The sequence below is a fragment of the Felis catus genome, chromosome E2, assembly GCF_018350175.1.
Source record: "Felis catus isolate Fca126 chromosome E2, F.catus_Fca126_mat1.0, whole genome shotgun sequence".
Lineage (NCBI taxonomy): Eukaryota > Metazoa > Chordata > Mammalia > Carnivora > Felidae > Felis > Felis catus.
In genome coordinates, this window is record NC_058382.1 from 32,515,340 (window position 1) to 32,658,312 (window position 142,973).

The 142,973-nt window shown below is 50.6% G+C and overlaps 5 long non-coding RNA genes across 6 annotated transcripts; 1 reads left to right on the top strand and 4 right to left on the bottom strand.

Annotated features, from left to right (window-relative positions):
* The first annotated feature begins 18,302 nt into the window (after window positions 1-18,302).
* LOC123382320 lies at window positions 18,303-33,478 on the top strand. The gene is made up of 4 exons (XR_006590534.1): window positions 18,303-18,819; window positions 32,041-32,172; window positions 32,368-32,428; window positions 32,653-33,478. It is a non-coding gene; the product is annotated as an uncharacterized LOC123382320 (long non-coding RNA).
* Window positions 33,479-37,496: 4,018 nt separating this feature from the next.
* LOC111558068 lies at window positions 37,497-48,246 on the bottom strand. Its single transcript, XR_002738613.2, has 2 exons — window positions 47,991-48,246; window positions 37,497-39,122 (listed from the first exon to the last, which is right to left on the bottom strand). It is a non-coding gene; the product is annotated as an uncharacterized LOC111558068 (long non-coding RNA).
* An 8,428-nt stretch (window positions 48,247-56,674) lies between these two features.
* Window positions 56,675-59,566, bottom strand: LOC109494874. Its single transcript, XR_002149991.3, has 3 exons — window positions 59,448-59,566; window positions 59,262-59,345; window positions 56,675-58,235 (listed from the first exon to the last, which is right to left on the bottom strand). It is a non-coding gene; the product is annotated as an uncharacterized LOC109494874 (long non-coding RNA).
* A 296-nt stretch (window positions 59,567-59,862) lies between these two features.
* LOC123382369 lies at window positions 59,863-63,802 on the bottom strand. 2 transcript variants are annotated; one of them, XR_006590641.1, is made up of 3 exons: window positions 63,068-63,802; window positions 62,309-62,594; window positions 59,863-59,998 (listed from the first exon to the last, which is right to left on the bottom strand). It is a non-coding gene; the product is annotated as an uncharacterized LOC123382369 (long non-coding RNA). The 2 variants fall into 2 exon arrangements; XR_006590642.1 differs by having other exon boundaries at window positions 62,108-62,594.
* A 64,600-nt stretch (window positions 63,803-128,402) lies between these two features.
* Window positions 128,403-131,025, bottom strand: LOC123382396. Its single transcript, XR_006590696.1, has 3 exons — window positions 130,970-131,025; window positions 129,821-129,947; window positions 128,403-128,866 (listed from the first exon to the last, which is right to left on the bottom strand). It is a non-coding gene; the product is annotated as an uncharacterized LOC123382396 (long non-coding RNA).
* Between the last annotated feature and the right edge of the window lie 11,948 nt (window positions 131,026-142,973).

Here is a 142,973-nt window from a genome sequence, read left to right on the forward strand (position 1 = left end):
CTGACTTATTTCACTTAGCGTCACACTCTCCAGTTCCATCCACGTTGCTACAAAACGCCATAGTTCATTCTTTGTCATTGCCACACAGTATTCCATTTATATATAAACCATATCGTCCTTATCCATTCGTCAGCTGATGGACATTTAGGCTCTTTCCATAATTTGGCTATTGTTGAAAGTGCTGCTATCAACATTGGGGTACAAGTGGCCCTATGCATCAGCACTCCTGTATCCCTTGGGTCAATTCCTAGCAGTGCTATTGCTGGGTCATAGGGTAGATCTCTTTTTAATTTTTTGAGGAACTTCCACCCTGTTTTCCAGAGCGGCTGCACCAGTTTGCATTCCCACTAACAGCGCAAGAAGGTTCCCGTTTCTCCACATCCTCTCCAGCATCTATAGTCTCCTGATTTGTTCATTTTAGCCACTCTGACTGGCGTGAGGTGGCATCTGAGTGTGGTTTTGATTTGTATTTCCCTGATGAGGAACGATGTTGAGCATCTTTTCACGTGCCTGTTGGCCACTTCTTTAGAGAAGTGTCTGTTCATGCCTTCTGCCCATTTCTTCACCGGATTATTTGTTTTTCGGGTGTGGAGTTTGGTGAGTTCTTTATGGATTTTGGATACTAGCCCTTTGTCCGATATGTCGTTTGCAAATATCTTTTCCCATTCTGTTGGTTGCCTTCTAGTTTTGTTGATTCAAAGCAAACCATTTAACAAGGCAAATATTAACTCTACTGATAACGGAAAGATACGAAAGAAAGAGCGTCAGTCCTGGTATACCACAGGACTCAGCTAGAGTACTATTTCCGAAGTCGTAAGAGTGCAAACATTTAATGCTAATTTCCATCGGATGTCTACTGGGACGATGCAGGAAAGGAAAATGTGTGGCGCTGGAAGGGTGGAGGATCTTCTGTGAGAAATCTAAGCCCTCAACTTTTGTAGTCATAGGTCAACACAGGTACCTCAAAATGAACAAGTTAAAAAAGAGATGATGACTTCGATTTCCAGCCAAAATGGAGCGAAAAGGACTAGATTTATGCTCCACCTGAAGGAGTGACAACATGTGAAACAATGTCTTGTAAAGCATCACGCGTGGGGCACCTGGGTGGCTCAGTCGATTGCGTGTCCGGCTTGAGCTCAGGTCACGATCCCACACTTTGTGGGTTCGAGCCCCGCGTCGGGCTCCGTGCTGACAGCTCGGAGCCTGGAGCCTGCTTCAGATTCTGTGTGTCCCTGGCTCTCTGCCTGCCCCTCCCCCGCTCATGCTCTGCCTCTTTCTCCTTCAAAAATAAATCAGCATTAAAAAAATTTAAAAAAAAATAAAGCATCACACATGACATAGTCAAGGACACGGATCCCTGAGAGATGGGGGAATGAGCGAGGTAAGCCCACAGTTACCCCAGCTTACCGCCTTGAGAGAGTTTCCTGGTCACCGCCCAGGGAGAAGGTGGGACACAGTGCCTTCCGTTGGAGAGAAGAATCCAGAAAGCCCAGGCAGCTAAAGTGCACAGAGAAGAGTATGGAAGAGGAGGGGGTTACACCTAGGTCTGCAGAAGGTCCCCTCAAGTTTTCATAGGGCGCCGTCAGCAGATGCACATGAAGAAGCTTCCCGAGGTGGGAAAAGCACCGCCTAGAAGGATTAAAGAGAAGAGTATTGGAAGCTCACCTAGGGCCTGCAATGATACCTTTTCCCACCAGGCAGAGTGGAAACTGCTCCCGGTTCTTACAGCATTGAGTAGAATACTCAGAAGGGTCTTGCATCAATGGCAAGGAGTAATCAACCCTAGACTAAACACTGCGTAGGTCCCGCCCGAGACAAAGAAGTTCATTTCATAATGATAATGGGCTCCATTTATCAAGAGGGTATAGCAATCCTAAACATCTATGCACTTAATAACAGAGCTTCAAAATATATGAAGCGAAATCTGATAGAACCGCAAAGAGAAATAGATAAATCCACGATCAGAGTTGGAAATTTCAATGCCCCTCTCTCAAGCATCGATAGAGGAAGTAGACAGAAAATCAGTAAGGCCCTATAAGATTTGTACAGCGGTATCCATCAACTTGACCTGAGTGGCATTTATAGAATGTTCCACCTGACAACATCAGGATACACATTCTTCACAAGTGCACACAGGACATTCACCAAGAGAGACCATAGTCTGGGCCATAAAGCAAGTCTCAATAAATTTAAAAAGATTCAGAGTATATTCTCTGGCCACATGGAATTATATTAGAACTCAATGGCAGAAAAATAGCTGGAAAACCTCCAGATATTTGGAAACTAAATGACACACTTCGAAGTAAACCACGGGTCCAAGAAGAAATCAAAGGAAAATTCGATTGTTTGAAATGACTGTGGAGGAAACGACAAAATATAAAAATGTATGAGTCAGTATAGAGGGAAATTTATAGCCCTACAACAGAAAACAGAAAAACAATTAACAATACAACAGAAAGCAGAAAACCATGAACATCAAAAAGCTGATCTTTTGAGATCCGTACAATTCCTAAAACTTTAGCCAGACTGATCAGGAAAAAAAAAAAAAAAAAAAAAAAAAAAAAGAAAAGAAAGGAAAAAGATACAAATGGTCTTTACCGATATTGAGAGAGGTAAATCACTATAGATTCTACAGATTTTTGAATGATACTAAGAGAATATGATTATGAAGAACTTTACGCCAATAAATTCAGTAATTTTCATAAAATAGGCAAACTTGAAAAACACACAGGACCAAAGCTCACTCACAAACAAATGGATATTCCGATAATCGTATTTATTAAATGAATTGAATTTTATTAAAAAATATCCTTATTATAATGAAAACTTCAGATAAGAATTCATTCACGGATGAATTCCACTAAATATTTAATAAGGAAATAATGCCAATTCTACAAAAACTCTTCCAAAAACTTAAGAGGAGGGACTATCTCCCAACTCTCACAGTCCAGCATTACCCTGATACCAAAACCAGAGAGAATATTATTTGAAGGGAAAACTACAGACCAGTGTCCCTCATGAACATAAAGGCAAAAATTCATAACAAAGTTTTAGCAATGTATAAAAAGAATACGACCTCTTGATCCAAGTGGGATTTATCCCAGAAATGAGGGGTTGGTTTAACATTTGAGGATAAATCAATGCAATTCACTATGTTAACAGATTTTTAAAAATATGAGTAGCTCAATAGATGCATGCAAAACATTCAGCAAAATCCAACATTGATTCCTGATTTTTAAAATTTGCAGAAAACTATGACGAGAAGTAAAGTTCCTCAACTTGGTAAGGGTATGTATGAAAACCCACAGCTGACATCATACTTACTGGTGAAATACTGATTGCTTTCCCCCTACGATCAAGAACAAGGCGGGTATGTCCACTCTTCCTATTGTGTTTACTATTGTTCTAGAGGGTCTAGCCAGTGTGATAAGGCAAGAAAACAATTAAAAGTCATTCATATTGAAAAGGAAGAAATAAAACTGTCGTTATTCACTGATACGTATCTATGCAGAAAATCCAAAGACGTCTACCAAAGAAGCTACCAGAATTAATATGGGAATGTAACAAGCTTCCAGCATTCAAGATCAATACACCAAAATCCATTGTGCCTCTACATACTTTCACAGAATAATTGAAAATTGGAACAAAATATACCACGTGCTACAAAATATGAAATACTTGAGGATAAGTCTGACAAGAAATGTACAAGATCTGTGCACGGAAAAACTACCAAATATTGATAAAAGTTATCAAATAAAAATTAAATAAGTGGAGACGTGTATCGTGTGAGTGGGTCAGAAGGTTCATTCTTGTGAAGATATCAATTCTGTCCAAATTGATCCGTCAATTCAATGCAATCCCAATAAGACAGAAAGTTTGTTTGTTTTTTTTGGGGGGGGAACTGACAAGCTGATTCTAAAATTCATACAGAAACGCAAAGGGCCGGAAATCGCCAAAACACTTTTGAACATGAAGATCAAAGTTGGAGGACTAACGTTACCTGACATCTAGTAATCAATACAGTAGGCAACACAGGACGGTATTGGTGTTAAGATAGACAAATAAATCAATGCAACAGATCAAAGAGTGTATAAACAGACCCGCTCATATATGGGCAACCGACTTTCAACAAAAGTGCAAAGAGAATTCAATGAAGACAGAACAGTCTATTCAATAAATGATGGAGAATAATTGTAGTATCTATGTACAAACAAAGAAACCTTGATCCATACTTCTCGCCGTGTGTGACTATTAATCATAGACCTTCAAATAGATCAAAGACCTGAAATGTAAAACCAAAAACTATAGAATTCTAGAGGAAAAAAAAAAAAAAACAAAGGAGAAAAATCTTTTGCGACCTTGGATTAGGTCATAGATTTCTTAGAAAAGGCATCAAAAACATGCTTCATCACAGATAAAAATTGATTAGTTGAACATCATCAAAATGAAGGACTTCTGCTCTTTGAAAAGCACTGTTTAAAGAGTGAAAACACAAAGCACGGACTGCGAGAAAATATTTACAAGTCCCCTATCTGATAAAGGATTTGTATCCAAAATACATAAAGAGCTCTCAAAACTTAACAGGAAGGCGAACAACCCGGTCTAAAGAACAGCCAAAGATTTGAACAGACACTTCGTCACGGAAGATATACAGATGGCAAGCAAGCACATGGAAACGTGCTAAGCATCATTGGTCATTAGGTAAGTGCCAATTAAAGCCACAACGAGGTACCCCTACAGGCCTATTAGAACGTCTAGAAATAAGGAGACAGAGCGTACCAGTATTGGCAAGAGCGTGAGATACTCTGGAGTCTCATACCCCGCTGGGGAGTGGAGGGGAAGTAAAAGAGTACTGGCGGGACCGCTTGGAGAGCAGTTTGCGAGTTTCTTTAAAAAGGTATACGTACACCTATCCTACGACGGAATTCCTCAACTTCGAGTCCTCATCCAAGAGGACTGTGAAAGCCCACATCCCCACGAAGACTCGTACGTGAATGTTCAGAGCAGCTCCGCCTGAAAGAGCTGAAAACTGGGAACAGGGTAAATGTCCTTTGAGTTGAACGGATGAACCAACGGACGTGTCTCCCTGTGATAATACACCGCTCGGCAGTAAAACTTGCTAGTTGGTTGTTAACGCAACAGCGTGCGCAACAGCGTGCACAACGCCTCGATATCGTGACGCCAGAGAGAAAAGAGCCCGTATGGTGTGACCGTCTTGGCATAAGAGTTTCGAGAGTGGAAGCAGTTTGGCAGTGACTGGAAGCTCATGGGCTGCCTGGGGATGGCGGGGAGCGGGGGGCAGACAAGAGGGAGGGATTGCAAAGGAGTAGGAGGAAATTTGGGGAGTTGATGGCTATGTTCATTATCTTTTTTTTTTAATGTTTATTTATTTTTGAGAGAGAGCAAGTGAGCAGGGGAGGGGGAGAGAGAGAGAGAGAGAGAGAGAGAGAGAGAGAGAGAGAATCCAAGCAGGCTCCATGTTGTCCGCGTGGAGCCCGACGGGGGGCTCCATCCCGTGACCGTGAGATCATGATCTGAGCCCAAATCAAGAATCAGATGCTTAACCCACTGAGCCCCCCAGGCGCCCCCGCTGTGCTCATCATCTTGACTGTGGTGATGGTTTTGCGAGTGCAAGCACAGCTCAGAATGTATCCAATCACGTAGTTTGAAAATGTACAATGGACGGTATGTCGATTACACCCCGACGAAGCTGTTAAATTAAACCATAGCAGAATATTGCACAGGGGCGTGGTAAGCCCTAGAAGCAGGAGTTTTACGGGGTGAAGTCGGATGCTACCAGGGAGCAGAAGCCGCAGGTGAGGAGGGCTGAGGAGAAAGCAGACGATCCATGTTCCTGCCTAAACCTTGCAGAGTCGTCTGGCTTTAGAGACCATAGACGTTTATTACTTTGCGACGTTTGAGACTTTTTCGTGATTAAAACAAACTAAGTCCACACACGCCTACACACACACACACACACACACACACACACCCCTTCCCTTCCGAAGCAGGCTGGTCCCCGAAAGATGTTAAGCTTCTGTTATTTCGCCTCTGGGCCGTCGGTAGTGGTGCTGTGTTTGTTCGCTTTCTGCAGCCAGATTGGTGTCCGTCGGGCTCTGATCAGGGAACTGCACTCAGGGATCAAAAAATCGTCCTGGATGGGGAGCCAGGGCCGGGAAGGATCTTTCCGGGGCCCTGGAGAGTCCTGTGTTAGAGGCTTACCAAGGAAGGCCGAGAACAACCCAGAAATGATGGGATCGCAGACGGCAGGCGGGACAAGCATGGCAGGGTCCTGGGAAGCCAGTGGATGCCGGGTAGAGGGATCCTAGGGAGCGTGTGTGGCTGGGCCTGTGCACCTGGCCCTGGCTTATGGGAAAGCCCCTCCCCCCTTCCGGGGAGTCCCCCGGCCCCCTCAGTTTATAGGCTGATGCCAGGCCCCCGGTGCCAAGGCATTTTACCAGAGGGACAGCCAGTCACAAGAATTACACAAATTGGCTCTGGGCCCCAACCTGCCTGGTTGTAAATCCCAGCTACGACCCACCCTGGCTATGTGATGGACGGGACCCCTCTGTGGTTTGTTTCCGCCACCGGGAAACGGGCCCAGTGACAGTGCACAACTCACAGGGGTGTTTGCTCAGCGACTTTGTACTTGGCAAGCCTGGGCAAGTCGCTTCCCTCCTTTGAGACCCCCTTTTCTCGCCCATAAGATGAAGATTAAAACCGCTACCCTCGGGGCGCCTGGGTGGCGCAGTCGGTTAAGCGTCCGACTTCAGCCAGGTCACGATCTCGCGGTCCGTGAGTTTGAGCCCCGCGTCAGGCTCTGGGCTGATGGCTCAGAGCCTGGAGCCTGTTTCCGATTCTGTGTCTCCCTCTCTCTCTGCCCCTCCCCCGTTCATGCTCTGTCTCTCTCTGTCCCCAAAATAAATAAACGTTGAAAAAAAAAATTTTTTTTAAAAAAACCGCTACCCTCGAAGGCTGCTGGGAGGGGGGAAGGAGCTACACTGCTCTGAGCAGGGGCTGGCACAGAGTGACGCCCCGACAGATGAGGGTCGTAGTGGTTTTCCCATCATTAGCCTCTAGGCTGGGGTCAGACCCCCCACGGCTTCCCCGCCCTCCACCCCGGGTCTGCGGCCTCATCTTTCTACTCCCGGCCTTCCCTCAGTTGCTGAAACGAATGGCGATCTCTGAATTCAGGTCTCAGGAAGCCAGGCATGGTGGAAAGACCTTGGACTTCAGATTTTAAAAGACTGGAGGACCTTTGGCGAGTTACTTCACCTGTCTGGGCCTCACTTTGTTCATCTCCACAGGAGACGCGATTATGCCGTCGTGGGGCTGTTGAGAGAATAAAGTGAGAGAGTCTGCTTCAAATGCCTCACACACAGTGGACACTCGATGAACACCGGCGTCTCCCCAGCCCCTCTTCGTCTTCCTCTCCTCCCGGAGGGCAGTGCCCAAATTCTGATCCCATAGCCCAGTGCCTTGTCTGCAGTAGGTCCTCAGGAAATGTGAGTTATTCCAGGTGAGTTATTCACTGAGTGAATACGGCGATGCCTAAGAGGCCACCCAGATTCCTCCCCCGGCAGGCCTGCCCGAGCGGCTGACATATCTATTATGGATGCCTCACATCCCGATAAATATTTCAATGCAAATAAATAAAGGATGCTATGGGCCTCTCAGCGAGTGACTCTTTATGGCTCACTGCACACAGTGTCTATCCCTGATTCCTGCCCAAAGTCAGGGTGTCTCCTGGGATTCCCCACTGGCTCCGGCTGGACACAACGTGTGCCAACGTGGGGCCATGAAGAAACAATTAGGCTGGCTCCTTGCAAAGGGGAGGTGGCTTCTTACTTTGAGGTGGCCTGGGGGACACCGGGGAATCCAAGCTTCTGTTCCACGGGGGCTGACGCTCAAGTGCCAGCCGTCAGCTCATCACATCAAATGACCCCAGAGGAGTGAACGGGACCGTACTTCACATGTCCAGCCTCCGAAAGGAAAAGTAGCCACCGAAGGTACATGGATCAGCTCCAAGGAGCTGATTCGATGGTGAATGAGGGGTCACCTTCCAGGCTGATGTGTAACTCGATCCCACCGTTCCCTCCCAAGGAGGAAGCTGTGAGCCGCACGGCCATATTATTCATTCATTCATTCATTCATTCACGTATTCAATAATAGGTTATGAGTACCTGCTGTGGGCAAGAGGCTTGAAACACGGTGTTGGTAAAAGCAGACGAGTCCACCCGCACCCCCTCTGTTGTGGGAGGCAGAGTTCTAAGATGGCCCGCAAGATTCCTGCCCCCCTGTGTGCATGTCCCGTGAGCGCGGCAGGCCTCAGGAATACGAAGGGGTTTGACTCTGTGAGTAGGTCATATTATCTAGCAAAGGCGAAGAGATTTTTTTTTTCAGATGTAATTCAGGTCTCAAGTCAGTGGGTTTGGGGTTCATTTTGAGCGAATCACAAAGAGAGATTGTCCCGGGTGGGCCTGACCAAATCAGGTGAAGGTCTTTAAACCCGCGTGGGCCCCTCTGGAAGACAGAAGAGATTCTCCTCCGGCTGTGAGCAGGTAAGCTGCCACATGTGAGAGAGTCTATACCAAGGCCACATGGCCAGGAACTGTGGGTGACCTCCTGAAGCTAAGGGCATCCCCTGCTCTCTCCCCCCACCACCCCGCAGACAGCCAGCGGGAGAGCAAAGGCCTCAGGCCTACAGCTTCAAGACGCTGACTCCTACCAACAACCACAGCATCTCGGAGCCCTGCCTCGAATGTAGTCTCGTCACACCCTGGGCAGAGAATCCAGCCAGGCTGTGCCCAGTCCCCCGATGGGGAAAGTGTGAGACAGTAAGTGTGCATTGTTTGAAGCTGCTAAGTTTGTGCAAATGTTTAGAGCGGCAAGAGAACATTAATACATCGTGTTTGTGGTTCTCAGAGTCGGCTGGGGGAGACGGACAACCCCAGCCTGGTCGGACTGGGGCGGCACGGGGGTGAGCCGGGAGGCTGTGGACATACAGACACTTGGCCAAGGGGCAGGAGTCAGGGAGGAGTCGGGAGAGTCCAGAGCAGGGAAGGGGGGAGGGGGGGGAGGAGAAGGAGGCAGTGCATTTCGGGTGGATGGAACCGTATGCCCAAAAGCTTGGCGCTAAGCAGTTGGGCCATAGGAGGAGGGGAGGGGGGACTTTGAAGGTCACACGCGGGCGCTTGGACCTGATCCTGAGGCTCAATGCCGAGAGCAACCGTCAGAAGACCACTCTGGCCTGTGGGTGGAGAGAAGATTGAGGCAGGCGTTGCTGGAAGCCGCGAGACTAGTTAGGGGGCGGCTGCAAGCCCCTCAGGGAGAGGAGAAGGAGAGGGCCAGGAACGTGGCAGTGAACGTGTTCTTCAGGTGATAACATGGGGGGCTGTAAGGAGGGGGCAGGATACAGGAGCAGGTTTGATTTCCGGGGTGGATGGTGGCGTCATTTGCCGAGATGGGGGGGGGGGCTGAAGAAGGGGCAAGTGTAGGGAAGAAGGGGAAATATTAACGACAATAGAAAAAGCCACGTAACAACTACCGCGAGCCAGGACTGTTCTCGGGGGCTTTGCCTACGTGAACTCGACGGCCCAGTGAGATAAGTACTGTCTTTGCTCCCATTTACAGATGGAGACACTGAGGCACAGAGTGGTTCAGAATCCCCCCCCCCGCCCCCCCGCAAGGCTGCCCAGCCACCGGGTGCCAGGGACCGGATTTGAACACAGCCAGTCCGGCCCTAGAGTGTGTGTGCTCTCGACCGCTTTGCACGGTGTGGCTTGTGACGTGTCGAGTTGACGAGGGGCTGGGTCAGACTCCTGGGTGGAACCAGGAGGTAAGCGGCGGGTGGCCCCGGTGAGCAGTCTCGGCCTGTATGTATATATATATATATATATATATATATATATATATGTATATATATATATATATATGCCTGTCAATGCCCAGTGGGCCCATGGAGGCCCATGAGGGTGCCCGGGAGGGAGGGCCGGCTGGGAAGGGGAGAGGGAAGGGGGAAGAGGAGGGGAGAAGAGAGAGGAGGGGCGGGCCGAGGGAAGGATCAAGCCCCGAGGAAGTTTGACCGCTAAGGCCCAGGCTGAGGAAGAGGTTCCGGGGAGGAGGCTGAGCCGGATCAGGCGGAGAAATGGGGAGCACCGAGCGAGGGGTCAGGGAACAGCAGGCTGGAGGGAGGACGGAGAGATTAGTGTTGTGGCTGCTGTCGAGGAACTGAAGCCACCAAGGGCCGGATGTACTCATCAGGTATAGGAACCACGAGGCCTCTTCTGAGGACCCTTGGGGAGAACCGCAGCCACGAAGGGGGGAAGTCAGCATCCCCCCCCCCGACTCCTGCAGCTGCCAGGTGGAGAGTGGGAGGCTCGCCCTGGGGGTCAGGAGTCCTGTGTTCAAGCCCCTGCAGATGTGGGTCCACAGTCCCCAGCGGCTCTGCCCCTGGGCAAGAAGGATCCACTGGTCTCTGTGGTCCCGTCTGGCTCAGTCTTTCTGGTACCGTCGCGGGCAGGCGCCTGGCCTGGGCCTCGGTGTGGCTTTTGCACAAGGAGCACAGGGGACGTGGTACTTGCCAGCTTGTGAGCCCAAGAGAAGCAGATCGGCTAATAGAGCCGGTGGTCAGAAGCTGAGGACCCCCCAGGCCCGTTCCAGTAAGGGGAGGAGCACACTTCACCCACGCCACGAACGCAATGAGGCTCCAAGGAGGCTGGGGTTGCCCCGCGGGTTCGAGGGCAGAACCGTTAGGGACCCCCGCTGCTGGGTTTCTGGGCCCGCGGGGACGGGGTTTCTAGTCAGATCATCCCTGGAGCCTTCCTGGACTCCACGGCCTGTGGCGACCCTTTCAGCTTCACAGCTGCCTCAAAGTCAGGTCTGATGGGAAGTTCTAGAACAATGTGCAGAAATGGGAGACTGGCCCCACCTGATGTGTCCCCAGAGGCTGGGGCGACCAAAACAAGACAAGGGAGATGACTCCCCAAACTGAGGAAGGGGAGTCTCATAGACTGGGGGATAATGGTGGGGCATGAGGAGACCCCCCCCCCGCCAAGTAGCAAGGAAAGTCCTTCCCTTCCCCAAACTCCCAGATAGACAAACATGGACAGACAACTCCAAGATGGCAGCCAAGTGGCTCAGGAAAGGGACAGACCAGCAGAGAGAAACTCCCCGAGGGGATACCGGAGAAGGGCCTAGAGGAAGCAGCATCTCGGCTGGGCTTGAGCCAGCGGGAGGGTCGCATTAGGCAGAGGAGAGCTGACATTCCCAGCTTGGGGTTCAACATGGGCAAAGGGCCTGAGGTAGGAGGCTCCCCTGAGAGTCTAGAACCCAGTGGATGTAGACAGCATTTTCCCCCTGGTTCCCATTTGGGGTTGTGTGACCTGGCTCGAGACCTGTGTCGGTCCAGACAAGAACCGCAAGGCGATGGGATAAGGGAGGGTTTTTCTTCAAAAGGAAATGACAGTGGAACTGGCCATGGAAGGATGGGCGGGTATGGAGCCCCACAAAGATTGGCCGTCCACACAGTGGGCCATCGCTAAACCCTCCCCGCAGCCCAAGGAGATTTGTTAAATATGTCCTTAGTACAGTGACGAGCAGCCTTGGCCCCCCTCTACTCACCAGAACCCTCCGCATTGACTCTCTTTGCCTCTATGTATTGGAGTCCCTGGAAGCCCCCGCCCACCCCCCCCATCCATGGTCTCTCCCCTGCCGCCTCCCCTACCCTCTTTGCTGCACTGCCTGAAATTCAAACCTTTGTAACAAGCATGATTGTGGCTGATACCCGATGTCAACATGTCTGATACTTATAACAACCTAATACTCCCAAAAGCCCTAGGAGGTAGGTACAGTTGTTTTACAGATGAGGAAACTGAGGCACAGAGAGGCCAAGTAACTTGTCTAAGGTTACACAGCCTGTAAGCGGCAGAGCTGGGATTCAAACCTTGATAGCCTGGCCAGAGTTCATGGCCAGGTTCTTGGCCACCACACCACGGCTCCTCTCGCTGCTTATAGAACTAGGTCGTAAGGCGCTATCTGCATGTAAGGACCTATGGGGAGACTATCTACCGTATTTTTATTTTCCCATCCAGGAGGAGATAAACCACCATGGGCCCTCAGGACAAACTCATCCATCCATCCATCCATCCATCCATCCATCCATCCATCCACCTACCCACCCAAACAGCCAGCTACCCTTCCAGCCACCCACCCAACCATCCACTGACCCAACTGTCCATCCATCCATCCACCCACCCACCTACCTACCCCACCCACCCAGTCAGCCACCTATCCCTCCAGTCAGCCACCTATCCATCCATCCACTCACCCACTCCCCATCCTTCCATCCATCCATCCATCCATCCATCCATGCATCCATCCACCCAACCCATCTACCCATCCTTCCTCCCTCCTTCCTTCCATTTTTCCCTTTCATTGTCTCTCTCTCCATTCCTCCTTCTCTCTTTTCTACCCTCCCTTCCTCCCTTCATTCCACGCAAAGACCATTAGCTCTGCCTTTCCTGAAGGTCAGGCATCCACAGATTGTTTCCCAGAATGGGGTCAGAGTCTTGGGGGTGGCCCGGCCCCTCACCCAGGGCAGGAAAAAGTACAGAACTCACTTCCTCAGAGTAGGCCTTAACCGAATACATCTTACCAGACTCCAGCCTGCTACTCAGAGTAAAAAAAACAAAACAAAACGAAAAAAAAAAAAACCCACCTAAAACCTCAGGACGGAAGCAATTTCTGGGAAACTGGGGCTGGTCTTCCCTTAAGCCCATACCTGCCAAACAGTACAGACAGACAGACAGAGGCTGTGACCGTGAATAGACGCATATGCTGAGCCAACACCCCACCCTGCACACTTCCGGAAACACGGCGAGATCTGGGGCGTCAATTATTTAAACCCTAATTAACATAGCTCTGCATGTCTTTTTGGGGGGCGCACTCAGAACGCACAGCATTGTTATCGTGGAGGAAAAGGAGAATGAAATATTGATGGGGGCCGGCTTTGTTCTCGGCTCAGCAAGAGGAGGCTGGTTGTAGGAAGCAGATCCCCGCCGTTGCTGCAGCTTTAATTAGGAAGGTCGGTGGCTTCTCCGGCGTCTTGGATCCCTTTAATTTCCACAGAGGGAAGCGGCTTCTGAATTTTATTGAACACAGTTGAATTTTTATTTTCAAAAATCAAAACAGAAACAGTTCTTGGCATCTGTTATGAGCGCTGGGTGTTATTTGCTCTTTAGAGATAAAGTTGTTTTTATACGGGGAGAGAGAGCCAGGGAAAACGGGGCCGGAGATTTGTCCTGGGAAAGATACTCAGCTGGGAGAGGGTAGTCAGCAGAAAAATAAACCTCCGCTCGACCCAGCTCGGCCCGGGCTCCTGGCACTCTGGCTGGCCCGAGAAATCCATTTGACGGTGAACAGTTGGAGCTGAGGTTGAGGTGGTTAACTCTTGGGGCCCTGGAGTCTGACCTGGCTCCAGAAGTTTCTGGGGCAGGAAGCCAAGGCCCTAGGTTCTGGGGGAGGCCAGGGCCGGCCCCTGGGAGGAAGGGGAACCGGGGGTAAGGGGGGGGAGACGCAAGGAGGAAACCTGGGGGGTGGGAAGGGGGAAGGCAGAGAAGAATGTGGGTGCCAGAAACGGGGGTGGCAACCTCAAAGGCCGGAGAGGTTTCTGGATGCTCAGTCCCGGGTCCACCTGGGCCGGGAGAAGATGCCACGGAGAAGGGCTCGGGTTTAGCAGTGTCTCTCCCTCCTCTCGCCTTTTGGGGGCGTTGGTTGGTGGGGTCGTTTACGAAGCACGTGCCACCCATGTTCCAGAAGCCAGACGCCTTGGCAGGCCCTGGGGGACCAGAGGGACAGAACCACAGTTCAGAGATAGATCCCGCTCTGCTCATTTTAACGTGAGTTATGAGTCGCAGGTGACGGCGGTGCGCTAATATGGGATGAGGTCACTTGTGTGGCTACAGGCTGGAGCGTTTACCCCACCAACACGGGGGACAGGGAGCATGTGCCTCACAGGCACAGACACGGTCCGTCCCATCTGCAGGCCCCGGGGATCCCTTTCCCTTTCTGCACGCCGCATTCTAAATCTGGATGTGCTTCCTCTCCCATTAGCCAGCCCCCGAGTCTTTTTGCAGACAACTGCCCTCAAGTTTCTGGAACATTCTCGGCCTGCGCGTACAGACCGCCAGAAGTGCCTCGGCATGGGCGTCCATCTAGACAGCATGATGGGCGTGGGATATAAAAGCTTCCCCTCTCCTACCCCTGGGCAGGACAACTCAGATATGTGACCCCGAGTCCCCTCTGCAGAATTTTGCTTGGCTATGCGCCCTCTCTTGGCCTCCTTCCCTTCCCTGTCCCACTTGCTCACTCCCTATGGATTGTTCCCCCCAAACGCTTCCTAAATATCACTTTCACTCGACTCTGCCTCAGGGTCTGCCTTGGGGAACCCACCTAAACACCCACGGCGTACCAGCCATTGTCCCCCGTCCCCCCTGCCCCCCACCCCGCCCCCGGCCTTGCGGTTGAAATAAATCACATACATGCATCCACGCACACCCGCACGTGACCAGGAACGTGCCAAGCGAGAATCTAGGTGCAGCAGAAAACAAAGCCGGTAGGGGCCCCTACCCTCGAGGAGCCGATACTCCCAGGGGGGGAGACAGACAACACAAACGTTAAGGAAATGAGGCAGTCAGGAACATCTCCCTGAAGAGGTGACTGCTGCATAGACACGCAGAGGAGTGGGAAAACTTGCAAGCCACGAAAACAACCTCTGTAAGAGGTTCAGGGTGTTCCGGGGAGCGGCGACAGCACGTGCAAAGGCCCTGAGGCAGGATATACTTGGAGGGTTCGAGGGCTCTCCAGGAAGCTGGTTTGGCAGGGGCTGAGTTTATATGGGGGAGAATAAAGGATGAGGGTCAGCGAGGCACGGAGCGTAGGTGACGTCGGGTGTTGCACACACATTAGCTTTTATCCTGAACGTGGTGGGAGCCAGCAGGGGGTTCTGTGTTGTTGGCCTCCTGCAGCGCAATTTCAAGCCCATTCCGCAGCCCGAGGGGGAGGTGGCCTCCTCAAAGTGCACTTGTGCTATTCAGGTGCAGGCTCCCGTTTCCCTTAAAAGCTTTTTTGTACCAGCCGCCGCAGGAATGAATCTCTGCATCTGGTCACACACGCGTGCACACAGACGTTCAAGGGATCGTGCCCCACACACAGGCGCGTGAAGCCGCTGCTTTGTTCCTCACTCCCGTATTTATTCCACAGGCATTCGGTGGGCTCCTTGACCTGTCCGGTTTCTGCTCTCGGGCACCCTGGGGAACGAGGGAAAACAGGGGCCCTGCCCAAGCAGGCCTCGCGTTCCAGTGGGGGCCACGGATGAGACACGGCTGATCAGAAATACATGCAAAGTACACTTCAGGCGGTGTCAGAAATTTTTATTTACAGAAAAATAAAACAAGTCGGACAGCTGGTGCTCAACTGGGAAGGCTTTGCCCCCGGGGCACGTTTGAGAATGTGTGGAGACACTGTTTGATCATCATAGCCTTTGGAGGGTGGGTGCTCCTGGCATCTCGGGGAGTAGAGGTCAAGGATGCTGCTAAGCACCCCACGCGGCACAGGGAAGCCCCCACAGCGAAGCATTATCCAGGGCGAGGTAGAATAGTGCCGGGGTTGAGAAACCGTAGATCGGAGGGAAGAGAGTGGCAGGCAAGAGTCACTGAAGTCCGAATGGCTCAGGGAAGACCGTTGGAGGCGGTAACGGTTCAGCGGAGACACGAACGGAACTGGGAGGTGAGGGCGGTGGGCTTGAAGTGTTCGAGGAATACGCGCAGACGTAGCTCATCCTTCGTAAAGACTTCGGGGGACACCGCTCTGACGATTAGCTGGCTCGAGGGACACAGAATTCGCCTTGCGATCGTCTCCAAACATCGTCTTCCGAAGATAGCAAGGCGTCCCTGTTCACCAGAAGGGCTGTGGGCTGTTCCCCACCCTACCCCAGCCTCCAAGCTGGGCATCTTGGTGGAAGAGAACTTCCTTCTAGGATAAAACCCTCAGCCCCTTGAACTCGGACCGGGCCCCGGGGGTCAGGGAGGGGCGTCCCTGCTGCTTCCAACCCTGTCCGGGAGATCATTCCTTCTATCTGCATCATGAGGGCCCGAAATGGCTGCAAAGCACTTTGTGTCCAGGATAATTTTGCTTTTCATCGTAGAATAACCTGGAAAAGGTAGCGGGTCCAGTGGCGTCACCCCAACCCTCCGTTTTATAGGGGCAGCTCGGGTTCAGGGAGAAGCCAGGACTTGTCCAAGGTTTGTAGGCCGCCAGTGCAGGGGCCGGGGCCCTCCTCCTCACTTCCAGGTCGACCAGCATCTTTCGCCTCGTTTGCCAGCCACAGGGCCCCCCAACGATCCGATTTTATAAACAAGCCTCAGCTCTGAGAGCCTCTGTCTCCCAGGCCCACACCCTCTTTGCTGTGACATTTCCTCTTCTCCCCTCGAGGGCCCAGCCTCGCTGGAGGCTTTGATTAAAAATGCACCTCCTAATCTCATCAGAGGCCAGAAACATGCATATATGCAAATCAACATCTGCTCCTTTACTCGGGGAAGGATCTTCCCAGAGTGCTCTGGGAAAAAGGGCCCAGCCCAGTGAACTCTGAAGGGAAGGCTCCAGAACATTCGAAAGTCGCTTCGAAATCCCTGGGTCCCTGATGAAAGTTCACTCTTAATGCAATCGGAGGTTATACTTGAAGGAGCAAGAAAGTGAAGCTCTCGGTCTTTCCTAATCAAGCCCTTTCTACGTTATGGGACACACGGCCTGGCCCCCGGTCGGGGGAGCCCGCCCCTCTGGTTGACAAGGGAGCAGCAGCCGTGGTCACTTCCTGGCTTTGATGAGCGTCTTCTTTGCCAGCTCCAAGGCATGGGACCCTCTCCCAAGAGACCTACTGTGCGCGCACCGAGGGCCCACAACATCAGCTCCGTAACGAGTACCCGTTGAAGGGTCTGTGGCTTGAAACGGTGAGACTCCATTTCTCACCCGTGTGGCGTCTTCCGTCCAGGGCACTGCCCGCCTCTAGGACCCCAGAGGCCCCGTGGACGATTGCGCCGAGGGCCTGCAGGCCGGGTCTGGAAGGGGCACCTCACGCCCACGTTCCCCTGGCCGCCGCTTAGTCACATGGTCTTGCCTCCCTGCAAGGGAGGCTGGGAAATGCCATCGAGCGGTGCGGCCAGGAGGAAAGGAACATACAAAGGAGTACTCACCAGGGGTCTCGATCACCGCCCTTCTCTCTGCCAACTTTGGCATCGAAGGGCCCTCGGGGTGCTGGTGGGTTCAGGTGTCTTGGCCGTAAGCAGCAGAAAAGGCATGATGACGTTCATCGGCAAAATGTCAAGGAGTCACCAGACCGGGATATGGCAGGGCTGCTCTGGAAGCCTGGGGAGCAGCCACCACAGCCATGGGGTCGCAGGAGGAATGACGCGGTCACGAGCAGGCCACAGCTGGGGCGAGGGAGTCCACCCGTACCTTCTTCGCCTTTGCATCACAGATTCCACGAGCAAAGGCCCGATGAGAGCACCTGCTTGGCCACACGCAGACCCCACACCCGACCCCACACTTGACCTCGCACCTGACCCCAGCTGTAGGGTGAAGAGAGGGCTGAGCTTATCCAGGTGGCTTCCACACAGCGTGGGACGCACCCGCATTTGTCATTCTACCTGAACTGCCCCTCTGAGGAGAAGGGCGATTTCCAAGAGGAAATCAGATGCTGAATTTAGGGGGTTGGGCGCGGGGACCCAATGGGGTCTGGTACTGAGATGAAAGCTCTTCCTTTTTTCGGTGGGCCCACTGCAGATCAGAGAGCAGAGGTCAGAAAAGAGGCAGGGGCGTCTGGGTGGCTCGGTCGGTGAAGCGTCCGACGTCGGCTCAGGTCACGATCTCACGGTCCGTGAGTTCAAGCCCCGCGTCGGGCTCTCTGCTGACCGCTCAGAGCCCGGAGCCCGCTTCGGATTCTGCGTCTCCCTCTCTCTCTGCCCCTCCCCTGCTTGCACTCTATCTCTTTCTCAAAAAAATAAATAAAAACATTAAAAAAAATGTTTTTTAAAGAAAAGAGGCCGAACTGGATCTCTGGTGTTCCCATGGTTGCAGAGGTCAACTTCCATTAGATGGCAGACGGAATTTGATGGCGCTTTCCATTTGCAAAGGCTGTGAGGCCTCCTGTCTCTTTTCTGAGACTTCTGCCTTGCCAGGGTCTGAAGGCACCTTGATTCTTCTAGAGGAAACATACCCGGCGAGAGATTTGACTTTCGGGGGCGGCCCGTGTGGTGGGGCTGGAGGGGGTTGTCTAAGAAGGGCATAAAGGCAACACTGCTTGAGGGAGGAATTGCAGGGTGTAGCCTCAGGTAGGGCCACAGAACTGTCATTCAGAGAGGTGGTTAGCAATCTATGCCTCTCCAAGCTCCCCGACACTCTTGACTGTATTTTTGCCGGGATGGCAGGAGCATGTACTCGTGCGTGATTATATTCCAAGAACGTGATAGGCACGAGCTGTTTGGCCTACCCGGCATCCGTGCAGCCTGCTGCTGGGAAGAAAACCCCAACGTCCTTTGGGAACTGCCCCCCACTCCAGGCCGTGTGCTCTCATGGGGCCGATTTGATCCCCAACAGCCAGTATGAACACGGGTCATGGGCCTGATCAATCAGGACCCAGTGATTGGCTCAGGAGGGGGCACATGACCCAGGGTGGGCCAATCAAACGGAATCCTGGGGCTTCTGCGGGAGCAACGGAAACAGAGACACTCTGAAACAGAGACACCGTCTCTTGTAAATAAAAAGGTAGGAGGTCAGCCTGGGGCTGCTGGGGGCCACTGGTCCTGACGAAGGATGAGGCGGGCAAAGGAAATCAGGTTTAAGGACGCAGAGCCGTGGATCCCTGGTGTTATAGGCCGAATTGGGTCCCCTGCAAAAATTCGAACGTTGAAGCCCCAACCCCCAATGGGAGTGTATCTGGAGATAGAGCCTTTAGAGAGGGAATCAGAGTTAAACAAGGTCGCGCCGGTAGGGATGTCACTCAGGAGGGCTGACTGGTGTCTGGTGTCCCTACAATAAGAGTAGAGATCCCGGGAGGGTATGAGCACAGAGGAAGGGCCGTGTGAGGACCCAGGAAGATGGCGGCCATCTGCAAGTCAAGAAGAGAGGCCTCGGGAGAAACCAACCCTGCCAGCACCTTGGCCCTGGACTTCCAGCCTCCAGAGCTGTGAGGAAATACATTTCTGCTGTTTGAGCCACGCCGTCTGTGGTATGGGTTGTGGTACCCCAAGCTGACCGCTCTGCCTGGTGACATCATTCAACCCCTGGGCCATCTGACAAGCTTCCTCTGAACATTTCAGGCATGTGGGCTCATCAACTCCCTTTCGTCTGAAGCTAATTTGACTCAGATTTTCCCTACCTGCAAATTATACATCCGGAACCCCCCATCATGATAAACTGTTCACGTTGGTAGTCTCAGGGCCCGGGATTGGGGGGCGGGCGGTGGGGGGGGGGCGTCTTATCTTCTTCTTTCAGTTCACTGCTCAGAATTTTATAAAACGGATTACTTTTGGAACCGAGACAAATTTTACATAAGATGAATGTTTGTGCTTCTCCGCCACGCGTAGGGCCGAAGGGCATTTTTGCTTCCTGACAGGCCAGAGAGGCCCAATAAGAAAGGGCAAGGTCACCTTTTGTTAAGGTCATTCTGCACCCCAGGGGTCAGGTCCCTATCAGTTATCCCGGTTCAGGCCAAGCTGGTCCTATCTATATCCCCTGCCCCCTTCTTCCCATTCACAGATGAGGAAACAGAAGTTCCAGGAGATAGTATCTTTTTTTTTTTTAATGTTTTTTATTTATTTTTGAGACAGAGAGAGACAGAGCATGAACGGGGGAGGGGCAGAGAGAGAGGGAGACACAGAATCGGAAGCAGGCTCCAGGCTCTGAGCCATCAGCCCAGAGCCCGACGCGGGGCTCGAACTCACGGACCGCGAGATCGTGACCTGAGCCGAAGTCGGACGCTTAACCGACTGAGCCACCCAGGCGCCCCCCAGGAGATAGTATCTTAACTAAGATCGCGGCAGCAGTAAGTGGCAGGGTGGGGGTCCGGTTCCGGATGTCCCTGATGCCAAAGCTCAGTAAAACTGATACATTCGATGACTAGTATACTATGTTAAAATATGTGTGCCTGTCTATGAGTCTGTATATCTCTGTGTGAATGTAGATTGAGATCTAAGTCAATGCCGCATCTGTATCTTTATAATGGTTGGATTGAATCACATGAATTTGCTAGTCTTAGATCAGTTGTACTCTATAAAACTGGCTCTTTTAAACGCTTTAGCTCTACACCTATACCTAATCTATATAATCTATATCTCCTTTTGCCACAAAAACGAAACACCCAAAGGCTCTTCTAATTCTGAATCTGGGGGTACCGTCCCCCCCAGCCCCCACCAGGAGCCCGACTGCTCTGGGATGGAAAGGAAGCGAGGCCTGGGGGACCAGAGGGTCAAAGAGGCCCCCGGATGGCTGCCAGCTGTCCTGGCCTCTGAGGAAGCTGGTCCCCTCCACTCCCTCTGCTGACCAGGGAGGCCCTCATTAACTGGCCGCTGTGCCCCCCATAGCAGAAGGGAGAGATCAATAACCCATTTGACACTGACTCGTGTTGATGGGCAAGGCGGAGGCAGCTCGCAGGGGTCGGGCCCCAGGCCCGCCTCCCCGGGGATGAGGTCAGAGATTGCAGGGCACAGCCAGGGCAGAGGGAAGAGGCCTACCCGAGGCTGTGCTCTGGGCCAGGCCGGCCTCTCCCTTCCAGACTTCTCGCTTGGGCAAGCTCCCCTCAGTCCTGCCCGGCCGCCCGCCCGTGCCAATCCCCTCACAGGCTCGGTTAGCCTGGCCTCCGGGCGCCCCCTCCTCAGTCCCGCAGGCCCCCGGCTGCCCAGCTGAGCCCCCGGCCGCCTACTCTGGCCGCGGGGCTGTTTGTGGAGCCATCCCAGGCAGTTCCGAGCCTCTGTCTTCCTATTTAGACAAACAAACAAAAGCTGATTTGGTTACCACGGGCGGGCTGTGAGGCATCCAACACAAACCGAGGCCGCCCGCCTGGCGTCTCCAAATGCCCCGGGTTCGGTTCAGGCGGTCCCAGGACATTTGCCTCATTCCCGCTCTGGCCTTGTTACCCGACTCTCCTTGCATCAGTGACACACGCCCCCCCTCCCCCCCCTCCCCCCGTCCCCAGCCCCTTTACAGAAGCTGTGTGCAATGGGGCCTGGCGACTCCTGGGCTGTAGAAGATGACCCGGATCCTGACGTCCCAGGGTCACGGCCAAGGCTGGAGTCTCCGGGTATCCTTGAAGCCCTAGAATGACCTGCGTCAGAAGGGCTTAGAGATCGCCTTGTCCAACGCCCATTTAACAGATGGGAAAACTGAGGCCAGAGAGGAGGGACTTGCCGAGGTCACAGAGTGAATTGGGGACAAAACTTAAAATCCACAAGCAGGATCAGGAATTATCTCCAGGTGGAATTTGAGGAAGGCCTAAAGGATTTTTTCTTCCATTGAATCTCTTCCCTGAGGGCCTGAATATCTAATATCTTCAACTCTACCATTAGAGCTCAATTCCTTGAGTCCAGATGTGCTCATAAAAAACTCCTTGAAAATAAGTTACAGAAAGAAAGCAAGGTACAGATAAATATCTATAAAAGTATTCAGTATTCTACAACGTGTGTGTGTGTGTGTGTGTGTGTGTGTGTGTGTGTATGATTTTTAAAAAGCACACACACACACGGGGCGCCGGGGTGGCTCAGTGGGTTAAGCGTCCGACTTCGGCTCAGGTCATGATCCCACGGTTGATAGATTCGAGCCCCACATCGGGCTGCGTGCTGACAGCTCAGAGCCCGGAGCCCGCTTCGGATTCTGTGTCTCCCTCTCTCTCTGCCCCTGCCCCGCTCACACTCTGTCTCTGTGTCTGTCTGTCTCTCTCTCTCTCTCTCAAAAATAAATAAACATTAAAAAAAATTTTCCAAATAAAAAAGTAAAAAATAATAAAAATCACACCCACACACACACACAGGCTTGGATGAATATTTCTGGCAGTGTATCCAAGAAACTACCAGCAGAGATCACCTCTGGGGAGGAAGGCAGGAGATACAACTGTAGGACGACTGGCTTTCCACTGTGCCTTCTTCTGCATTCTTCCTCCTAGGTGTACTTTCATTCTGCAATCCTAAAAATAAGGGCAGACATTCGCCGAATCCTTACTTACTATGAGAAGGAACCGTTCTTGCTGCTTTATATTAACTGACTTCATCCTCCTAGTAGCCCCCCTTAGGGGTGTCTATTATTATCCCCATCGGACAGACAAGGAGACTGAGACATTAAAGAAGTCGCCCAGCACCTGGCATATAGTGAGTAGACGGCAGAATTGAAATTGCAACCCGGATAACCCAGCTGCAAAGCCGTGCCACGTCTGTATTCACCTGCCACTCCCTAAAAAGCCACTTGACAGATAAGAAACGCTACTGTACGTGTCTTGGGGTGGGAATGGGGCACAGGCGTGTCACCGAATCACACAGAGCCTCTTATTGGCTGCTAAGCCTTCAGCAGACTCGCTCGCCATCTGACTCGCTGGCCGTCGCCCTGGGTGGAGGGGGTGGGGGGGGGCAAGAACCCCGCACATATGGGGCGGTGGAAGGCAGTGCTCCTGGAGCTAGAGAACTGAGGGGGGAAAGGGTACGCCCTGGGGGACAGAAGTCGGCCAAAAACTTGCTCTTCGCCTTTCATCGGACCGAGCACCGAGGACCGCCACCCCAGAGGAAGGAAGAAGCTGATTTTCAGGGCTTTGCCCTTTCAGCCAAAGCAACAGGAGGGTCTTAGTGGCAAGGCTGTGTCCTCAAATTTCTAACCCTGGAAGCCTCATAATAAATACTGGTCGATTCTTTTCAGTGATAGCATTTTGGCAGGTTAAAGATGGCCACAGATTCTTTGACATCCTCCCATGGAGAGGTGGGGTACGTGTTTTTTCTGGAGCCTGGGTGTTCTGCGACTGCTCTGATGAGTGGAATACAGTGGGCGGTCAGTGTGCTCATTTCCGGGCCCGGGTCTTTAGACCCAGCAACTTCTACTTCTTGTCTCTGGGAACACTGACTCTCAGAACCCTGAGCCTCGTAGAAGAAGCCACCCGCTCTGCCCGAGACACCACACGGAGGGGGTTCAGGAGCCCAGATGAGCCCAGCCTTCCCACGGATGTGATGTAAGGCATCTTGGAACCTCCCAACTAGCCAGTCACCCACCAGGTGACCCCAGGCAATACCACTTAGAACATAAGAATCGTTCAGCTGAGCCCCACTCCAGTTCCCAACTCAGACAACCATCTCCCAGGTCAAGAAAGTTGGCAACTTTCTGTGACAGCAACACAGGGCCCCTGGCATGCCCACAGCCAGTCGCCACCTTTTCTCTGCCCTCACAGAGAGCCACCACCTTGGCTTTCTCAAACTGCTTTCATCTCTTTTAAAAATTGCTTATCATGTATGCACATGAACGTTGGCATATAGTTTAATTTTACTCCCTCTTGAACTTTCTATAAAGAGAATCATGCAGTATGCATTCTTTTGAGTCTTGCTTCTTTGCTCCGAATCACGTCCGTGAGACTCACTTATGTGGCACCCGTTCACCGACGTATCAGTATTTTGGTCACGTTCATTGCTGCATAGAACTCCCTCGGAGTGGTCCACAACAACACGTGTAGCAGTTCTATTGCTGAGGGGCATTTGGGTTGTTTCCCACATTGGGCTTTTGGGTACAAAGCCACCATGCTCACCCTCGACCGTGTGGCCTGGTGAATACGGCACCTGTTTCTTAGTACATGCTGTGGAGTGGCATTTCTGCATATGGTCCATACATACCTCCGACTCCTCTAGATAATTTCCTGCCCCAGCTTTCACTCCCATCAGCAGGGTCTGAGACTGTGGTGTGAACGTACCTCATCCTGGGATTAATTTGTATGTCTCTGATGACTAAAGAGGTCCAGCACCACTTCACGTCTGTATTGGCCATTTGGATTTCCTTTTGGGTGAAGTGCCTGTTCAAACTTGTCTCCCATTTCCCTGCTGGCTGTACGGGAGTTTAAACATTTATTTTGTGTCCAACCTTTAAAAATTGAGAGACACCGTACTAAAACGCAGACATCTGCTGACAACAGAGAAAATATACTTTCCAGCCACCCTTGGCTGGTGTTCCTGCATGGTAATGACTGGCTGGGGCTGAGCTGTAAAGAGACTCTTTAGTCATGGTGCGGGTCACCGGTATCCCTCAGTGCCTGCTGCCAGGCCTGCTTCATTCATTTTTGTGTCATGCATTTCAGGCACTGGTATTTGGGACCTCTGATTTCATGAAGCAGACTTTCCCTGCTTTTCACCTGACCTGTCATGGGGGGTTAATTGTAGGAATGCCCTAAATTTGCTCCTGCCTCTTATGCCTTCATCCTCTGACAGAGCCCTCCATGTGACTTGCTTTGGCAAACAGTACAGTGGCAGAAGTCTCTGATGCAAGAAGACACTTGAAAAGCATTTCAGCATGGGGGCTTACCTTCTAGCAACTCTTAAAACCCTGTAGCCTAGGCTAGGCTGCTGGAAAATGGCTGACGACATAGAGAGAAGGTCCATTTATCCCAGCTGTCCCAGATGAGACCCTCATCAGCCAGCCTGCCCCAGCTGGTCCACTGGTTGACCACACATGCATGGACAAGCCTAGGCAAGATGAGCTAAATCTGGTGCAGACTAGAAGGGATTCCCAGCTAAGCTCAGCCCAAATTGCTGTCATGCAGGATTGTGAAATAATAGAAAGTTGTTTTTAAAGCCACTAAATTTGGGGGATATTTTGTTACACAGCAAAAGCAAATCAATATACTTGTTAAGCGGGTATTCCACAAACCTCGGAAAGTCCAAGAGAAATGCAGATAAGTATTTGGAAGCAGCTTCCAGATCCACATCTTCACATAGAAAAATAGACTAGTATAGGATCCCCTTCAAGTGACTACGTCCTGACTTGCCTGTCCCCACCATCCCAACCGCGACTCCCAGCCTTCCCTTTCCCCTCTAGGCCCTTGTGTGCCTGGTGTATTATGACTTCACCATCCTGCAAAAAACCCAAGCAATAATCCCATGTGATTGGTTCATATTTTCTCACCTTAATTAAAAGTCCAAATGGGAATATTGGCAGCTTGGTCCCTCATTTGAAAATTGAGCCATATTCCCATTACTAGGGACATCTAATTAAAACATCCGTTAAAAGTCCATAACATTAAGTTAACGGGGAAAGCCAGGAGGCATCCAATTTGATTTCATTTCTGTAAAATTAATATTAGTAACTTTTCAAAAAATGTCCCCGGTGCTGATTATCACTCATAAGAGGCTCTCTGAGCCTCAGGATGGGAGTCTTGGAGATCAGGTTGAACTCAAGTGGGATTCTAGAAGAAGGTAGAAGATAGAGAGTTGATGTGCCAAGTCCTGGACCAAGAAGGTGGAGTTCTTGGCTTTGCACCCAAAGCTTCCCATAGTCCTAGCCCAGGAGGCTCCAGGCTGGGAATATGGAGACCTGGGTTCTGGCCAGGGGACTTTGGCCAAGCCACTTAGCCTCTTTGGATTCAGCTTACCCTTCTGTCCAACAGGGCGAGCAATCACAGTCCAAACTTGCCACTTGACAGGTGGAACTTGAGACCATTGGGCAATGTCTATGAAAGACCTTTGAAGATATAAACTTGGCTGAAAGGGAGGGAGGAGGAAGAGGAAAGAGGCTAGAGCCACACAAACTGTAGTCTGCTTTGGGAGACACTCATCCAGAATGTAGCGGGCACTCAATTAATGGCAACCATCATCTTTATTTTATCAGCAAGTTGGGTTTTACAAAGAAAAGTGGTAATAAATTTTATTTTTTGGTAAAATAAAAAGGTGCCTGCTCATTCAAAAATATAAGAATTTAAAATGGAAAAAACTGGAAGAGAAAGGAAAATCATTCTACGTTCTCCTGCTAGGAAATAGCCATTGTTCCCACGACTGCCTATTACTCCCGCCGTTCCATTCACATATACGCTGAGGGAACATTACATAGATCGACCGACAGAAAGATGGACAGGCAAATGGATCAAAACAGAATGAGTGATCGAAATGGGTTCCTACTCGACATTCGATAAATTGTAGACATTAAAGAAAAGCCACGGAATATGTTTAACTTGAATTCGGCGGAAGAGAAAGAAACTTACTCAACTAAAAATGTTGCTGAATATTTTATTTCAAGAGATACCCTGTCCTAAACGAATCAGTGTTTCAGAAAACAGATAGTGAAAGCATTAAGAGGCTAGGCCACTGCTATGGGCTGAATTGTGCCCCCGCAAATTCACATGGTGAACTGGTAACCTTTCACCTTCGGTAACTCCCAAGGTGATGGTGTTAGACACTGGGGCTTTAGGGAGGTGATGAAGTCAAAAAAGATGCTGGACAGCCTCTCTCTGCCCTCAGAGGACACGTAAGAAGTCAACATCTGTAACCCAAGTAATAAAAAAAGTAGCCCACTCTTGCCCAAACAGGAAGGGAATTTATGGCTTACACAGATCTAGTATTCGAGAGCTTCTGGTCACTCCATCAGGCAGTTCAGAGACTTCAAGGATTAGATTCCTTTCCTTTTCCCCTCTGCTACCTCAGAGCTGGCCCTTGCCCCAAAGATGGTTTCCTCACGGCTACAGGACTTCGTGGTGCTAAGATAACAAACCGTATAGAACAATTCCTTACCTATCTCTCCCACTTGAATCAGATCCTTACGACCACCCAAAAGGAAGTTACCATTAGTATTTCTCTCTTAAAAAGGAGAAAACTGAGACTCAGAGAGGTTAAATGACTTACTCAAAGGCACACAGCTAGCGAGCAGCAGAGCCAGAAGTCCAGAGAAGGAGTCCAGGACAGATGATGTTATTGGCCCTGATAGTTCACCCTGGGCCATGTGACTTTACGGTACCTCTCCGTAAAAAGGTGTAGTATATTTCCCTAGCCTTGCCTTTGGGTGCTCTCACGTGACTTCCTTTGGCCAAGACCATGAGACCAAAGTCGACAGTGTTCCAGTTTCGAGTCTAGCCCTTGAGAGGTTTTATGTTTCCATTTTCTGTACTTGTGAGAACATTCTCCGGCTATCTCACTGGAACAAGGAGGATAACAGACTGCACACGGATCTTCAGGGAAAGCAAAACTATCCGAGCTCCACAGCTGAGATCGGTGAATTTGTAGATGAACCACAAACACATCAGCAAGCCCAGCTGAAGGTCAGAGAAGCTGTTTCAGCACCACCCCCCAACAGGGGCGTTAGCTAAATTCTTACTGTTGTCAGCCACCGAGAGTTTGTCCTTTCTTTTGTTACACGGCATTACTGTGGCAATAGCTAACTGATACAGTCTGACTCCAGAGCCTGCCCTCTGAACTGCCACTCCCCATTGCCCATGTCCGATGTGTCCTTCCCTCCACTAGATAGAGGCTGTTGTCGCTGAGTGAGGAGACGGCTGGGGGCTGAGAGAGATGCCTCAGAGCTGGGCAGCAAGCCTCAGAAGGACTCCGGGGCTGGCAAGGGGCTGCGTCTCTCGGGCTCACGGATGAGTAACCAGACAATGCTGAGCCTCTCAATTATGCATCGCTATCGATCCACAGGGCCTGCAAAACACACAGCGCGTTACTATCAGCAAGGCATACCTCCGGCTTCCCCTGGATGCCTTTTTCTTGATCTCCCTCTCTCACGGCTGGGCTGACGTTACCTCTGGAAACCAAGATAGGGCAGAGGGAGCCAGCAGGCTCTCACTGATACTTCGCCAAGCCTGCGTCAGGACAACAGCTGGTGCAGAATCTCCGGGTTTTGCAGGGAGAGTCGGCAGCCTCGGGGCTCACCATGCTGCCCCCAGATTCCACGGCCCGGCCACCCTGAATCGTGGTTTACAAATTTCCCCTATTTTTCCTTGTCTCCAACGGGGCTTTTATATGAGCTATCCTTTCTGCTGGAGTAGCGGGTCATCGGGTGTCTTAGGGTAACTTCCCCAGAAACGGATCAGCATGGGGATTCTTCTACGAGCAGCTCTTTGAGGAACTGTTCCGGAAGAAACCTGTAAGCGAGCACGGGAAGGAGGAGAGGACAGGCGAGGGAGCTGAGCAAAGCCATGGGTTCCACAGCAGTCCATCCTTAGCCTAGCCCTGGGGGGAGCTCTGGGGAGTGATGGAGCCAGAATTGTCCCACCTTAAGTCAAGGGGACCGGGTTTGTGGCCCTACGTCAGTTGTTGACTGAAGTCTACTCCCTCAGGGCGGTGATGAGGGGAACAGGGAATCTCTTAGGCATTTCCGGGTGAAGCGTTCACCCAGTGGAAGATTCTCTGGAGAGCGGGCAGAAGTGAGCCACTTGACCCCCACTCACAGTGGCCGCAGTGGATGCCCCTGTGTGGACCACCTGGTTAACCCCTCCCTATCCTTCAGGTTGCCACGTGAATGCCACCTCCTCCAGGAAGCTGTCCCTGTCCCCTTTCTCTTTGGCTCTGTGGGTTGGTTCTTATCTGTGCTCTCACAGCTTTGACCCTCAACATACAGACGGTAAATACTTATTCAGTGCCTGTGTCCCCACCTCCCCGGAGCTGAGGCAGGGACCGGGTCTGTCTCGTTCACTGTTAGGTCACTAGCACAGTAGTTGCTCAGTAAATGCTTCTGGAAGGAAGGAAAGGAGGAAGAAGGGATAGGAGGAATATAGAGAGGTGGGTCATTGCCACGTACTCTTAGAACGGATCCTTAAACCCTAAGTTGGGGAGGGCAGAGTCATCTCCAGGCGGGGCTTTGAGACGTCTATGGAACAGAAACAAGAGCCCAAGGGCCCGCCCCCTGCCTGAGGCTCTGAGAATCGTCAATGTCAAGTTCCTTGGCTGGAACTGTGACACCAGCCCAGAGAAAGCACTGACTCTCTCGTTCAGGAGGGCCTCTGTTTCTCTACGGCAGTCCTGGCTCGCCACGTCCGGGGCTTCCTGTGGAATGCGGACTTGGGCTTTCTCTCCCATTTTCCTCTTCGACCCCACAGACGTAGTTTAAAGCTCTGCAGCCCAACACAGACCATCTTGTCCAGCTCCCTCCCCGAACGCGGGGGACACTGAGGCACAGCCAGCATCTGGTTGCAGGTCACGTGGCAAATCAGAAGCATCCCTGGGACCAGCAGCCAGCCAGCCCTCCGGGGGCTCAAGCCTGTGCTGCCCGCTCTGTTCCCTCTGTCCCAGGCAGGCCCCTGCACACTCTCAGGCTTGACTCTGAGATCAGCGCAGATTCATCCGACCCTGGAGGCAGAATCCTGGGGCAGAGGAACTGGCCACTGCAGCGTCAGAGGAGGCGGGACACAAGCAGACGGGTGGGCCTGGCCTTCCCCAGGGAGTCACGAGGGGCCTCCTCTGCTGAAGGCGCCACACAGAATGGTCACCAGCTCCAGGTTACAGCCTCAGAGCCACAGACAGAGGAAGTGTCCCTGAGGGCCCAGAGTTCAACTGTCTCCTGGGACAGAAGGTCAGCTGAGGCACGGAGAAGTCAGGGACAGAACCCACAGACGCACTGGGCAATTTCAGGGCAGAACCAGGGTTGGAACCCAGTTCATTGCCCCTCTTAGTCTGTGGTTCTGTGGCAGGTGCTACCCATCGTCTCCTCCACCCCATCACTCGTGCCCCTGCTCTTTGTGCTCATCCCTGGGGCCAGTGAGAGGTGACGGGACAACCTTCAGGATGTGGCTTACCCTATCAAACGCAAAGGCGAAGCCTCGTCAGAAGAAAACCTCTGCCTTGACCCCTTTCCCTCTGCCTCTGATGCAGACGTGAGGTCTAGAGAGCCCCTGGCCATTGTGGGATCAGGAAGCAAATGCGTGAGGTCCAAAGTCAACATCCCAGGGATGGGGGAACTGAAAGATGAAACAGACCTCAGGCCTTGTTGGCATCATTGAGCCACTGAACCGTTGCCCCACACTGCCGTGCTCCAGTCTCCCCATGGCTCGTTATGGGGAGAAAAAGAAACCCCTATTAATTGGGATCACGGTCGTAAGACTCCCCTGTTCCTCGAAGCTGGCACTCGCCACTGACGAAGGCATTTTCCGCGCTGTTTCGTAACTTCCCTGTGAGGCGGCCGGGCCGCGGAGCCGCGCCCCCGTATCATGGATAGAGAAACCGTAGTGCGTCTGCGTGGTCTCGAGCCGCCTTCCCTTCCAGCCCTTGCAAACTCCAGATTTGCAGAAAATGTATGCACGTTCTTCGGTCCTGGGCTTGCAGTACAAAGGGGGTGGAACTGTGTTCTCCAAACAAACACGGTCCCAGCACATCGTGCGGGTCCTGGGTTTGCAGGAGTATCAAATAGCATTGAATTAGGCCATGGTTTGGGAAGGCCCTGGCTGTCGCCCCACGGGTTCTTCTGGGGCTTCGTCCTGGGAGAGCAGTGGTGGGGCCGGCAACGGGCGGGGGTGGAGGGGGGGTGCGGGGAGGCCCGGCGGGTCTCAATTATGCAACGAAAAATGGCTCCATCTGGGGGGAGAAAATGAAAAACCAGGAGAACCCAAAACGAAACAAGACAAACAAACAAACAAACAAACAAAAACCCCCAGCCATTGGAGACTTGAAGCCGAGGAAGAGCTGCTTGGATCAATATGCAAGAAGACAGCGTGGGGGTCGGATGGAGGCGTCCTGCCGGCTGAGTTCTCCAGGCTGTTGCCACACCCGGAAGCCCGTTGTTGGAACTGGAGCAGTTATGCGTGGAGTTCCAGTTGCTTCTGGGTCCCTGGAGAGCGGGGGACCCAACTGCCCAGGTCCCCTCCGATCCCCGGCCCGGGTGCGCCTCACCCTGCCGAAAGCCAGAAATTTCTTAGGGGAAGATGTACCTCTGTCTTGCCTAGTGGAGCTCTTCTTAGAAGCCAGGGACCCCTCTGGAGGCAGTCCGAGCTCCCCATCCTGCAGAACCTTCCATATACAAGATGGGACCCACGCAAAAGCTCCAAGTTCTGGCGAGTTAACTCTGTCTCGTAACCAACAAACCCTAACATGTCAGTGGCTGGACACAAAAGAGCTTTATCTTTCATTCACATGATTCGTCTAAGGCAGGGGTGCAAAGGTGATTTACACATGGTGATTATGGACTTGAGCTCTTCTTATATTTACCCTTCACTCTCCCTGGGACCCCGCTGTCCTCCGTATTAATCCATAGATGACCGAGAAAAGAAGTGTGGGGAGGGGAGGCAGCCCTGTTTCTTCGGTTCCTGGAACACAGAAGTCAGAGAACTTGCTCAAAGCCTACAGAGCCCAACGGCCAGCTGGGTACGTCCAATTGCGTGTTCTACGGGGACCTCAGAAAGAACGGCTCACCCGCGCCCTCACTCCCTCCGCTTCTGTCAGCACAGGGTTCCAGGCCCCGGGGAAGCCCCAGGGTCACCTGGAGCTGGCTGTCTCCTCTGTCCGCAGACCCTCCTTGTCGCTGAGCGTTACGTTCTGTTTCGTCTGCTTTGCTCACGCCATCCACCCCGGCGTGCCTGTATCCAGGGCTGTGCTCCCTGCCTTCACAGGGCTCATGGTTACACGATGAGTCCCTGAGGCCAGCCCAGCAAATCTCCATGGTGCCCAGCACAGGGCCCGACACTCGCATATGGAACAACGCAGAAGGCATTCATATGACGCTGGGATCCAGAATAGTGAGGCAGGAACAGCCCTCTCTCTCCACCTGAGAGCCCGTCACAGCCACGTGCCCGAGGAATCTGAGATCCTAGGTTCAACTCCTGCCTCTACCAGCGAGTGGCCGGGGGATCCTGGGCCTGTCAATCGGTCTGCTTAAGTCTCAGTTTGCTCATCTGTAAACTGGGGATAATAGAGTCCCCACCTCCTAGGGCTGGCGAGGCAAGCAAGGAAGACAGCGATACGAAGCCTTGCCAGAGGGCCCGACGCACTTTACAAACACAGTGACTGGTACCTGTGTGCTCCAGGTGGCTCCAGATGTCTTCTGTTTCCCCTCCAGACCCGGTGACCATCTTCCACACCCTGTTCTGTGGCTTGAGAGACTGATTACCCGCACAGCTATGAGAACTTCCTTGCTCTCTGGCTTCCAGTTGGGTGTGGCCAATGGAAGACCCCAGCAAGACTGAGGAGGGTAAGAGGAGAACATATTGGGCCATTTATTCCTCCAGCTTCTCCCCTGCCTCACCAGGTCACCAGGGGCTGGCTGTATGCCCTACTGAAGGCGGCCCTCTCTCTCTCTCTTTTTTTTTTTTTTTGGTTAGCTTTAATTTTCATTTTTCTCTATTTTTTTTTATTGAAGTATACTTAGCACACAACGTTACGTTAGTTTCAGGTGCCCAACACAGTGATTCGGCAAGTTGAGACGTTATGTTATCCTCACCACAAATGTAGGTACCATCCGTCACCATACAACCCGATTATAATGTCACTGGCTCTATTCCCAAGGCTGTGCCTTTCAACCCCATGACTCGTTTATCCCATAACTGGACGCCTGTACCCCCCCATCCCCCTTCACCCCTTTTACCCATGCCCCCACCCCCAGCCTTCTGGCAACCGCCAGTTCGTTCTGTGTATTTATGGGTCTGTTTCTGCTTTTCGTTTCTTTGTGCAGGTAACCCTGTTTGTACAGCCATGCTTCTGGGTTCTCTGCCAGTTACTCCTTTTCTTAGACCTCCACAGATACAACCTAGGGTGCTGCCCGATCCCTTGTCAGTGTCCTCAAACCCGCCTACTCCTTTGTCAATAGTCCTCTATTTCCCCTCACCATCTGTTACCTTGTTTGGGTGGCCTTGTTTGTTTCCTTTGGAAGCCCTCACCGATTCCTTGTTGTTCACTGAGTTTTAGGTATCGTTTATGTCTCTCGAAGACTTTTCCTCAGCCGCTATCACGATACATTTTCTCTGGGGCGTGGCAAACCCCCTCTTGGCAGAGGAACAGTCAGAAGCCCAGAGAGGTAAAGCGCTTTGCCCAAGGTCACACGGCTAAGGAGCAGAGAGCCGCGTGGGTGGACCCAGAAACCATTACCATTGCCTCTGCTGGTTTCCCCCCCAGCCCCACCTCCCCTGGCCCGAGCAGCACCGTGGGGTAACAGGCCGGCTTCCTCCTGGGCCAACGGGGAAACTTTCCGACACAAATGATCAGAGGAGCTGGGCTGTGGGAGAGGCTTCAGGAAAGAGCCAAAAAACAGCAAAGGATTCAGAGCTAGAGACTGAGTTTTTAATAATAAATAAACGCCGAGATCGGGCCCTTCACATGGAAACCTCGGGGTGCCTGCAGCCAGCATGGGGTGCCCAGGAAGCCACCCGCCCTCGGCCTACAGGATTCTCTGGTCATCCTCCAAATGGTCGGTGGGACGGGGTCTTGGGGGATGATCTTCAAACCCCAGAGGGGAGGAACAGTGAATATTCTGGGATGATATTTTTTTCGTACAAATAAAAAGGCCCTTAGAAGTCGTATCGAGTGTCTGAATTTCCTGACTGTATATTAATCCGCTTTCCTGTGAATTATGCAATACTGTCATGGGGGGAAGCGGGCGGCCGCACGTTGGATGGGCACTCCAGAATCAAAGAGGGCCCACGCTGTGCTGTTGTCTCTGCAAAGCAGCTCACGGAGGCTGGGCCTGCTCAGCGGCGCCCTGTCTTCCTCAGGCCCACGGGGCGCAGGTGTGCCCGGAGGGAGCCCGGGAGGTCACGGCCAGGGGCAGGAACCGGGGTGAGCTAGGGAGTAAGTCAGACGCCCCATCGGAACAGGCTACTCCCACACTGATTGCTAGGCTGATGTGCTGCCCCAGGGAGACGAGGGACCTTCTGATTTTCCAAGAGATGCCAGAAACCCGGGTTGTCACGGGAAGTCTTCCAATCTTTAGAAATTGGCGACAAATTCAGATTTCTGAAAGGCGCGACGCGGGCCAAGAATAAGCATCGCAGATTCAGTATGTCAACGGGGTGTCTGCCTCGAGGCTCGGAGAGGAGCGTCTTTTGGACTTGGGCTGCAACTAGGCCCAGACCTTCGTCCCTGTTCGTTTTCTTCTCTTCTCACCCTCCCCGGATGCCTCTCCCTACCGCGATCGGTTTCCAGGTGCCATAGGAGGAGCACCAGGCTGGGGGTCGGGCATGGACTGAATGTTCGAGTCCCTCCCCCACCCCACCCCCGCCCCGCCCACCCACTGGTTGAGGCCTTCGCCTCCAGGTGTGGTTGTATTTGGAGATGGAACCTCTAAGGTGATGAAGGTTACACGAAGTCCTAGGGGTGGGGCCCCGACCTACAGGATTAGCGTCGCTCGCTCTCGCTGTGCACACACAGGGGCAGGGCGGTGAGGGGACTCAGAGAGCAGACACCTTCTGTAAGCCAGGAAGAGAGCTCTCGCCGGGAACAACCATCCCGGACCCTGATCTTGGACTTCCAGTCTGAAGCCACCAAGCCTGTTGTATTTGGTTGTGGCGGCCCGAGCTGACCAATGCAGGGCTCACACGCTTGATTTCAGTGGCTCGTGTCCTGGGGACCAATGTTTCCAATCCACTGAATGGGGATCATCCCGACCTCTCCGGCTTTCTGATGGGATCTGCTTCCTCAAACGTAGGTAGCAGGTCTGACTATCAGTCTATATACTCAGGTGTCCAAAGAAGGCAACCTTAGCTTTCCAAAACAATTATGCCTCCATTCTTTTGGGTGGCAGAAATACTCTCTGGGGGTTGGCTTCACCCCCCATCCCGCGGTCACACTCAGGGTTCAGCCGGGCAGCCAGGAGCTGCTCGGGGTGTTTCTAGTAGGGAGGGTTTGTTTGTTTGTTTGTTTGTTTGTTCGTTTTTCAGGAAATTGTGCAATTCTTGAAAGGTGGTCGGGAGGAGGGTGGAAGCAGGGGTTGGGAAGGCTGCTGGGGACTTTCCGGAAATCTGGGAAGCTCACGGGTGGCCGGGGAAGCCGTTGCCGGCGACCTCAGCCGCAGATGGCCCCAGTGCGTGCGCTTTTCTGGAGGAAACCTGGACAGCGTGGGAAGCCAGTCCCCGCTGGCTCCCGACTGGGAAATTCTCTCCTCCCCTCGCTCCTCTTACTCAGTGGCTCGTAATGCCTCTCAAAGTTTTTCTCTATACCTGAGTCCTGAAGCTTTAAGGCAACTCTTTGAGCAGCGGGCACAGGTTCGGCACCAGGCCCCGATTTGCGCTCCAGGCTCCTGGTCAGGCCAGAAAGCCCGAACCAGGAGCACAGCTACTTCTGGGTCCAGTCTTGGCTGGGAGGAAGCCAGCGCCGCCCCCCTCCTTCTCTCCCTCCTTCCTTTACCTTCTCTGTCCTCTCTGTCTGTACGTCAACATTTGTAGCAGAAGCCGTCCCAGACTCTGGGATCAGCCAGACCTGGATTTGAATCCTGGCTCTGCCTTTGGACCTCCCTAGTCTGAACTTGCCTCTTCGCCTACGTTGGGTCACAGACCGCGGTTAAAGGGAGATGCCAGGATGGATGGAATGGTGCCACTTTTCACCGGCACCTTTCAGGGTCGGGTCCCCTCGTGTGTTCAGATTGTGAAGGGACGCTGTAGAAATGCAGAAACATGGCGAAGACAGAGGAGGCAACCGCTGTCCCTTTAAGGAATAGCTTCACCCATGGTGGCCTCTTGGCTTGAGTGAGGCCAGAAGGCTGATGGGCAGGAACCTGGGACAATCCGCTGGCCCGGTTGGATCTCAAGCGCTTCCCGGGGGCAAGAAGTACTCTTATGTAATAAGCCACACAAATCCCGCAGCCTGAGAATGGGCTCTACCTCGTCCGGTATGGGTCCCCGGCTCCTGGGGTGAGATGCCTTCTCTGGCGCTGAGCTTAAGCTCATTGTTATTGGAGGCTCAGGCTGGTGTCTGCACGATAACCCCAGAGCTCGAACACTCGGGCGAGAGGCCGATGGGAAAATCCCCAACACGTGCCTGTTGTCAGATGATGGCTAAACCGCCCCCGTCGCCACCGGGCCTTGTCACAGAGAAATGGTGTTTGTCAGACAGGAATTGTAACCCTAAGGTTATCACCCAGGGCCAGGGGATGGATGGGGAGCGTTTGCACTATCACCTAGGATCGCTTCTCCTGGAGGCATGGAGATCCGCAGGGGCAGGACTCAGAGACAGAGCTCGCCAGCTCCAGCAGAGGCAAGACGTCAGTCCTGGGGAAACCAAAGCTCTGCCACAATTCCTTCGCAGAGAGGGTGATGGATTGAGACATATAATTAATATACGTCTATATATTTATATATAAAAAACCCTTACAAATCACATCCCTTGAGCCAGGTCTTTAAATAATGGAAGGTGGTAGATTATTGCTTTATTAGGCCCTTCCAAAAGCTTATAAAAATTATCTTTTGCCGCTGGGAAGACATTTTATCAGAATTTATGGCAACTCAGAGCGTCTTCAGATATCAGATTCAGAAACGAAGAAGCTTTCTACGGCTCTTTCTGCTGCAGACAGACCCTGGTCTCTGCTCTCCTTGTAAATTAAAATCTCGAACATTATCTACTTTATGAAATAAGACAGTTGGCTCTCCTATCTTGGGTCTGCTCTTTAATTAATATAGACTTGAGTAGGCAAAGCCATAAATGCATATGAGTGGCTCTGGAGTACGGGTGTGGGGTGGCGCCGGGAGGCACACGGAGTCCGGAGAGAAGAAAACTCCAAACACACCCCTCCCGGGGGCAAGGCTCTGACGGGGGCGGGGGGCACGCATCCCACTTCTGGCTTGGAGAGATTTTCTTCGGCACGTTCCCTGGCCAAGGCTGGGGGTCCCCATTATTCACCAGCCAGGCTTCTCTGGGGGGGGGTGGTCTGTATCTCCCACATATTTCTTGTTTTAAGTTTATTTATTTATTTTGAAGGGGGGAGGGGAAGGACAGAGAATCCCAAGCGGGCTCCGTGCTGTCAGTTTTTGAGCCCAGTGCGGGGCTCGAACCCATGAACCACGAGATCGTGACCTGAGCCCAAGTCAGATGCTTAACCAACTGCGCCACCTGGGCACCCCTCCCACGTATTTCTTTGTAGGGCAATTCAGGCTCTGCCTACCGGGAGTCTGCAGCTTGGCAGGCCAGTGTATTCAGAGCCCAGTGCTGAGCCACAGACCTTTGAAACTGGTCCACCATGAGGTGAGTGTAGAAATCCAGGGGCGCCTGGGTGGCTCAGCGGGTTAAGCGTCCGACTTCGGCTCAGGTCATGATCTCACAGTTCGTGGGTTCAAGCCCCGTGCCGGGCTCCGCGGTCATGATGCGGAGCCTGCTTGGGGTTCTCTTTCTCTCCCTCTCTCTGCCCGCCCCCCACTTTGTCTCTCTCTCAAAATAAATAAACTTAAAAAAAAAAAAAGAAAAGAAATCCCGAGGAGCACTTAACTTCCAGAGCAATGTGACACTGCCACAGTATCCTGGTGACTCAGTCAGTGGAATTGTCTCCTCCAGCAGGATTCGGACAAGTTGTCACGTTCTTTTATTTTCTTAGCAGTCTTTTTTTTTTTTTTTTAATCTGAGTTTGCCAACGTGCGTCGCAAATTCATTTCTTTAGCCTCTGGATTCTTTTCTGTATCGTCTTATTTAGATTTTTTTGTTGTTGTTGTTCCCAGAGTATCTTCCAAGTGATGGTCTGTTTACTGGGTTCTTTTCTAGAGTATTCCAGCGGGCCTACTTTCTGGGTTGGGCAACTTCTCTAGTCGTGCCTTTCGGAAGTCCACCAGAGGTCGGAGAAACAAAGCCGGTCTCTAGCCACAGATAATTGGAGAATTAAGGGGTCCTGGCTGGCCTGGGCGGGGACCCAGGGAGTGTCAGTGAGACCCCGGCAGGGGCCAGCAGACTGTGGTGACTGGTGCTGGGCAGGAGGCCTTTATTCTCCAGGGTCCAGGACCAACTTAAATCTAGCAGAGAATGCATCCAGTGGGGCTGCCGTCCCTCGCCCCATATCTGCACCCCCTTTCTCTGGGCCCTTCCCTCTTGCCCTGAGCATACAGACACTCCATCCTGTCCCAGATGCAACTTCACGGCTCGACCGTCTCTGCTCCGGCTCCCCGTAAAAATGAGCGAGAGACAGAGAAAAACTGCTCTGGCGAATAATAATCACAGTCTCTCCTAATCGTAGCTTGCTGTCGTGGCCGAGACACCGACAGCTCGCCAAGTATTCCCGCGTTCCCCCACATTCCCCAGCCTCTTTGCCGGCGGTCCTCGCCATGTCCTAATTCTGACCAACGGGCTAGGTGCGGAGGTGACGAGTGTCATTTCAGGTTCGAAGCATTTAAAGGCTGGTGTGGGCTCTCCAGACCTTAAACCCCTGTCGCGGTGACTTGGGAAGCCAGGAGTTGAGAGAGTGAAGCCAAAAGGTGGAACCAGAGAACTCGGTATGAGAGAGAAATAATTATGTGTTAAGCCACTGAAAGTTCTGGGTTTGTTACTACAACACGGCTTAACCTCATCTGACTGATACAGCTTCACAGCTTCTAAAGCAGTTTTTCAAACCACTGATGAACCTGATCTTTCTAAGAGCCGCAGGAGAGAGGTCCTATAAAGACAATTGATCCCAGTGGGTATCTGAGACTCAGAGAGAGGAAACGGTTTGCCTGATTACCCAGTTTCTAAGTGGCAGATATGGGAATCCACACTCTGTCCCAACCCAAGAGCTCTGACTTTGGAACTTCTTTCCAGGGGTGTTTCTATTTTCAAGCAAGGGGCCTGCAGAAAAGACAACCCCCAAGAATGAATGTGGACGTGTGGAATTAACCCTGGGCTCAGCCAACGAGAGAAAATGCCCAGGGGTAGACTTTCCAGCCAGGCTACAGGAAGGTGGAGGTGATTTAGGAGGTCTGTATGACCTGGAGATAATGCTCCCTCCTGAGTCCCATCGGGAAGATCATCCATCTGGTCCCCATTTGTCGAACAATCCCTGGTACTCGGGTCACGGCAGCAGGAACTCAGACATCGCTGGAGAGCTGAGGTGGGGGTCGCTGCGCCGTCAGGCAAGCCTCTTGGAGGATTCACAGGCAAACTCCATCTGACCTTGGCCAGCACTGCCTGCCTGGCGTCCGGTCCCACCTCCTTCCCCAAAAAGGGTGTCGGGCAGCCTTCCAGGATGGGTTTTTATTCCTTTTAATAGAGAAATAGGAAATGAGCCTTAAGAGAAGGTGAGGAGTTATTGCTACATTTAATGGCTCTAAAAATATCTCACCCGGGTTGGCTGTGAGTTCACTCCTAGGGGCTGCTCCGATGTTCCAGGGAGAAGTAGCCAGAGCCCAGGCGGAGCTCCGGAAACCAAAACGGCCAACCCAGCTGAGATCTCCGAAAAGGGAGGGCTTGTCCCGGGCCAGCTCAGTAAGAGCAGGGTCCAGTCGCAGGTGCTGGTCCCGGGACAGGACGTGTGTAACCTGTTCCGGAAGAGTCTACCTAGGTCCCAGTCTCCTGTCGCGGCCCGAGTTCACCGTGAGACCCTGGGCGCGTCTCTCCCACCTCCGCTCTAGACCCCAGTATCCCTGTCTGTAAGCAGGGGTTGTGTCCTTTGTAAGGTCCCCTCCGTAGCAGACGCCGCTGGTGGCCTTCCCAACGCTGCGGCAGCACAGATATGGTTCAGGATCCCTCCCTCCCGTGCCCAGGTCCGGGACAAAACTTTGGCCTCAGGGGTGGCTCACAAAAAGGCCTTTATCACCTGCCCTGGAAAGGCAGACACAGCCAAGCGAGAGGCAGAGAGCTCCGTGGTGACAACACCGGAGAAGTCTGTATGCAAACACCAGGGCAGTTCTGTCATGCAAAGGCCAAGGCCCTGCTTGGGGAGACCTGGGGGGTTCTGAAATGTGCAATGGGGACATCTAGATGGATGTCCTCGGGCACATGGATGCCTGGGGCCTTTGGAGCTTGCAGGGGCAGCGTGCCCTGCCCGTAAGAGCAGGTGCTTCCTCCGCCCTGGCTGCGGGGGGGGGGGGGGGGGGGGGACAGGGGGCTGGAGCAGCCTCCCCTTCACTAGGCAACAAAGGCTTCTACTGGGAGCCCGGCTGCCAGGCTGAGACGTAGGGCAAAGGCCCACATTGCCGCGGAGGCTGAGGTGGAAGGCGGTGGGACCGGGGGTGGCTCTGCAGCCGAAGAAAAGTAATAATGAGTGGCGCGGTCCCCGGCTCAGTGTGGGCGGAGCTCCGGGGGAGGGGGTGGGGCTCAGGGGTTCTTGTTCAAGGGGGCTGGCGTGTAGGACCAGAGACACAAGAATCTCTTGACGGAGGGCACTTCCTTGGGGCCTGGGAATTCCACACCCCAGCAAGGACCCCGGGGAACGGGCCAAAGTGGCTACTCAGATGGTTATTAGAGAAAACCAGGCAGGACTCCGAGCAACGTGCAAGCACCCGAGGTGCCCTGGCAGGTGGCAGAAGGAAGCATGAAGGCCGAGGGAAGGAGGCGATGATGACACGGGCCCATGGAGGCCGAAGACCCACCTGGGGATTCCGCTCCAGGAGGGCGTCCGACGGGCACCCCCCCACCCCCCGCCCCCCAAGGCCATCAGGAACGCACTGCGGAGCGTGAAGCAGCCTGCTTAAAACCTCGGCGACCCCTCTCCCCTGCAGACCTGTCAGCACAGGGATCGTAAATGTCCAAGGACTGCGCTGCATGCTGAAATCCTTCTCCACCTTGGCCCTGAGGCCACGCCTCCCTCGGGCGGCTCCCGGCCAATGAATGAGCGTGGCAGGGACACCAAGGCGGGCTGCGTCCAGGGGATCTGCGGGGACCTTGGCCCTAGGACTCCCCTACAGCCTTGTTGATCCTTCCTTAGCCCCTGCAGGCACTCCAGAGCGTTTCCACCCAACCTTGATCCCGGTCTTTATTGCCAGACTCGCCCGGCTGTCTCTCCACCTTCTCTCCAAGGCAGTTCCCTGATAACACCCTTGTACATTTGCTTCTGGGAATAACACACAGAGGGAGGAAGCCACCCCAAGGAAGACGGAGCCGATGGGGGTTCTCAGAAATGACACTGAGCTGTTGAAGCCACCGGCCCTGCTGTCCCTCCTGTGAGATTCCCACTGCAACGTGATGCCAAGTCCTTTGTGAGCCAATGACGTCACTGCCCTGTTCATAAGCCCGCCTGTTATGGACGCAGCGGCCCGCTGTGATTTCCTGAGACTCTGAGGCTCAGGCTGTGTATCGCTAGGTCTCGAACCCAGGTCTTTTGGCTTCTACATCGTGGCTATTTTCCCTGAAACACAAGATTCTAGACACAGTGATTTTTTTTTTTTCCAAGCCAACAATCTTTCTTCAGCAAACGATGCACGATTCTATAAACAAATAGCCACTCACTAATAGGTCCAGTGAGTCACTGAGGGCTGCTAAAATTTGGTATTTATAAACGAAAATTAGCACGTTAGAAGGCTCTTGAAGACTTGATTCAGCATTTGGCAAAGACGTCGGGCGGCCATGCAGCACTTGGCCGCATCGCAAAACGCTACCACATGTTCCCACAGGCCGAGATGTCCTACGCGAGAGGTCCGGGCATCATCGGGGCTGCCTCGGGCTGGTCCTGGTTTGCAGTTGTCGCTATTCTTATGTTTTAATTACGAATCGCTGTTGGTTTAGTTCCCTCGTCATCAGGGCAGCTTGTGGCGGGTTGTCGGTTAACCCCACAGCATGTAGGGATGCGTATTTGCACCAGCGGAGTGTGGGGCCTATCATTTTCCAATAACTACTAGACTCTGAAACATGTAGGTGTTGCAGTTTGGTTATGAATCACCCCCATGCCCTTATTTCTGTACAGAGGCTCTCTCGAGGGCTCCCACGGGGCTCTTCCGTGCTCTCACCGCCTTCTCTTTCCTTCCTGCCCTGGGATAGGATGAGATTCGTGGTCTGGGGGCTTTGGTGTGGCCTAAGGGGGCTGCGGATGAAACTGTTGGGGAGCCACTGTTCTGGAAGATTCTAGAACTGAGGCACGGGGGTGCGGAGGAAGGGGAAAGGGAGGAGGGGACAGAGGCAGGAGCAAGGCTCTTGACTTCCACTCCCACGTCAGTTAGAGACGCTGCATGGTGGCTTGCCATCTGTGTTCTAGTCCCGCGGGGGGCTGGGTAGGGCAGGATGGGGTGAGGGGCTGACAGTGAGTGGTGAGCAGAGACCATTTACCAGTAGTGTCTGCTGGGAGGTGACCCTGACCTGATCCTATATCACTGCTGTGGTTCCATGGAGCCAGGGCTTTCTGGTGGCCATAGTTCACAGAACAGACAGGACAGTGGAGGGCCAGGTTTGGAGTTAGGACGGGCACTGGGGCAGCTTAGAACTCCAAGGTAGAAAGAACGAGTCCAGGTACTATTACCAAAAGGATGAGGACCATAATAGGCAGGCTTTACTGAGATGTTCTAGACACTCGATGTATTCACTTATGTAAGCCTGGCAACAATCCTATGAGGTAGGAACCATCATCACGTCCGTTTTGCAGATGAGTAAACTGAGGCATGGGTAAACTAAATAACTTGCCCCAAATCATATAGTTAATAGGTGCCGGAGCCAATAGCCTGTCTTGGGATGGCCGTGCGCCCCACAAGAGAAGGTCACTGCCAGCAAGGGTCCTCGGTACCAAAATGTCTCCCGAAGGTTCCGGTAACCCCTTGCCCCCCACCTCCTTCTTGAGGTCTGGAGTCATGAAAATGCTTCTCTCACTAGTCCCAGTATCTCACTACCGCCCGTGGTTTCCCCACATCCTGCTCACGGCTTTGCGTTTCTTTATTTAAAACCTCCTCTGGGGGCGCCTGGGTGGCTTGGTTGGGCTTCCGACTTCGGCTCAGGTCATGATCTCACGGTCTGTGAGTTCGAGCCCCGCGTCGGGCTCTGTGCTGACAGCTCAGAGCCTGGAGCCTGCTTCGGATTCTGTGTCTCCTTATCTCTCTGACCCTCCCCCATTCATGCTCTGTCTCTCTCTGTCTCAAAAATAAATAAAAACATAAAAAAAAAATCTTCAAATTAGCTTAATTCAAATGTGCCATCCGTTACAGGGCTATGAGCCTGTTTCATAGAATTCTACACGCCATCGATGATGAACCACACCCTCAGTTCCTGTTTCATTAAGACAGAGAAAAACTGGAGCCATGCTATGGACCGTAAGGCCAATGTGAGAGTGTGAAAATGCGTGTCTTAGAACCATCCTACATCTTATTCCCACTTCGTGGATGGAGGGGTAGCAAAACAGAGGAGAGAAATAACTCGCTTGAGTAACCCAGCCAGTTGATGGCTGAACCAAGGGTCAGACCGGACAGTTCTGTTCTAGATCCTGCGCCCTAACTGACCCCATGCTGCTCTGGATGTGTGGAGCAGGGTTCCAGAAAACTCTACGGGGGGCTTGCAGCTGAGGCCGAAGGCCTGTGGGAGCCAGGCCCAGGGGTGCTGGGCAGTGCAGGTGGGGAGCAGAATGGGCAGCTCCCCGCCCTGAGCGGAGAAGTCAAACGCCGTCCTGGACGGTGGGGAGGCCTGAGATGATGCCCCAGCCTCCCCCAAAGAGGCCTTGGTCCCCCCAACCCGTGCCTTCCAAGTTCAACATGGCATCCGTCGACAAATATAGCCTAGGAGAAACCTAAGTAAATGAGTGGCTGCTCGAAGCCGCAGGACAGCTAACCATAATGGGGGTTTTTGGTTTTTCTCCTTGAGACACAAACAGCACATTCCTTAGCTGAAATAGCCGGGTGGAGAAACAGGGCATCATTGGACGGGAACACCCGGCCAGGACGAGCCAAACAAGACAGAAATAGGTCCAAGCTACCACATGAAGGGAGCTCATCAGCGCTTGGCCGACGGTGCCCGGCCCGGCCCTGCCCTGCCCGGGGCGGCTGTGTCACCTGGGGAGGCTCCGGCTTCGTCCCCCGGGAGAAGGCAACCGTGTGCGTGCCCGGGGTCTCGGCTGGGGACAGCTGGGGCAGCAGCCCCCCCCCCCCCCCCGCACACGGGCGCACCGGACCCGGTGGCTCCGCCCCCGCCGTGCCCACGCAAACACGCGCTCACAGCCCACCAACACACGCGGCGTCCCCTCACCCATACACCCGGACGCGTGGCATCGACCTTCACGTCCAGAAGTACAGACGCGCGCTCGCGCGGCGAGGCACGCACGTTTGGGCTGTGCGCGCACCCAACGCCGAGGCCCACGCGGGCCGCGATGTCACGCACACGCCTACGTGAGCACCCAAGGATAGGTTCAGGGGGCTCTGGGGCGAAGTCCAGAATCTGTCTTGTTCCACACCCCGCAACCCCAGCTCCCAGCCAGCCTAACCCCACCCTTCGTTCTCCCGGAGTGAGTAAATAGACTGGTTCCAAGCTGTCCTTGTAGACTGGGCCTCATCGTGTCCACCGCCCGTCGCTACCGTGTTTGCTGTGAACCTCCGGGTCCCTTGGAGTCTCTGAGCTCTGTGGGGCCGGGGACCCCGGCAGCCCCGTGCGTCTCTTCACACCCCCTAGGGTGCCTGTGCTCGGTGTGCAAATAAAGGAGAGAAGCGAAGAACAGGGACTGGCATTCCCATTTAACAGCCAGGAAGACTGAGGTCCAGAGAAGGGCAGCACTTAGCTGGCTACCCTCAGCAGAGCCGGGCCGACTCGGCCTGTGGCCTCTGTGGCTCTGTACCCCAGTCCTGCCCCCATCTGCGGGACCCCTTGATGCCCTCCTCCCCCTCCTCCTCCCCCTCAGGCCTGGGCAGTGCGCCCGGGGCAAAGGCAGGTAGGCAGCAGGGTGTCCTGGGAGCCCCTGGGCTTCCCATCCGGGCTCTGCCCTGTCCCAGCCCCCGGAGAGGGCTGGCGGCTCCAGGACAAAAGCCTAGTTCCAGCGGGACCCCCACCCACCGAAGGGCGGGCGGCCAGCTCTTGCTTGTGTCTGTTCCCCTGCTCCTCTCCAGAAGCTCCCCCGACCTAGGCACGGACCACAGTTTCCTGGCCCCGAGATGCAGGCTAGAGGGGAAGAGAAACAGAAGGAGACAGCAGGGGTCAGTGTTTGTTCAGTGGAGGCCGCGCAGGGGGAGCGGGGGAGGACCAGTGTCTCCCAGGCGGGGCACCCAGCAGACAAGCCGACACAGGGTGTCAGATCCGCACGCCAAGCCCCTGGGCGCGGCTCGGAGCGGGGAAGCCCAGCTCTGCGTCCCTCTGGGATCCCACACTGGCGTGGCGGGAAGGACCTTTAGACTGTCCCGGCTTGGGGACGTTCCGGCTTCTGTTTTGGAAGAGCAGAACCCTTTCTTCAGATGATGATGATTTTTTTTGTTTTGTTTTCAGTTCTCAGTGAAGGTGTAACTTACATGCAGTAATTTCACCCCCAGAGCACGCAAGTCTGCTAGTTTAAAAAGCACGGTGGCCTCACGGCTACCACGATCAATCGGGGTTAGGAGGGGTCCACCGGCCCCGCTTAGGTCCCCCGCGGCCCTCTGTGGTCGACAGCTGCCCTCCCCCCTCGCCACCACTGGTTCAACCGTCTTCCAGAATGACGTATAGAGGGGATCCTGCCTCGTAACAGCCGTTGCATTTAACGACGTATGTAACCATGCGCTAGGATTATGCCCACGGTGCTGTGCGTGTCCGTCGTTCATTCCTTTTTATTGCTGAGTAGTATTCCACTGTATGGAGGAACCGCGGTTTATTTACCTATTCTCCACCTAGCGGCAGCTAGGCTGTGTCTGCTTTCTGGCTATTACACACCAGGCTTCAGTGAACAATTGTGTCCGGATTTTATGTGAACGTAGTTTTTTTCCCCCTCGTTGGTAAATACCTATGGTGGGGATTGCTGGGTCACATGGTAAATCTATATTTAACTTTCTGAGAAACTGCCAAGGTTTCCCAAAGTGTCTGTAGCATTTCGGCCTTCCTGCCAGCAAGGAGGGAGAATTCCAGGTGCCCTGAATCTTCACCAGCAATCGGTGTTGTAACTTCTCGCCGTGATTCTAGCAGGTGTCTATCAGGTGATGTCTTGCTTAGAAACCCCAATCTACAGACCAGGAAAGTAGAGTTGCCCTGGGTGTGGGCAGGAACCGAGTGGGGGCCCGGGGCTCTGTGCGCTGACCCCGCCTCATGCACAGAGGGGGCTCCTGAGTATCTCTTTGGAGCCAAGGCCACAGCCAGAGAGAGAAGACGGGTTGCCCGAGGTGACACAGGGCAACAAGAGGGAACGGGGCTAGGGCCAGACCTTTGAGCCAGTGACTTGTCCTTGGGAGCATTGTGTCACTCCTGGAGGGGAGGGACACTCAAGCCAGCTCCGGGGGCGTCCTGGCTGGCCGGACCAGAGACTGAGTTGGGCACTGAGATGCTGGCCGTTCCAGGGCTGATACCACTTGGGGGTATCTGATAAGTCCACACGGTGTGGGAGACGCAGCCGTGGACAGGAGGCCTTGCTTCCTCCCGCGTGGACCTCTCTACAGGGCTGCTTGAGTGGCCTTACAACGTGGTGGCTGTCTTCGCCAGAGTAGCAGGGTAATGTCCTCTGCCCTAGCCTTAGATGTCACAGACCCTCACGTCCACTGGATTGATTCTATTGGTCACACCTGACCACACTGTCACAGTGCAGGGGAGGCCGGCTACATACGAGTGGGCATCGAAAGATGTGAAGCACACTGGGGGCCATCTACCTATCGAGACCAACAAGCTACGTGATTAGAGATAACGGCAAGTGATTTGAGTAACCCAGAAAATAATAGGAGCAGGAAAGGTACATGTCTTAGTTCCAGCGTCCCCCAAAGCAGAGCCTGAGACAAGGATTTGGTGCAGGTGGGTTATCCAGGAGCTGACTGCAGGAAGCAGTGAGGGAGCAAGACAAAAGAGACAGGGAAATGAGAAAAGCAAATACAGGTGTTTTAGGGAATCGGTTACCTCTGTGGACCCCTGGGCCCAGCACCCCTCGAGACCCTCTGAGGTGCTGAGCAAGACACATCTCAGAACTGTCCCGCTGAAGGCCACGAGTTTGTGGCATCTATCTACCAGTTTCCATCCGTCCCTCATTGAACGGGCCATCAACTCCCCTGCATTGCAACCTCCAGCCCACACCCCCCTCCCCCACCATAATATACAGAGGTTAGACACGCTGCCGAGGCTTTTTGGAAAACGCCAGGAACAGAGAAGCCGGGTGGCGAGTCAGCTCCAGAGCCGTTCATCGCCCACAGTGCTGGTCAAACTCCACTCAGGCAGCCTGAATGCATGTGGCTCAGACCACTTCCCGAGGCGGTGCCATCCAAGCTGGAGCGCTTGAATCCGAATTACCCAGCAGAGGATGTGGGAACAGCAAGGGAAGGGTGAACTGGCTGCAGAGGCCCTCGGGGCCGTGTGGCGGGAAGAGAGGAGATGGAACGTGGTCAGAGACCTAGGTTAGGGCCAGATCACATAGGGCCCAGCAGGCCGCAGCGAGGAGAGGGGTTCTGCCAGGGAAATAACTTACTGTGTGACCTCAGGCAAATCGCTGCACCCCTCTGAGCCTGGTTTCCTTACACCGGACAACACAGATACAATTCTAAGCATGGTCCACTATGAAACTCATGTTAGGCACGTTGTGTATTTCATCTCTGATGGTTTAGGACTCTGCCTCTCTCCTGACACCCCCGCCCCCCGCCATCTCTCTGTCCCCAGGTCCTTAAAACTCCAGCTGCAAACAGAGTGCAAAAGTCCTTGAGTCCTCCTGGTCAGGCCACAGTGACCGAGCCCCCTGCTGGGTGGTGGGACCAGAGCCTTCACGGGTCAGTCCCCAGTGCCCTTGGCAGTGTGGCCAGCCCACGCCCCTCAGCTGCCCGCACCCCAGCTGGATCAGGCCGCTTCATGCCTCGGCCCCGAGCATCGCCCCTCCTGTGCCAGCACACTTCTCTCCTGCTGTTCCACCTGCCGGAATGCCCTTCCCCGCTTTGCTCTGCTTGCTTCCCTCCCCTTCCTCACACTTCAAGAGGCACCTCCCTTCCACCTGAAAGTTTCCCAATTCCCCTGTCGTCCCCGCTCTCCTTCCCCGTGTGTCAAACCTAAAACGGTAGGCTGGGTTCTCAGTTTACCTACCTGTCTCCCCACGGGGTCCATCCTTTACCAGGACACGTGTGATTTGGGGTTATGCCTGATGTTGTTATTCGTCCTTCCTTTCTCCCTGTCCCTGGCTGACACAATGTTACATACTTACTTGTGTCTTTGTCTGTTTCCCCAACTACAGCTTTCTGGGAGGAAAGGGGGCTCTTCTACCCCCTTTCTTATCCCCATTGCCTAACAAGCACCTGGCACAAAACAGATGCCTAATAAATACCTGTGGAATAGTTGAAGGACTGACCTTCCCATCCCTGAGCCTGTACGATGTCATAATACCAAAAGCCAGCATCTACCAAATAGTTACTATGCCCTGACCACAGTGACAGCGTCCTCTCTAATCCTTGCAATAGCTTGATTTACTCCAGAATGTGTACCATTATTTTCTCTGCATATATACATGTAGATTTATTATATGCATTAATACACACATAGGAATATATGAAGTCGAATATATTAATTAAACTAAATTAAATATAATTAAAGTCTAATATTAAACTAATAATGAATATATTAATGTCTAATATTATCTATATTAAAATATAAATAAATATATGTATATTTATTTATTATCTATATTATATCTATATCTATATTTATAATATATATATTTATAATATATTTATAATATCTATATTTATAATATTATCTATATTAAAATATAAATAAATATCTGTATACATTTCATACATTACAGAACCTAGAATACATATATAATAATCATATAATATGTAGGTACCCACACATTCACGTAGCAGATACTTGTATAGCGCTTAAGATGTGCCAGCCCCTTGCCTCAGAACTTTACAAGTATTAATTCATTAATTCTCAAAACAGCCCTTGGAGTAGGTTGAAGGGTAGCCCCAGAAAGTTACGTCCAGGTCCCAACTTCCGGAATCTGTGAATGTGACCCTATTTGGTAAAAGAGTCTCCGCAAAGGTAATGAAGCCAAAAAAAACTTAAGGTGAGACCGTCCTGGATTATCCGGGTGGGCCCTAAGTCCAATGACAAGTGTCCTTACAGGGGGCAGAGAGGAGGGGGGGGGCATAAGAAGACCAACGCGGAGGCTGGTGTGGCCCAGCCACAAGCCAATGAACTCTGGGGCCACCCGGAGGTGAACAGGCAAGGAAGGGTCCTCCCCGCAATGCCTTCAGGGGCAGCGTCACCCTGCCAGCACTTTGATTTCAAACTTCTGGCCTCCAGAACTGTGGGAGCATAAATTTCTGTTGTTTTAAACCCCCCAGATCGTGATAATTTGCCACAACAGCCCTAGAAAGCTAATACAGCTCTGTTGAGTGTTATTATTGTCCCCATTGTACAGATAAGGAAAATGAGGCACAGAAAGATCGAGTAACTTGTCCAAGGCCACACAGCTAGTGAAAGGTGGAGGCCAGATTCAAATCCAGGGTCTGTGCCCTTAACCATGATGCTCAGCAGGGAGAGGTTACGTGACTTTGGCCACCGGCCCTCAGCCGGTAAATGACAGATTCAGGATTCGAACCCAGGACGCTCGGCAGAGGGCATCACCTTCCCCTGAGGCTGTAGCACCATTAGCTTCCCAGTCCCTCCCTACAGGGCCCTCTTTCACGGGGGGGGGGGGGGGGGAGTGTCAGAGGAGCAGGTCCGTGTCTGGGACTTTCCCAGTCGGACCACCCGCCTGGCCAGCTGGGCCCCAGGTTGTTCCACGAAAGACCACGATTACACGTTGCCACCCGGCACCTTCCCGCTTTATCTTCCCACAATTAGGCAAAGGCTGGTGGTGACAAATGGCCCCCACGCCCATGGCATCACGGTTCCCAGGGACTCTGCTCTCGTCCACAGGCCGCTGAAGCTCATTCATCCTTTTCGGGCTGCCCGGGTTGGAGTGGATAAATCAAGCTAGCTTGTGAGCCAATTACAAGGTCATCACTCAGCGGAGAGAGAGGATTGCCTGGGGTTTCTGAACTTCATATTTTATTAGAGCGGCTGGCCGGGCAGGGAGGGCCACTGACCTCAGGAGAAGCATGGCTTCCAATCCATCAACACAGCACACATGCCCGGACAAGGGGTCGCCTCTCCTCGTTCTCTATAGGGCTTGGCGTTCAGCCCTCAGTGCGAGTCCATGGACGCAGGGGCAGGAGGGTCCAGACTCCCTCCACCCTCTCCCAAAGCTGCCCCGTGGCCCCCTTGCTTTCTTATCTCTGAGAATACAGCTGAGCATCGCCCCATGCCAGGGCGGGGGTGGCTCCCGCCTCTCCTAGCTGTTGGGAGGGTGGCATTTACAGTTCAAACCCCGACTCCGTCGCTCACGAGGGTGTTGTGACTGTGCGCAGGTGACTTACCCGTTGTTCGCTTGAGTTTCCTCATCTGTGACATGGGTCACGAGGATTCAATGAGATAATACTTGCAGAGCGCTCGACTTCACACGTGGTTCCTGTTTTCAGAAAATTTCTGGGCAACTCAGAGAAACGGGAGGTGCCAAACAATGGATCTGGGCAAAGTGGGGCCTCAACCGCTCCCCGAAGAAAGGCACTGGGGCCACCCAGTCTCCTTTGGGGAGGTCAAGGCTGCCTTCAGCTGGGGTGGGCACGCTGGCCGTCGCGGCTTTGCCCTCCCTTCCAGCCCTTTGATCTCCTGGGTGCCAGGAGGGGAATGGGTAGCCCCCTGGCTATCATTCCACCCCTGTACAAAAATAATAATCACATTTCTCGAGTGTGAAGCACTTACCTTGCTAGGTAAGTCAGGATTGGGTCCTGCTTCGGAAGATGAAGAACTTCACTGATGATGGCTTGAACCGGTGGTTCTCAAGGTGCACCTTGTACCCAGGCCAGCACCATAGCATCACCTGGGAACACGTTAGAAACAAAACTGTGAGGCCCCATCCCAGACCCATCAAATCAGAACCTCCAGGCACTGCAGCCTAGCTATCTATGTGTGTAACCAGCCTTCTAGGCAATTCTAGAGGAAGCTAGACTTTGAGAACCACTGACTTAAACCAACATAGAGGTTAAGTGTCTATCCCTTAGAATAAATCCAGAAATAGATGGTCCAGAGCCAGCGTGACATCTCCATCCTTTCGTTCCACCATCTTCAATACGTGGACCCGTTCCCGAGATCACTTCATACGCCAAGGTGGTTGCTAGAGCTCCAGCCATCATGTTTGCATCCCAGGCAAGAAGGAGAATGAAGCAAGGAGGAAAGAGCGGCAGGTTTGTCTTTATGGAAGCAGATGAACTCCACCGCCACGGCCAACAACTTCCACTTATATCTCCTGGGTCAGCCCTCGCTGCAAGAGAGGTCAGGAAACATGATCTTTTATCTGGGCATTTTGCTGGCCAACTAAAGAATTCTGGGCCTGTAGGTAACCAGGAAGGGAAAGACGGACATTGAGTGGGTATCTAGCCAACTCTCCCACACGAACCTCCTCTAATCCTCCCATCGATCCTCAGAGGGAAATGTGATTATTTCCCCCACCTTACAAGTGAGGGGAATGACCTTCAAAGAGATCAAGGTCAAGTAGCTAGAAGGAGCTAATTAGCCTTGGCTGAATGACTTCATTCTCTTGCCCCATATCCCTAGGCTTGCTCTCCACCTACAGGGGCACTTGGGGGGGGGGGAGGTGGGGTGTGCACAGGGGCTTAGGTGACTTTTTCCCCTTCTCTAGACCCCAACAACGATGTACCCCCCTCTCAGAGCTAGACGTTTCCAGGCCTGAGTGGGGTGGAGGATGGAAAGACGAGAGGGGAGGGGTCAGGCCCTCTCCAGAGCCCAGGAAGCCACGTCGCTTTCCAGAGGTAAATAGTAAAACTTAATTAGCAGGTCACACATGCCAGGCAAATAATCCTCAGGCTTTCAGCGGCATCTGTCTCCGTGTGCTCAGAGGGACTATCGCGAGCTCCCTTCCGCCTGGATACTGATGCTCACGCCTGCCTGCACGGTGGGGCTCGCTCAGCTGGTGAGGGCCAGGCTGGGTCCATGGGGTGCTTTCTAGTGAATCCCTCTGACCCCGGGCCCTTTGAGGAGCCCAAAGTGTGGCCTCAAACAACATCGCAGTCAGAGCGCTAACGGCCAGAGACTCGTCCCTCAACTCATACGGAGTCACTGAAGTACTTCCAGAAAATGGAACTGACGGGGAGGGGGGGCAAGAAAGCAGGTTCAGAAACAAAAGGAACAAGTCAGAGCCTCAGTTTAGGTGGTGGTGGGGGGCCCTCAGTTTTGGGGGGGAGCCCAAAAGAGGCGAGTTGTGGGTTTGGGCACAGGCACGGCCCCCTACTCTCCTCTGAAAGTTCCCTCCTTCCCTCTTGGCCTCTCGCCAGTTGCGGGCTTTGCTGTTGGCTCCCTGGAGTTAAGCACCACCCTGTCTTTTGGGTTGAGAATCACCCCCTTGCCACCTTGTCGGGGGAGTACGTCCAGTGAGTGCCCGGGCATGCACTGTGGAGGGAGTTCGGGGTCCTTTCTTCTGGGTAAGAAGGCTTGAGTCTCTTTTCTGGAAGGAGGCAAAGGAAGAGACACAGATACCCGAGATGGGAGAGGTATAGGAACCTGGTGACACAAATACACGACCACAGGTCAAATTTCCCTCTGTCCCTTACCAACCGTGAGCCTACACAAAACTTGGTGTATCTGGGCCTCAGTTTCCACCTCTGTAAAAAACGGGGATGCCCCAGTTATGTGTCTTACCTGTCCTCAGCTTTGAGTCCCCACTTTTTTTATGTTTACTTATTTATATTTTGCGAGAAAGAGAGAGAGAGAGAGAGAGAGAGAGAGAGAGAGAGAATCCCAAGCAGGCTCCGTGCCATCAGCGTAGAGCCCGATGCAAAGCTCGATCCCACAAAATCAAGGGTCAGACGCTTAATCGACGGAGCCACTCAGGCACCCCCGATTACCCACTTTTAAGCAGAGCCTGTGTATTGCATTTTTTTTTTTAATTTTCTGTATATTACGATGTTTTGACATCTTAACAAACTCTTTCTGGCTGGGAGAGTCTGCCTCTCCCTGGGCCAGCCAGTTCTTAGAGGTAGCAAAGGGCCCAGATGGAGCGTGCCTTTGATATGCAAACTACCAATCGGAGCCTTTCCTCCTCTTTCTGCCTGGGCACCCAGGAGGCAATGTTTCTCTGCCTTCATCATCCCAGGGCCAGGTGCCCGGCAGCTAGAGACCGCCCCTACAGCCCAAAGCCGGAAATTATTCAAACTAGCCCTTCTAGGCTGTTCTCCCCGCCCTGCTTTGCCTCTGCCTCTGGGAACCCCGCGCAGCCCCCTAAGGTCTCCTGCCTCCTGTCCACCCCGGGGGTCTTTCCCTTGTGGTCCTGCACGGTGTTCCGTGCCTCCCCTCTCTAGGACCTGTGGGTCTCATAACCGTTGTTATTATTACTTATTACTGAGCCTCTCCTGCCCCTCCTCTTGTGGCTACATCCAACTGGGCGGCTCACAAAGGGTACACAAGAGCCTGCCCAGAAAGTGGGGGTGGGGGGGGTCTCCCAGCTGCACCCTCCCTGGCCCTGAGGCCAAAGCAGCGGGGACGTGAGGGCTCAGAGGGGACGTGACCGGGACAGCAGAACCCGGGATGGGGGCTTCCTGCTTCTCCGGTCAACTGTGGTCCTAGAAGGCCATCATCAGGGACTGAAGGCGGGTGGGGCTGGGGTACGTCGTGGGGCCCAGAGTCGCTTCCCTGCAGGTGGCATCCCCCCTCCTTCCTACCCATGCTGGACAAAGAAACCTGGGGTGGGGGGCGGGCCCAATCTCAAGCGCAGCCAATCAGCTCAGCAGCCCCCACTGGTCAGAAGACGCTTCTCTGCGGTCCACCCTAAGCCAGGCTCCGGTCGCCAGTCCTGTGCGGCCAGCCCGCCCAGCCTCCAGTGAGGCCACCGTCCAGCTGCACCCAAGGGATTCTCTTACTCCAGCTCGCCTTTCCTGGGGCCCCACTCACTTCGGGCGACAGCCAAGCTTCTAAAACGGGCCCCAAGATTCCTGACACCCCCCCCCAACCTTTATTCGATCGAACGCTACTCTGGGGGTTGTCATGTCAGGATTTGGCAGGTGGGATTAAAGTCCCAAAGCAGCTGCACTTAAAATACAGAGCTTGTCTAAGTGAGGCCGACCTGACCACCGGAGCCCTTTACAAAGCAGAGTTTTGTCCCACCGGTGGCCAAAGGGGAAGTCAGAGAGACACGGGGGCCTTGGAGAAAGCGAGCATCCTTGCTGTGAACTGCCCACGGAGAGGAGCACGTCTCGAAGCTCCAAGCGGCAACCATCCCACCCCCCCCAGGCTCTGCCTTCCTTCACAGACGCAGATTAAGCCTTCATTTCCAAACCCGACATCTCTTCAACCTTCAGGAGGGCCCGAGTAAAAGGCCCCTTGGGCCGTGAATTTTCCCCGGGGTCCACCTCAGGGCAGAAGTATCCCTCCGGGGCCACATCTGACCTTGCCGGCCCCCTCCCATGCCCTGTACCCAATGTTATAGCCACCTTCGGCAAATGCACATTCTCAGGACACAGTGCACGCATTCCGGAACTCCCGGGCCTTTGCACATGCTGTTCTTTCTGCCTGGAACGTCCTCTTCTTACCGTGCCCCCTGAGTCCAAACGCGTCAGCATCCTTACCCCCTCTTCACGGCAGCCTTCCCGAAGGACCGGAAGTCACCCCCCCCCCCGGGGCTCCGTCAAATTTTGCACCTGTTTCGACTCTAGGACGACCTGTCTGTCTACCGCCTGCAGGAAGTTCCTCAAGTGCAAGCGGCCTTGTTTCGTCCCTCTTTCTGGGCTGGACCTGATGTTTGGCACCATCAGTAGCTGCGTGAGTGAAGGACCCTTGCCCCACGTGACCAGCTCCCCCCGCCCCCAAGATGCATACTCGGTTCCGGGGCCTGGGTCAGGATTGGACAATGGAGCATCCCACACCCCTCGTGTTTTGGCTGTGGATCGGATTCTAATAGGCCTCCCCTTGTCTGGCCTAATGGGGAAGAAAAACAGCTTCCATCGATCTGCAGGGAAGGATGTGGCAGGGGAGAGCCCACGTGGGTTGGAGAACCCACGGTCCACTGTTGGGAGACGGGCCTTGTGGTTGGCCCACTGCTCCTCCCACGCCGCCAGGCCTGAGGTCCACGGGCCCCGGTGACGTCCTCGGCCAAATCCTCTGGGCATCGGGACCAGACAGGAACAGCCAGTCAATAAGCATCTAACTCGGGGGAAGCTGGGCCCGCAGGGGGGGCCTGGCCGGTGAGGCCCCGGCTGTGCTGAGGAGGAAGGCCTCAAAGTGAGAAGCGGTCTGGGGGTTGCTGAAGCTGGCCACCGTCTGCTTTGGCAAGAGAAGCTGCCGTGGATCCCCCCTGACGGCACCACGACCCCTTGGAGTTGACTCCTGCACGGCCCGGGGTCTCGGGGACCGGTCCCCGGCCTGTAGACGTAGCATGGAAAACTCGAGGGTCTGACCGCCCGAGCTTTGCCAACTATTGATGGACAGACTAGGGCAAATCATTTACTCTCTCTGGGCCTCAGCTGACGCGGCAGTAAATGAGGAGTTCGTGGTGATAACGCGCGCGGAGGATGAAACGAAACAACGCACGAGGAGGTCCGGCGCCCGCCGGGCGTATGGAAAATTGCCGAATAAGTATCGGCGATGGTGGTGGTTGGTGGTGACCGTGAGGGTAGGGATGATTCTTCTGTCCGCTGCCTCTACATTCAGGCCCATCCCAGCCCGGCCCTAGCGATACGTTCAGAAGGGAGTTCCCTAACACCCGAGAAGAGGGACTTACGAGGGTTCCGAGAGGCAGAAGGTGGGGTGAGGGGTGGCAGAGGGAACTTCCCGCTCCCCTAATGTGTTGCCTGTATTTCCCAGACGTCTCGCACTGAGGAGGGCCCTGTGACTGGGGCCGGTCAACAAGCAGAAGCCATGCATGCGACTTCTGGGCTAGAGCGTTCGAAAGCCATTCTCAACCTTCTACGTGTCCCTTCTGTGGTCACGGAGCCACGTGGTGAGACCGTGGAGGCTGTCGGCCTCACCGAGTCGGTGCAAGGGGCCCCCCGAGGGCCCCTTCATCTGCACGGGACTCTTCGTGGGTGACGAATGGGCTTCTGTGGGGTTCGGGCAAGGTTACTTTGCGGCATAACCTAGGCCGTCCTGGTCAGCACGGGATGGCTGAGCTATTGGATGGTGTGTTATTCAACCTCGAGGCTTTGGTTAGCCCTGGCTTGGAGTTTAAAACAGCATTTCAATAACCTCGGCCTCCTCCCGCTCCCCCATCAGCCAGGGGAGGAGGGAGACAGGGGCCCATGGCTTTCGAACCCAGGAGATGAGGAGGCTATTTCTTTTCTTTTCTTTTCTTTTTTTTAACGTTTATTTATTTTTGAGACAGAGAGAGACAGAGCATGAACGGGGGAGGGGCAGAGAGAGAGGGAGACACAGAATCGGAAGCAGGTTCCAGGCTCCGAGCCATCAGCCCAGAGCCCGACGCGGGGCTCGAACTCATGGACGGTGAGATCGTGACCTGAGCCGAAGTCGGACGCTTAACTGACTGAGCCACCCAGGCGCCCCGAGGAGGCTATTTCTTTAAAGAAATTTGTTGTCAATGTTTCTCTGTTTTTGAGAGAGACAGAGTGTGAGCAGGGGAGGGGCAGAGAGAGACACACACACACAAAATCCAAAGCAGGCTCCAGGCTCGGAACTGTCAGGACAGAGCCCGACGCGGGGCTCGAACTCACAGACTGTGAGATCGTGACCTGAGCCGACATCAGACGCTTAACCAACTGAGCCACCCGGGCGCCCCGGGAGGCTATTTCTAAGTATAGTGACGCATTGAAAGAACGCTTTCATAGGCAGGCTCTGTTAAAGAGGAGGCAAAGCCATCTGTCTTAGATGGGAGCTTGTCTACCGCCAGGTTCCCAGGGCAGATGCCAGCATGGCAGGACCAGGATGCCACAGAAGGAAGGGGTAGAGGGGAAAAGGGACGAAAAGCAGAGGGAGCAAAAGCAGCCTGACCCCCATCCCAGGAGGCTTGTGGATTTCCCTTCCCAGGGCAGGGAGAGCAGCGAGGGCTTTATGCCATCTCCGGCGTTGGGTGAGTTTCATAAGCAGCTTGTGGGGAAGGCTGTGATGCCTCTACTCTCCCCCTTCACCCAGTTTTGAGGGCGTAATTGAGAACTTACACCGGGGGGGGGGGGCATGCTGTCTTCTAAAGAGCATGACCTACCTTTAGAGTCCAAGCAGAAGAGAAGAAGGAAATGCAAACCCCAGCCAGCACTCTGCTACAGCAAGTCCCCTTACTGGGGAGCACTCAGGACCTGGTCCTGGCCAGGGCCCTGCCCGAGGTGGCCCAGGAGGGCAGCTCTCCATCACGGCCACCAGCCAAGCGCGGCTCGTTCGCTTCAGAACCTTAACAACAAACACACAAACCCTTCGAAAGCCATGGGCCCCTGTCTCCCTCCTCCCCTGGCTGATGGGGGAGCGGGAGGAGGCCGAGGTTATTGAAATGCTATTTTAAACTCCAAGTCAGTGTTAACCAAAACCTTGAGGCTGATTAAACACGACCTTTGGGCTACGGGGCTCCAGCTCAAAAGGCAAACAGCTTCCGCCCTCTCAACAGCTCCAGGCTTGTTTACTGGTTTGAAAGCCCTTAAGGGGCCCGCCAACCAGAGGGGTGAGCAGGGGAAACTTTAATATCTAAAGGGAGAGATCAAAAGCAGTTGACATTTCTGGCAGAGAGCAAGCACGTATGTATCTTTATATGTATAATGTTATAGCTGAGCAGAAGGAAAAAGGCATTTCTTCTCTGGGTTAAATCAAATCAGGCCACATGTTCTTGATCTTGACTGTGTTGTCTTGTAATCTAACCAAATTTAACTGACACTGAGCATTTCTGTTCTGAACAGTTAACATGGAAATTTGGCCCAAATAACTTTATATACATTCTGAACATGAACTTGGTTCAATCAGCAGAGATGAGGGGAAGGGGCCCTCCCCACTCCCCTCCAGGGAGCCAAGCAGAGGGGTGGCTGGCGGTAAGCCCCTCCACGTCTCCACGTCTGATCCTGGGGCCCTGGGGTTCTTTCCAGCCATCCCAAAGAAGGGAGATGATCTTGACTTGGCAAAGGCATCTAACGGGCCGTGAGGTCTAGGAAGGTGTCTCTGGGGCTGATCCACATTGAGGTTCCTGGTAACTCTGGTGAGGGCAGCTTTAGCGGGGTGTTGGGTGGGAAGCAGGGTGGTCTCGAACAACGGAAATGACGTCCCTCCTCAAAGCTAGCGCAGCACCTGGCACAGAGCAGGTGCTCAGTCAGCGTGTGTGGAATAGATTCTGAATAAGCGAGTACGTGATTGACTCAAGCGGCCGGTTACTCAACAGCCATTTCCTCTCCCTCTTCCTTGCTAACCGGTGAGAGGAGACGGATGAAATTGCGCTGCCTTCTGCCCCCTCCCCTCCCCCCATTTACCATGACAGGTGGCTAGTTGTCACCCGAAGTCCTCCCTTTCATCCCACACTGCGGAAGTGTCCCCGAGAAGGGCCTGCCTTTGCTTTCCATCTGGATGTGGCTACATCCCTACTTCTCACCAGTGGGATATTGTTCCCTGTGGGCCAAGATTCCAAAGAAGTGAGTTCTCTGTGCTCTCCCTCCGGATGGCTATGGTGGACAGAGAGGGGGCCCTCGGGGATAACAGAGCTCCAAGACGGAAGGAGCCTGGGTCCTATCACCATGTAGATAGAGGACACCACCCTGTGACCAGAAACACCAGCATTGGAGTGTGGAGGGGTCTGCAGGTAAATTTCTACTGTGTTAAGCACTAATATTTGGGGGATTATTTGTTATAGACCTGATGCTACCCTGACAAGTACACTTACTTTTTTTCAAATTTTATTTATTAATTTTTTGAATGTTTATTTTTGAGAGAGAGAGAGAGAGAGAGAGAGAGAGGGAGAGCGAGCATGAGCGGGGGAGGGGCCGAGAGAGAGGGAGACACAGAATCTGAAGCAGTCTCGAGGCTCCAAGCCGTCAGCACAGAGCTCAATGCGGGGCTCGAACCCACGAATTGCAAAGAAAAAATTTTTTATTAGTTTTCTTTATTTTCGAGAGGCAGAGAGAGACAGAGCGTGTGGGGGGGAGGGGCAGAGAGCGAGGGAGACAGGGAATCGGAAGCAGGCTCCAGGTTCTGAGCCGTCAGCACAGAGCCCGACGCGGGGCTCGAACTCACGAACTGTGAGATCATGACCTGGCTGAAGTCGGACGCTCAACCGACTGAGCCACCCAGGCGCCCCTCCATTCACTTTTCTAAGTTACTCACCTAAATGACTTGTGAGCACGTTGCTTAAACTCTCTGTACCTCAGTTTCTCTTCTGAAGTTGGAGACATCTGCCGTACCAAACTCCTAAAACGGTTGAGAGAAAGAAGTATGTTACGTGATCAGCAGGGTTGCCCGTTACATAGGAAGTGTTTATTGTCGGTCAACTAATCTCACTACTGTTATTACCACTTTCCAGTTGGCAGCGGGTCAGATGACCCCCGTAAAGTCTCTTGTAGCCTCGAGATGCCATGATTCTCTAGGTGAGTCAGAATGTGCTGTGTCTCCAGCGGAGGAAACCCTACCTGTGGAAGAGGGATAGATAAAGAATGAGGCTTGAACTTCCTTCCTGCTGTATTCTCTGCCTCACGTGGACGAGGGCTCCTGGAGTGCCTTCATTTCTTAAGCTGACGGACTATCGATTGGAGCGGAGATCCGACATGTTATAATCAATCTTTCCTCCCCATTTTGCACGATTCGTGCTCTGAGACTAGGATGTTTTGTTTTGTTGTGGTTTGTTTTGGTCAAGCGTTACTAGTAACTTCTTACACCCCGAGGGCGAGAGGAGAAACACTGGGAACCCTAGAACAGATTCTCCCCTGATCTTGTCGTGGGGCGATGCCTCCTCTCTGAGCCGAAGGACAGAGAGAGCCCCGATGAGGAGTCGGGAGCACAGCATTCCAGTGGTCCAGTCCTGATTTTTCCCCTTCACAGTTCTTCTAGGGCCTCCGTTTCCTCATCTGCAAAATGGGAACGATAATGTTTCCTACTTAAGAGGATTGTAGCAAGGGGTAAATGAATTAATGTATGTAAGCTCACTCAAACTGTGGCTGGCAGTCAGGGATGTGTTCAGCTACAATTAGCAAAAAATCCTTCTACCGTGGCTTAAACAGGTAAGAATTTATTTTTATCACACACCAAAATGCCCATGAATAGACAGCCTGAAATGGTAAGTGTCTCAACAGCAACACTGGGGACTCTAACCCTATCCCTCTTTTTGCTCCAACCATCCATATCGCCATGACCTTCATCCTCAAGCTCGTAACCTCATAGCCACAATATGGCTGCTGTACCTCCAGACTCACAGCCACATTCCAGGCGAGAGGAAAATGGACGGAAGAAAGGGAAAGAGGTGGTGCATGTATCGGATCAGCAAAATTTTTTTCCCAGAAACCCTCAGCGGTGTCTCATTGCCCAGAACTGTGTGGCCAACCCTGGTTTCAAAGAAGTATGGAAAAGCCATTTTTTTTTTCTTCGAGCAAAGCACACTGCTACCCTGAAAACAAATTGGCGTTCAGGCGGTCGGCACGAAAGGAAGAAAGGAGAGGGAGCGGGGAACTGGAAATTTCGCTTCCGAGGTGGAGGGTCAGAAAGTATTAGCCACCTCCTGACAATACCCCTTTATTCCCGATGCCCCACATATCAGCTAGAGCAAACCAAGAGCCAAGTATTAAATAGTGAGCATTTCACAATGACACATTTGAGAAGCGGCTCACTGTTTTCTGTGCCACAAGCTATTTATAGAGCAGGTTTCTAATAAACACGGATTGGCAGCTGGGGGGTGGGGGGAGGTCAGCAGTGCACGGGCACGGCTTTATTGATGCCTTGTCAATCAACGGCTCTTATTTTGCTGTTTAATTTTTTTTAAGTGCATGTAAGCACTTTCCCTGCTAATAGCAGATTTATTGAACAGCTCCACAATGGGGTTCGTCTCTCCCGTAGACCGTGGCAGCTGATTATCAACTTTGCGGCTTCGGGTCGGAGGGTAAATTAACCCCGTGCCCGTGGCCCCTTCCTGGGGAATTGCAGGGGTCTGGACAAATTCAATAGCGTCCAATAAAACGTCCTACCTCTCCCGCGCCGGGCACCTCGCACCGGGCCTCGGCGTGGCTGTGGAAGCCAAGGGTGTAATTTGACAAATGGAACATCCAGGCACGTGGTCATGTTGGCCATTTTGTTAAGACCCGAGGAGAATTCCGTGATCCGAGAAGGCTGGCCTCTCCCAGAACGCCGGCTTGCCCCTTCCTGAGCGCTCACGTTCCTTGCTCTGATCAAAGAGGTCCCCTGGCTTCAAACCGCACGTGGCGCCCCTACCCTTGAGCCTGTCATTCCGGCCAGGCCCAGCCCACCTCTTCTCTCTCTTCTCACCTCTTCTGTCTCCCATCTCTGCGTCTCTCATGCCCAGTGCTGCCAAGTCGTGACTTGGTAACCCTAAACACGTGTGCGATCTTTCCTTCCACACCTCACTTGGCCCCCTCCACCCACTCTCTCCCCTGACCTGCCATCGGCCCCCACGACGTTGCCACTCGTCCAGCTTCTGCCCATTCTTCAAGGCCCATCTCCAAATCTTCAGTATTATGATTATCATATTATTTATTTAATTTTAGAGAGAGTGTGTGTGAAGAGGGGGGATGAGCAGAAGGAGAGAGAGAGAGAGAGAGAGAGAGGGAGAATCTTAAGCAGGATCCACACTCAGCACGGAGCCCGATGCTGGGTTCGATCCCATGATCCTGGGATCATCATGACTGGAGCCAAAGTCAGGAGTCAGAGGCTCGAATGACTGGGTCACCCAGGCGCCCCTCCAAAACTTCATTATTTAAAAAAAATTTTTTTTAATTTTTTTTAACGTTTATTTATTTTTGAGACAGAGACAGAGCATGAACGGGGGAGGGGCAGAGAGAGAGGGAGACACAGAATCTGAAGCAGGCTCCAGGCTCCGAGCTGTCAGCACAGAACCTAACGTGGGGCTTGAACTCACAGACTGTGAGATCATGACCTGAGCTGAAGTCGGATGCTTAACCGACTGAGCCACCCAGGCGCCCCCAAAACTTCATTATTTAAGAAGCTACCTTTGCTCCTTCTCGATGCACGGGCCCCCGTCCTTATGAAAGCCCGCTGCTCAGTGTTGGTATTTCCGGAAGCCCAGACAACAATGACCGTAACGGTGATGATGGTGGTGATGCCGGTGATGGTGACAAGAGGTAGAAACAGCTCTCGTTTGCCAAACTCTTACTGTGTGCCAGGCAAGGGAATTTTCCCGCGTGTCTTACCGTTGCAAGAGCTCCACGAAGCGGGCACTATCGTTGTTTCCATTTTATAGACCAGGAAACAGGGACAGAGAGAAGTGAAACGACTTGCCCGACGACACCCCGCTGGCAAACAGCGGAGACTTGTGCCCTGAGCCGTAAGTCTCGAGGCCCGCAAGCTTGGCTTCGGGTCTTTGTGTACTTCCCTGTCCCCGGTGCCCGTCACAGCTCAGTGTAGCTACACTCCAGAAGGCAGGAACCCTTGGCTACATCCAGTGGGCTAGCCTCACCCACTCTCAGTTTACAGCATCTGACAAAGGGGAACAAGACGAGAAAGGGTCAGAAAAAGTTCCCAGTTCTGACCCCAGGTCCTGATGAGCAAAGACTTGGCTGGGGGGGGGGGGGGGGGGGGCGGTGTGGAATAAAAGCCCTTGGCTGGCACTTTCTGGCAAAATGAATCCCTGGGGGACTGGGGGCATGGTTCTCAAAGCTTAAAAGCCCCAGACCAGAGATCTTTTGGAAGAGAGATGGTCAACGGGTTCTTTTAAACAATAGCTGTGGGTGCGGGGTTTACAAGACAGATTCTCAGAATAAAAGGCCTGGCAGAGAACCCGCGCCTCTCATTCGTACACATCACCAGCCCCTTCCGCTCCAGGAAGTGTTGTAGCCGTGAGCACAGATCGGGGTCCATCGGGGTCCATTGGTCCCTGCTGTTCTCCCTCTGGTCAGCGAGGGGATGCCAGCCAAGGTGGAAATACTTAACGAGGCATCATTTTTAATTACCCAGATCTGGAGATTGGACCTAGAAAAGGATCGTTCATCTCTTCCCTCCAGTTAATCCCCCCGCACCTCACCACGGAAACCGGGTAGCTGGTTAATGTTACATCGAACAAAGGAGCGGAGAACTTGAAGGATCGAAATGTTCTGGGAGGAAGGAGCCAGACCGGCCGGATAGCAAGGAGGAAAGAGAGGACCCGGGGCTCGGGCCCTGTCGTCAGCCCCCTGGAGAAGGTCGGCCACAAGCGGGATTTGGGAGAGAGAACAAGGCGATACAAGGCAGGCGCTGTTCCTTCCGTGGGACAGTGGGCACCTTGCCTCAGTCCACGGCCCCTCAAACCCACACATATGCTGTCATGCTAACACAGCACAGAAAAGCCATCGAGTCGGACAAGGACTAGGATGACAGGCGATCTCCTCTTGGGTCAGGGCTGGACCAAAAGGGCTACAACAGAGGTGGCGAAGCCGGACATGTCACAAAGGCATAGCGGAAGTCCCTCGCGCCCCGCTCCTGGGGCAGGCCTCACCCTGTTGGTGCACCCCCACCCTTCCTGCTGCTACGATCAGCCTCTCTTTGCCTCAGGGCTTTCTCTGGCCCCTGGATCTCTCCACGCTCCAGCAGCCTGCACCCGAGACTGTACCTTCCTCTCCTTGCAGGAGGGAAACTGAGGCATGCCCTGCAGTGACTCTCACAGGGACCGCGGCAGGCTTAAACTCTAGCTGCGCACAGTAGTAACTCGGTCGGCTTTCTTCCCCCCCTGCCCCCAGCCCCCCGCATCCCACATCCCCACCCACACGCGTCCCAGGCTCACTTCCCCAGTAAACTACTGGCTCTCCCATCCTGGTGTCAGGACCTGCTTTGGGGGGAAGCCGAACTAAGACAAAGGGAGAGCTGGTGACAAAGGGAGGTGGACGGGGCCCCGGCGGGAGGCAAGCTCAGCCTCCCAGACCGGAGTTTGACAGAGACCCTGGAGATCTGCATTTCTTACGTGAAATCTCCCGCATTGTTTGGTAGGGGAAGGATCACAAGATAAAAATAGCAATAGCCTCCTGGTCAACCCAAATGCGTTGAGATTAGCCTGTGGGCCACCTCAGGCCTAGAGCAGGAGAGTGAGGCTGGACGGGTGAACCAGCACTTTTCAGGATGTATAAGGTGGGGATGACAGCCGGCTAGTCTCTCATTTCCCGCCAGGGCACTCAGACCTCCGGGCGTGTAACGAATGGCCTAGAAAGGCCAGAGTGACAAAGAGAACTCCCTGTGGCCTTTTCACATGTCACCCGGGTAGAGCGCTGTCACCTTCTCCACCTGCACCTTTGGCGACCCCACACCCCTTTGTCTCTGCCCCAGAGGCTCTCCATTGCTCAGGCAAAATTGGGTTCAATTCCCCAAATCGGGTGGGGGAAAGAATTAGCGATGTCAAGAAATTGGAGGTGAGTGGGTCCTCTTTTAAAGTATGAAAAACGTCTTTAAAACACTGCAATGTTGGGCGCCTGGGTGGCTCGGTCGGTTAAGCATCCGACTTCAGCTCAGGTCGTGATCTCACGGCTTGTGAGTTCGAGCCCGACGTCAGGCTCTGTACTGATAGCTCAGAGCCTGGAGTCTGTTTCGGATTCTGTGTCTCCAGCTCTCTCTGCCCCTCCCCTGCTTGGTCTCCCTTTCTCTCTCTCTCTCTCACTCTCATAAAATAAAATAAAATAAAATAAAATAAAATAAAATAATAAAATAAAATAAATAAAATAATAAAATAAAATAAAATAAATAAAATAAAATAATAAAATAAATAAAATAAAATAATAAAATAAATAAAATAAAATAATAAAATAAAATAAATAAGATAAAATAAAATAATAAAATAAAATAAAATAATAAAATAAAATAAATAAAATAATAAAATAAATAAAATAAAATAAAATAATAAAATAAAATAAAATAAAATAATAAAATAAATAAAATAAAATAATAAAATAAATAAAATAAAATAAAATAATAAAATAAAATAAAATAATAAAATAAATAAAATAAAATAATAAAATAAATAAAATAAAATAATAAAATAAAATAAATAAGATAAAATAAAATAAAATAATAAAATAAAATAAAATAATAAAATAAAATAAATAAAATAATAAAATAAATAAAATAAAATAAAATAAAAAAATAAAATAAAATAAAATAATAAAATAAATAAAATAAAATAATAAAATAAATAAAATAAAATAATAAAATAAATAAAATAAAATAAAATAATAAAATAAAATAAAATAATAAAATAAATAAAATAAAATAATAAAATAAATAAAATAAAATAATAAAATAAAATAAATAAGTTAAAATAAATAAAATAAAATAAATAAAATAAAATAAAATAAAATACTGAAATGTCTCATCTACCAGGCATGGCTGTTCCACCAGAGACCTGGGGTTTCTGTGCCATATGTCTCTGTTCTTGAAGCTCCAAATCAAAATTGGAAATCAGAGCATTCAAATGTCACTCTGGTCACAAGTAGTTATTCGGCCTCTCCTTACACACCCCCAGCCACAGAGGGCTCACTATCTTCCACATCAATTCATTCCATGGCTGGGTGGCTCATTTATTATTTTTTTCAACTGTTCTTTTTTAAAAGCTTATTTATTTTGAGAGAGAGAGAGAGAGAGAGCACACGTGTGAGCAGGGGAGGGGCAGGGAGAGGAGACAAGCAGAATCCCAAGCAGGCTCCGCCTTGACACGAACCGTGAGGTTATGACCTGAGCCGACATCACGAGTTGGACGCTTAACCGACCGAGCCAGCCAGGCGCCCCAAGGATGGCTCTAACTTTTAGGATGCCGTCTCTTCTATGCTGAAACCCACCCCATTGGCTGAATTCTGCTTTGTGGAGCTGCATCCTTACAACAATAAAACTCAGTGAGGAGGTCAAGAAGCAGGCTGGGTGAGGCTATCAGAACCTCCAAAGTAGAGAGGGTGCCAGGGGCGTAAATGGTTTGAAAACACCCAATTGAAGTTATAATAGTTAAAAAGGAAAGCCGAAAAATAAATACTATTTTCCCAGAAGACGAATAAGAGTATGACGAAGCCTTGGCTGATAGGATACCCAGAGGACAGACTCACACGTGTGCCGGCTCAAGGGAGAGGCACCAGAACCCCCAGGACAGTCGAGGTTTTTATATTTATTGAAAGGAGACCCGGTGTTTCTCAAGATGGAAGGTCTTGGTTTGATTCATGTCTCCATTTCCTCTTCCGGCAGCTGAAGGCGGCTGTCATGCCTGTCCACTTGCCCCGTCCTCTTGGGGGCAATCACCCCCAGTTCAGGCAAACACTTCTCCCAGCCTGGGGCACGGCACCCTCCCTGTTCTGGCCTCAGCCCCGCTCAGCGCGCGTGGTCTACTTTGCAGAGTGGGCACGCGCACCTGCAAAGATAACGGCAGATGAGATGGGGCGAAACTTCGGGAAAAATGTTGTTTTAAATTACAACTGTTTTAAATGTCAGGACAAAGACTTTATCGTCAAGTGAATTACACCAGAATCAATTTTGTAAAACTAGTTCAAGAAACTTCGGGGCACCCGGGTGGCTCCGTTGGTTGAGGGTCCAACCTTTTTCTCAGGTCTTGATCTCGGGGTCGTGAGTTCAAGCCCTGTGTTGGGCGTGAAGCCTGCTTTTAAAAAGGAGTAGTTCGGGGCGCCTGGGTGGCGCAGTCGGTTAAGCGTCCGACTTCAGCCAGGTCACGATCTCGCAGTCTGTGAGTTCGAGCCCCGCATCGGGCTCTGGGCTGATGGCTCAGAGCCTGGAGCCTGTTTCCGATTCTGTGTCTCCCTCTCTCCCTGCCCCTCCCCCGTTCATGCTCTGTCTCTCTGTCCCAAAAATAAATAAACGTTGAAAAAAAAAATTAAAAAAAAATAAATAAAAAGGAGTAGTTCAAGAGAGGGGCCTGGGTGGCTCAGTCAGTTGAGTGCCTGACTCTTGGTTTTGGCTCAAGTCATGATCTCCCAGTTGGTGCGTTCAAGCCCCACGTCAGGCTCCACATTTCCCTCTCTCTCTGCCCCTCCCCTGCTCGCTCTCTCTCTCTCTCTCTCAAAATAAATCAGTTAATTAAAAAACAAGTTTAAGAAACTTTAGAGACGGCCTGGTACCCCCTTCTAGCTTTGTCCTTACACAGCCTTTCCTCTGAGTGTGAGACAACTCTCTGTGCCTCTTTTTCCGAGGACGCGAATCCTAAAAGATCAGGGCACCGTCCTACGACCTCAGTTAACTTTACATCCTTAGAGGCCCTGAACACAGTCACATCGGAGGTTCGGGCTTCCACAGAGGAATGTGGGGGAGACACAATCTAGTTGAGGCCCCAGCAGCCCTGCTGCCATTGTTTGCTTTGGGGAGTGCCCCTAAATCACGGAGAGAGTGAGGTCATGCTTCTCTGCCTTTGCCGGTGTTTTGGGTGGCAAGTCTGAGATGCCCCGCGCTCCCGAAGCGTCTCCTCACGCGGGGTGACGCCCAGAGGCGGAGTCGGTGAGGGACACACGCCTCACCAGGCTCCCCTCGATTATTGGTCAAGGTTGAGCCAGGCTGGAGCCAGCCTTGGAGTATGCAGAGGGAACAGTGTGGAGCTTGGGAACCTTGAAAGCCAAACCATCGGAAATCACCCGGCCCCAAATCTGGAATTTCTGGCCTAGGATTCCCCCCTCCCCAGGTTCCAGATGGAGGCAGGTCAACTCAGTTTTGTTTGGACTTCAAAATATTACATTTCTTTCCAAACCTTCTATAATCCCAAGAGCATGTGGTGACTTCTACAGTGACAATATGTTCATTGATTCATCCATTCAACAAATATTTATTGAGTCTCTACCATATGCCGGGAATAGTGTTTGGCAACTAGTGGTCCCCAAGGACCTACTTTAATGACTAACTAAAACCCGATGTATGATTAGCAAAGCCGTCGCTGTGTGTGCGTGTCTATAGGGCCGGTTCCTTCAGCAGGCCGAAGGGCCGCTGTCTTACTTCCATCTTTCCTCCATTGAACAAAGTCATCTCCTCCCGGCTTGAGAACATTTGGAAATTCTCACCTCGCATCCAAATTAATGACGTATCATGACCGGCGAACTTCAGGCAGTCCAAGCTGGTTTGACCTCAGTGGGGGGGCACAAAGCAGCCTCTGAACTCCATTCTGTCCCAGTCAACCCCTTTCCTCCCTCTCTCTCCCCCACCCATGCTAGGTAAGGCACTTGGGGGCTTCAACAAATGAAGATCCAGCTTTGTAGTTCAATTAATCTGTCCTTTTTTCCAAAAAGTAACTGGCCCGGCTCAGTAGCTCTGCAACCCTGAGTGAATCTTAGAATCTTGGGAACTTCTGAAAAATAATGATGCCCAAGTCCCAAACCCAGAGCCTATGTTTCAGTTGGTCTGGAATGTGGCCCAAGCATCCAAGTAATTCTACGTTGCAGCCAATATTGTGAATCACTGAGAGTCATTTCCCCAAGACAGCTTCAGGATTCCTCGGAGGACACGGCTGGGTCACAGGCATAAGTTGGTCTTACACACCTGGTGCCCAGAACTTTGCCAGAGGCTGTAAAGGAGGAGTCATTTAAGTTCTGAGTCTTGGCCATGTCACCTGTACAATGGGCTTTATACCCTTCACCGTGTAGCATCCTGGGTTGATCCGCACGGAGAGTAAGGATTCTCATGGCGGGACATGAGGCAGGCGGGCAGGGGCTGTTTGGGGTCAGGGAAGCTTTAAGGGAGTCACCAGATCACACAGCGTCTTCACCCACTGAATACTAAGAAGGTATTATTGCCTAGCTTTGCCTGCAGGCACTGAGGCCATTTTAGGCCATGACACTTTCTCACACGGCTGGTGTCTCGGGGGCAAAGAGCAGACACCCAAAGTTGCACGAAAAATAAAATGTTGCGATAAAAAGGTCGACTGTTTGGGGACGCGGCTCTCAACACCCGAAGAGAGGCCGTGGAACGGTGGCTCACGGAGGACAGGAGCCAGGGCCCCATGACCAAGCTCTCTCTCCAGCTCCATGGCCTTGAATCATTTCTTTCCTCTGCATCTTCCTCCTTTTCTTTGTCTGCAAACTGGCTTCTCTGCGCAAGGCGGCCGACCGGCACACGCCGAGCTCACGCTTCCGCAGTCTAAGTAACACACAGAAACTCACCAGCAGCGGCAAACGCCCGGTCCAAATGCTGGGCGGAAACAATCTGATTGGCTCAGCGTTGGTCAGGTGACCACCCCTGGCCCAATCAGCTGCACCCAGGGCTGGGCTCTTGGGATTCAAATATGGCTGAAGGGGAGCGAGAAGAGAGAGGCAGGTCTCAGAGAAAGGAGCCCGGAAGAGACGCCCCAGTTGGTGTCTACTGTAGTCACACCCAGGGTGATTTCGGTGACAGTCTTACAGATGACCTGAGCCAGTCTGGGGGTTTACTGGTCTCATCAACCATCCAGCTCACCGCAGGGCAGGAAGGCAGGAGGTGAGGGCTCTCTCCCCGGGTGCCCTGACTTCCCTCCTCGCCCTTCATGCAGCTCTTGGGAGCTCTTGGCACAAAACAGTCTCCAGCCTAATTACCAGCCGGAATTAATCAAAGGTATTCCCAACTGCACGAGCGATGCTAGCCAGGAATGTCTCCGAGTTGAAATTCTTAAAATACTTTTGTTTATGAGGAAGTTTTACATGTTAACTTCTGCCAAAAGCCAGTGAGAGGAGCAGTCCCCACAGACATCTGAGATCACTTTGGCTGTCTTAATTCGCTCATGATGTTTCATTAATATCAATTTTCTCCCCGCATCCCAGCCTGGCAGGTTCTTTTTACAAGTGTTCTGCTCTCCCAACCCCTTGCTTTTTGCTTTGTTTTAACTTTTTCTTAGAATTCTTTCTCCGTCTTCTAAGAGGTTCTCCTAAATCTCCACAATGCGCACATCATTGGGCTCTAACAGCTCCATTTAAAAAAGTGGAAGACATCACAGCCTTCATGGGTTCTCCCCCCGCCCCCCACTAGGAAGTTACAAGAGGGAGGTTGGAGGGGAAATAATCTAGAGAAACGGACTTTCATCGTGCTTCTTAATCCTGCCCTTGGGGCTGGTGGTACGGAAATTCCATCCTCCCCGCCCCACCCCTCCAAACTCCAGGAGTCCCGAGTGAGCATCATCTTACTTGATCTTCTCAATGCCCAGGGACAGAGGGCTGGTGAGGAGTCCTAATCCACAACCACCACCAGCATGGTCAGAAGGAATCAACTGGACGTCATGTCTGTCTGGCCAGTTTCTTACTCCATAACAGTCATTGGCTTATTTGCCCTCAGATCTATTCACTTCTCTGTGTTGCCAAGCTCCCTCGCAAAATGGTTTCTGGGTTCAACCAATGGAAGGCTCTGGCAGAATTAAGGGGGATGGAAGGAGGAAGAAAGCCAGGGTATATCTCTTTCTCTCTCCAGTTTCTCCTGTGGTATCTATGGCAGTGTCTAGGTGTCTTCCACGGCTTTGATTCCTGGTGAGAAACCCAGCCATGGGTCTTGTGCTCCTTCTGGACAACCTGAATCTTGTTTTTGGTTGCAACACACGACCCCGTTTTCTCTTTAGCTCCAGGAGTGGTAGCAGCTTCCTGATGTAGCCAAGGTCTGGGTTGTATCATCATCCCTTGTTTGGCTTCTCAGATCTTCCATTTTCTGTGTGATCAATCCCTTCTATTAAATTATCCATGTTTGGGGCGCCTGGGTGGCTCAGTCGGTTGAGCGTCCAACTTCGGCTTAGGTCATATCTCACAGTTTGTGAGTTTGAGCCCCGCCTTGGGCTCTCTGCTGTCAGCACGGAACCCACTTTGGATCTTCTGTCTCCCTCTCTCTCTGCCCCTCCCTGCTCTCTCAAAAATAAATAAACCTTAAAAAATTTTAAATTCTCTATATTTGAACTATGTAGGGCATTTTTAGTCTTTCTGGTGGACCCTGCCTGATACATTTGCCCACTCAAAATTAAAGTTCTCTTCCTGCCTATAAAACAGTGTTTTGCAAACTCTCTGTTGCAAAGGACCATTTTTAAATAATTTCAATCCATCATGGATTGACACATAACTGGTATGCTGCTGGAACCACATGCAATTTATCATGCAAATTCAACAGTAATGGAACTGATCTACGCCCTGATCAATGAGACAAGTCTATCAAGCATGCATTTGGATGTCAGAGCAAAGTAAAATTGCTATGAGAACTTCAAAACTTTTGCTCTCAACCTGTATAGCTGTCTCATCACAGATCTCTTACAAAGAGTTTATCAGCTGGTGTGGGAGCATGGACCGCACTTTGAGCAGCACTGTTCTGGGATCCATTTGGTTCACGTGTAGGGCCATCCCACAGCTTGGGAAATCTGGATGAAGCATAGATCACTTTCCTTTGGCTTATGCACAATTCCCAGGCAGAAGCTGTATTTCTCGCACAGACCACGTTACCCACAACTTGCCAGCACTAAAGATATATATACTGGGGCGCCTGGGTGGCTCAGTCGGTTGAGCGTCCAACTTCGGCTCAGGTCAGGATCTCGCGGTCCGTGAGTTCGAGCCCCGCGTCGGGCTCTGGGCTGACAGCTCGGAGCCCGGAGCCTGCTTCGGATTCTGTGTCTCCCTCTGTCTCTGCCACTCCCCCGCTTGTGCTCTCTCTCTCTCTCTCTCTCTCTCTCTCTCTGTCAAAAATAAACATTAAAAAAAAAGATATATATACTAAGGATGGCACTTAGCAGGGACCAACTTCTTTTCGAGACAGTTCATTTAATCCTCACAATGGCCCCATCACGAAATGCCGTGATTATCCCCATCTTACAGAATGGAAAAGTGAATCTCGGAGAGATTACATAGCTTCACCAAGATCACACAGCTTGCCAGTGACAGCACTGGGACTCTTAGCCAAGTATGTCTGATTTCGCCGCCCACGGTCTAAGCTATGATGCTGAACTGCCTTATTCATCTTGAACATCTCAACCTGAGATGTTCGTCCTGAACAGTCGTCCTGAACAGAGTGTAACACATCGAAGGAAAAATTATGAAAGATCTGAATGACCCAGAGAAGCTATGCCTGGTCTGCGCCCTCTCTCACCCGAAACAGGGCTCTCCCCAACACCCTGTCATTGGAACCCACTCTTTCCCAACAAATCTGCCCCATCGACGTCCTCCTTAAAGAAGCCTCTCCAACCCTTCTAGGGCACTTCTCGGCTTCCTATAGCTGGCAGCCTGCACTACACTCTCGAATTCAGGTTGAATACCATACAATCTTATTGTCCCCGGACTGTACTTCTTGTCTCCCCACGAGTCTGGAAATCCTTCAAGAACAGAGGCTTTTATAATAACAGTGGCTCCTGGCACAGAGCTAATATTTATTAAGCACTTCTTGGTGCCAGACGTTGTAATTAATAATTGTTTAATATACACAACAGAACGAGTGAGGTGCTTTTACTATACCCTTTTGACATACGAGGAAACTAGGATGAAGAAAGCTTAAGAAAGTTTCCCCAAGTCCACCAAGTAGGGGCTGGGATTTCAACCCTTGAATCGTTGGCCTCCAAAGCCAATCCTCTTAGCCACGGTGTGATTCTTGAATTTTCGAGATGCTCCCACCTCTGTGAACGAAGTAGGCCCTTTCAGCGCCTCAGGGAAGGAAGGAAGTACTATCACTGAGAGGGCTTTAGAGCCAAGAGAACCCTTGGAGGATTTGTCACTTCCCATTGTGTGCATGAGGACTTCGAGGGTCGAGGGTCAGGGTGAAGTGGCTCGCTCATGGTCACGGTCATACAGCAAGCCCATGTCAGAAACACCAACAGGTCCTGAGTCCCAGCATGGAGATCCCCTGTCTACACCAGCTGGATGGCAGGCGTGCAGACATTCACCTGACTATCGTGCTCCCAAGAGAGGCACGCAGTGTTTTCTGGAACGCGTGCCAGGCAAGCGCTGATGCCAGAGAGGAAGGCATAGAAGCCCCGGATGTTGGGAATGGTCCACGGAGGTGAACGTTTTCAAGGAAGGAGAGGCAGCTAAGTTGCCGAGATGTGAGCCCTTGCCTGGGAGTCAGAAGACCTGGGCTCGAAACCCTGTTCTGCTGCGTGAACTTTAGCAAGTTACTTACTTTCTCTGAAGTTGTACACTCCCTTGAGGATCCTAGAGACGGATCTGTCCCGCCGACCCCTCAGCCGACACGGAACTCCTCGGCAAGACAGGACAAACCCCTGTGGTGTGGGTTTGCAGGGAGGACGGAGGTGAGTATGGCCTGGGAATGGCCAAGAACCGGTTCCCGTAGAATGCCCTAGGAAGGTGGGTACAATGTTTTCCCGTAATCATTGACTTTTTCCAACTGTAAGAATGATGCTGACTTACGCTGGAGAGTCTAAAAGTTCAGCAAAGAACACATACATCCAGGAACCAAATACCTGGAATCTTACCTTCTGAGCACCCTTTCAGTCTTGTTCCTGGTCATGGTATAGGCTCCTACGGGGGCAGTACAGGTCGGTAGCTAAGAGTGTGGTTTCTGGGGTTTAGCTACCTGTAGTGAAATCCCAGCCCTTGCTTATACCAGCATGTGACTTTGGCCGGATCATTTTTCCTCTCGTTCGCTGCCTCAGTTTCCTCCCATTTAAAAAGGGACATTGGTACCTGCCTCGTGGGGTAGGTGGGGGGAAAACACCTAAAGGGACTTAGGATAGCACCTGGCACACAGTCAGCACTCTTCAGTGTTTCGTCTTAACACGATACTTCACGTCTCTCCGGACACGATTAGAAATTCTTCACAAATATGTTTTTCTGAGCTTAGCCACTGTTGCATGAAGGGGTGTATCAGCAGTCTCTTGAGAAGGGTTCCGAAAACCGAGGGAGACAGGGGAGGGGCCTCTTGGTGGGCACAGGCCGTATTCCCAGAACCTTTCTTTCAGGGTCCGTTTCCCTCAGCGGGTGTCACCTTCTCCTGAAACATCTCTCCTTCCCTCTGTCTCAGACGCCACAGAAGCTCCGCCCACACCCCTGGGTCCTTCTCCCGGGTTCCGAGAGCTCATCCTCCTCCCTCCGCCTGCTTGGCTGCTGACAGCTAGAAGATTCCAGGCCAGTCGTTTCGTAGAAGGGCCCTCCTTCAGACTTGTTTGATGTTTCCCTTTGATTAAATTCAGGTTATGCATTTTTTTTTTTTTTTGAGAGGACATCAGTTTCATTTGGAAATATTGAATCCGCTAGGAATTAATTTGGGTAGAAGTGATATATCTTTCTTCACGTACATGAAACACCTGCTTTATTAGGTAGCAAATGTTTAATTGTAGAGATCGTGCCTTTCTGTTATTCAAAAGCCAGTGTCCTGTCACGCTGTTTTGTGGCTTTACCGTGGCTTTGTTACGTGTCCCCAAACTTGGTAATGAGCAAATTCCCACTTAGTGATGCTCCTTTTCTCAGAAACTTCCTGGTTCCCCTCGCCCAGTAAGTTTTGCAGGTGCATCTTAGGATCGTATTATCAGGGTCCTCAAAAAATACCCTCGTGATTGAAGTTGTTTTAAATTTTTTTTTAAGATTTATTTATTTTTTTTCTTTCTTTTTTTTTTTTAATTTTTTTTAACGTTTATTTATTTTTGAGACAGAGAGAGACAGAGCATGAACAGGGGGGGGGGGCAGAGAGAGAGGGAGACACAGAATCTGAAACGGGCTCCAGGCTCCGAGCTGTCAGCACAGAGCCCGATGCGGGGCTCGAACTCACAGACCGTGAGATCATGACCTGAGCCGAAGTTGGACGCTTAACCGACCGAGCCACCCAGGCGCCCCTAAGATTTATTTATTTTTGAGAGAGAGAGAGACAGAGACAGAGCGCAAGTGAGGGAGGGGCAGAGCGAGAGGGAGACACAGCATCCGAAGCAGGCTCCAGGCTCCGAGCTGTCGGCACAGAGCCCGACGCGGGGCTCGAACCCAGGGACCGCGAGATCATGACCTGAGCCGAAGTGAGACGCTTAATGCACTGAGCCACCCAGGCGCCCCACGATTTAAGTTGTTTCAAATTTCTAAACCACGACAGACAAGATCGACAACTTTATAGCACTAAATCTTTCCATATGGGAACATTATGTACGTATCAATCAAACCTTTCGTGTCCTGGAACAATTTTGTATTCTTCTTCATGAGGCTCCTGCCCGTTTCTTGTCAGGCTGTTGACTATTTTTGAGCCCCTCGCGAACGAACCGCCCTCTCTATCTCTTTTTCGTTGCTTTCTCTGGCTGATTACAGTTGGCTGATAGGTTAACATAGGGGTTAAGTTCAGCCTCCCTGGAGACAACTCCGGTCTGAATCCTGAGTCAGCACTCTTTTGGCTTTTGCCGTATGAGGCAAGCCACGTGGCACTCTGTGCCTCAGTTTCCTCCCCTGTGAAACGGGGATACTGATGTGGTATCTGCCTCACCGAATGTTCCAAGAATGGACTTATAGAAGGGTGCCCAGCCCATGTTCAGAGCTAACTGTGGCTATTTCCTAGACAAGCCCCTTTCTGGCCCCTGGGGCCTTTCGCGGCGACACGGTAGGGAGCGAAGGGGACGTGGGCAGTGGCAGAACCCGGGCAGAGGGCTTGACCTGAGAACCCGAGAGTGGCCTTAGGGTGGGAACATCCGGGGACAGGTCTGGAGGGGAGCCGCCTCGCTCTCCTGCCCCCTCACTTTCTTTCAGGGGCCATGTGGTCTTCCTCTCAGGCTCTCCCCTGACCAGTGCCCTCCTAGTCTCGTGCCGCACCCCCTCCTGATGGCGACTCTGGCCCTGAACCTCTCTTGCCACTTGTCAACTCAGTATTCACAGGCGGGGTTCTGGCTGTCTTTCCTCATAGCTGCTTCCAAGAGTCTGATAGCCAGCCTACGGCCAGGCCAGCCTTGGGACAGAGGGCAGTCATCCTGGGGAAGTTGAGGCATCTGATTTTAGCAAGTTGGCTGGGGTGGGGGTGGGGGGTGGGAAGGGAATCTTCCAGAGAAGGGGCTCTTGGCCACGATGGGCACGTCCAGCGGTCACAGGAGTGGGCATTTGAGACGAGGCCCCCGCCCGACAGAGCCCAACAGGCCGCAAGCATGTATCCAGGAACCACCAGCAAAGGCGGAGTCGAAGTCATCGGCCCTCCCGTGAGCCGGGAAAAGTGTGGCTCTCAGAGGGAGGGGACTCGCCGAGGGTCACAGAGCCGGCCTTGGAGAGAGGCATGTCAACGAATGGGAGCCTTCGGCCTCTGGGCTCCTTCCATCCCCATGGGTCCCTCCCCGTGTATGTCTCAGTTGAGTTGCCCCCCGCATTGCCTTCCGGGAGGGGGGTTCGGTCAGGGCCAGGGGGTCAGGCCGAGTCCTGCGTGCCGTGTCAGGGTGGGCAAGACGGAGGTGAATGGGGATGGCGCGTGGGGGGAGGCGGGTGGCTATCCAGGTGGAACAGACGGTCAAAGCAAAGTCTTGGAGACGGGAGCAAAGAAAGGGTGTCCGCCGGTGGCCAGGGACACAGCCTAGCGGGTATGCCGGGGGTCACCTGGGAAGCTCGCGTAGTGGGGCCAGATTAGGACGGAGCAGGGAGCAGCAGCGACTCGACCGCCGCACTAAAAACTCTGTCTTGCTGTTCACGCTACCCACCCCTGTGCGAAAGCACCACCGGGTGCAGCTGGGGCCGGGCTCAGGCGGGGAGAGGTGACGCTGACCAGTCACCAGACCTCCGCCCGGAGAGCCACCGCTCGGGGTTCCCGGCACAGACCCACCCGTGGCTGAAATGTGAGTCTCCACGCTGGTGGGTGCCACGCTGGGTTCCGTGGGGCTTCTGGTGCCCGCCGGACGGGGCCGGAAGACAGCGGGTGGAGGGGCAGGAGAGGAGAAGACTTGGAGGGGCCTTGGGGCTCACTCGGGCAGGCTCTGTCCCTGTCCGAAGTTATTATATGGGGCGCTGGGTGGAACTCTACTGGAGAAAAAGGATTTCAGCATTCTTTTAAAAAAAAAAACAAACAAACCAACAACAGTCACAACACAGGGGGCGCCTGGCTGGCTCACTCACTTAAGTGTCAGTTCAGGTCATGATCTCACGGTTCATGAGTTCGAGCCCCACACCGGGCTCTGCACTGATGGTGTGGAGCCTCCCTGGGATTCTCTCTCTCTCTCTCTCTCTCTCTCTCTCTCTCTCTCTCTCTCAAAAATAAACTTTGAAAACTAAATTAAAAAACGAAATAAAACAACACAAACTACCCTCTCCCCACCCCCTTTGCTGAACTAACTCCCACTCGCCCTTCAAGCTTTGTCCCCAAAATCCTACGCAAAGAGGTCCTGGCCTTACGTTCTCTCCAAAGAGTTGTCCTTCTCTTTTGGACAAGCCATCCCCGTTTGTAAGAACGTATTCATTTTCGGAAGCAAATTGTTTAGCATCCGTCTTCCTCATCGGGCCGGAGGGGCCGAGTCAAAACCTGGCTCCGTCGCTTCAAAGCGAGTACCCCCGGAGCATTCCTTAACACCTCCGTGCCTCCGTTTCCCCATCTGTCAAAGGGGCTAATACGTGCCCCTGCCTCACATGCTTGGTGCAAAGCCACAATGAGGTCATCAGTGAAGGAGTGAGGCAAGGGTAGAGCACCTTTAATGGAAGTGGAACACTGTTACCATCATTATCACCACCATCCCCAGACCTGGGGCTACGTGTTTCTCGTTTCTCGTTCACGGTCGTATCCTCGGTGCTTAGCACGGAATCAGACCCCGCAAATGTTTGTCGAACGAGTGGACGAGAGAACGGACGAGGGAGTGAACGCGTCCCTGCAAACACACCTGCCCTTCTCCGAAGGAGGCATTTCCTTTGCGCCATTAGGTTGCTCTCTCTTATTTTTCAAGTGGGAAAACAACGCTCTTCGCCAGGTGAAAACACTTAAACGTAGCCTGTGAAGGAATCCCGACAGGTCGGGTGTTCTCAAAGAGATCTGGCCGGGAAACTTTATGGGGAACGTTTGGAGGCTGTGAGGAAGTGTAATTTTCCTCGCGAAACGTCTAGGCTTCTTTTCTTGGTCATTTTTCATGTGCTTGTCACTTTCCCAGACTAATTGGTGAGCTCCTTTTCCCGGCTGTCTGCGCAGCCTATCTGGGCTATCCGCTGCTCAATGCGGCCTTTTGGGGGAAGCACCCAGGAAGGGAGCCAGGCCAGGTGAGTTCTGCGGGGCTCGCGGAAGGTCTCTGCCCTTCCTTGGGCCTCAGTTTCCCTATCTATAACACAAAAAGATTTAACTACATTAGCACACACGATAGAGTTCCAAGCTCTTAAGGGAAGCCACTGCCCCGATGTTGGGCAAATTCCAGTTCTGGAAAGGTCTTTTGGCTTGGCACCCTCAGCCTCTTCTGCTTTCGCCATCCACGGGGCTCCCAGGTCCAGAGTACCCCCAAGCTTCCACCTCCAAGTGCAGCGACTGGTAAGAGAACTCTGCGTAGGGAGCGGATACACAGCTCCGGGCCACAAATCCAGGCACAGACAGAGTTTAGTCATGCAGTGCTGCTTGCGGCACAGAGGGGGAACCTGAGGTATGTAATTCAGCCCCTCAGGACTGGGAGGAGGGCCAGCCTTCAATAGAAGTTCCAGGCTCCCACTTTTCCGGATCAGTTCTGGCGGACCACCCAGAAATGCAGTTGTTGGCCCCAAAGACCTTTCAGGGGAATCTGGGATTCCCTTGAACTCACTGCGAGAGGGAGTTCCGGCTCTACACGTTCCGGCTCCACCTGCAAAGGCAGGCCGTTTTGTAGCAGGAAGGGACAATTTTAGGTAGGACATCAAGAGGCGCCACTCATGATGTTCTCTTCCCCAGTCCTTAGGAGATTTCCTAGAGAAACAGCCGAAAAGAAACCGTAAGGGTTAAGTCAAACAGAAGTGGGTTACGGTGGAAAGCGGACGGGCCTGCCAGCTGGAGTGGCCTGGGTCCAAATCCCAGCTCCCTCCCATTTCATGTACCCTCTGAAGCCACAGGGAGTAGAATAGGGAGCCTTTCTCTTTCTCGAAGAGCTATAAGGGTCAAAATCAAGCTCGCACATAAAAATGCCCAGCACATAATAAGAACTCTGGACATTTGTAAACTCTAGCAAAACACGTGTACCCTAAAAAGAAAATGCACAAAAAGAATTTTAGGAAAAGGGAAAGAAATGCCCTCTACGGCCAGCGTCACAGGAGAAGTAGACAGATCACAGGCAACAATGACGTTGATGTAAGAGCGGTGGGCTGAGTGGTGGCTGCCCAAGAGATCTGTTCCCGTCCTAGCCTCTAGAACCTGAGAACGTGACGCTATTTGGAAAAAGGGGTCTTTGTCGATATGATTAAGTGCGAAACCGTGAGCGATAGCGGTCCCCCTGGATAATCTGGACGGGCCCTAACACCAGTGGCAAGTGTCCGTGTAAGAGAAAGGAAGAGTGAGCTTTGACACAAACAAGAGAGAAGAAGACAGACCAAAGAGGAGAAGGCAATGTGGTCCCAGAGGCAATGCAGCCACAAGTCAAGAAATGTCAACAGTCACCAGAAGGTGGAAGAGAGGCAAAGGACGGACCCTCCCTGGTGCCTCTGGAAGAAGCCCGCGTCTTAAATCTGGACCTCTGGCCTCCAGAACGGTGAGAAGATAACTTTCTGTTGTTTGAGGCCACCCTGTTCAGGGTAATTTGTCACAGGAGCCACAGGAAACGGGCACAGGGGGTGTGGCTGGAGACCCAGGTTCTGCATCAGGAAACAGCGGATCCGGCTGACCCTTGGTCAAGGCTGAAGGAAGCCCAGGTCGGCTGCTGAGACCGAAGCATTTGCAAGGCTGTTACTCCAGACGTGTTCTGGTTTGAACCACCTGACCTCCGTTGTCCCCTCCTCCCGTCCTCCTGTGGGTTATTGTGTCTCCTCCACTGCGTGGGTCTGTAAATCAGGTCCTCTTGTGGCCCCCCGCCAAGAAGAAAGCACGGGGGCTGTTCAACCGACGGTCTTTCTCCCAGGACACAGAAAGTTGAGCGGAAAACCCCACAAGGGCAGGGCCCCACGCGACCGATCCATCTCTGTACCCTGAACTCTGGGGCCACCTTTTCCGGAACCACTTCCCCGGCCTCCCCGTCACCCCCAAGGAGCCCTTCCCTACAACTTTCCAATCCAGTCCTTTGTTGCCGACGTCTGTCACTGTTGCTGGCCGCCAAACGGGGCAGCTGCCAAGGAGCAGGTGACAGATAGTTCGCCAAGGAAAAGAGCGAGCCTCTGCTCAGGAGATAAGGGGAGTGTCCTACCCTCTTGATTAGCCTCTCCCTGGCGTGGATGGACAACTCAAGGAGACACGGGGCCCCCTCCTGCTTTACGGTAGTTGTCTGTCCCTTAAATAGACTGTCCTTCTGCAGAGTCCCTGCTCACGTGAAGCTGCAGCCGTGGCCTATGAATCTTTGAAGCCACAGTTCTTGGTGCAAAGTAGCATCGCCGAGATTTGGCAACTGGCCTATCGGACACGGAGCATGAAATCTCTTATTCCAGTCCAGCCAAAGCTGGCCACGGGGCAGGTGAGGAACCTTTTACAGAGGGGCTGGAGAAGATCCTCCCGGTCCTAAACGAGACCCTCTGCTCAGACTCGGCGACCCTTACTCAACCCGCGAGAAGCAGAGGGGACCTTCGAATTCAATGAGCCCAGAATCCCAAACAGCTAGCTTGCAGGACGCCTGGCCCTGGCTCCTGGCAGACATTACTAATCGACTGCAGCACTCCCTCCCTCCGCGCCCGGCCATGGTGTCAGACTCCTTCCCCGTGCAGTGCCTGCTGATTGAGCTCAATTAGCACAAAAGCTATTCGTCTTCGCCGACTCTAAACTCCCCACTTGACGAATGGGAGAGACTAAGCAGACAGAGGACGTATTCCGAAGTCACTGAACGCGAGTAGTACGTGCGAGACCGGCGTTCCCTGGCGCCCGCCCTCCCCCCCCCCCCCAGCACTTCCCATCACCCCGCCAGGGCTCTGGAGGGGCTGCCTTCTTGTGAAGTGTTCTCTGCCCTTACACTCCAGCCACCCCAGCCCTCAAGATTGGAGTGTTTATTTTAGCGAATGCACAAATCTGGTCTCTAAAGGATGAACATTAATAAAATATGCGCTCTAACTCTATGTAACAAGGAAAATCTAGAATACATTTTCTATTCCCATTGATCCTCAGGCCACTGGCAATCCACCAACAATTGATTTAGCCATTTGATTAGTTTGGGGGGGAAAACATTATATTTTAATGGGGTATATATAATTCTAAGTTACTGCTTTGAAGTCGAACCAAATATTAAAATTACCTCTTTTATGGATGCTGCACAGCTATGAAGCTTTATAATTGCAGCCTGGGCCTTTGTAAGAGATTTGAACCGAGGAGTGATTGCTGCAAAGCTTATTGAGTGGTCCTGGCGGCTTCCAGACTAGCCAGCCCTTTGGCGACGGGCGGGAAGACGCAGACGCAGAGACAGAGCCGATGATCACGCCCTGTGTCTGGCCCACGTCTCGCCCTTCTAGAGCGCCACGGGAGCCCTTGTGGGACGCGTCCCTTCCAAACAGAACCTGTCATTTCTCTCTGAGACGCCACCAGCAATTACCTGGACTTCTGCGTTTGTTTTCACGCACGTGTCTCTCCTGCCCTGCGGCCACCCGTGGTCCCCAGCGCGACTGGAGAGATTCCTTTAACAACGCAAACCAGATCAGGTCATACCGTGGTCAGCCCATTGCTTGATATCCACCCGTGGCCTCCCATTACCTAGCGTAGGGCTGGCAAATTATGGCCCGCGGTCAAGTCTGGCCCCACCCCCTGTTCTCATAACTAAAGTTTTATCGGAGCACAGCCTCCTCCGCTTGTTTGCACACGGTGTAGGGCCACCTTTGTGCTACAGTGGCAGAGCTGAGTAGTCGAGTTTGTAGCCTGCAGGGTCTAAACTAGGTACCGCGTGGCCTTTGACAGACAAAGCTCACTGACTTCTGACCTAGAGAACAAAGTTGAAATTTTCCGTCCTAAACCCACCAGGCCTTCTGTGATCTGGCCCCGGCCCCCCTGGGCCCTCCTCTGGCACTGCTCTCTCCTCTGCTCGGTCACATGACTGGCCCTCCTGGTCCTCCGGTAGCCGCCATCCGGTGCCGCCTGAGGGCCTCAGGGCCTTTGCCCTTGCTGTTCACCTGATGCTCCTTCACCTGAGGGTCACATGGCTGACTCCTTCCCCCACTCAGGTCTTTTTATTTTATTTTGTTTTATTTTATTTTATTTTATTTTATTTTATTTTATTTTATTTTATTTTTTTAACTGTTGATTTATTTTTGAGAAAGAAAGACAGAGTGCAAGCAGGACAGCGGCAGAGAGAGAGAGGGAGACACAGAATCCGAAGCAGGCTCCGGGCTCCGAGCTGGCAGCACAGAGCCCGACGCGGGGCTCGAACTCACGGACCCCGAGATCATGACCCGAGCCGCCGTCGGACGCTCAACCCACTCAGGTCTTAACGAAAACATCATGTCCTCTGAGCGGCCTTCCTAGTCCATTAACGATGCTCCCATAGGTCACTCTTTTCCCCATCCCGTCTTTAACTCCCTTCATCGTGAAGGCCAGTATAGAACTGACCTTTCAAACCAGAAGACTTTTGAGTGTAAAAGGGGGTGCTTTAGTAACCGTGCCGGAGATATAATGGGGGGATATGCGGTCCCTCTAGCCACGGCACCCCCTTATATATATTTGCCCTTTGTCTTTCTCCCCTGCACAGAGGGAGCCCCCTGGGGGCAGGGCTGGGCCTGGGGCCTGGGAGGGCTCGGGACACCGTGTGGATAGACGCTCCCGTTCTCCTCCCAGCAACTATGTCAGGAAGGTGCCCTGCCATCCCACCCGGGCACCCGGACACCGGAACCCGGCTCAGCTGCAGACCGGCAGTTCTGGTGTCCGTGTCACGCGACCTCGTGCGTCGGGGGTAGGGGGTGGGCGGGTAACAGGAGCTCCACTTTTTTGGAGAGAGACAGGGGAGGGGCAGAGGGAGAGAATCCCAAGCAGGATCCCTGCCACAGCCAGACGCCCGGCTAGAACTCACGGAACTGTGAGATCCTGAGCTGAGCCGACCCCAAGGGTGGGATGCTCCATCGACGGAGCCGCCCAGGTGCCCCAACAGGGGCTCCATTTTACAGATGAGACAACTGAGGCTCAACATGGTGACGAGCTGAGGCCTCAGGCAATGACTCCATCCAGATCTCACTTGCCCGTTGCCTCTCTCTGAGCTGTCGGGCGCCTTCCTTCCACCCCGACTGTCCACGGTCCTCACTGGTTTCAGCAACCTTCTAGAGAGAGGACGAGGAGGCTGTTTAATAACCCTGTTGGGAGCGAGGCTGGAGCCACGAGGAGCCAGACCCAGGCCCTGTCCTGGGTCCCACCCTGACCCAGGGTGGGTCTGTCCACCCTGCTCGCGCCCCAGCTGCCAGGACCACCCCGGTTTGTAGCCCAGCTTGGGTATCCCAGGCCCGCGACGGGCGCCTCTCCCCGGCCGGACGGGGAAGGACAGGCCGGCTCTCCCAGCGTCTCCCGCAGCCCCCGCATCTCAGGACACGCAGCTCCTCTTGATGAACAATCCCACCGCGCGTCCCCACCCCAGGCCACGCTCGCGGCCGCGGTCCCGGGGAACGCGCCCAAGCCACCCTGAGAGGAAGGGGCTTCTTCCCTCCCCCTGACCATCCTCCTTCCAAGACACCGTGAGCGACCCTGCAGCCCGCCCCCACGGCCACCCTGGGCACCCCAGGGCACCCCTGTTCGGGCACCCCACGCCCCCCCCCCCCGTAGCCTTCGGACGTCACGACTTCCTGCCCGGCCGTGCCTCTTCCAGGGACACCTGCCGCACCCCTCCCCGGCCCCACTCCACCACCGCGCCCGCCTCCGCAGCCTGGCCCTTAACAGGACGGCTTCGGTCCTCGTTGAAATACATATTGTATTGGCTGAGAAACATCAAAGGGGCCGTGTCGTTACATATTCTATTTCCGAGAGGAGAAAAGCAGCCCCTTGCTTTATTAACGTGGCAAATGTTGACTCTTGTAATGAAAAATGCACAAACGCCGGGCAATTTTTGATGAATAGGTAATAAAGACGAGGGCCCCAAACGGAGAGGATTAATTTCTGCGCCGCGTCTCCGGGGCGAGGAGGTGGGGTCCCCGGGCGCGGCCGCCCCGCCCTCCGGCCAGGGCCACGTGGGCCCTGAGTCCCGGATGTGGGCCCAGTTCCCGGGAGACCAGGCGTGACTAGGAAGAGGGTTCCAGCAACGCCCTTCTGGCTCCGGGGCTGTGATAGTTCCTAATAATTATAGCGGTCAAGTCGTAAACATCTCAGAAACGAACTGTTCAAGGGCGTTCAGCTCTTACAGCCCCCATCCCGGAGGAACCCCGCGAGAGGGTACAACTCTTCTCATTTCCCGCGAATGGAAACTGAGGTCAGAATGACTGGAAGAAGCTGTCCCGGGACAAACCACAAGATTCTGAGCCTGGAGCCCAGCCCTGGGAAAGCCCTATGGAGAGGGGTTTGCAAGTTCAAGATGTTCTTTAGCTGCACAGATGTTGTGGCGGCGGGAAGCAACTGCGATGGCCTCGCTGTCCCCTCTCTGGGCCTAACACAGTACTCAGCACCCAGCACCCATCAATACGTGCTTGTTGGCCCTGGAAGACGGGTCTCGCCCAGCCGATTGAACTCATCTCTCTTGACTTGTGCCTTCTCAGTGGTATTAGTTTGGCAGCTCAGGGGCGTCAAGGGGTCCAGGTCAGCTCCTATGTGATGCGCTCGGTCTTTTCCTCATGGCTGCAAGATGGCTGCAGCAGCCCCAGCCCTCACATCGTCACACCACGGTATCCAGTGCGACTTGGGAGGGGTGAGCCAATGTGAAAGAGATAACTGTTGGGATACTCTTCTCTTTTAGGAAGATGAGAAAAAAAAAATCCTCTCCCCAAAGCCTCCCAGAGGACATTTAGATGTAAACATGTATTCAACTTTTTCACATTTGATAATGATTATTTGAAGAAAGGTAAAGGTGGGGGGAGGCGCGACAGAGTAAAGGGCCTGCAGTGTCTGCCCCAAAGCCTCAGCAGGGAACTCTGTGGACCGCCGAGCCCCCGAGTCCGCTCCCTCGGCTCCCAGAAAGACTGACTTGGCCACAGGAAGGCAGAGGGCAAGATTCCGAAGCGACCGAGATCAGCTTCCCACCTGCCCAGTGGAATGGTGCTTGACACTGGAGAAAGGTATCTTCTCTGCCTACCCAACAGTCATGTGTGTTTCTGAAAGCCAAGCAGAAATCCCAGGGGGGTAATGGGTAACCAGCAAATGAGAGCGAGAGAGAGACAGAGAGGCAGGATGAGACACAGAGATTCAGGAGGGGGTAGGACACGCTTGAGGCTGCTGCTGCCCCCGGGGTGATGACGATGGTCATATTAATAATTTGTCGTGCATCTACTGACCGTGTCCTCTGCTGGGCATCTTACAAAGTGCGTTTTCTCATTTGGTCACTACGGTGACCTATGATGGGAACGGTATTGGCCCATTTTACGGATGAGGAGCTTGCATCTCGGGGGGACTGAAGCCACCGAAGGTCACGTAGCTAGTGAGAGACGAAGCCACGTTTGGACCACTGAGGAGTGGGTCTCAGAAGCCTGGTGTGAGGGGGGCAGGGACAGGTGGGGCCAGTGCTCTTTAGCCTCAGGGGACCCCACAGCTGGGCTGTCCCTGGAGCCCTGCCGTACCTCCCCCATTTCCTCGCTGCTGTTTCCAAGACCTGTGCCCCTGGGGTTCCCAGCCCTCCCAGCTGCCCTTCCGGGCAGGGCTATCACACTGACTCCACACTAGGGAAGAAGGCAGGGGGTCGGGGCCGGGGGGGCACTCGGACCTTAGACTGGATCACACTTTCCCTGGTAGCATGAGCGTGATAGAGGGACAGGGTTCAAACAATGAGTTTAGTCATGACATCATCACCCCACATCTCCTGCCAGATCCTAGCCTTCGGGCCATTGCCATGGCTTCAGAGGCAAGCCGTGTCTCCAGCCCCGTCCCGTGTACCACCTCGAAGGGGCTGGCCTCCCCCCAGGGCCAGGCACACTCTGCCTGCACACCCTCAGCCCTGACTCCGTCACCTGGATCTGTTCCTCCCACTGCAGCCCGGGGGCAGACTGCCCTCTGGGGCCGAGGACTACCATTCTACAGCTCCTCTCTCATCCTGCTTCAGCTTTTGGCTTGGCCATACGCTGCCATCTGGCTAGATACAGCCCATATATAGCCTTGAATGTTCTGGTCCCCGCTCCCCACATCCGGCAGGAAGCAGACTTTCCCAGATGATCACGGCAAGCTGTCGTGTATGGTTGTGCAGGATGCGCACTGCCCAAAGTCTCCCAGCTGGGGGCCTGAGCAAAACGAAACTCAGTCCACATACTGCACACCAAACCATGTGACCTGGCATGGGGCTGTATCTGCTCAGAGGAAGGGGTATCTTCTCTTCACACGGGGCACCATCAGCAGGCCAAGCCATATCCTAGCTACAGGGGAGGGGGCAACTTTTGATACAACTCACGAAGGTGCTATATAAGCCAGTGTTAGGCAAGACACGACAGGATTTTGGAAGACTCCATTTCTCTTTTCTTTTGTTTTAAGTTTGTTTATTTTGAAAGAGAGAGAGAGGGTTAGTGCATGGTGGGGGGGGGGGGACAGAAAGAGAGGGACAGCGAGAATCCCAAGCAGGCTCCATGCTGTCAGCACAGAGCCCGACGCGGGGCTCGATCCCACGAACTGTGAGATCACGACCTGAGTCAAAATCCGGAGTCACCGACTGAGCCCCCCCACGTGCCCCCAGAGGAGTCCCATTTCAAGTCTTTGTTCGGATAAGCTCTGAGACTTCGGAAAAGAGGCACTCCCTTTCTGAGCTGCCTCTGTTTCTTTGAAGGTCACCCCAGTCGTCACAAGGGGACGGGGGCTACAGAGGGGGGGCCCCTGGGCTTCAACAGGCAAGGGAGAAAACAAAGCCCCGGCCTCTCTGATTTCAAAGGTATTTTCTGAGTATTTTCCTGACCCGAGGATGAGATTTGGTTTGGACCCACTTTCCGACAACTCAGACCCAAGCGCAGAGGGAGCCCGAGATTTCTTTCCCGGGAAAACTTGGAAGTCTGTGGCATCCCTGATGCTGTCGCTGGTGGAGATCATTCAAAGGGATTCTTTCTTCATTATCTGGGGTTGGTTTTCTTTGTTTTTTTTTGGGGGGGGGACTCTGTATTCAGAGCTTTGATTCCCCACCCCCCCCTTTCCCTCTCTGGTCTCCTCTCCCAAATATTTTTCCAACCGTTTGCTGTCTAGAGGGTAAACGGAGTGACACAGCTCATGATGCGCAAATAAACGGGAACTAAGCTCGAGGGGAATGAATTACTGTCGCCAGTGAGCGGCGGCGATGGTGAGCAGCTGCTGGACGCCGGGGGAGGGGGGTTGGGGGGTGGCGGGGGCAGGTACCGCGCTGGAGTGGCCGGAATAACACTTACTGTGATTTATCAGGAGAGCACTTGAAAGCCCCTCGGAGGCTTTAACTAGGCAGGAAAGGAGGCTTCGTGGCACTCGGGCCCTGGCACAACAGAGTGATTCGTGGGCGCAAATGCCTGACCCCGTGCGCGGCTTCCGGACTAGAGAAGCCGGAAATTTTTAAAGGCACTTAAGAGAGGTGGCCAAGTGCGGGCAGTTCCAGGCAAGGGGACTTGGAGCCCAGTCCCAAGGAAGCGGAGTAGGGCGGGGCGGGGGGGGGGGGAGGGAGGGGACTTCCTAGGATGAGGCGAGCAAGCTTCAGGGACCGATGCGGTGGCCCAGAGGCTGCGAGAGTTTGGGGGACATTGGGTCTGGCAGGACAGGGGGCAGCCCACAAGAGTAAGGGGTCCGGGTCAAGGTGGCCCGCAAAAAGTGGCTGCATCAGAACCTAGGCCCGCTGGTAATGCTCGGGGCCGCCCAGAAAATTCTCCCTGCCCCAAGTTTTCTCCCCTATTTGCTTGATAGGATGTCTACGATGTCCCCCGAAAGGTGATCGATCCCTTTAGGAGAAGCAGCACCCTGCTTGAGCAAGCTTTTTAAAGTACAGACTTCTGGGGTGTCCTGGAGGGGGGCGGCTCCGTGGGTGAAGCATCCAACTCTTGGTTTCCGGTCAGGTCCTACTCTCCCAGTTTGTGGGTTCGGCCCCCGCGTGGGGCTCTGTGCTGATGGCTCAGAGCCTGGAGCCTGCTTCCGATTCTGTGTCTCCCTCTCTCTCGGCCCCTCGCCTGCCTATACGCTGTCTGTCTCTCTCTCTCTTTCTCTCTCAAAAATAAATAAAACCATTAAAAATTTTTAAATAAAGGGGCGCCTGGGTGGCTCAGTCAGTTGGGCGTCCGACTACAGCCCAGGTCACGATCTTGCGGTCCATGAGTTCCAGCCCCGCGTCAGGCTCTGTGCTGACAGCTCAGAGCCTGGAGCCTGTTTCGGATTCTGTGTCTCCCTCTCTCTGACCCTCCCCCGTTCATGCTCTGTCTCTCTCTGTCTCAAAAATAAACGTTAAAAAAAAAAAAATTTAAAAATTTTTTTTAAAAAAAAACTAAAGTACAAATGTCTTGGAGAGACCCAGCACAGTCATGATGTCACATATGAACGAATCCTGGACAGTATTAAGGCAAAACCTCCATTTCCCTCCTCTCCCCCAGCTTGCTAACCACCCCACCAGGGCAGGATTTTCTCAACCTCGGCCCTCCTGACATTCTGGACCGGATAACGCTGTGCGGGAAGAGGGGAGAAGCTTCCAAGTTGCCCTGTGAGATATTTTCATCATCCCTTGTCTCTACCAACTAGACGCCAGGAAGAGCCGTCCCCCAAGTCACGACAGTCGCGAATGTTTCCAGACGCTGCCACGCGGCCCCCCAGTCCTGCCCCGGGTTGGGGAACCACCGCTCTGGCGTTCACACCTCTCAGATTGTGCTGGAATGATCTCTTATGTCTCCGCTTCCTTCCTCCAAGCCTAAAAACAATTTTATAAATTAATTTTTTTAATGAAATCAATTTTAATTGAATTTCACAGAAAAAAAAAGGGGGGAGGGGGAAGGGAACCTGAAGGAATTGCTGAGCTTTGAGCTACAGGTTTATTTGCTCCAAGACCCATTTAAAGTGAAGGGGAAAAATAAAGATTACGAAAAGATTAAGAGTTTGGAGACCTCCGGTCTGGTAAGCCACCCAGTTCAAGTTTACATGGTACCGATTCCTCCACTGCAAGCCGTCCTTCCCCTCAAGTCTCCTCCTGTTTGTTAAGACTTAATCACGTCCTCCCAAACTCGTATGTTCAGGTCCTAACCCCAAGTATCTCAGAATGTGACGTTATTTGGAAATAGCGTCCTTACCAAGGAAGTCAGGTTAAAAGTGAGCTCTGTGAGGGGCGCCTGGGTGGCTCAGTCAGTTGAGCGTCCGACTTCAGCTCAGGTCACGATCTCGCGGTTCGTGAGTTCGAGCCCCGCATCGGGCTCTGTGCTGACGGCTCGGAGCCCGGAGCCTGCTTCGGATTCTGTGTCTCCCTCTCTCTCTCTCTCTCTGCTCTTCCCCTGCTCGCCCTCTGTCTCTGTCTCTGTCTCTCTCTCAAAAATAAATAAACGTTAAAAAATAAATAAATTTTAAAAAAAGTGAGGTCTGTGAGGTCAACAGGGTAGGCTTAATCCACTACGACTGGTGTCCTTATGAAAAGGGGAAAATGTGGACATAGAGACAGGTGCACACACAGGGAGGACACCACGTGAAGGTGAAGGTGAAGGGAGATATAGGGGACACTGCAGACCTCTGGCAAACCACAGGACGCCTTCGGGGCGCATCAATCCCGCAGACACCTCGGGCTCAAACTTCCAGCCTCCTGAACTGTGAGACAGGACATTTCTGTGTCCAAGCCCCCAGTCTAGGGTCCTTTTAACGGGAGCCCTCGCATGCTAATAGAGCACTAATCTTTTCTCTTTAGTTATCAAGTTTTATGGTTTAGGTGGATAACTTGCACGCTGTCTTCTGTGTCCATAATCCCCTAAGCTCTTCAGTCTGAGTTTATGTATTGAAATGGGCTAAATAGCCTCCCCCCCGAGCCCACCCCCGCCTTGTCCTCTCCATTGCTTCTCATTCCAGAATTCTTCTTGACTTTGACTCAACCCTAAGTTGGCTACATTTCATCAAACATTAAGTCTGCCTTCCTTCCTTCCTTCCTTCCTTCCTTCCTTCCTTCCTTCCTTCCTCCGCTCCTCCCTCTCTTTCTCTCTCTCTGTCTCTTTCTTTCTTCCAGAAGGGATCCCTAGGTCCTACGTAACTAAGTTCTTGCACGCTCGAGAGTATGTGTTGTGTTTATACTTTGAGTGGTAGTTGGGCTGGGCATAAATTTGAGGGTCTTTTTTTTTTTTCCTATCAGAGCATCATAAACGTTATTGCCTTATGAATTGCAAATTGCTATGGAGAAGTCTGAGACCCACCTGGTTCTTTTCCCCCTGGACTTGACTCTCTTCTTCCAATAGCCTCCACACCAGATGGCGGCATGTGTGTGTTTGATCTCCTCTGTCTGCCATGGTCCTCGCCGTCGATCGTTGTGATATTTGTCCTTTGTGTTTTCCCCCCTTTCACCGTTCTGGTTTGCTCTGACCTCTTTGTTCACCACCTCCCGGGCTGAATTTTTGGTCCTGTGTATTTTTTTTGGCTGTTCTTGCTTTCAGTGGTGGATTCGACTCTCTGTTTCTTGCCTGAGCTTTGCTAGTTTGCTTTCCATCAAGACTCTGAGTTCCTTTTGTAGCAGGACCGTATTGCATATGAATTCTTTGAGTCTATGGAGACCCGTTTCTCCAGCTCTCCCTCTGTTGTGTTGCATAATTCTCCCCCTGGCGTATGCTCTTCGGTAGCTTTTACTTGGATTTCTTCCCCTCCACCCGATCTTTATTTTCTTATATAATTGTTTAAGTTTATTTATTTATTTTGAGAGAGACAGAGAGAGAGCACAAGCAGAGGAGAGGCAGAGAGAGAAAGAGAGAGAGAGAATCCCAAGCAGGCTCTACAGAGTCAGCACAGACCCCGAGGTGGGGCTCGAACTCACGAAACTGTGAGATCGTAACCTGAGCCGAAATCAAGAGTCAGACGCCCAACCGACTGAGCCACCCAGGCGCCCTTGATCTTGATTCTGAGACCGCATTTTGTCTACCCGTTCGTCCATCGGTGGACCCTTGGGTTGCTTGTACCTTTTGGCTGTTGTAATCTACTTATAAACGTGTTGCGTTACTATGAACGTGGATGTACGACTTTCTCGTTGAGACCCCGCTCTCAATTCTTCCGTGTATCTCCCCAGACGTGGAATTGCGGAGTCTTATGTTTATGCTACTCTATGTAATTCTGTGTTACATGTTTCGGGGGAAAAACCAGACTGTTTCCCACAGCGTCTGCGCCATTTTACGGGCCCACCGACCGCGTCCAAGGGTTCCGATTTCTCTACGTCCTTGCCCATGTTTGTGATTTTCTGGGTTTTTGTTTGTTTGAATAGCGGCCATCCTAACGGGTGTGAGGTGTAACTTCTGTTCTTGAGCACAAAAGCCTCACCCCCACGCTTCCTGGTGACGAAGGAATTCAGCCGTCAAGGAAATTCTGCAAATGCTGCGTGAGCGCCTACGATGGGCAAAGTGCTCCGCCGAGGGCTCTGGAGGCAGGGCAGGGGAGGATTCAGAGCGTGGACTCGGCCTCCACACCCCTGCGCCACTTTCCAGCTGTGCCTGTCGCTTCTCCACCCTGAGCCTCAGCCCCCTCATCTATAACACAGAAGTGACAGCCATAGGGTCCAGTAGGACATTGAGACGATTTGCTCTTTGCTCACGATGAGGATGGGAAGAGATTAGCGTAGCGCCTGGCATGATCCTTTTCTGTACTCTAAATTACTCTTATTTGCTACACAGACACCACAGGACACATTTTCCCCTCACCACAAGGAGCCAACAGGACCCTCCTTGTGCACCCAGTCCCCCTACTGCCCTGTCCCCCTACTGCCCTGTCCTGCCATCTTGCCCAGCCCGGAAAGATATGACCCAGATGTCATCAGGGTTCTCTCTGGGTGATGGGAACAGAGACTTCCTCTTTATACTTTTTTCCCCTGTTTTCTAAGCTTTGAAAATGAGCATAGTTGTTTTTTTTTTAACGTTCATTTATTATTGAGAGACAGAGACAGAGCATGAGCAGGGGAGGGGCAGAGAGAGGGGGAGACACAGAATCCGAAGCAGCCTCCGGGTTCCGAGCTGTCAGCACAGAGCCCGACGCGGGGCTCAAACCCACAAACCTGTGAGATCGTGACCTGAGCTGAAGTCGGACACCTCACCGACTGAGCCACCCAGGCACCCCGAGCATAGCTGTGTTATAATCACAGCTAAACTGCATAATAACCATGACGTTTGAGATGAGCACAGACTTCTGGCTAAAACTAACGTGATTTCTCTCTATTTGTCTCCAGTAAAATCTACATAAAGCAACCACAATTAAATCAAAATAGAGACAAACTTGGATTTCAGTGGAGCGGGGACGTGTCTACATCCCCAGACCGTCTCTCTCTCTATCTGGAAGGAAACCCACACGGCTGCCATCATGCTTGTGGGGGGAGGGGGCAAGGGGGGGATCTGCTTTCTCTGAAAATAAGGTTCACCCCCTCTTAAAAAGACACGGAATTGGGGCGCCTGGGTGGCGCAGTCGGTTAAGCGTCCGACGTCAGCCAGGTCACGATCTCGCGGTCCGGGAGTTCGAGCCCCGCGTCAGGCTCTGGGCTGATGGCTCGGAGCCTGGAGCCTGTTTCCGATTCTGTGTCTCCCTCTCTCTCTGCCCCTCCCCCGTTCATGCTCTGTCTCTCTCTGTCCCAAAAATAAATAAAAAACGTTGGAAAAAAAAATTAAAAAAAAAAAAGACACGGAAATTCTGACATCTGCTACACGACGGACGGACTTTGGGGACGCTACGCTGAGTGAAATAAGCCAGCACAAAGAGACAAATACCATATAATCCCACTTATATGTGCTTCCCGGAGAAGTCAAGTTCACAGGGACAGAATGTACAACGGTGGGTGCCAGGGGCTGGGGGAGCACGGACCCGGGAGATATGGCTTAATGGGGACAGACTTTCAGTTTTGCGAGCTGAAAACTGTTCTGTGGAGGCAGCCAGAATGTACTTCATGCCATGGAACTGTGCACTTTGAAGCGAGTAAGCTGGTGTATTCTGCGTTGTGTATATTTCACCACAGTTTTCAAAAAAAAATAAAAGAAGCAAAATTAAATCAAGGATCAGAGGATCCAAGCCCAGAGAAAAGACACGGGGCGTGGCCGGGACGCCGGGACGCATATACAGCCTTGCCAGACTGGCCGCAGGAGAGGGGTCCAACCCTCCCTGCCTTCCTGGGGGCTCTCAGTGCAGCCACAGAGTCCAGATAAATGAGCTTGGAGTCCTCAGGAGGTAAAATCGGACAGAATACGATCGTGGGGACTCAAGGCAGAGGCTAGAGTAGGGGAGGCAGTTTTTCAGAGACCAAGTGCCCTCGGACTAGAATTCAGACTGGCATTGCCTGGAAGAAAGAAAAGGGATCATGCAAATCGATGCCACTGAGTATCATTTTCCAAGGGCTCACTAGGTTCTCGGTGGCCCACTGAAGTGTCACATGTCAGATTCAGAGTCGCCCACGCCTGGTGGGAGGGCAACCTCACCCTCAGCAGGTGCTGGTGTGGCTTCCTGCGATGCCCAGAATCGCCTCTTATGTTTATCACCCATGCTCTCGTTTATCCATTCATCTGTAAGCGACCCGTCCATTCGTGAGGACAGAGGGTGAGAGAGAGCACTTAACCGCGCGCGGACATCGTGCCGGGTCTGGGAAGCGAAGCGCGCGCAGCCCCTGCCCTGGGAGAGCTAACGCCCTAGTGGGAGACACAGACACGTGTCAAGTAACCGCATGAGGGAACGTGACTTGCAACTGAGTCCACGGGTGTGCAGGAGGGTCACGGGGCACAGGGAGAAGCCAAGAGTGGGCGGGATAATCTCCTCAGGCTACCAGGAAAGCTTCCCTGGGAAGATGAAGCTAGAGCCAGGACCCGAAGGATGAGCTGGGAAAGAGAGCTTCTAGCAGCAGGACACGCATGTGCAAAGGCCCTGTGGTGAGAAGGAACATATAAGAGCAGTGCAATACGAGACAAGCGCATGACAAGCGCCAGCGGCGCGCAAGCGGAATAGCCTCTCGGGGAGGCTGTATTTTCTTGGGGGGCAGTGCCGCTAGCCAAGTTCCTCCCTAACGACGGCGTAAGGCGCCCTGGCACTACTTGGAGAAAGAGAGGTGATCTGCAAGGATATCCAAGTGGGACAGACAGCACGGGTAGAGGCCTGGAAGTGGGAATGAGCGGGGCGTGGCCAAAAACTCCATTTACCCGGAGTGAAAGCCCCCAAGGTTTCTCGGTCTTCGCTCCGCCTGCCCTGGATGCAAAACCGTCCTTCTATCCAAGGCCAGATGTTTATTGGACGTCACCAGTTTTTTTTTTTGTTTTGTTTTTTTTAAATTTTTTTTTTCAACATTTATTTATTTTTGGGACAGAGAGAGACAGAGCATGAACGGGGGAGGGGCAGAGAGAGAGGAAGACACAGAATCGGAGACAGGCTCCAGGCTCTGAGCCATCAGCCCAGAGCCCGACGCGGGGCTCGAACTCACGGACCGGGAGATCGTGACCTGGCTGAAGTCGGACGCTTAACCGACTGCGCCACCCAGGCGCCCCATGACGTCACCAGTTTTGAGATGAACGTGTTTTTTTTTTTTTTTTCCTCACGTTTTAACATCTTCGAAATTGGGTTAGACGTTGGCCGGAAGCGGCCATGACATCATCAGTGTTACCGGCACGTGGGTGTCAACATTTACCCAAGGGGGGCATTTCTTAGAAGAGAATTCTGAAGGCAGGAGGGCAGTATTCTGTCAAGAAGACACGGGCATCAGTGACTCTGAGCTCAGAAAATTTGTTCCCCGAACATGAAGACGGTTAAGGAATATCTTCGCCAATTTATTCCACTCCCACTTTCCTCTTTATGCTCACAAAGGAAAGCTCTCTGATAAAAATCCATGTTTACAGAAGTGTGGAAGAGGGTTCTCATTAAGAATGAGATACAAATCCTAAGCGATTAAAGAAGCATCGTACTTCCGTGGTTGGCCATGACTTTTTACTTTCTTAGCAGATAAAATAATGACGCATTTTACAATCGATGGAGTCGAAGAAATTCAATAAAGCGCACTCATAAATGTTAACGCTGTTTATCACCCCCCCCCCCCCCCCCGCACACACAGGATACCCTTTGCTCGATCTTAAGCATCTAGCTGGAGCTTAATAAAAACTTCCAGAATGGCTTCGATGAACAGCCAGATACCTGCGAGTGCTAATCACGCTATCCGATATCGGGAGAGAAAATGTGTTTGGCTCACTCGGAAAGTAAATCATCGGGTGAACACACAGGAGGAAGTTCTGAGTCAATACAGGAGGATAATTTATTGAAATATTAATTAGAGTCGGTTCTCCCTCTGTCTTCCCCTTGAAGCAGGTAGGCGGGCTTTGTAATTCTTGGCCTCTGGAGTTTTAACAGGGCCGCACACAGAAACGGCCTGACGTTAAAGCCTCTGCCGATCGTTTGGAGAAGGAAAGCCAGCGATCAGATGGTGTGTGGCCGTCGGAGCGGGCTGGGGGCGCCCGAGAGGGCCCTCCACGTGGGAAACGGGGAGCTGGCCCTGAGGCTGGCAAGGGAGACTGGCCTAAGCCAGGACCCGTCCCCCCACGGAGGTACAATTTCATCAGAGCTCCGGAGGCGGGCCCCCAGCTCCGCAGTTCCCGGCCTCCCCAAAGGTTCTTGTGTCTCACGCTTGGAAGCCTTGCGGCCTGAGGGGACCCTGCCGGCAGAGACAGGAGGGGCTGTGGCCTGTGTGAGGTCGGGACGTCGGCCCCTCTCAGGAGGTGGGGCCGATCTGAAGTTACGGGTCCCACCAACCTGGGAGCCTGAGTCTCCGCGTTAGAATTAAGTAAATTGAGAGGAAATGACGGGACGTGTCTATATCTTGTGCACTTGAGTTTATAAAGCGACATCTGCGCTGTGTGACATCCGCAGAATTATTCTCCGGGCACGGGCGGCTAAGCATCCCGTTCCTTGAGCACGGAGTCAGGGTCCCCGGAAGGCTGAAGTGCCAAGACCCTCCCGGCGGGAAGGAGAGCCCTTCGGGAAGCCGGAAGGCCGGGGCTCCCCGCGTGTCAGTCACGCTGAAGACGGCTTTAATGGGCCTGCTGTCACGTGTCCCTCGAAGGCCAGCCCCCCCCTGGACGGGGCTGTTTGCAAACTCCTCTCCAAAGCAGCTTCCCTTGAAGAGAGTTGCTACACAATCATTACAAATTGATTGCAAAAGAGCTAACAATCATGATTAAATCATTAAATTCTTGTCTACGCTTCAGAGAGCGGTGAGAAAATTAACTTCCCACCAACCTAATTTTTTCCTGAACATGAAATAATGATTTTCTGCCCGTCTAATTACAAAGCCAACATCTGATCAAGCCAGCATCCAGAGGGGATTATCGCATGCACGAGTATTAGACCTCATTACCAGCTTGAGTGCAAAATTATTACATCTTGTAATTGGATGGTGAGATTTATATACAGATCGGCCCGGTTTCTGTAAGATTGTAATTACAAGCTTCGTTGGTTAGCTACTTATCACTCAGCACAGAAGAGAGGAAAATAAGCAACAGAAAAGGCATTTCATTAACCCATAACCCTATCAAGGGAAAGCCACTGTAACACCCATGTCTGCATTAGGGAGAACAGCTAAATTCACAGATGAAACAATTTATTATACTCTTTGCAAATGGGATTGCATTTTGTTTAACCCCTAATGAACTCTTCGGGTAAAGTGTCTGAACAAACCATTCATTTTATAGACAACTAGGTTCAATACAGTAATTATAAGGGGTAACTGACTGAGATAAATGCTCACCTGCTTAGAGGCAGTTGATTAGAGACACAATTGGTGGGCGCTGGGCGCCTGCACAAAGGGCCGGGGGCTGGGACGTCTGTTGGCTTCCCGGAGCGTCGGGGAGGGAGCCGGATCCTGCCTGGCAAATCTAGGGGACTCGGAGGCAACTCAGCTCAAGCCTTCGTCAAGCTTGGCTGGAACGTGCGAGGTTTAATAAAGCTGCAAGGCCGCCGCAGTTTAACAATTTTGGAGGCACTGGTGTGGAACGCAGAAATTTAAATACAGCCTGATGAAGGCTCGTCGCGAGCTCCAGATGCGCGACCTAAATTAAATGTTACCTTTTCTCGCGTTTCCGCCGCCACAATGGGCCTCCGCTTGGCGGGGGGTGTGGAACCGCAGGAGGAGGTAGGTGGCCCTCGCGCTGAGTTATTTTTCAGCCTCCTGCCCTGCAGTGCTCTGTCCCCGGAGGCAGCACACTCTGAAGCTTGCGCCGCCTGCCTTTGTACCCCGGTGAGCGAGGTATATACGTGAAATTGACACGACGGTCAGATTTCAGTGCGCATAAAGTTTTATTAGAACGCGGCCACCTTCGTCTGTTTTTATTGCCCGCGGCTGTTTTCTGCTACAAGGGCAGAGCCTCAGAGCCAGGAAATAGTGACTATCTCTGGCCGTTTAGACGATGTGTGCCGACTGCTACCCCGTTTAGCCACACACTTATCTATTCACTCAACAAACGTTGACTCAGCCCTTGGGACCTGTGCCAGGCCCTGGGCCGGGTGCTGGAAAACACAAAAAAGGGAAAGACCACCGTTCCTGCCGCGCCCCTGGGGATCTCGCAGGAGGTGGGGGAAACAGACCTGGACCCCTTGGGGCCGTAGCACAACTCAGTACCCTCCTGCTGCTTCTGGTCCGATGTCCTGGGTTTCCTCACCTGATGTGTGCCATGCCACCTGGCCTCCATGGTGAGCTCAGGGATGGACACATGGCCCAGGAGCCCCCAGGACCCTCTGTGGGGAGAAAGGGACGCTCCTTCTTTTAGATGCGGTTAGACTTAGTTACCTTCTGTCTGGAACCGTGGGAAACATCTTGCTGCCCCAGGAGCCTGGGGAAAAGGACCCCCAAACGAGACGGAACAGATGATGGAGGAGACTGGGTCCTATCGTTGATCCGATCCCACTACACCCCTGGACTTGCCCATTTCATGAGCCAATACGGTAGCTTTTTGGCCAGAACCGGTCTACTGTCACGACAGACAGAACGTGCCTAAGTTGTGCAGAAGAAGGCAGAGCGAGGTTAAGTGTCATAGGCAGGCTGCGAGGAGAGCTTGATTCTCCCAGGGACACAAGGGAATCCTTCCTGGAGATGGGAGTCTTCGAGCCTGGGCTCACAAGGGCGTCAGTGGTTTGATAAATAGAGAAAGTGAGTGATCCAGTTCCAGGCTGGAGGCTCAATACGTGTGAGAGCAGGAGAGAGCAGAGTATGTGCAGAAACCGTGTGAAGGGATGCTGGGGGGAGGGGGGGAGCGGTTAGGACCACATCGAGAACGCTCACCTCTTCTCCTTCGGAACCACTTCGAGGTGGCTTATCCCCAGAGCCCCGGGGCACAGGAACACCAGGGCCCTGGGAGCCAGGAGGCGGTGAGGGTCACCACCACCCAGAGACGACAGCAGGCCGACTCCGGCTGACCTGCGGTGATCTCCTCCTTCTGGGGTCCACACCTTGGGGTAATCCCCTCCTCTGGAGTGAGAGGAAGAAACCTTCGCTTTGCTTCCGACCGGTAGGATACGACAAAGGCAAAGATCTGTGGGCTGAGAACTATAAAACACTGACGGAAGACATCTAAGGATACACCACGTCTATAACTCGAACAGAAACCCCAGCAGGATTCTTTGCAGGAGTCTACAAGCCGATTCTAAAATGTACCTGGAGAATCAGTGGAACCAGAATGGAGATACATAGGTCCGGCCCCCTTGCCTTAATTTGGGACCACGGCCAAGGGCCATCTGGTTTCAAAGCTCCCCGCAAGGTGCCCCGAGGCCCCAGCTACAACCATGCCGTGGGGCACCTTTCTCTCCTGCCCAGTCCTGCCTTCCAGGCCCCCGTGGGTCTTCTCTACACAGGCCTCCACCTTAGACTCAGCCTCCAGGGCATCTAATTCAGTAGTTTTCAGTCGGTTTTTAAAAATGAAAATGTTGGCTATTTAAGGAGTAGTTAAGAGTAAGAAGAAAATCAGACTAAGGTGACCCAGAAAATGTGTCGCCGTGTCCGGTTAGAAATATTATCTACAGGGGCGCCCGGGTGGCTCAGTTGGTTGAGTGACCGACTCTTGATTTCAGCTCCGGCCGTGATCTCGCGGTTCCTGTGATCGAGTCCCGTGTGGGGCTCTGTGCTGACAGCGTGGAACCTGCTTGGGGTTCTCTCTCTCTCTTGCTCTCTCTCTGCCCCTCCTCTGTTTGTGTGCTCCCTCTCTCTCTCCTTCAAAATACATAAATAAACATTTTTTTTTAAAAAAAGAAACATTGGGGCGCCTGGGTGGCTCAGTCGGTTGAGCGTCCGACTTCAGCTCAGGTCACGATCTCGCGGTCCGTGAGTTCGAGCCCCGTGTCGGGCTCTGGGCTGATGGCTCGGAGCCTGGAGCCTGCTTCCGATTCTGTGTCTCCCTCTCTCTCTGCCCCTCCCCTGCTCGTGTTCTGTCTCTCTCTGTCTCAACAATAAATAAACGAAAAAAAAAAAAAAGAAACATTGCCTACAAACTTATCCCTGATTCCTGGAAAAGACCCACCCCCCAAAAAAAGAGATTTTAAAAGATAGGTGTATACTACATGACTACACTTATTTAACATTCGCCAAGTGACAAAATTATGGAAATGGAGAACTGATGGATGGTTGTCAGGGGCTAAAGAGGGGGTGGGGAAGGGAGGGAAATAGCTGCGGCTACTGGGGCAAGTATGAGGAACCCCTGTGATTGTGGAAATGTTTGGTATTTTGACCGTATCAATGTCAATACCCTAGTCATGATATTGCAAGGTGTTGCCTTTGGGGGGAACTGGTTAACAGGCACACGGGGTCTCTCTGTGTTATTTCTTATAGCTGCATGTGAACCTGCAATTGTCTCAAAATCCAAAGTTTAATTTTAAAAAGAAAAAAAAAAAAAAAGAAGGGGCGCCTGGGTGGCTCAGTCGGTTGAGTGTCCGACTTCGGCCCAGGTCATGATCTCCCGGTTCGTGGGTTCGAGCCCCGCGTCGGGCTCTGTGCTGACCGCTTGGAGCCTGGAGCCTGCTTTGGATTCTGTTTCTCCCTGTCTCTCCGCCCCTCCCCCGCTCACGCTCTGTCTCTCCCTGTCTCTCAATAATAAATAAACATTAAAAAAAATTAGAAAAAAAAAGAAGAGTACATCAAAGGTGACAGGATGTCACTTCATGATCAGGTTACATACAAATACGGATCCTGCCTCCTTAGCGAACTTTCTCTATTGTTTTCTAAGCTTGCACGTGTCGCTGAAGCAGGCCACCATGTTGGAGAGGCCCATGTGGCAGAGAACTGAAGGTGATCTCTGGCCAACAGCCAGTTAGAAACTAAGACCCTCACTCCAGCGGCCCCTGGGAACTGAATTCTGCCCACAGTCAGGTGAGCTTGCGGAAACGCCCTTCCCCAGTCAAGGCTTCAGATGAAACCGTAGTCTGACCAACCCCTTCACTCAACCCTGAAACAGAAGAGCTCACTAACTGCGCCTGGATTCCTGACCCACAGAAACTGGGCGAAGATAGGCGTCTACTGTTTTAAGCTGCTCGGTTTGTAGTCATTTTTTACACATTTACAGACAACTGAGACGTATAGCAAAACAATCAAAATGCTGGTTCTTGGAATTTTATTTTGTCCAAGATAATACAAGAACAGGAAGGCGGACAGAAGGAAGCGTCAGGAAGACAGAAGGGATGTTAAGCCACCATTAGTCAGGAGTCAGGTTCCATGTTGGTACCTCCCAAACTTTTCCTTCAAGGTATCATTCATGGCAAAGGATGCTGTTTAAATACCCGGACTTGAGTTACCAAATTTTAATGATCGTGAACCACAAAGAGAAAAATGTTACACGCACACGCACGTATACGCATACGTCTGAACAAATATGTATAATGAACATTATATTCTCTATGCTTTTTCTTCATTGTCGGCCTCTCCCCCAGAGCATGTCAGCTCCGTGAGAGCAACATAATTGCATTCTTGATTAATGCACGGTCTCCAGACCAATGCTCTGCCCAGTAAAGGAATAAATGTATCTGAATGCACATATATGAAGAATGAAGTTGTGTAATGATGGGATAAAATGAGCCGTTATTTTTAATGTTTTTTCTAAATTTTTTTTTCAACGTTTATTTATTTTTGGGACAGAGAGAGACAGAGCATGAACGGGGGAGGGGCAGAGAGAGAGGGAGACACAGAATCGGAAACAGGCTCCAGGCTCCGAGCCATCAGCCCAGAGCCTGACACGGGGCTCGAACTCACGGACCGCGAGATCGTGACCTGGCTGAAGTCGGACGCTTAACCGACTGCGCCACCCAGGCGCCCCATGTTTTTTCTAATTGTGAGGGTGTCATACTATCACCAGCTAACATCTCAGAGCCCACTATCCCCTCGTACGGGGGCGGGATGTCAACAGTAGGGATGTAAATCCAAATTTCAAATGATCTTTTGGTTAATTTCAGTGGTTTTTGACCAATGTCTTTCAGATCTTATTGGATAACCGTCGTTTTGATCTCGCACTACAGCCGGTCAAAGGCCCGGGTGAGGGAAGAGGGCGTGACGGCCCCTCCACACTCTTCCTCACTTCTGCTGGCATTCTCATTATGAACTTTAATTGTGGTCTCTCCCTGGGAATCATGTTCAGCCACTTGTCCTTTTTGGGAAGTCGGATGTAGTTAAACGACGTAAGATCACCTGTAAATCCGATTAACTTGCGACACATGGAAAATACAACTCCTCAAAATGTACTGAAAGAAGAAAAAATGAATAAGAAATTAGCGATCTGGGGCACCTGGGTGGCTCAGTCGGTTGAGCATCCGACTTTGGCTCAGGTCGTGATCTCATGGTTCATGGGTTCGAGCCCAGAGTCAAGCCCTGTGCTGACAGCTCAGAGCTCGGAACCTGCTTCGGATTCTGTGTCTCCCTCTCTCTCTGCCCCTCCTCTGCTCTCGCTCTGTCTGTCTCTGTCTCAAAAATAAATAAACATTAAAAAAAAAAAAGAAAGAAGCGATCCATTCCTCCTAGTGGTGATGTCCACTCTTCTCAGCATCTCTTGTAGGATTCAAAGCACATACAACCTTTGTGACATAGGACAGAGTGAGAAAACTAGTGCCAATCAGCAAATTTAAAAACTGTTAAAGCTTCATTTAGTTCCCAAATTTTAGATTAAAAAAAAATGTGATTTATTTAGGGACTCGACTCTGTTCCAATGCTCTATAGGTCTCTCCTTGTGCCATTACCACACTGCCTTGATTCCCATTGCTTTGTAGTAAGCAAGGGCACCTGGGTGGCTCAGTTGGTTAAGTGTCCAACTTCATCTCAGGTCATGATCTTGCAGTTCATGAGTTCAAGCCCCTGCATTGGGCTCTACAAGGCTGGTGCAGAGCCTGCTTGGGATTCTCTCTGTCTCCCTGTTTCTCTCTCTCTCTCTCCCCCTTCCCAAACTTGCCCTCTTTCTCTCTAAATAAGTAAACTTGAAAAAAAAATGGTTAAATAAAATATAGAAGCATCAGTGTTCCTAGTTTGTTTTTTCCAGTGTTATTTTGGCTATTTTGGGTCTTGCAATTCCTATGAATTTTTTTTTAATTTTTTTTTAACGTTTATTTATTTTTGAGACAGAGAGAGAGCATGAACGAGGGAGGGTCAGAGAGAGAGGGAAACACAAAATCTGAAACAGGCTCCAGGCTCTGAGCCATCAGCACAGAGCCCGACGTGGGGCTCAAACTCACGGACCGCAAGATCGTGACCTGAGCCGAAGTCGGCGGCTTAACCAACTGAGCCACCCAGGTGCCCCTCCTATGAATTTTTTAAGTCCACTTGTCAATTGCTACAAAGAAGTCAGCCAGGATTCTAATAGGGATTGCAATGAATTTGTAGACCAGTCTCGGGGAGTATAAACACCGTAGCGATGTTAAGTCCTACAACCTATGCACATGGGATATTTTTTCAGTTATTTAGATTTTGTTTAATTTCTTTCAACAACTTTTGTAGTTTCCGTCGGGTATGTTACCTATATTATTATTTTAATTATTGATTAAATTAGTGCATTTTAATCTGCTTTTTTATTTATTCCACTGAACTTATTCCTGTTTTATTCTTTTTTTTGTTATTACAAAGTGAATAGTTTTCTTCACTTAATTTTCAGATTGTTCACTGCAATTGTATCCATTATAATTGGTTGTTTCATTTGTTGCATACTGATCTGGTATCCTGTGACCTTGCTGATTTTCAGCAAGGATGCCAAGACCATCCAACGGAGGACTAATAGGATTTTCAAAAATGATCCTGGGACAACTTGAGAGCCACAAGCAAAAGAATAAAATTGGATCCCTACCTCACTCGATTAAAAAAAAAAAATTAATTCAAAATGGATCAAAGACCTAAATGTAAGAGCTAAATCCATAAAACTCACAGAAGAAAACATAGGAGTAAATCTTCCCGACCCTGCACTCGGCAAAGAATTCTTAGATATGCTACCTAAAGCGTGACCAACCACAGAGAGAAGGTAGATACATTGAAATTCAGCAGAATTAAAGATTTGTGCCGCAATGAACACCATCAAGAAAGTGAAAAGACAACTCACAGAATAGGAGAAAATGTTTGCAGATTATACATCTGATAAGGACCCGTAGCTAGGATACATAAAAACAAATTATATCTATCAGGACAAATACGTAAAGACTCACAAGTTTTAAAAATGCGCAAAAGAGATGAACAAACCTGTCTCCAAAAACTATCATAGAAATGGCTAATAAGTACATGAAAAACTGCTGGGCATCATTAGTCATCAAAGAAATGCAAATCGAAACCTCAGGCAGCTACCCCTCCACACCTACGAGGAGACTATAATCAAAAAGTCAGACAAACAAGTGTCGTGAGGATGTGGGAAACTGGAGGCTTCATACACCGCTGGGGGCGGGGGGGGGGCGGGCGTAAAACGGTGTAGCTGCTTTGGGAAGCAGTCTGATGGTTCTTCACATGATTAAAATATAGACTTACTGTCCGGTCTGGCGACTTTACTCCTAGGTACATCCCCAATACAAATGGCAACCTACGATTACACAGAGACTTGTACATGAATATTTGTTGATAGCAGCATTATTCATAATAGCCAAACAGGGGAAGCAACCCCGGTGTCCCATCAGCTGATGGATGAATAAACATAATGCGGTGTCTCCATGCAACAGAATGTTTTTGGCCAGGTGAAGGAATGAGAGACTGATACATACGACAACGTGCATTGACAACGTTATGCTAAGCGGAAGAAATCAGTCACAGGAGACCGCGTATTACGTGACTCCATTCATACGAAATGAATTCCCGGAATAGGGAAGTCTGTGGGTTTGTGGTTGCCTAGGGCTACGGGAGGCTGAGGGTGTGTGTGTGTGGGGGGGGTGGTAATAGCTAAAACATATCTTTGAGGTGACAAAAATGTTTTCAAATTGACCGAGAAAGGTTGTACATACCTGTGGATATATTACAAGCCACTGAATTGTATACCTTAGGTGCATGAATTGAATAGCATGTGAATTACATCTCAATAAAACTGTTGAAAATATTAAATAGATATTCTTTCCTGCTGGCTTGAATATAAAAACATGATGGCTGCAGCTCGAGTAGCCTCCTTGAAACTTTGGGTAGATTCATGATAGTGGATCAAGAAGACGGAACAGTCCTGGATCCTGGTCACTTTGGACTATTACACAAGTTCTAGAACGCGTATCTCTGCGCTCTATTACATGACAGAGAAGTCATCTTCTACCTTGCTGGGTTTTTTAAATAGCAGATATAGAAGTTCTGATACTGTCTTCTCATAGCTAATTGGATAACATTTTGTTCTTTCTTGGAAGATCACTCAAGGACTCAAGAAGTAGGGTGGGTCTGGAGGCAGAGCCCAAACAACTGTGGTAGCTCTTATGCTGTTTCCCCAAATATTCCGGCTCTTTCCATTTCAGGTATATGATAAAATTGCTCTTCCTGCTCCTTTGTGGTTGGGTGGGACAATGTGACTAGCCCTGGCCAAAAAAGGGGTAAGGTGAAGGCACTTCTGGGCTAAGGATCTAAAACTATTGGCATGATACCCTCTAGAGCACATTCTTACCCATAGCAACACTGTTCTCAGTGGGGGCTGTTCCCGGATCTCGTAGAGAGAATCCAGCAGAACAGAGCCCCAAACAACAGGCAATAGACATGTTGTGCCACAGAGAAACAAACATCAGTTGTTTTCAGCCACTGAAGTGTTGGAACTATTTGTTACCACAGCATAACCTAGCCTCTACTGACTGATACACCTGTCTGTGGCAAGATCACGTTTCTTTGAAGTTTTGTGTCTTAATTTTAAAAATATTGTCCTCCATGGTAGGGGCACCTGGGTGGCTCAGTCAGTTAAGCATCTGACTCTTGGTTTTGGCTCAGGCTGTGATCTCACGGTTTGTGAATTCAAGCCCTGTGTCAGGCTCCACATTGACTGGGCAGGGCCTGCTTGGGATTCTCTCTCTCTCTCCCTCTCTCTCTGCCCTCCCCCATTCATTCTCTCTCTCTCTCTCTCTCTCTCTCTCTCTCTCTCAAAAATAAATAAATTTAAAAATAAATCAAAAGGGGCGCCTGGGTGGCGCAGTCGGTTAAGCGTCCGACTTCAGCCAGGTCACGATCTCGCGGTCTGTGAGTTCGAGCCCCGCATCGGGCTCTGGGCTGATGGCTCAGAGCCTGGAGCCTATTTCCGATTCTGTGTCTCCCTCTTTCTCTGCCCCTCCCCCGTTCATGCTCTGTCTCTCTCTGTCCCAAAAATAAATAAACGTTGAAAAAAAAATTAAAAAAAAATAAATAAAAATAAAAATAAATCAAAATAAAAATATTGTACTCCATGGCAAACTAGTGATCATCGTAGTATAAAAATAACATTTTCCCTCAAATTGCTCATTAAATTAAGGCTTCAGGAAGATGTTGTCTTGTTTATGCTGTGGCTTTCCGTATCCCCCAGGAACATCCCTGGAAAATGCACAACGCACTTTAAGATATATATATATATTATATATTTATATGTGTATATAAGGTATATATTTATATGTATATATAAGATATAGATATCTATATAAGATATAGATATATAGATAGATATAAATATATCTAAGATATATTATGATATACATATATTAAGATATATATAGATACACACACACACACACACACACACACACACACATATATGTGTATCCCAGGGCCAAGCTCTGGACTCTGAATCCCAGACGATACACCGTAAGGACTCTGAAGAACCATCAAAATGTATTTGAAACCATTTTTAATTGTGCTATGTGATAGACATATGGAAGATTCCAGTCTTTCCAGGTATGGGCTACGTATGAACCATGTCAATGAGAACCTCCGCTGAGAACAATGGTAATGGGCGCACGTGGTCTTTGCAGTCAGACAGGAGTTCAAATCCTCTGTCTGCCAGGATCTTAACCTTTTCCAGCCTCAGCTTCTTATCTGCAAAACGGAGCAAACATCACGAATTTCAGAAGGTTAACATAAGATCCAAGGAGCTAATGAACGGATGACACACTTCACATAGAACCTGGAACATGGAATATTGCAAGCCTGATAGTTACTGTCCTTAATAACCTTAATTTGGCAAGTATTAAAAGACAATAAAACTGAGTGGAGGCCAGAAAATGGGTAAACAGGTGTTCGCATACTCAGCTCATAGAAACATACATTGGCTCCTTCTTTCTGGAAGACACATTAAAAATGGATACACCCTTATGACCCACTCCAGTTCCATTGGAAATCCCAAGGAAGGAAGTAATTCGACAAATATGAGAAATTCGATGTACAAACAACAAAAACATTCAAGAATAGGGTATGTGCTCAATGGATTCTGACGAATCCTATTGGCAGCAAATGAGAAGTTTTCAAACTCTTTCGACTGGAATTCACATCAGAAATACATATTCTATCCCAACCCAGTATGCACCCATTTGTTTAACCGCGCAGAATCATCGCACAGATACTTATCTTCCCTCACGCAACACATCTGATTTTTCTATTCCACCCAGCCCTATTCTTTTCTGTCTCATTTATTTTAAATACTGATCTTGACTCACTAAATTCGTGTTCTTACCCACTGAAGAGTCATGAGCTACAGTTTGGAAAATATCACCGTGGGTAGATTTTACAAAAGGTGATTTAGGATGTATACCCGCTGACAAGGAAAGGTGTCCAAAGTATAATGCCGAGTTAAAAAAGAAGGTCACAAAATAGAATGAATAATATTGTCCCGTTTAGGTTAAATGTGTGTGTGTGTGTGTGTGTGTGTGTGTGTGTGTGTGTATTGCATCCAAATAGAAAAACAGTCTACGACAACAGACACGAAATAAACAACAGTCATCATCACAGGAGTGACAGTGAGGATATATGTATAATTTCATTTTCTTTTGGTTTGTCTCTGTCTCCCAGCTTTTTCTATGATAGGCATCTATTCCTTGTGTGCTTACGAGGAATTAGTTGCATACAAAAATCAAGAGTAAGGCTATCCAGAGCCTTATCTGAAATGAGTAAATGTGGTTGTTTAGATTCATAGCAAGAACCTAAGAACTACATTCAGTTTAAAAAAAAAAAAAGCCCAACTGCTTGTGGGCTCAGGCCTCCGCCAATATCTAGTCTAAGGCAACTAACTTCCTTCCTTCTTTCCTTCCTTCCTCCCTCCCTCCTTCCTTCCTTCCTTCCTTCCTTCCTTCCTTCCTTCCTTCCTTTCTCCCTTCCTTCCTCCCTCCCTCCCTCCCTCCCTTTCTCTATCCCTTTCATCCTTCCTTTCTCCCTGCCTCTCTTTCATTCTTGCTTTCAACATTTATGGAGCATTTCTCCGTGCCAGGAACTGGGGATTGACCAAGATAAAATAACAGCTCTGGGACATCGCTAGGGCTGAGCTGAATTTACTGGTGGGCACGGCAGGGGAGACCTGTTCCAACACAATCTCGGGGCTCTGGGGTGGGGCCTTTGGGGAAAAAGGCTGGTATAGGGTTTTTCAACCCAAGTACCCCAAAAGGCTCCATAGTCCAAGTTCAACGTGGAACATCAGCCAAGCAGCACCATCTGTGAGTCTAGATAGAGCAGCTAAGTGACTGATACAAGCCATCACAATTTCACCGTTTTGTTCAGTTTCTGAAAACACATTGCCCTATTTTTAGGGGGGACCCTGACCACCTGCCTTCGTGCAATTTCTCACACCCTCCAGGCTCCGTGCCTGGCACATCCTCCTTTACATTAAGGTCCAAGAATCCTTAGAATGTAAAGGTAAACAAAGAAGGGAGGCCAAGTCGTTGTCCTTGGGGAGCTCACATCCTGGAGCTAGTGCTAAGAAAAACATAAATAAGGAAGCGCTTTGGGCTGCGATAAGTCTGTGAAAATAATAAAATAGAATACTGTGTGAGAAAGAACCGGGTGCCAGGGGAATCAGGGAGGACTTCTTGGAAGAGGTGACATTTGGAGCCAAATCCCAAATGAGGACAAGAAGTCGGCCTCGAGGAAGAACATTCTGCAGAGGGACTAGCAAGTGCCAAAGCCTCAGAGAAGGGAGATCTGAGTTCCTTCCCAGACCACAAAGAGGCCAGCCGTCTTGAACATAAGCGAGACTGCATGTAGGGGCCTGTCATACGGCCCCTGGTGGACCTTGCTAAGGACTTGCGACTTTTTCCAAAGTACAATGAGAAGCCGGGGGAGGGAAGTGACACGTTGTCAAAAGAAGGCACCTTTGTTTGGTAGCCCCAGAGAACGCCACGTCAACATCACACCCCCCCGGATGCACCGCACGGAGAAGGACACGGCGTCGCTACCGCGGTATCTGTGCCTCAAATTTGCATGATCTCAGTCCAATCATGAGAAAACAGTAGACAAATCCAAATTAACAGACTTTCCACATACTGCCCGACCCGCGCTCTTCAAAGGTCATGAAAGACTGAGGAATTGTCACAGGTGGGAAACTCAAAAGCTCTGGATGCCCTGTGGGATCTTGAATTGAATCCTGGGACATCAATATCCTAATGTCAGAACAATGATTGATCAAATTTGAATAAGGTTTGTAGCTTAATTAATAGTTTTGTATTACTGTTAATTTCCCAGTTTTGATCACTGAACTAAGGCTGTATAAGTTGTTAACATAGAGGGAAGCTGGGTAAAGCGTCCGTAAACTCATGCTATTTTTATAACTTTTATTTGAATCCAAAATTATTTTCATGTTTTATTATTATTATTTTTTTTGGTTTGTTTTAGAGAAAATGCGAACAGGAGCAGGGGAGAGGGGCAGAGGGAGAGAGAGAATCTTAAGTGGAATGCATGCCCTGCACAGAGCCCAGCATGGGGCTCGATCCCACAGCCCTGGGATCATGACCTGAGCCGAAATCAAGAGTTGGACTCCAACGGACTGAGCCACCTAGGAGCCCCCAAAATTAATTTTGAAAAAGGTTTTAGGACGCAAAGTACAAAACAAGCATCACGAACTCGATATTTTTAAAACCACACACCCACACGCACTTGCCTCTGTTTAGAAACAGTCTGGAAATACCACATATAATGTAGGGCTGGCTGCCTCTGGAGAAAGATCTGGAATGACAGATCTTTTTGCATTGTGTTCCCTCTTCCGCCGCTTGAATTTGCTACATACGACTTTCACAATGAAAATACAGAGCAAAAGCTTGCAATGGAAGAGTGGGGACACCGGTGCAATGGCAAAACCAAAGGGCATAGGGGAAGGGTGCCTTCTACGACTCTCTGTGCAAAGACACAGCCAAAGGTCAAGGCCAGGTGGCATGTTCAGGAGCCCCTCTCCAAACCAATTTGAATTTAGGGCAGCTGGGGCTCAGCGTGGGGGGAAGGGGACTGTACCAGGCCACTCAGTTTATTGGTGGGGGGAAAAGAGAGATGGGCAAGAATCCAAGCTCCCTGCCGCCTTCTCTTCACTATGCATTGCACACGCGCTGGACATACCAGTACTTGTCAAGAAAACCAAGCACAGGGGCTCCTGGGTGGCTCAGTCGGTTAAGCGTCGGACGTCAGCTCCGGTCGTGATCTCACAGTCCGTGAGTTCGAGCCCCGCGTCGGGCTCTGTGCTGACAGCGTGGAGCCTGCTTCCGGTTTTGTCTCGGTCCCTCCCCCGCTTGCACTCTGTTCCTCTTTCTCAAAAATGAACAAACATTAAAAAAAATTTTTTTTTTAAAGCAAGCATCGGAGGCGGTGCCTTGGCTATGGAACACGGCACCATGAAACACTTCACGCGTTTCAATACTTCCGGGAGACTTGCTGGCCTGCGGCTGGCCTCCTTTGACCGTCATTATTAGGAATGGGTCCATCACGACGCTCACAGCCTGGAAGCTTCTGTGGTCCCAGAACATTCCTATAGGATATCCTCAGAGCAGGTCTCAACAAAATGATGCCTGATACAACGATAACGTCACCTGTTTTTTGCTGCCGGCAAAATTCTACCAGGGGACGCTGGCTAAGTGTTTAGAACAGAGCCCGGGCCTATAGTGAGCCCACATGCTAAGGGTTCACATTATTATTATTGATATTATTATCAGAACAAGAATTCCCCATCTGCACGGCTACTAAGGAAGTAATTTCTGAGTGAGTTTACTGTTGGTCCCAGCTGCAGAATGAGCCTTATGCCTCGCACCTGTCTACAGGCCAAGTCACCCTGTCCACACCGTAAGTGATGGCTACTGTTTGCCATGAGCATACACCAAGAGCCTGGACCTGGGGCCGGCTGGGGCTCGCCACCTTGTCCTCACTGCCTCCCGCCCCCTCCTCCCCGCTGACATCCCAGCCGATGTCGGTAGGAGATGATAGTCCTGAAAACTAGACTCGCCTGGGCACTGTCGCTCACCGCCGATTGATGTGCGGGCCTCGGGACGGGGTCCCAAAAAACCCAGCGAACACGAGCCCTCCGGCCCCGTCTGGGAGGCTGTGTGCGATGACGGAGCAGCGATAGCTGGGGCCGGGGTGGGGGGTCAGGCGTGGGGCCGGCGGGCTGCTGCGGTCAGCGAGGTGAGCCTCTCCCTTTCCGGAGCGACAAGTCAGCTGCGCCGTTGGAACACATGCCCGAGTAAGCCTGCCTGTCACGACGTCGGCGGCTTCTGGCCACACACGAAAGACGGTCAGAGGTGTTTACGGCCGAACTTTCTGCCCCCGCTCCTTGAAGGCTCCACTCGCTCGCCCAGCAGAAAACCGTGTGTGTTTCTCCAGGGCGTACGTCACCTTGATGGGTTTCTGTTACTGACAAAAATGTGGATGCCTCTGCCCAGTGTCCCTGGCTTCGTGCGTGGGTTGGCTCATTCAGTCTTCTGCAGAAACACTCCAAGGTGGTTATTGCTACTATCCGCATGAACAGAGGCTCAGAGGGGCCGGGGAGCCGGTCCAAGGTCATACGGCTAACATTGGGCACAGCCAGGACTTGAACCCAAAGCCTCAAGTGTTCTGACAGGTATTAACGTCCTTGGTAGGGAAAGGCAGGGGCTGAGGGCATTAAACTGGGGTTCAGAGACCCACTCCCCATAGTTCCATTTAGACCAAGGATCCAGCCTCAGGCTGATGCCCCAACCGCGGAAGCTAATGGGGGCAGCGTCACGAGGTGGGGGGCGGGGGGGGGAGACCATCCCCACACCCTGGGTCTCCCACCCCCTCCGAGCCCCCCTCTGTGTGCCACAACAGCCAATCAATACTGGCTTACATTTTATGAGACAAGGAGTTAACTTGTTCAATTATGGGGGAGACAGCTCTATTCTTTCGTAACAAGTAATCTGAGTAGGAAAATCGATCCTGAGAGGCCCCATGCACGCTGGCTAATTTTATATTATCCTCAGCCAATGGGCGAGCACAGAGTAATGGAGTTGTTGTTACAGTTCATTATGGGAGGGGGATCAATAGTGGGACAATCTGAGGTTCAGCATCACAGCTGTGGCCGTAACGGGTGGGGGGGCCGCGGGGAGCTCAGGGTGGGGAGCGTCACTTCCTTCTTTCCCCCCCCCCTTCCCCAGACGCTGCTGATTCCCGCCACAGCCCCCAAGGAAGGAAAACCTCTCGGGTGGAGACCAGGAGACTCCCCACTCCCCAAGCCCCCGATGCCCTCCAACAGCCAGACTCCGGGTTGATGGAACAGGGAAGAAGGGGAAGCCTCCATCATCGCGGGCTGGCCCTGTGACCACCGCGTTTTCCCTGCTGTCTTTGCAAGTGGCTTTTGGACGGAACCCAGGTTTGGCCTGGCAGCGAGTTCTGCTTGGCATCTTGACGGCCCCAAACACTAATTCCTGGTTTTCTTCCTAAATACACGGCCGAGAGAGACAGGCGGCCTCTGTCTTCTGTGTGCTCAGCACCCGAGAGATGCTGTCCCAGCTCTTCCTGGTTCCTGGGCAGGAATCTAATCTCCCTGGGGCCGCGGCGTCGCTTCCAGACCTAGATCTGACATTTGGGCTGTTCCAAAATTCTTCCTCGCCACGGAATCGCCAGTACTCCTTCGGCACTTCATCGCCCCGTCTTGCGGGCACCTCCACGAACATTCTAGAAGCTGTGCTCGTATGCATGGCAGGCCCTACGGCAGCCCCTTTATCTACATGATCGGGTTTATTGTCTGACTGTTTACCTGGCTTATAGTATTATTTCGTATCTATTGTGTGTAAACCCATTTTATATGCGTTGTCTCAGTCACCCCTCATGGTAGCTTCTTCTATCATCCCAATATACAGAGGAGTAAATGGAGGCTCAGAGGGGAAAAGCAACATGCTCAGGACACATAGGTATTAAAGGTCAGAGCCACCGTTTGAACTTCTTCCATCTGGCATGTTTCCAGCCTAGAAAAATACTCTACAAGGAGGTAGGAGCCATGTCCTTTTGTTAAAAGTCTCTGTCTTCCCATGGTTCGCCCAGTGCCTGGCCTACTTATCTATAATGGGTATGATTTTTTTAAATGTTAAATCAACATATTTTTATATGCTGCTTCTCCCATTAAACATGGTCTCCTGCAGTCACACCCCCCCCCCCCCATTATGGACTCAGGGCAGTGGGGAAAACCAATGTTCCCTCTGGGAGGGGATAGATTTGAGGGAGAAGGAGTACCTGACACATAAGAAGGGGAATAATGCCCTGGGCAGTGTGAGTGATAGAAGGAGGACAGAGGTCAGGATACTCCGTGGTCACATGTATTGAGGGCTAACTGTATACCGGTATGTAAATGTATTTATATGTATTAATTCATATACACAGAAGTGTGACACCCTTTATATTTATTGACTGATTCACTTCTTACAACCAGCTTGGGGCTGGTTACAACTGTTACCCCATTTTACAGATGAGGAAACAGAAGACTGGAAGTTTAAAGATCTTGCTGGATTTGAAGGCAGGCCCACTAGTTCCAAACGCTAATATCCACAATGCTGTTCTGGAACAGAAGACAGCGGGATATGTCTGGACTCCGCTCTCTGGACCCAAATCCCAGAGGTAAGGGTGCTGGGTTGAGGGGAAAAAACTAAACAGGGAGAGCTGGTGCCCTAATTCTTACTTGGAAATCAGAGATCGCTAAACACGGATGTCCCTGTTTCAAGGCGGGTAATGCGGTAGACTGAACCTGAAGTCATGAGACGGTTAGATGGGGAGAGATGTGAGCTAGCATTCTGAGCCCTTTTGTCTCCCATCAGGCGCTAGAGGGATCCAAAGTTTCCAACAGGGGATGTGGAACTTAGCCAGCTGTCCCTGTCGTGGGCTGAATTGTGACCCCTAAAATTACGTTGAAGTCCTAACCCCTGTACGCGACTGTATTTGGAGAGGCGATTAAGCTAAAATGACATCAGAATGTGGGTCCAGTTCCAATATGACAGGTGTTCCTATAAGGGGAGGAAATTTGGGGACAGAGAGATACAAGGGACCTGCACACACACAGAAAAGTCGTGTGAGGACTCCGCAAGAAGGTGGACATCTGCGAACCAAGGAGAGAGGCCTCAGAAGGCACCAAACCTACCAACACGTTGATCTTGGACTTTCAGCCTCCAGAGTTGCAAAAAGAAATTTTGTAAAACACCAAACCTCTGTTGTTTAAGCCACCCAGTTGGGGGAGGGGGGGTGATATTTGTTATGCAGCCCAAGCTGCCTGAGACAGACTTGCAACGAAGCTGCCAAGAAAGGGGCCAGGTGACCTCATTGCGGAGGGCTCAGAGTGAACAGCATAAGTTCAGGGCAAAGTGGAGGATGTGGCTGAAAGTTGGGGTTCCAGGGACCAACACGGCCGAGGTAGGGCTGGCTGGGTCGTAAGGGAGGACCTCAGGCCCTGACTGAGGCCAGCAAACAGATCATGAAAACAGCAGCTGTAGGTACCAACGGGGCAACCGGTCACCAGACACGGAAAAAGGGCCAGAGCCACGGCCCTCAGGCCCTGAGGTGATCTGCACTCACTTCAGAAGAGCTCGTGGACAGTGAGGGAGGGGAAGGGTGGAGCTGCGGAGGGGCCTGGGGAGGGTTCTCGGAAGGAGGACAGCTGTCCGCCGTGAGAACCAAACATAATGCTTTGAATAACGCCACGCACGGAATGGCTAACGTCTGTATCCTGGACTAAAGTCAGCAAACTGCGGCGCTCGGGCCAAATTCCGACCGTCTGTTTCTGTCGATAAAGCTTTATTGGGACATACATATTGCGTATGGCTGCTTGGTGCTACAACAGCCACGCTGAATAGTTACGACAGCAACTGAGGCTGTGTGGCAGCACTAAAGCCTGAAATATTTACTACCTGGTCCTTCGCAGAAAATGGGTGCCAACCCCTGCCCTAGCCCTAACAAGGTTTCTGTGACGATGGCGGCTGAACTTTCTAGGACGGCTGGAGACTAGTGTGAAGGATTTCATGCATTTAATCATCTTGACCGCTCAGTCAGTCAACAAGTGTTCTCCCAAGGGGGACAAGCGTGTGCCAAAACCTGTGTTCAGTACTAAGGATTCAATAACGAACAGAGGGTCATGGTTCTCTCGCCAAAGCACTTCCAGTCTTGTGGGAACCCAGACACCGAACCAAGGATCACACAAACGTGCTGCGCTAGACTTCTGTGCTGGAGCATCTGAAAATCCGTTAAACCCCATCTTCTGTTTTCCCCAGAGGCAGACCCCGAGATAAGGGTTCGTATGCAAATAGTTTATTGGGAAGATGGCCCCGGGAAATGGCAGCAGGAGGGTGGGGAAGTGAGGCAGGAGAAGGAGGGACCCCCCAAAAAGTGTGCAATTGAGCAGGTGACCCTGTCGCTCTCTGAGGACTTCGGGGACACTGTGGGGAGCGCTCTTCAGAGTTACCGACCACCCAAGGACAAGGGGGCCGGGGTGCTGACTCCCCATCCGTCATTGGTTGTGGGCTGCCCACTGGGGCCTCGAGTCTCCTGCCCTTACTGCTTGTCCTCATCCGGTGGACTTGGAGGAGTGGGTGATCCCTAAGCAGCCTGACTTGCGCAGAGGCGAACACAGAGGAGGAGTTGAGGAGGCATTCAACCTTCCCTGGGGCTGAAGGGAGACTTGGGCAAGAGTATTCCCGCAGACAGAGCCTGTGGCTCCCGACCCAGGTCAACACGCTGCTCCCCCCTTGGGGTCCCCAGCACCCTTTGCTTTAATCAGAGCACCGGATTGGGGCGGTGCGATCATCTGTTAGCTTGTCCGCAAGGGGCCATGCCGAATCCGCTACTCTGTCCCCGGGGCCTGGTTCTGTGCCCAGCACACAGCAGGACCACAGAAAACAAAGGGAGAGCTTCTTCCCCACTTTAACAGAATACCAAGCGCTCCAGAAAATTCTATGTCTGTCCGGCACTGTCTGCAGATAGCTCCCACAGGTGGCAGGGCTATAGGCTAGGGAAGCCGTGCCCACAGGTAGGGCAAAAGAGTGGGAGGAGCTCAGCCTCAGGAGGGTCGGGGAGGGAGGTGGGGGCAGGGGACACACCTCGGTATTGGATTTTATCTGATCGCTGAAGTTGCTCTGTGTGTTAGGGTGGTGGTTCTCAAAGTGAGGCCAAGGAACCCCTGGGGGTTCCAGAAGCCTACCCATTATTTCCATGGTCATGCTAAAACGTTATTTGCCGTTTTTTTCAATTGTCACTCTCTCGGGAGCCTTTAGGGGAGTTTCCCCGGAGACCATTCTACCTTTATAAGGCTGTAAAACAGTGACACGCTTCATTATTGTTATTATGTAGATATGTCAATAAATTAGTAAATATTTCTCATTCTTAATTTCTTTTTTTTTTAAATTTTTTTAACATTTATTTATTTTTGAGGCAGAGAGAGACAGAGCATGAACAGGGGAGGGGCAGAGAGAGAGGGAGACACAGGATCCGAAATGGGCTCCAGGCTCCGAGCTGTCAGCCCAGAGCCCGACACGGGGCTCGAACTCGCGGACTGCGAGATCGTGACCTGAGCCGAGGTCGGCCGCTCAACCGGCCGAGCCACCCAGGCGCCCCATCTCATTCTTAATTTCTAACGTGGTAAATAAAATAGCAAGAGAAATAACTCCCCCGAACACAAGGTTTTGGGTTCCTCAACAGTGATAATTTTTGAGATGCAAAGGGATCCTGAGACGGAAAAGTTTGAGAACAGCCGTGTTCCAGAATTCTTCATCGTTTCACGGCTCATGGGACAGAGACCGTGTACTACTGCAGAAACAATCACCTTCCCATCTGCTTTTGTGTCTGGGACCATAATACGTAGGCCTATCCAAACAGGTATTTCTTGCCCAAGCTCTGGAGGGGCAGTTTGGGATCCCAAGCGGGGCACAGAGTAGAGGGCTGTCTGGCATTGGCCGCCACAGCCTGGCCAAAGGTCAGTGGAAGCCACGGGCGGCAGCGGTGACTGGGTTTCAGCAGCGACGTCCTCCCTGCCCTGGGAGTGTAGCCTGACTATCTCCCGGCCTCTGAGCCCAGAACCATCGTCCTAATCTATTTCTTCAGGCTGCCTGGCAATGCTGTGTGAGCTTGGGCAACTTGCTTGCGTGCTCTGTGCCTCCGCACACAGAGTAGAGATGACGAGAAGGTGGGGGAAGGGCTGTAAAGGTTAAATGAGATAACGCCTGGCAAGTGCGCCGTGCCTGGCACGGGATAATGGCTCGATATGTGGCGCCTGCCGTTGAGATGACGACGAGGGGGAGGAGGAAGAGGAAGGTGATGGTTATTGAGACCTTCTACTGCCTCTGGCTCTGCTGCTCAGTGTCCGATGCTCGTCTTTCCCCCCAACTCTCATTAAAAGTCATATTCAGGAAACACTCTTGGTCTCTGCACCCCCCCTAAAATCCTTTCCTGTACCATGAATTCCCCAACCTGGGGAAATCTGCCCGAACATTCCTGGCTGCCCGAACATTCCTGGCCGCACCCTGGGGGGGTGCGGGGGGGTTGCGGGGCGGGGCGGGGGGGTTGCGGGGCGGGGCGGGGGGGGGGGCGTTTCAGGGCAAAGCAGGTGGACAGCCTGGGTCTGGTGCCGGAGCCCCGATTTCCTCATCAGGAAAACAAGGCTGCTCTGGAGCTGTTCCATGGGACCCGGAGACCGACCTGAATCCCGGGAACCCGGTAGGACCTAGATCGGAGTTGCCTCTTCACAGGCCAGGGGCCGCTGGCTAAATCGAGCCTCACATAGCATGGTTTTGGCCTCACTTCCACGCTAAGATCCCAGACTCCTTCCCGAAGAATCGGAAGGGTTGGTGAACAGGAAGAGGCGGGGCTGAGGAAGCTGAGCGTGGGGAGGAGGGAGGAGGAGGGACTGGCAGGGAGGATCTAGAAGGAAGGGGGGAGGGCAGGACTGACTCTCCCGGCCTGGGGCCCGCGGTGACCTAGGCTCCGCCCCTTCCCCTCACCACCGAGCATCTACTCAGATCTTGGCTCCCTTTCCCGAAATGCCCAACGGTTCACATTTAATGACTTCATAAAAAACTGGAAAGTAGAAGAGGAAGAGTTAAATGTTCTCCTAAAAGGAGGAAGCTGTAGCTAATCCCAATTAGGAGGAAGTCCCAGGCTATTGAGACGCTACAATCCAATTACATCAGGTAAAATGAATTACTCCGTTAATGCTGACTTATTATGAAGACACCTTCTTATTGCTTTCATTAATAATCTTTAGACATCATTTTAGCGCATATTGGCTGCAATAACATTTCTATTAGCATCATGGTGGAGCAGGGCTGACAATTAAAATAAAAAATAAATCAACCCAAGGAGCGAACAAACGTAATTATAGTTCAGAAGGAGCTTTTATGTGTATTTGATTAGTCAGTGGAACAGCGCCTCCTTTCTTGCCTTGAATTTGTGTTAGCCCCAATCCATGCAAACTGCCGGGGGTCGGACGGGAGAAGATGACGGGTGTGCGTGTGTGAGACAGAGACTCAGAGATGGAGAGACAGGGAAGATAAGGTACCTTGCCAACTAGGGAACGGTTGGCACCCAGTTCCTGGCTCTCTGAGGGCCCATGTGTAAGCTCCTTCTCCTCTCTGGGTCTCTGTTTCCCCGTTTCTAAACCTGGGATTTGGGGAAAGTTCTAATTTCCAGAATGTGTCTACTATAGTCTAGAGCTTTCTAAAATTTTCCTGCTGTGGAGGACTGAAGATCCCCAATACCGAGTGCCAGATGGGAGGAGCCCAAGAAGAAGAAAAACTGTTGGGCCAAAACAGCTGCTCTAAGCCCGAAGCTTGGTTTCTTCTAGAATAGAGGTTCCCAGCTGCCTGGTTTGTCCCCCAGGGGACAGTTGTGATTGTCATGGCCTGGAGCGGGCTTGGGGAGGTGCTACTGGAATCTTGTGGGTAGAGACCAGGGATGCTACAGAACATCTCTCATGCACCGGACATTGTCGGCCCCCAAGTGTCGGTATTGCTGAGTTGAAAACCACGTTCTAGATCATTCTGAGACTGCATATTTTTGCACAACCGGAATCAGATTGCCGAAGCAGCCTTAATGGATACCAAACCTCTTTGGCCTCCTCGGTGAGATCGTGTCCACTGAATACACAATGAAAAGTCAGCAGAGGAGCACGGTAAACTTGAATACAGTAAGTAGTATGTTCTCAAATAGTCGTGTTATTTGTTCTCCACTTATTATTATACGTATAGGCACACATCATCCTGTGCCCACCAGTGCCCTTAGCTCCAACCCCCTACTCAGACCTTGGCTCCCTTTCAGAATATACATAGGTATAGGTAATGCCACACACACACACACATACACACACACACACAGTGCCTCATATATGCATACATAATGCTTCATATATGTACATACATATATAATGTCATAGATATATATACACTCACGTATATACGTGGGTGTGTGCGTCCGTGTGTGGAAACACTTGTGACCTAATGACCTTCTAAGGTAGTGTGGAGGAAGAGGTAAGACACTCTAACTAAAGTAATTACAGATCAATGAAAAGCACAGCTAGAAAGTCCTTGGGGAAATTGCCAAGCCTGGGATTTTTCCTGTGTCTTCTGGAGCCCTGAATCTGATCAAAGTCCTTCAGAGATTTCCCAAATATTCCACTTATAATTCTTTTGAAAACATAGTTCTCAGGGGCGCCTGGGTGGCTCAGTCGGTTAAGCGGCCGACTTCGGCTCAGGTCATGATCTCGCGGTCCGTGAGTTCGAGCCCCGCATCAGGCTCTGTGCTGACAGCTCGGAGCCTGGAGCCTGTTTCGGATTCTGTGTCTCCTTCTCTCTGACCCTCCCCCCATTCATGCTCTGTCTCTTTCTGTCTCAAAAATAAATAAATGTTTAAAAAAATTTAAAAAAACCCCACAGTTCTCGTTATTTTTAAAAGCAATTTTTTTTTTTTTTAAATCCCTGCAACTCTCCAGATGCTGAATACCAAATTTAATACACCCAGGACCACCAAATCATTAACTTGGACTGACCAGCAAAATCGCTCTGGGACAGGCCCCAAAGTTAAGCTTCTCCTTCTAGCTCTGAATAATTGAAGAGCACCCAGGATTTGCAAATTGAGCGATTAATAACGGCTTATCTGAGGAAATCTGGATCTCCCTGACTCTCAACAATATTCAGGTTGAGGCTGGATGTGAGAGTAAAATAAAACTTGTCACTGTCAGCCATCATTTCTAATTTCAAACGGGGGAGGGAGTCCATCCAAAGAACCTTTACTGTAATCCTTGCTTGACTTTTAAAACTTAAATGTTGCATTTTATTTTATTTTTTTAATTTTTAACGCGTGTTGATTTTTTGAGAGAGACTGACAGAACGTGAGCAGGGGAGGGGCAGAGAGAGAGGGAGACGCAGAATCCGAGGCAGGCTCCGGGCTCTGAGCTGTCAGCACAGAGCCCGACGCGGGGCTCGAACCCACGAACTGCGAGGTCGTGAGCTGAGCCGAAACGGGACGCTTAACCGACGGAGCCACCCAGGTGCTCCTTAAATGCTGCCTTTTAACTTGGTGTTAGTGTTAACTGCTTAGCACTCGCCACAAACATAAAACGACGTAGATTTATTATCACGCACCTTCCAGGACTCTGAAATCTGAATCGAGCCTTGTTGAGTTCCATGCTCAGGGGGCTCACGAGGCTGCAGCCAGGGGGTCAGCCGCAGCTTGGTTTGGTATCTTCTTCCAGGTTCATCCAGGTTGTTCATGGAAAGCAGTTTCTTACAGTCGTAGGACTGAGGTTTCCGTTCTCTTGTCAGCTGTCAGGAAGCGCTCACTCTCACTAGGTCTTAAGTTGTCTTCCTGTAAGAAAAAGTCTGATGTGTTAGGACCGGGGACGAGAAAGTCCCCAGCCTCCTTCCTGCTGATGCGCTCTCCTCTGCCTCCTCCCCACATGTTAGTCCTTATAAACGACAGAATCTTGTTTTCAAATTTAAAAACTTTATATTTGCAGCCTGCGATCTTTTTTTTCCACAACAGGGTTGAATGCTTTGCCCGATTAATCCCCATACTCATCCCCGTACTGTCCACGTCAACATTTTTAAACCTCTCTGGATTCTGGATTAATTACCCACTGCTGCCTGACAAAGGACCCCCCCCCAAATCCAACAGCTGAAGATCAGAAACACGCTTTGTGCCACACAGTTTCTGAGAGTCAGGAAGCCAGCAGTGGCTTGGCTGGGGTTCCGGCCCAGGGTCATGCTGCCGGCCAGGGCCGCAGGCATCTGAAGGTTTGACTGGGGCTACTGTGTGGGCTTCCGAGAGTACTCCCTTAGATGTTGGCAGGAGGCTTTCCTGGTCACATGAGCCTCCCTGTAAAATAGGACTACGTGTGACGTGGCAGATGGCTTCTCCGAAAGCAAGGGGTCTGAGGGAGAACAAGTCCTATGTAAGAAATAAAGGATGTGAGCAAACAATCCAGACGGAAACCACAGAGCCTTTTACAACCTAATCTCGGCAGTGACGTATCATCACCTCTGGCACAGTTCACTGGCCAGACGGACAAAGCCTGGTACACGGTGGGGGGGCGACCACCCAACCGGGAGCCAAGGAGCATTTGGGGCCATCTTGGAGGCCAGCTGCCATCCTCTCTGTGCCTCAGGATTCATCTGTAAAATGGGGTTAATGATGCCCCAATAACTTAATCTGCATAAAAGCAGTTAGAATCGGGGCTCCCGGATGGCTCAGTCCAACTTCGGCTCAGGTCTTGATCTCGAGGTCCGTGAGCTCGAGCCCCTTGTCGGGCTCTGTGCTGACAGCTCGGAGCCTGGAGCCTGCTTTGGATTCTGTGTCTCCCTCTCTCTCGGCCCCTGCCCCACTCATGCTCTGTCTCTGTCTCTCTCTGTCTCTCTCTCTCTCTGTCAAAAATAAATAAAACACTAAAAAAATAGTTTTTTTTCAACGTTTTTTATTTATTTTTGGGACAGAGAGAGACAGAGCATGAACGGGGGAGGGGCAGAGAGAGAAGGAGACACAGAATCGGAAACAGGCTCCAGGCTCCGAGCCATCAGCCCAGAGCCTGACGCGGGGCTCGAACTCATGGACCGCGAGATCGTGACCTGGCTAAAGTCGGACGCTCAACCGACTGCGCCACCCAGGCGCCCCAAAAAAATAGTTTTTTTTTAAAGCAGTTAGAATTATTTCTGGCACATAACAGGCACTAAATAAACATTACTTATTGTTATTATCGCTATCAATCTTGTTCAGCTGGTAAGTTGAAGAATACAGGACCTATGAGCTTATAAAGAGCCTATAAAAATAAGTTTAGACAAGAATAAAAATTATAGGCCCCAAAATATGAAAAAAAAACTGCAAAATTATAACTAATATATGCCAGACCTTTTACTCTTGGCTGTGAGCTTGTAGTAGGTCACCCCGTCATGAGAGTAACTACAAAATCTGGCTAAGCTTTTTTAAAAATTCTGTTTGAAGGGCTTCAGAGAAATAACCAAACAGCCGAGACCCGAGGGACCATGATCCCAAAGAGAAGTGAACTCACTGAGGTGAGCTTCAAGTTCTCTATCGTTTTTCCCCTCCACATATCTGCTAGTGCTTAAGAAGTAGCAATGGAGAGGCTGAGACCTAACCTTAAGGCATCTCCATACGCTTTAGGATGACCTGAGTTCACTGTCATTGCCTCCTAGAAACTAAACTCCCTGAAGAAAAGAAGAAAGCAGCCAGAGCCTCTATAACTGTTTACACACAATATGTAGTTATTTGATGAAAAATTGCCAAACATACTAGGAGGCAGGATGAAAAAAAAAAAAAACCAAAACAACTGGAGAGACTCACAGGTAATCCAGATATCGGAGTTATCCAAGGTGAACTTAAAAATGAGTGTGATTCTTATGTGCCAGAACATAGAACTTTCTAGAAAGAATTCTAATTCAAGAGAATTTAACCAAGGAGCTAGACTCCCTGCATTTAATAAACCCAACAGAAAGTCTAGAGGTGGAAATTACGATAGCTAAAATGAAGAACTTAATACACGGATTTATCAGATTCGACACAGCCGAAAAGAGGACTGACGATCTGGAGAGTATGGGGGTAGAAAATACCCAGTCCGAAAATGTCTGGAAAAGGAGAACGATGGAGAAAAGGGAAAAGGCAGGGTCTGAAAGGATAATGGCTGAGAATGTGACAAAACTGCCAAAGATACCAGGGGACACAGTCAAGGTGTGCTGTGAACCACAAGCAGAATTAAAGACAAAAACACACCATAAAATAACTGTTGAAAGCCAAAGATGAGAGGAAAATCTTAAAAGCATCTAGAGAGATAAATAGATATATAGATGTAGATGTAGTTATCAATATAGATATAGATGATATAGATAGACATCCATGTATATATATATTCACACACATGTGCACCTTCACATCATGTCACCCAGGCAAGTGCATCGCAACCAAACTCTTAGTTCTATTTCACTCATATCAGATGGGAATTGAGTACGCCAACTGGTACGAAGTCTACACCCTGCCAAGATTCAAATCCATGTTGGTAAACCCTGAATCCACTGCTGTCTCTGGACAAGCAGACAAGCCGCTTCCCTGCAAGCCACTTTCCCTCTCTGTTCCCCACCTCCCTGCCTGTCGGTTGCCCATCGCCCAAGATTATTACAAAAAGTCAAGTTACTGCACATGGAAGTGTTGGGTAAGCTGTAATTCCTGCTGAAAAGGTAAGATTCCTCTGCTCCAGGAAGCCCTCCCTGATGCGGCACCTCTAGAATCACTCTTGGCGGTTTAGGACTCCTCCATGGTGCTCCCATCGTATGTATTCTCCCCATTTCTGCAGCTCTGTACTGACATTGTCTTCAATGCCCAGCCCTCCCCACTAAAAGACAACCCAAAGTGGCAGGGTAAAGCCTTAAGTCTATATTCACAGTGTCCAAACATAATTTGTAAGTTCAAAGCAGGCTGACCAAGTTATAACGTGGTGGCCCCAAAGAGTTCACAGCTCTAAAATTTCTGGGCGATTGCTCCAATTTAGGCACTAGGCTGAGAGTCTGCAAGCGTTTTCTCATGTGATCTCCACAACAGCCTAACGGGGACACTATTATTATACCCATTTGATGGATGAAAAAAACACTTCGGCTTGGAAAAATGAAGTAGGACACACAGCGTCAGCTAGCTAGGAGGCCGAGGAGGCGGGATTGGAGTCCGTGCCCATCAGACATTACTCTTAATCCTGTTCTGCCCCCTGTTGTGGGCCAGCCCCTGTGACCTTCTGGGAAGAGTACGTCCTCCCGTGGAGATGGGTCCTGTATGGGGCCACAAACAACTCGGATGGCCCAGAGAGGGACTGACCAGGACCTCTCCCAGCTGCCAGCCGCAGGGGCTGTGAGAATGCACGGGAACTCAGAGCCTAAGGCCCTCGACCTCATGCCATCCTAAAAAAGAGAAATCAAGAGCCCGTCTCTCGGTCCAAAGCTTAAGGTTAAAGAAAAAAAATCCCTAGCCACAGGTAGTTAAGTGATTATAAACTGTAAAAATAAATCAGCCTGATATAATTGCTCGGAGGAAAAAGATGACCAACATATTTAAAATGTCCATCGTGCCCCCTCTCCCATCTCCATTTGGCTTCCTCTAATTACCTTCACATTTCATTTCCATCAGCAAGATGACCTGTATTTCCTTCGAGAAGTGCTGAGGAGGGGGCCTGGCTGAGGAGCAAGGCCCCTGGTGATAAATCAGGCTCGCCATTAGGAGTGAAGTGCTCATCTCGGCAGCGCTAAATGCAGGATTTATAAAGATGTCTCCGCCATCCAGCCCAATTGTGGACACCATAATAAATTCATGAACGGGTGCCAGGGTAGCGCACTTCATTATGTGCGGGGCTCCTGGCCATTAATCTAGCCGGGAGGCGGGCAGGATTCCTGGGGAAGGGAGACAAATTTATGCGGCCCAAACTTACTCATTCCATTATGGATTTAATCGGCCCAGGCTCCAGGCTGCACAGAGGCGAGGGGACCATTTTTTACACTTTGGATCAAGTGTTTGTAACTCCCCGTTGTGTCCTATTTCTTCCACAATAACGCCCTAATTTTATCCTTCACACCACTCGCAGGGAAAGACTTCTAGAGACTGTCATTGCTGCCACTTACGCCGGATAAAATATTTATACAATCAATTGACAGAGAGCATTTTCCCTTAAATGTCCTATTAACATGGAAATGCTCATATGCAAAATGGGCCCAGGAGCCTCTCTAGACTCTTAACCCTTTACTTCGCCACAGAAAAGTTTGGCCCAGGGCGCGGAGAAGAGACAAAAGCACGGGTCGCACACGTTGAGGTTGTTGCCTCCGTCTTCTTGGGTGTTACATGCACGCGTGGTGTGCGCTCAACGTGTTTGCCCACGCACGCTCCGTCATTTCTACCGAGAGGGATTAGGTAGCAATTCCTTTGGCCTCTCCTTAGAACTAAACTCCAGGGATCGTCTAGAAGCTGCCAGATCCACACCACTCCTGTAGTGCCCTGCTAAAATGAAAACTTCTCAGTTTCCTAGTGCCTACAGCAAGACTTGCAAATCCTTGGCGTGTGGACCACCACCTCCTGCACACGAGACACCGTACTTTTTCTCTAGCTAAGCCCAGATGAGGCCTCAGAATCCCTCTCAACACAGGCAGATAAGGCCAATCAATCTCCATTGAGAAGGATAACAATCGCATCACTTATGTAGCGCTTACGATGAGCAGGCAGCATGCTCCGTGATTTACGTGTAGTGACTCATTTAATCTCCACGACAACCCTACAGGGTACGTACTGGTATCCCTCCCACGTTACAGACGGGCTGGGGAACAATGACGTGGATAGATATGACCGGAAGTGCACGACCAGTGAACGGTGCATTCCTAGCCCCCACAAACTCTGGAGCGCGGCACTGGTAGGCCTTCCATGATTCGCTACACTCTGTTCCCCAAGTATAGCACTGATATTGCTAAACAGACTGATCCTAAGGAGTCATCCAAAGGGAGAGGTAGGACCCTCATGGCCTGAGTGAACCGGCCACATCCTTCACACCAGTAGACTACCAGCAGGTGCAATGAGGCCTGGTCTTTGGACACTTGGACCCTTTTGACCTGAGACCCAATTCCGACCCCGAGGTGACAAGAGTCTTTGGGCTGTTCAGTCAATTGCAAGACCCCACGAGAGCAAAACCAACCCCTTCCGCAAGCACGTATGAGACCTACTATGCATCACGTCCTGTGCAAAGCCTGCACCATGCTGGGGGTGGAGACACGAGAGTGAATAAGGCCTGCCCGTTTCCTTTGAGGAATGTACCATTTTTCACAGCAATAAATGGCAACGAAGGGGGTGCCTGGCGGGCTCAGCTGATAGAGGATGCGACTCTTGATTTGAAGGTTGTGAGTTCGAGCCCCACACTGGGTGTAGACGTTACTTTTAAAAAATAAAATAAAATAAGATAGACAATAAAATAAGCTCTATAAAACCTGAGCACATGCCATGGGTACACAGAGCAGGAATGAGGACATAGGAGCAAAGTTCGCAGAGGGAAGATGACAACGTTTAAGTGGAGCTTCAAAGGTAAGCAGGATTACACTGTGCGATGGGCAAGCACAACAGAGACATTCCAGGCAGCGGTCACGGCACAAGCAAAGGCATGGCGAGGCGATGTAGCATCATCTGCTTGGGAATGGTAAACAGAAGGAGGCTCACAAGAGCATCTAGAACGTTCACCTATGACTCCCAGCCCTAGAAGTCGGTGTCTGTCTGTTCACATGAAGCTCCTAGTGGTGTGGGGGAAGGATGTGGAGACAAGAAGAACCCTGTAAACACGGAGACCCGGAAACAGAACTCAGAGGGAGGAGACGGTGCCCCCATCTGGATGCACCGGAGCCCTTAGAGATAAAAGTCAGCTAGAGTTGTGACTTAGCGTGGGCCAGACTGAAACCGAGCACACCAATGTGCCACCCGCTTGGACTGCGAATGGCATTTGAGACCCGTGTGCTGGCGAAGAGAGAGCTGGACGGAGATATTCAACACCTCCTTGTGTCTGGAGAGAGCTTTCTCAAGAAACAGGGGAAAAGCCAACATTGCGGGTGACCACAACCTACTAAGAAGGGAAAGAGAACAACACCCTGAAGAGGCAAAGGATGAGCAAGACTTTGAAAACACAATCCACAAGAAGGAGATAACGACTCTAGGGAACTCTTGGGGGCCCTGAAGAGCATCCACCAAGATACGATTTCCATGAAACTGGTATACCAAGCTCTAAGAGACATGAGACTCACACCAACAGAGTGAGATACAAGTAAATGCAAATGGGATCCAGAAGAACCGTAAGGAAACAGAAATGTGCTGACAAAATCGAAATCCGGATTTCATGCAGGAAAGGGCAGAATCAATAGGTGATCATCAAGTCATGGGATGGAGAACAGGCTAGAGAAACTCTCCAGAATGTAGAAGAAAGGAAAAGGTCGTTGATAATGATGCAAGGAGAGGGAGAAGTGTGGAGAAAATACAAGGACGGGTGAAGGGAATTGTCTCAACTTTTTTGGTTATAATTTGTTAGTGGGTGCGGTAGTGCTTAAACCCCTATAATCTAAATAGTTTGCCATAGGGGCACCTGGGTGGCGCAGTCGGTTAAGCGTCCGACTTCAGCCAGGTCACGATCTCGCGCTCCGTGAGTTCGAGCCCCGCGTCGGGCTCTGGGCTGATGGCTCGGAGCCTGGAGCCTGTTTCCGATTCTGTGTCTCCCTCTCTCTCTGCCCCTCCCCCGTTCATGCTCTGTCTCTCTCTGTCCCAAAAATAAATAAACGTTAAAAAAAAAATTTAAATAGTTTGCCATAAAAAAACGATTCCTCGGGGTTGCGTTGCTGTCCATGGTATGTAGGTACAAGCCCATGCAGAGCTGGGCCAGAAGAGAGGTGAATGGTTATCACCCCTCAAAATCATCAGTCTTCTCTCCAATGTCCAAAGTTGAGTATTGGTTACCTATTGTGAGGTATCCAACTATTCGCAAATTAGGTGACTTTAAAAACCACTTTATGGGGGTACCTGGGTGGCCCAGTCGGTCAAGCGTCCGGCTCTTGATTTGGGCTCAGGTCGTCACCTCATCGTTTGTGAGATCAAGCCCCACACTGTGCCCAGTGCTGACAGTGAGGAGCCTGCTTGGGATTCTCCCTCCTTCCCGCTCTCTCTGCCCTTCTCCTCCTTGCACTCTTTCCTTCTCTCAAAATAAATAAGTAAACTTTAATAAATAAATAAACAAACAAACAAATAAATACATAAAGTCACTTTATCTTGCTCAAGATTCTGTGGGAAGGATGTAGACAGGGCTCAGCTGGACGGTTCATCTCTGAGTCACATGGTGTCAGCTGGGCTAGAGGATTCATTTTCAACACGCTTCTCCGCTCCCGCATAGGCACCCTGGTGAATGGCTGGAGGACTGGGCTCAATGGGGTCGCTTTCACTCTCCATGTAGCTCCAGCTTTGTCCACGTGGAGCAGAGAAGTCCTACTCCTTACATGGCCGCTTAGGGTACCAAAAGCGAGTGCTCCCAGAGACCGGAAGTAGAAGTTGCCTGGGCTCAGAAACCGGCACAGAGAATCTTCTGCCCAATTCTACTGGTCAGGCAGTCAGAGAGCCCACCCAGGTCCAAGAGAAGGAGACACAGGACCCCAGGTCCCCATGGGAGGAGCGTCAAAACTCACAGACATCTTTAACCTGCCACAGTTTATTATATGTGATGCTCTCTTCTCTTAGGAGATTCCTAAAGGAAAATGATGCAAGGAAGATGATGAATGTGGAGAAAGTACATGCTTCTTTCCCAGGAAATCCCTCAGTCCTTCATGAAAATAGACCCCTGGCATGTGCCTCCCTGAAGCTCGCCAGACTTGTCTGAACCCTCAGGAGCCTGTGGTTCAAGCTCAAGTTAGAGCTCTTTCTTGAAAGTTTAACAGTAGAACCTTAAATTTGTTTTTAGGAAAGAAAGAAAACTTTCCAAATCCTAAGAGAACAGGAAGAAGAGAGAAAAACAAAACAAAGCCTGTGAGGATTATATTGGGAGATCAATGAACACATCATTTAAAATGGAAAACACAGGGGCGCCTGGGTGGCTCAGTCGGTTAAGCGTTGGACTCTTGATGTCTGCTCAGATTATGATCTCTTGATTCATGGGATTGAGCCCTACGCTAACAGCTGGGAGCCTGCTTGGGACTCTTTCTCTCCCTCTCTCTCTGCCCCTCCCCTGCTTGTGCTCACACATGCTCTCTCTCTTTCTCACAAAATAAGTAAATAACCTTTAAAAAAGAACATTAAAAATGTTTTTAATGTTTTATTTACCTTTGAGAGAGAGAGGGAGAGAGAGAGAGAGAGAGAGAGAGAGAGAGAGACAAAGTGCAAGCAGGGAGAGGGGCAGAGAGAGGGAGACACAGAATCTGAAGCAGGCTCCAGGCTCTGAGCTGTCAGCACAGAGCCCAACACGGGGCTCAAACCCACGAACGCACTTCCACCTGAGTAGAAGTCAGGTGCTTAACTGACTGGAGCCATCCAGGTGCCCCCCAAAAAGAGAACATCCAAAAAAAAAGTATATAAATAAAATGGAAAACACAAAATATAAATAAAAGAAATGTGAACATACACATTAGCTCTGAAAGTAAATTCACGTTCCCCAGACAATACCAACCTACGAGGGTGGAAATAGGGCCCTAGATATAATAATTACCCCTGTGTTTCTCTTGCCTCCGTGTGCAGGGTCCTAGGTTCCAAATATGTACCCTTCGCCTTGCCAAGTTGTTGTTGAATTTCCTCGGAGTAAAAGTAAAACTTGACTACATTTTACTTCCATGAACCTATAAAAAAATGAGAATAAGGGGTCTAAAAAAAGGCATTGAAAAAGGGCAGATTCACACACAAAGAAAGGAAAAAATAATCCAAGGCTTGGAATGAAAGAAGGTCATTTAATTAGGACAAGAATAAAATCTCCAATGAAGATATCATAAAGCTCTGTATGAACCTTCAAGATATTTAAACGTTTTGGAAATGTACACAGGACCCAAAAGAGACGCATTTGTGAGAAGGTTAATGACCCTCAGCTGCCTTCAATACATCAACTGAGAAAACAAGAAACTAAGACTAAAGATATATAGTATATCCAACTTTGTTCCCTATAAATACTTTTTCAAGTGTTAGTACAACGTTTTCAAAAGCCTGCCACGTACTGCACTGTCGAGAAAATCTCGATGAGAAAGAAAAGTTTACAGGCCAAATTCCCCGATAGAACTAAACCAAATGGCAACAGTTCTAACAGCCACAAAGAAAATTCTAGAAACGTGGATAATAAATAAATAAGTAAAAAAATTCTCATAAATAGTTATTGAGTCAAAAGGGAAATAAAAACCTCGGTTACAGACTATTTAGACAACAATAAAATGAGAACAAAACAACGCTTTGTCAGAGCTCATGGACCACTGCCAAAGTTACACTTAGGGAAAAGAAATGCAAAGCAATAAGTTGTTTTATTATTAAACAAGAAAGAATCACAATAAACGAATTAAATGTTTGTTTCCAGAATTTAACAAATGAACAACAAAACAAGCCGAAGGAAAGCTGGGTACAAATTAAATGGATAAAAACCAAAAAGAGAAGGCGCAGTATAAATGCGTAAGGTGACTCATTAAAGTTGTAAGAAAACAGACTTTATGCCGGCCAATTCAACAATGAAAAGGAAAGCAAGAGTAAGCTCCAACAAAACTGGAAACGAGCGAGGGAAAGTAATAAGAGATAAGAGCTTTTTTACATGAAATAATGAGAGAAATTACAAAATAAAATAATGAAGTCCTTTCCAAGTATAAACGTAAAAGAAAAGGGGCACCTGGTTAAGCGTTCGACTTCAGCTTGGGTCACGATCTGGTGGTTCATGGGTTGGAGCCACGCATCTGGCTCTGGGCTGACAGCTCAGAGCCTGGAGCCTGCTTCGGATTCTGGGTCTCTCTCTCTGTCTCCCTCTCTCTCTGCTCCTCCCCCACTCATGCTCTGTTTCTCTCTCTCTTTCAAAAATAAATAAACTTTACACAAAAAAAAAAAGTAAAAGAAGAAAGCATAAAGGAAAAAGAATTAATAGACTACATAAATAAGAAACGTTTCCGTAATCTCCAGAAATTAAAACTCAAAAGCATACAGCAATCTAGGAAAAAATATTTTCAATCTACACAGTTGACAGATCATCTAAATTAATAAGGGTAATATGAGCACCCTATAGAAATGGGGGAAGCATAGGAATAGGCAACTCAGAGAATTAGAACTATAAATGCCCAATACATACGTAAAAAAATGTTTAAATAATAACAAAAAGATGAAAAAAACAAAACAAGCCAGATATTTGAAAGGTAATAGCCAGAGTTGTTAAAGGTATAGATAGGCAAACTGGCTTAGAAATAAGGACCAAAAAGGCTTAAAATATTCATAACCTTTGACTTACCAACTCTCTTTCTAAAAATATATACTGAGAAAATAACCACATATTGTATACATGTTTACAAAGCTATATAATTCTAGTGTTATTCATAAGAAAAAGTAGAATTAACTAATTTCTAACAATAAGAAATTAGATAAATAACTTACGGTAAATCCATAGCATAAAATATTACGTAGCGCTTAAATCACGTTTTTTGAAAAATAATGACAAAATTTCATGTTTTATTAAACAAATTATGGAACCAGCTAGACAGGTATAAAGTTTATAAACCAAAATGTTAAAAGGAGCTTGAAATCCATGTGATTTTTATTTTTAAAATTTGCTTTACTATATTTTCAAGTGTTCTAAAATTAACACATATGTATCTTTGGAATCAAGTTAAATTCAATATTAAATAAATTTTTCTGAAAATTCTCAGTGCGATGGACAGTTTCTAAGAAAATATAATTGATCAAAATTGATTTGAGGCATTTCAAAACTATCAAAAAGTTGCCTTTGAATAAATCTTCAGAGCTAGCCTGTCTAATATGAATACTTTCTTGGGGTTCCCGAGTGGCTGAGTCAGTGAAGCATCTGGCTCTTGGTTTCAGCTCGGGTCATGAGCTCATGGTTTGGGGGTTCGAGCCCCACATTGGGCTCCGTGCTTACAGCACGGAGTCTGCTTGAGATTCTCTCTCTCCCTCTCTCTCTGCCCCTCCCCCCCAGCTCACTCTCTCTGTCTCTCTCTCAAAAATAAATAAATAAACAAAAAAATTTAAAAACATGAATACTTTCACCCTCCCAGGGGGTCAGGTTACCTCCCTACTAATCATCTTTCCAAAGTTAGAGAAAGTTAAAAAGCTTCCTGATTCATTTTACAGTATAGAAAAATATGACAAAGATAACACAGAAATCTATAGCCCAATCGTACTTACAAATATGGGCTTTTAAATGTTTTCTCAAAAAAAAAAAAAGAAAAAAGAAAAAAAACATTTAACAAGTTGAAACCAGCAGTGTGTTAAAGTACAGCTAACCAAATATGATTCCAAAATATTAGTTATCTGCGGAACTGAACAATGGGTTTAAATTAGTAACATAATGAAGACAGAAATTTACATGAGTAAATCAAAGGATAAGACCAGCCAATCATTTCAATAGATTCCAAATAGGAATTGGATCAAATTCAACCTCCGGTTCTTAGTAACCTGGAAAGAGAAGCATACTTCTTTACTGTGTTAAAGTCTGGGATAGTACTTAAAAACACGTGTTCTGGCATTGAAGCTCATGGATATGAATCCTGACTTTCTCAACTTGCTAGAGACAAACAGTATAATCTCGGTTATGTTGGAAGGTCTAGCCTTCATCGGGCTTTTGTTTTTTGTTTTTCTTGCAGATGGCATGATGTCAACCTGGAACATCTGAGAGAAAAACAGACAAGACACTCTTGAGAAAGAAGTATTTGAGGCCTGGGGAAAGACATCAATTCACTCTGCATGGAACATCCCTTTCTATTGTTTGGAGACTTAAGAAAAGATTTTTTTTTTTTTTTAATGATGAACAAGTATAATCTGTTCTATTAAAAAGAAAGGTAGAACCATATTGGGACAGCCAACGGCAGGTTTTCGGGATAACGTCTAGAATTTGGCGATTTTAAATTAAAGAGGACAAGTTCATAATTTAGACTAAAAATTAGGATATATGAAATGATATGATTGTGTGGCATTTTCTGCTGAGCAGTTTAGTGGAAAACTGCGTGTGTGTTCTGTGTGTGCACGTGTGTATCTTTGTGTGTGCATGCATGCACGTGTGCGTGTGCGTGCGTGTGCGTGTGTGTGTGTGTGTGTCAGTGTGGATAAGGATTGGGCAAGTGTAAATAAAACAAGGGTGGTCATGAGTTAAAAATTTTTAAAGCTAGAAAATGGATATACATGTGAGTTCGTTATACATTCTCTATAAAGAGTTAAAAAATGAAAGACTGTGACTGTAGAGAAAAACTAAGAGTGTATAAATTATAGCTCCAAGTTAACAACTGCAAAAATAATTAATGTCTTACTTGACTTATTCACAGTTATTTCCATTTGGCATCATAAAAATTACTTGTTTAAATTAGAATGTACAATTTCAATTTGAAAAATAAAGTTTTTGAAAAATAGTCGAAAACAATGAACTGAAAAATTACTAGAAATAATTAAATTAAAACGTAATGAAAATACAGTAAAGTAGAATTCATAACAAAATGCATAAAATAAAAAGCTTTCATAAATAGCAGCAGAAACCTGTTATAAAATTGTATTGATATAATGACCCCAGACACAAAACAACGATATCCGTAAAATACTTAAGAATAATGTTTACGATAAATACGCAGAATTCTCTAGAAAACTACGTAAAATAATTTGTAAACAAAATGACTAAGATGCCATGTTTCCGGATGGGAAGATGAAAGAATTTGAAAATTATTACTAAATTTAATAACATATTGTATACAATTTAAACCAGATCCCACCGAGATTCACCTGGGAAGGCAAGGAGGGGTAATACTTAATGCCATGAATCAAAAGGTTTTCGGGAAAGACAAATAGATTATATTATTCAGACCATATTTTGAAGGGGTGGGGAAGCAGCAAGGATTGAATTCCATGACCACATATTAAACTGCATTAGAGATACTATAAATAAAATAGTAGGAAGGGCACCTGGGTGGCTCAGTGGGTTAAGTGTCTGGCTGGGGTCATGGTCTCGTGGTTCATGAGTTCAAGCCCCACATCGGGATCTTTGCTGTCGGCACAGAGCCTGCCTCAGATCCTCTGTCTCTCTCTCTCTCTGCCCCTCCCACACTAGCATGCTCTCTGTCTCTCAAAAATAAATAAACATTTTAAAAACTAAGTAAATAAAACAGTAGGATATGTCTCAGTCAGCACAGACTAGCTTCTGCTTGTAGTAAACAAATAACCCCCAAATAGGAGTGTCTTAGAAACAAAGACTTCTATCTTTCTGAGGCACATACATTAGAGGTTGCCTGGGGATTCAGCTCCAATTCTCCTTCCTCCAGCTAATGAAATCAGTGATGGAAAAAGAACAGAGTTCTGGAATGTCTCCCCCTGGCGAGTGAAGTTTCCAGCCCAGAAAAGAGCCACCTCATGTCTGCTCATTTTTCATTGGCCAGAGCTAGTCACATGACTCCATTCACACATAAGGAGTATGGCTACCAGCTAATGTAACCTAATCACTTTCCTGGAAGCCAGAAAGCCAGAAATATTGGTGAATAGCATTAATAACTACTACAGATGCTTGAGGGAACAAAAACAAACAAAGAAAGAAGCAGCTACCCAACAAACAAATTCCATTAAGTAGAAGAATACCATATGTGAGGCACCATGTCCGGGAAAGGGAACACAATTAGGTAATAAAACCACCGGGAAAACTGGTCAAACATTTGAGGTGAAAAATATGAGTTTCTTACCTAGTCCCGTGAATAAACTTCAGATGCTAAACATATTTAAAAAAATCTTTTAAAAGACAGGAAAAACTATATATAGGTAGCTATATCTTCATCTTTAATCATATCTTAATCCTGCTTGCATGATTAAAATAAAAGCCTCTCTATAAATGTGTAAAAATACATATAATAATCATATTTACCTATGATTAAGATAAGAAAAGAAATGACTGACCTTAAAAGCAATGGGATACATTCCAAAAGAAAAAGAAAGGATTTGACCAAATACATTCAAATGTCTTTTTTATAAACTTTTTTGGTTTTTAATTTTAATTTTTTATTTTTTATTTACTTTTTAATTTTATTTAAACCCAAGTTAGTTAACATGTAGTGTAATAATGGACTCAAGAGTCAAATTTAGTGATACGTCACTTATATAGAAAATGTCTTGATGTAAACTCACATAAATATATGCATATATATACATATCTGTAAAAGTCAAACAATAGACTGGGGGAAATAGTTATAACAAATACACTCCTCTTCATTTAAAGGCTAGTATAATCTAAAGACTTTATACAAAAGGAAAACAGAAAAAAAATCCCCAAAGAAAAATGGACGAAGGACATGAACAGACGATTCAAACCAGAAAAATATATAAATAACTGAAATCATATTTAAATATCCAACCTCATTAGTTTGTTTTGTTTTAAACAAACTTTAAAACAAGATGCTATTCTTTTGTTTAAAGAAACAGCATTTAAAAAAATTTCTTTAGGGGCGCCTGGGTGGCGCAGTCGGTTAAGCGTCCGACTTCAGCCAGGTCACGATCTCGCGGTCCGGGAGTTCGAGCCCCGCGTCGGGCTCTGGGCTGATGGCTCAGAGCCTGGAGCCTGTTTCCGATTCTGTGTCTCCCTCTCTCTCTGCCCCTCCCCCGTTCATGCACTGTCTCTCTCTGTCCCAAAAATAAATAAACGTTGAAAAAAAAATTAAAAAAAAATTTCTTTAGCATTTATTTATTTTCAAGAGAGACAGACAGACAGAGTGGAGCAGGGGAGGGGCAGAGAGACATGCAGGTGGTGAAGACAAGATCCAAGCCCAGGGATTCTGATTTCAGAAGCTATTCCTTTGGATTCCGAGCTTTGCTGAAGGTCATTCTCTCAGCAGGACTGGGGATGGAAATAGGGGTGTAAGAATACCCCCATCTGTCATCCAGACCCCTCTTTGGGGAAAAGACCATGTTTCTGGGGGTCTGGAGTGTAGACCAGATGATGCAAGCCGCTGTGCCCCACTCTGCCCACCGTGCACACAGCACAACTGTGTGCAGAAGGACCAGAGCCTTCCATGGAAGGACGTAAATCACCATTCCAGGCTGACTGGGCACTTAGCATAATGGAGTGATTGACAGGTGGATATTTACACTCAGATGACTAAATGGGCAAATCAATCAGTTGGTGGCAGTGCAGAAAGAGGGCCATGGGAGGAATTAACAGGCTCCAGGAGCCCTGTGGCCACCCCCTGTGGGTACCATGGAAGATTCTGGCAAGATTTCTTACTGATCTGTGCTTCGGGGCATTTGTAAATCTCCACTCCAGCTTCGTGGCTTCGCCAGTGGTTACCTTTCATGGGCAAAGCAGCCATGTTCCCCACCTTCACAGGAGAAAATCAAGACCCAGACAGGTAAAGAGATGAGACCAACCACTTGGTCACCTTGCTGACTTACATTCCAGAGCTGTAGTTCTTCAAACCAAACAAAGAAAAAAAAAAACCCTCCCCATTTTTGTCAGAGCCATGATGATTTCTAACTTTCAGTTCATCATTTTGGGCTGAGGGGGATGTAACTCAATTAAAGACAGAAACATTAAATGCACAGTAAAACCATCACACGTGCAAAATTTATAGGGGTATTGATTAACGCCATCAGTAAAGTATTTACCTTGATCAATAGGAAAAGGTGATTTAAATGTTTAGGTGTCTCCTGGACATCTGTCAGCCAAGCCTTCCTTAAAAGCGTGCATTTTATGTGATTCGCCCCTCCGTTTCCCCATCGTGCGTCCCCCTTCCCAAAGTTCACTGCCAGGGCTGAAGCCTTTCCCCGCCACGTCACCCATGTTGGTTTTGTCCCCCACTGCAGGTTGCGTTCTCCCAAAAGACATGCCAAGATGGAGTCTGGGGTTGCAAGATGGGTTTTTTTAAGAGTCAACACCTGTGAGGAGAATAAGAGGAAACAAGACTGGGCACCAGTAAACCTAACTGCGCGATGCAGCCCCACACAGACGTGGCCAGAGGGGAAGGGGGTTCCCCAGTGAGCACTGACCCTCTCTGGGTATCAGGCCTTTGACCCCTACCTCACCCAGGTGCCTGGTATGCCAGGAAGGGCATGACCTTGGGTAAGGTGGTTCTCTGCAGCTCAACAGGCCCTGAGGGAGCCAGAGCTGGAGGCTGCCTGCTGACCCCCGCCCCCCCACAGCTGGGCAGCCGACCCACCCCAGAGGGCGATCTGGGTGGCAGTCTATCACAGCCCAAGCAGGTGTCATGGGAGGGCACCTATATGCCCTCGTATGTTAGATCGCTGGGAATCTTTGTTCAGGAGACATGGTGAATCAGAGGCCATTTTAAACCAAAGTTGACTTGACTTTTCCTAAGACCCTCTGAATCACGCTGGGGACTCTGTGGTGACATGTTTGAGGTGTAGAAACTTCTAGCCATTAAGTGTATTTGGAAAAGACGCTTGTTCACAAGGGTGCTAAGTCATCTGATTTCTAGTCCCAGTTAGAATTTTCTCTCTGGGTGACCTTTCTGGGCCTTAGTCTTAATTTCTTAAAAAAAAAAAAAAAAAAAAAAGGTGCCATCCTAGAGATTGTTTTGCAGTTTTCCCAGTCGTGAGAATACCGTTGCAGGGCATTTATTAAAAGTCAGGTTCCAGGACCCTCCCTGAAATCTCTGGGGGAGGAACCTAGGAATCAGACTCTTTTTTTCCTCATCAGATGGTCCTTAATATCGGTCGCTAGTGAAACGAGATTTTCCCAAAGCCAGAGGTCAGAATCACCTGGGGTGGAGATTCAACCGGCCCTAGGCTGAAAGATTGTGATTCAAATCCTACATTTGAATATGAAGAGTCATGGTGACGATCAATGCAAAAGACCCATTGTATTCATGGCCCTAATTCTTGACCCTCCTTATACCCCTGCCCTTCTCCAGTGACTTTGGAGTTCCTCCCAAAAAGGCAGAGTATATCTCCCTCCTCCCACGGAACTTGTCTGGCCAATAGAAGAGAGAGAAGGGGCTCTGTATCCGTTCCTGTCTTTGGCTTCCAGAGGCCTTGCTTGTTTCTCCTGACTCGCTTGCTTTCCTGTCGTTGCCATGACAAATCCATGCCTGGCCTAGAAAAATGAGCTAAGGTGGCCCAGCCAAGCTCAGCTTGGAGCAGGGCCCTCGCTGACCTGAAGATACATGAGTGCACCAGCCCAGACCGGCCAACCTCCAGCTGGCCCCACCGACTAATGAGAAATAAATTATTGCGGTGTGCCACTGACATTATGAGGTTGTTTGTCACACAGCATTACTGTGGGCCCAATGAGTTGATACAGTAAGTACGATAATAGCTAGCAGTTATTGAGCACATACTGATCGGCAGCTACTGTGTTAATTGTTCTGTTATGTAGTAGTCATTTGATCTGGAAAGTACCCAGAAGACCTGGGATGGGGGGGCGGGGATGGGCTATTCGCAATGGACAAAGACATCCACTGCGTTTCCTTTTTCTCGGATAGGGATCGTGAGAAGGGCACATTTGTGCAGATCAGTCAGGCACGGATGGAGGGAAGTCCCTCTCCGTACTTTGGAGTCAGACCCTCTACTCACAATTTCTGGTCACCCCCAAAATATTGAGTTATAAGGCTCAGGGCTTATAGAGAGCACGTAGTTTGCTAAATTCCAAGGGAGCTAAATAGATCAGGGTGTCTCCGGAGTAACTCCTGGGTGTCTATTACGTGGCATAAGTCAAGTAATAAGGTCCTTTGTGAAGTGTGTGCTCTCTGAATCTAGAACGATACATCCACTCTACCACTTGGGATTGTCGGTTCTCATCCTCTCTTGATACAGTCCTCTTTTTCAGTCCCCCTTCTTGGCCAGCCTCGGGGACTCTCCCGGAGCCTTTCCCGGGGTCTAGATACTGGTTAGGGTACCCTCACGCTGCCCGAGGCTGATGACAGCCTGCACGGTGCATACTGGCCCCTGCCTCTCAGCCCCATGTCCCCGGAAGCTAGTCCTCTGGGCCTGGCCTGGCGACCTCCTCTTGCTGTAGGCAAGGTCTATGGCGGAGATGCCCCAGCACAGAGCCCTGGCCTGCAGAGAGGAGGTATTGCCCAGAGGTTAGGAGCCTGGACCCAGGAGTCGCACCAGTTGGGTTTCCATCTCAGCTCTGTCGTGTGCTGCTCTTGGGCAAGTTCCGGAACTTCTCCATGCCTCTATCTCGTCATCTGTAAAGTGGGGGGTAATGACAGGATCACTACAGAAAGACTGGGTTACTTCATAGAAAGTGCTTAGAACAGTGCTTGGCACAGGGTAGGGTCTGTAGAAGCATTAGCTTTGCTTGGTTGGTCAGCCCTATTCTCTCCCCCACCTCCTTTCCCCTCCACACACCGTATCTGGGGAAATATGCCCAGAGAGATGGGATAGGCTCTACCCGCTGGCAACATAAGAAAGCAACTTTGGAAAAGGAATCTCAGCAGACGGACAGACGGGAAATTTCCTTAGAAATTTGCCATCCCAGCGTGGGTACCTCCCACCGCCCCCCCCCCACATGCCCACCCCTCAGCCCCTCAGCCAGAGGCCCCCATCACCACTCTGCCTCCTTCCTCCCCCTCCTCTGGCTTCGCAGGGGGAGCCTAAGAGTTGGCTGGATGGGCTCTCTCTTTAAATATATTCTCTCCATTGGCAATGCGCCTTTAATGTAAGCCACATCAAATCCTTTTGGGAAGTAGGAAGCGTAGACATCATAAATAAACACATTTGGATTAACTGGGGAGCAGGCCGGGGAGAAGGCAGAATCATAGAATATTTTTAAGTGGGTGCAGCTTTATTATCCTCCAGTATTTACAGTGACTCTTTAGTCACTGCAATTCTATGAATTTAACTGCTGACAAATTATTTCTAAGTTGAGGTCCTGCTGGGACTGCTTTGTTGACTAAATTAGAGGACTAGCTTCCATACTAATTGTAGGCCAGCGGTTGTACTAATTACAAAGAAATCTTCCCTTTTCATCATAAGTAGGCTGAGGCTGCATCTGCCTCACGTCCGGTGCTGTTCACACAGGGCATCGCTCGGGGAACCCTGACTTCATGCCCTGTGTTCTTAACTCAGACTTGGCATCTGTGGCTATAGTCAATGCCTTTCAAGGGTGCCCTCTGCCCCTTTCCTCCCCGCCTCCCCCGCCCCGGCCGAGAATCTCCCACCAGCGCAGGATGAGTAGACGGTGGGGAAGTGGGGAGATGGCAGCCATGTTTGTATTTACATGACTCACCTCTTTCCATTCATTCAACACGGAGCGGCTGACATTCACCAATAACTGTGTATACGACCAGGCACTGGGTATATATATACACCAAAAGAGATAAAAATCCTCTGTCCTCAAAGAGTCCACCATAGGCTGTGAGGGGACAGATACAAGCAAGCATACGATAAGATGATCTAGGATAATAGTAAATGCTGTGGAGTTAAAGAAACAGGGCAACAGATTGAAAGTGACCGGGAGCCCGGGCACTACTGTGGGCATCTAGAACAAGAATGCTTACCTGGACACCAATGGTGGGGCCAAAGGAGATGGGGAGAAGTGAATGGATTTGACCAATATGGTGGTCATATTTGCTGATGGCTTGGGTGGGAGCTGGCAGTAAAAAGGATAAAGGTAGGACTCTGAAGTTTTCATCCTGTATTGCCTGTATGGTTGATGGTACCATTGACCAAGCCGGGCAAGAAGGAAGGGGACCAGAAGCACCACCCTGCTGCCGCTCATATCATCAATCCACAGACTCATCAACCAAAAAGCACACTCCTTCTTCAAACTAACTGATGTTTTAGGTGGTTTGTTAAGGGCATGATGGCCAATACAGGTTCCATAAGACACGTCTAACAGCCTTAGGATTAACTCCTTGTTCTTTTCTTTTCTTTTCTTTTGCTAAAACTAGGGTCAATCAAGCAATCTCTGCCTAAACCAATAGGGACCATATAGAAAGGAGGGCATACTTCCTGCAGACAGAGCAACAGCCCTGGAAGGTTCTCGCTTGCCTCTTATGCTTCAGATTGGAGAGGAAAACAGCACAGAGGCTGGAGTGGGGAGAGCCTTCGAATCACAGCCCTCGAGGGAAAAGAAACATTTAAATATTTTATGAATGTTCTCTTCCCGCTCGTCACTTAAACAACAATAAATGTAACCTATCAATTTACATTACGATCCTTTTATTACATTATAATCAAGTGCCAAGTGATTAAAGATTTAGGAAGAGATATTACTATGAAGGCAGCAGTGAGGATTAACAGGCAGTGGGCAGAACCACTGGGAGGTGAGGGCATCCTCCGCGGAGGTACCCCACGACGAAAGGGGGTGTCGTGGAGGTCGCGAAGCTTCAAGTGGAGGCGGCAGCATAGCCCCGGAGAAGGTGCAGAGACTGTGGAGCGGGGGTTCGAGTCCTGGCTCTGCCACGTATTAGGTGCACGACCCCAGGTGAATCCCCTAACACCACCAAGCCTCAGTTTCCTGGTCTCTCGAATGGGCACGATACCCACAGCACGCAGGTAACAAGGCCAAGTTTTTGTGACATCCTGGCAGGAAGCACTTCGTGTGCTTGTTGTGTCGTTACTGCTGTTCCTAATACTGCTACAACTATTATTCCCTATAATAATAATCTCTCAAAGGCTCAAAATCCCCAGAGATTCCGGGACTGTTTGTTTTTTGTTTAACTAGGATGGAATCTGTGATGATCATGGCGACTAATACGTAATCCAATGGTCCGTGTACAATTGTGGTTTGTGGGGAACCGTTCTGCAAGCCCTTCACTAGTCCTTGGGAAGCGGTGACTGAATCGGAGTCAAAGCCGCATGGAACTGGAACCATCGAGCCCCAGAGAGGACCAGAGGCCCAGCTCCATCCACTCACCTGTCAGGTGTCCGTGTTCAAGGTGCCTGAGACTCGGGCATCTTAATTTCCCGTAAGACGAGTATAAAGTCACCTGCCCAGGGTGGCAGTGAAGATCAAAAGTGGTAACAGGTGAAGGGGCGTTGAAATCACATTTTAAAATACAAGGCATGGGGCGCCTGGGTGGTTCAGTCAGTTGAGCCTCCGACTTCGGTTCAGGGCATGGCCTCGCTGTCTGTGCGTTCGAGCCCCGCGTCGGGCTCTGTGCCGACAGCTCAGAGCCTGGAGCCTGCTTCGGATTCTGTGTCTCCCTCTCTCTCTGCCCCTCCCCCGCTCATGTTCTGTCTCTCTCTCTGTCAAAAATAAATAAACATTAAAAAAATTTTTTTTGATAAAAAAATAATAATAAAATACAAGGCAGTATTCTTTTGTGTTATCTTGGTGAAGAAATACAGTATAAAGCCAGTACAGATGACAGCTTCTGAAATCAGAGTCCCTGGGCTTGAATCCTGTCTTCACCACCTGTATGCCCTTGCATGAGTGACTTAACCTCTGCCAGGCTCAGTTTCCTCATCTGTAAAATCAGAGTAGTAATTAGCATCCACTTGCTAATTGGATGTCCTGAAGCTTAATCAAAGTGGTACCAGTGAAGCTATGGCACAAACCTAGCACGGCTTATGAACCCAGTAATCACGAGCTACGACTTGGGCTTGTTTAAAACCTCAGTGGGGCGCCTGGGTGGCTCAGTGGGTAAAGAGTCTGACTTTGGCTCAGGTCATGATCTCACAGTTTGTGGGTCCGAGCCCCGCGTCAGGCTTTGTGCTGACAGCTCAGAGCCTGGAGCCAGCTT